The 144,179-nt window shown below is 38.8% G+C and overlaps 2 protein-coding genes across 2 annotated transcripts; one reads left to right on the top strand and one right to left on the bottom strand.

Moving 5' to 3' along the window:
* Positions 1 to 23,356: 23,356 nt before the first annotated feature.
* Positions 23,357 to 56,747, bottom strand: sotv (exostosin glycosyltransferase sotv). Its single transcript, XM_067157354.2, has 10 exons — positions 56,464 to 56,747; positions 54,320 to 54,529; positions 51,276 to 51,456; positions 48,327 to 48,466; positions 40,671 to 40,896; positions 35,005 to 35,188; positions 31,819 to 31,985; positions 29,392 to 29,535; positions 27,481 to 27,609; positions 23,357 to 24,936 (listed from the first exon to the last, which is right to left on the bottom strand). Exons 1-10 carry the CDS (start codon positions 56,622 to 56,624, stop codon positions 24,715 to 24,717), a joined length of 1,764 nt encoding a protein of 587 aa, XP_067013455.2. The 5' UTR covers positions 56,625 to 56,747; the 3' UTR covers positions 23,357 to 24,714.
* A 15,502-nt stretch (positions 56,748 to 72,249) lies between these two features.
* Positions 72,250 to 143,260, top strand: Gabat (4-aminobutyrate aminotransferase). Its single transcript, XM_068230115.1, has 10 exons — positions 72,250 to 72,484; positions 79,229 to 79,350; positions 97,112 to 97,279; positions 97,402 to 97,482; positions 101,167 to 101,365; positions 109,846 to 110,018; positions 110,681 to 110,818; positions 124,545 to 124,702; positions 130,887 to 131,155; positions 133,920 to 143,260. The coding sequence occupies exons 1-10, from the start codon at positions 72,406 to 72,408 to the stop codon at positions 134,039 to 134,041; spliced, it is 1,509 nt and encodes a 502-aa protein (XP_068086216.1). The 5' UTR covers positions 72,250 to 72,405; the 3' UTR covers positions 134,042 to 143,260.
* Positions 143,261 to 144,179: the final 919 nt, after the last annotated feature.

Here is a 144,179-nt window from a genome sequence, read left to right as displayed (position 1 = left end):
GCTTGGGCGTAAACTGTAATCTAATTACAAATATATGAATAAATAACTGAATAAATTACTAACGTAATTAAAATAAATTAATAAAAATAATTAATCGAAATGTCCGTAGTATGAGCGCCAGAGTTCACTATAATGGATCCCTCGAATTTTGATAGAGCATGATCATTCTTTCTCTCCCATGGCGTGTACATAAAACTGCGTACTGGTACATCTGCTTCAGGTCTTACCTAACCTTCTGAAAACGACTACATAAATAGGAACTGCACCTAGGTTCATCAATAACTCCTGATTCTAAAATAATCAACTATATTCTGAACAATATCCGTGCATGTGCACCTCATCAACACACCACAAGATACATAAAATACACCCACAAAACACCGCTGGAAGATTCCATATTTACAATAACAACAACAAAACAGTGGGAAGTCAAAAGTGAGGATCAAGCTACCATTTACAGTTCGTCCGTTGAAAGTTCATTTCAAAGCATATATATGTGGATGAATACCCTTCACTGTCTCTGTGTCTCAACACAACCTGCACATTCTCGTAATTTGCACTTATTATACCCCACAGATACTGTACCTTTATAGTGCTGTGTTCACTGACTCTAACACTTGGTTTAAAGATACATTCGCTCGAGCAACACACGCTGGCTGTTCCAGAACGTAAAAGTCTGACATACAGCACTCCATGTGCCGCACCCAAATTCAAGATTTAATTTAGCATTTTTAAATAAAAAAAATTAGAACATCTGTCCAACAAAATTCAACACTTTGCAGACTATGCAGTATCTATAACAGCGCATCTCGGAAGAATAATGCTCTTGATTTCAGTACTAATAATAATAATTTCGTGTGGCTATTTCTAGCCGAGTGCAGACCTTGTAAGGGCAGACCCTCCGATGAGGGTGGGCGGCACCTGCCATGTGTAAGTAACTGCGTGTTATTGTGGTGGAGGATAGTGTTGTGTGTGGTGTGTGAGTTGCAAGGATCTCGGGGACAGCACAAACACCCAGCCCCCGAGCCACTGTAATTAACCAATGAAGGTTAAAATCCCTGACCCGGCCGGGAATCGACCTCGGGATCCTCTGAACCGAAGGCCAGTACGCTGACAATTCAGCCAACGAGTCGGACATAATAATAATAATAATAATAATAATAATAATAATAATAATAATAATAATACGCAGCAGAAACACTAAACATGAATTTTAAAGCCCAGATGGAGAAACTCGAGCTAAAAGAAAGGAAAATATTAAAGATCATAGGACCAAAATTTCCTGATAAGATAATACACATCAAGATTGAAAAAACACTAAAAGAAAACTGAATAACTTTCAGATACTATGAGAAAAAGGATAAATTTGTCATCTTATCAGAATGAACTCTAATAGATTAAGCAAACAAAACTTTGACTTATTCCGTAACCACAAAACAAAACCCAACTGGTTTAAAGAACTGAAAAAGACCTAGTAGAATTAAAAATTACAGAAAAATCACTATTCGATCGAACAGTTAAAGTAATAACTAAGGACGAAAATATAAAGTTCCAAGACACATCTACTTTAAAAACTAAACATATAATCTAGGAAGTTGAGAGGAAACGAAGTTCAGAAAGATTGAAGAAATACTGGGCGCTAAGAAAAGAACACCACAGAGAAAATGATTTATTCAATAATAATTGTACCGGGCGGTACACCTCCACGCCGCTAATTTAAATTTGCGCCAGTTGAAACTCCTCTGCTGGAGGAAGTCTGAACTTTATTGACGGTATTAATTTTTAAGTTTCTCAGAAGATGTCACTACGTGGAAATTTTGGAGTTTTTGAACTGTGTCATTTTCGACGTATTTTTGTTTTGCTTGTAGTAAGAAGTGTGAACTTTCTCTTCTAGAGGACACTACTGAAGATCAACAATAGTGCACCCTAGTGCGGAGTGAAAGAACTGTTTTTTTTGGAGAAAATTTAATTTCAAAAGTTTGTTCTTTGCTAAATTTCTTTCAGTCATTGTTTAAGTTGGCAATATTAACCCTTTCTTTCCCCTTGTTTTGAATTTAGCCAATCCCGAATTTCTTAAATTAATTTTCCACCAATGATGTGTTTCTTCTTCATCTTGTGTAGGGGTTTTCTTTAACCACCAATAAAAAGATTGTGGGCGGGTGTTTTCCTTCCTAAAACGCCTCGAACTTTCCGCGAGAGTATATAAACTGCTGATTTTAGGGTCTCTGCGCCACTTCTATTCCATCTCTCAGTGTGTAAAGTACATAGCAGGGGGCGGGTAGCGCCTCTTTCTTCGGCAGCGGTCAACAACAAGGTAATGGCCGATTAATAACTTCTTTCTTTGCTAGCTCAGCAGTTTAACTCTCGGGGCGGGTCCGAAGTTTTTCCATAATGTAACCTTCCTTAAAATGTAAAGACCTTTGGTATCTATTCTATCTTTAAACTACATATCGGGATAGAGAGTGCTTAACCCTCTCGAGCTCCCACTCATATTGTTTTGAGGTGAACTTATTTTTCTCAACCTATTCTTCTTTAACGTAATGTAAATTGTTTCTTTCTTAAGTCACCTCTTTAGTATGGGATTAGCCCTTGTATTAACGGCCTAGTGCCAAGTAGGTTTTAAACAAAGAGTATTAGGAGCGCAAGTTCGCCTCCTCTCAAATTGTTATTTTAGAGGTCATGTAATTAATCTTTTCTCACTTAATAGACCTCAGTAGGTTGGGTATTTTACCCCTGTGTCTATGTCCTGAGAGGACAACTTGAAGGTGGAGTTTGGTGTGGCCTTTCAGAGGCTTAAAGTTTGAGAGCGAGTAGCTCTTTCTTGAAAATTGAGTGTTGTATGCCTCGAGGAGGCTTTTCTGTGTAATTTGGAGCAAGTGCTCCTGAGCATGAATGGGGTTTTCTGCCCCTCTGTTAAAACTTATTTTGAAGTAAGGTTGAGCTGATTGCCCAAGCATTGTGAAGTCGGGGCGCGAAGCCCAAATCCAGTAAATTGTGTAACTACATTTTGTTGACTTGCTACTCTGTACCTGCCATGCTTGTTATTTCCTTAGTTTGAAAAGAAAATATAACCTTGTTAAATTTTAAATTAATTTTACTTTCGTAGCTTGAGACCTGTTCACCACCCCGCACCTTCTTTCACCTCTAACTACCACAAAAACCCGGTAATAATAATAATAATAATAATAATAATAATAATAATAATAATAATAATAATAATAATAATAATGTTTCCGTGTGAAAGCCATCTTTGAAGGGTAAAATGCCATCGACCTTCAAGCCGTATTCTCCTCTCATCACCGCTAAATTATGCACAACTTTCTCACCTAACCTGACAATCTTCTTAAGGCAATGTGTTAAAAAAACAAGAAAGAGTTTCTAGTTCGACATTCTAGCTGAGTTATATTCGCTCGTTAGACAAGTGAGTATAGTGGATAAAAGACGATTTATTCGGCACCGAAATACATATTTATCAATATTACGTATCAGATGTGTGCTATTCTTGCGCGTCTTTCATTTTTTTTCTCTCTACAAAGCCTTCTAATTCGCCGACTTGTATCATGAATCACGGCCGGCTAGCCGTCAATATTAAACGTTATAATATATATTGTTATGACTCATAATTTGGTAGTACCTAATCTTGACGGACAGGGCGACGCTCTGCATTGAATACGAAAACTTATTATTAAAAACATTTTATTTTAATTCTTCTGTTCTAAACAAACTATGTTTTCTAATCATATCATAGTTTTCCAATCAAGCCATTTCTATTAGATGGAGATCTTGCAAGTAGTCTATAAAGGAGTCTGTATAATTGTCAGCAGACAAAACATCTGTTTGAGAGATGTTTATGGACAGTTGTTGCTGGCTTCAGACCTGTAGTTTATATGTCCAGTTTTTGCTTACGTCTGCGTGTCTGCTTATATTAATCCAAAGCCATATAAAGCATTGAACACTGCCGCTGAAGGGAATCTCTTCATGAAATCTTTTAAGAGCGACTTTAATCAAGACATGAGTGATAACGTTCGTTCTATGATCGACTGCAAAAAGGGAAATAATAATGAAAATGTGTTTATTTATTTGCGATGAACAGAATTGTTACCATAAAAGGTCAAAGAGTAATAAGTTCTCTCTGGCCGCTGCCGGAAGGAAATAAAACGAGCGTTTTTAAACAGGAATAACTGCATAATAACCTATCTCAGATAATAATAATAATAATAATAATAATAATAATAATAATAATAATAATAATAATAATAATAATAATAATCCGGGAGATAGTGCGTTCGAATCCCACTGTCGGCAGCCCTGAAGATTGTTTTCCGTGATTTCCCATTTTCTCACCAGGCAAATGCTGGGGCTGTACCTTAATTAAGGCCACGGCCGCTTCCTTCCAACTCCTAGGTCTTTCCAATCCCATCGTCGCCGTAAGACCTATCTGTGTCGGTGCGACGTAAAGCCACTAGCAAAATAATAATAATAATAATAATAATAATAATAATAATAATAATAATAATAATAACCCGCCTCTGTGGTGTAGTGGTTAGTGTACTTAATTAGCTGCCACCCCCGGAGATTCGGGTTCAATTGCCGGCTCTGCTGCAAAATTTGAAAAGGGTCCATTCAGCCTCGGGAGGTCACATGAGTAAAGGGGATTCGATTCCTGCCTTAGCCATCCTCGAAGTAGTTTTCCGCGGTTTCCCATTTCTACTCCAGGCAAATGCCGAGATGGTACCTAACTTTAGGCCACGGCTGTTTCCTTCCCTCTTCCTTGTCTATCCTTTCCAATTTTCCCACCGGGCGAGTTGGCCGTGCGGTCAGGGGGCACGCGGCTCTGAGCTTGCATCCGGGAGATAGTGGGTTCGAATCCCACTGTCGGCAGCCCTGAAGATGGTTTTCCGTGGTTTCCCATTTGTTTGCTAGTTGCTTTACGTCGCACCGACACAGATAGGTCTTATGGCGACGATGGGACAGGGAAGGGCTAGGAGTGGGAAGGAGGGGCCGTGGCCTTAATTAAGGTACAGCCCCAGCATTTGCCTGGTATGAAAATGGGAAACCACGGAAAACCATTTTCAGGGCTGCCGACAGTGGGGTTCGAACCTACTATCTCCCGAATACTGGATACTGGCCGCACTTAAGCGACTGCAGCTATCGAGCTTGGTGTTTCCCATTTTCATACCAGGCAAATGCTGGGGCTGTTCCTTAATTAAGGCCACGGCCGCTTCCTCCCAACTCTTAGGCCTTTCCTATCCCACCGTCTCCATAAGACCTATCTGTGCCGGTGCGACGTAAAGCAACTAGCAACAACAACAAAAAAATACCATTCCCCACAAGGCCTCTGTTCGGCATAGCAGGTGAGACCATCTGGGTAAGGTTCTGGTCCTTTTCCACAGTTATATCCTGGACCAAAAGTCTCACACTCCAGGACACTGCCCTTGAGCCGGTAGAGGTGGGATCCCTCGCTGAGTTCGAGGGAAAAACCAACCCTCGATGATAAACTATTTTAATAATACTAATCGTATGGCCTCAGCTACCGTAGGCAGACATTTTCATTTGACGCCATCTGGTTGTCTGCTCGTTAATTTCGACGTTCGGTTTTAACTAGTCCTACTAGACGACAGAGCGTCTATGGCTGAGTTTTGTGAATTTTGTCGGGTAAACACCAAATGTGTCACCAGAGATATTTTCACATGCCGACATCGTACGACATGGAGTGTGGAATGCACTTTAACCTGCCCTTCAGGAATCCGACTACATCTGTCGGGGTTGAACCCGCTATCTTGGGATTCGGAGGCCGACACTCTACCACTGATCCACAGAGGCAGCTATAATAATAATAATAATAATAATAATAATAATAATAATAATAATAATAATAATAATGAGTTACGTCACTCCTGCTATTGCCGGAAGGAAACAAGACGGTTTAAACGGGAATAACTGCACGCTAATCGGTCTTAGATTCTGTATTATAATAGTAACAAAATCGTGTACAAAGAGCTAGAACCCATCACAGATACTATGCGTAAGAGGAGACTGGGATTCTTTGGACATATCATGAGGACGCAGGATTCGAGACTTCTGAAACAACTAGTACAACACAATCTCGTCTCAAAAAAATACCACAACAGATTGTAAATGGATCAGAGAAGTAAGATCATTTTCAACAGAACAAGGATGGCCTAGGCCACCATAGCTCAATTGGTAGAGCAACCGACGTGAAATCGGGAGGTTGTGGGTTCGGATCCCACTGGTGTCTGGTTGGCCATTTTTGTTCTGTACTTAACATCTCTTCAACACGTACTAAATGTACGCAACACGACCTAATAGGTTGAAAGTCGCTTTCTATTACAATGTGGTCGTGAAAATTCAATATTCAAAGATAAAATTGAATACAAAACTCAAGAATACAAACCTTCGCTTTACCCCTACACGAAGCAAATCAACAACACATATTTTCAACCGAGGAAAGAACACGAAGATCGGAGCGTCTGAGGGAGTACTGGGAGGACCGCAAAGACCGAACAATCCCTTCAAAGAGACCTGGACGATGGACTGACTAAAGTGATCCTATCATACAATAATAATAATAATAATAATAATAATAATAATAATAATAATAATAATATAATTCTTTATTCGTATCAGAAACACCAGTTAACTACAACACGGATGATGAACAGTAAGAATTAAAATACATAAGTTAAGATACAGTACGGTAAGATATTAATAAAACTACAGCATTCAACTATTCTAAACCTAACGTTATAAATTCATGACACAGAGACACAAGTCAATTGAACGATTCAAAAAACCGTCTGATCGCCACGCGGCCCTTATCCTATTAATTCTTCTGCGCCCAGTAGCGGGCGACGTCAATAGCATTAGGGGTGGCAAGTATTAAATTCTCCACACAAGGCATATTGGTAAAGGTGTTTAGCTGTGCGTAGTTCCCCCAGCTGAGTCCTGGCATTGCTTCCACTTACTTGTGCCAGGCTCCTCACTTTCATCTATCCTATCCGACCTCCCTTGGTCAACTCTTGTTCTTTTCCGACCCCGACGCTATTAGGTTTGCGAGGGCTAGGGAGTCTTTCATTTTCACGCCCTTCGTGGCCCTTGTCTTCCTTTGGCCGATACCTTCATTTTTCGAAGTGTCGGATCCCTTCCATTTTTTCATCTGATTAGTGTTATATAGAGGATGGTTGCCTAGTTGTACTTCCTCTTAAAACAATAATCACCACCACCACCACCACCACGTAGTTCCCCACAATCACAGAGGGGAGTATCACTCGAAAGCCCCCACTTCAGCAGGTTCTGCCGACTCCAAATCGTAATCTGCTGAGCACCTTCCGTGTAGCCCAGTCCTGCTTGTGGCCTGGAGGGAGACTTTCTTTTGGGGTTATTCATTTGGAGAGATGACCAGTTCTTTCCTTCCATATTTTCGTTCTAGCGGTATCAGCATTCATGTCGAGACCGACTGTTGGAAGCGTTTCCTGGATTTAAAGCAAGGTGGGGCGGGGTAATATCCAAATAGTGGGTGTGTTTGTAACGTGGATAACTTACAGTACCTACATCTTTCCTTGTTCGCTGCTATCTCCTCAGGAACAATACCTGCCAAGCAGTGGATTTTCTCAGCAGGAGTAGGTTTCATGCATCCAGTTAATGATTCTGCAGCTTTTGTTGAATACAGTGTCAACCTGTTGTGTATGGGTTGATATATACCACACTGGACGGCATATTCGCCCGCATAGTAACACAGGGTTAAATCTGATGTTCTACGGGTTTGTGGTTAAGTTCTCCAAGACAATGTTGTCAGATGGACAGCGGATAATGGTATGATGGTGAATGGGATGAAAAATCAAGTTGTACGTTTCAGGAAGAGGGAAAATCCTCTCCGTTTTAATTACTGTGTCCATGGGGTGATAGTACCACTGCAAGAACCTAGGTATTGACATAAGGAATGATCTTCATTGGGGTAATCATGTCAACGAGTTGGCCATGCAGTTGTGAGCATGCATTCGCGAGATAGTGAGTCCGAATCCCACTGTCGGTAGCCCTGAAGATTGTTTTTGCGTGGTTTCCCATTTTCGCGCCAGTCAAATGCTGGAGCATCTTCAGGGCTGCCGACAATGGGATTCGAACCCACAATCTCCCGGATGCAAGCTCACAGCTCACATAGTCAAATGCCTTCTCCAGATCAACAAATGCTATAAACGTTGGTTTCTCCTTTTTATTTCGTTTTTTCTGTCACTTGCCTCAATACTAATATTGCTTCACGTGTTCCCATTCCTTTTCTAAAACCAAATTGATCTTCAGATAATTGTTCTGTACTTGAAAAGATCTACCTCTTCCAGTTTCGTATTCCCTATTTGGTATTTCAATCCTCTTACACATTATCTTCCCAGACGACTTCACTTTAGCTTTGGAAATCCTAATTTTAATTTACTTGCATTATTATTGTTATTAAAACAATCACTACCACTCAACTATGGATTACGAAAGTTAATCAAAATTGTTTACAGCTTAAGTTGTCGAGGCTGTCTGTGTATCATTGGCAGTTTTCTCCTTATTCACGGCCGCTACCTTCCCAATCCTAGCCCTTTCCCATTCTTTCGTAGCCCAAAACCTCCCATGTGTTACTGCGACATTAAACAAGTAGCCAAAAATAAAAATAAAGGATGAAAGAATCAAGACTAACCAGCAGAATCCACACAGCCCACTCACATAGGAAAACATCGCGTTGGTATTTAAAAAATAATTTAAAAAAACATGATCCGGAAAGTTTCAACTTGCCGGAAAGAGAAGCATGAAAACCTACAAATCAAGTTTAAAGAGGAACTGAGATGAGAGATCAGAAGATAAACGACAAAGAATGAAAGAAATATGAATAAGGAAGAAAACTGTCAATCTAACAACCTAAGCTGTAAACAATTTTGATTAACTTTCGTAATCCATTGTTGAGTGGTAGTGATTGTTTTAAGAGGAAGTACAACTGGACAACCATCCTCTATATATCACTAATCAGATAGGAAAATGGAAGGGATCGGACACTTCGAAAAATGAAGGTATCGGCTAAAGAAAGACCAGGGCCGCGAAGGGTGTGAAAGACTCCCTAGGCCTTGAATGCTTTAATACTATTGGGGTCGAAAAGAACAAGAGTTGACCAAGGGAGGTCGAATAGGATAGATGAAAGTGAAGAGCCTGGCACAAGTGTAAGCAATGCCAGAACTTGGCTAAGGGCCCCGTGGTGGCCAACACATGCTCCCAAGTTAAGAGCTCCTAGGGCCCCTTTCAGTCACTGCTTACCACAGACAGGGATACCGTGGGTGTTATCTACCGCCTCCACCCACAAGGAGTGTCCATAGATGACCCATCCGAAGAAATAATAATAATGCAAGTAAATGAAAATGAGGATTTCCAAAGCTAAAGTGAAGTCAGCTTGGAAGATATGCAAGAGGATTGAGATACCAAATAGGGAATACGAAACTTGAAGAGGTAGATCATTTCAAGTACAGAACAATTATCTGAAGATCAATTTAGTTTTAGAAAAGGAATGGGAGCACGTGAAGCAATATTAGTATTGAGGCAAGTGATAGAAAAACCAAAATAAAAAGGATAAATCAATGTTTATAGCATTTGTTGATCTGGAGAAGGCGTTTGACTATGTAAATTGGAATGTTTTACTCAGTATTCAGCATTAGGGATAAGAGAATCATATTTATAACATCTATAAACAAGAAATTGGAGTAATTCGCTGTGGTGATAAGGAAGAAGCCGGTCCCGTGGTGTAGGGGTAGCGTGCCTGCCTCCTACCCAGAGGCCCCGGGTTCTATTCCCGGCCAGGTCAGGGATTTTTACCTAGACCTGAGAGCTGGTTCGAGGTTCACTCAGCCTATGTGATTAGAATTGAGGAGCTATCTGATGGTGAGATAGCGGCCCCAGTCTAGAAAGCCAAGAATAATGTCCGAGAGGATCCTTTGTGCTGACCACATGACACCTCGTAATCTGCAGACCTTCAGGCTGAGCAGTGGTCGCTTGGCAGGCCAAGGCCCTTCAAGGGCTGTAGTGCCATGGGGTTTGGTTTGGATAAGGAAGAAACAGCTTACATTGGAAAAGGGGTCAGAAAAGGATGTTCCTTATCTCTAGAGCCCTGCGCGGATATACAAACTGTTATCCGGATCCGCACTTCCTTCATCTGCACCCGCGTCTGCAAATGGTTATCCACATTGCATAAGACCAATATCATGTTTTTACCTGTATTGAACTTACTACCAGTATTTACAACTCTTATTTTTATTATCCACTCAATTCAATTCAGCTACACAAAAAATGAGTACCAGCATGGGCGCCCGCAGGATCTTTTCCAGGGGGAGGCACATTAACAATTTTCTTGAATATAAAAACCAATATAACGTCAGCAACATTAAATTGTTTACAGAAACTTCCAGTTATAACATATGCTAGATGACTGTCAGTAATTTCAGTTTATGAAATAATCTGGTATGATATTAAACAATTGAACATCAACATCTTTAGAATTCCAAGGGGGGCAAGTGCCCCCCTTCCCCCCCCCCCTTGCGGGCGCCCATGAGTACCAGGTCAATTCCTGGGGGCAAAGGCGGCCGGGCATAGAGCTAACCACTCAACCCCATCAAGTGCCAAGGTTACGGATAGTGGAAGCCTTTACTTTCCACCCCTCCAAGGGCCTTCATGGCCTGTACGGAGATGACTTTGCTTTGCTTTTTACTCAATTCAATACATAAAATGTTTATTACCTCTAAAGGGACATTACAATACAAACATTAATTGGGACATGTTTCGCTCGCTGTATCAAGCATCTTCAGCCATTTTTTATACGATTTTTTTCAATGTTGAGTCATACATTAAACCTTATTTATAATAATTTTGTTCATTGAAAATGTTTTACACAATACATTTTTATTATCACTGCTTAAAAAGTAAACAAGTAAAATTGACAATTAAATTGTATTATTAATGGACTACATGTTAATTACATAATATTGATAAAATGTTGTCACTACTCAAAAAGTAAACCAAATTTTTTAAAATCATTTTATTATTAGTGGACTAGATGTTAATGACATATTATTGATGCCCAAGTCATATTAAATATGCCAATTAAATTGAAAGATTTGGCTAATTCTCGTCTGTTTCTTGATTTTTCAAATACTGTTAGTGTATTTATTGGAGTTTCAAATGAAATTAGTAAAAGTTAAAGGATTAAACTTGCAGATTTTGTGTGTGTGTGTGTTTTCGTTAATTGAGAACTACATCATTATTAAGGGATGGATCATTGGAAGTTTATACTCTGTTGTGTGCATCATACTTGTAATCTTCACAATCTTCAACTGATTTAAGTCGGTCTATATTCACTGGTCAGTTGTTGTTAAGCATAGTTTAAAGGAACACCAATAATTGTTACATAGATGTGATGTATACTGCAACGTTATGGATGATTGTGTCCCTTTGTTTCACACTTTTTTGTTTAGTTGTGCTTGTTCCAGTACTGAGACCATTGGGTTTGGTACTGAAGAAACAGGTAACAATGGAGAAGATTAATTAGGAACCAGTGGCAGCAAGGGAGGCAGTTGCTCACTCAATTTGTGGAGAAAACATTACATTTTTATTCCTTTTTTTGCCACCTTAAACTAGGAATTATAGCATTTTTCTTCTTAAATTGCACAAACCCTGTTGTCTTATCAACTAATTCTTTCCTTTAATTATAAAGAAATATACTTAATGGAAATATGCACAAAATGTCGTTCGCTGTGACTGCCCGATTTGTACAGCGCGACAGCAAGTAGTGCAGACTCATGCAGCAACATGTAGCACATGCTGAGGAAGGGTAGCAGGGTTATATTGTAGAAAATGTCATGGACAATGAGGTATTATTCATCAACTTGTTGTGTGCATTCATCAGTCTTGGAGTCTCACTCAATCAATGTGTCTGTTACTTTGTTAAGTATGTAGCTAAATGATTTTTAATCGTATAATCACTCCATACTTCTATTTGATTGTGATCACCATCGTCATCAATGTCCCACTCCAATCGCCTGGGTGCGGTTAACAAGCCTCCTCCACTCCTTTCTGTCCTTCCACTTTTCCTGCTCCATTACTTCTGCCACATCCAATCCAGCTTCTCTAATGTCCTTCCAAATCTGATCCATCCACCTTCTTCTTGGTCTTCTAACTGGTCTCTTTCCCATAACTTCTCTTTCCAATTCCCTTCTTGCTACCCGTTCCTTTCCCATTCTTTTTACATGTCCGAACCATCCCATTCTTGCTTTCTGTATGTTCTGTACTAACGATTCTATATTTAGCTCTTCTCTGATTTTGATGTTTTAGATTCTATCCCTTCTTGTCTTTTTAACTGACGTTCTTAAAAATTTCATTTCTACTGCTTGGATCTTACTGTCTCTTATTAGTTACCAGTATTTCTAGTCCGTATGTACCAACGGGTATGAAATACTGTTTGTATAATGTTAATTTCGCTCTCTTGGGTACTTTTGTCATCCCATAAAAGCTCTCTGTCTTGATGATAAAATGTTGTACCTTCACTTAGTTTGTTATTCATTTCAGGGTTGAATTCATTACTTCCATTAATAATGCTACCCAGATACGTAAACTGTTCTACAACTGTTCTCCGTCTATGTTCACTTGGCTTCTCTTTTCCACAGTCCATAACTACAGTTTTCTTTTTACTAATTACCATTCCAAACTCCTTCAGATTTTCATTCCAAATGTCCAGTCTCCTTGTATGTACTTCCTTTTCTCCCTTTCCCCAAATCACCACATCATCTGCAAATACCAAAGCATTCACTTCATCACAACTGATACTCTGTTTTACACGTTTTATGATTTCATCCATCAATATAATAAACAATAATGGCGAGTGCACTTCCTTGCTCGAGACCTTTTTTTTTTGTAAAAAATGTTTCAGAGTCACCACTCCCCACTTGTACACTGCTTTCACTCTCATGATAAAACATTTGTAATACATGTGTAATTATTTTTCCTTTGGTGAAAGTTTTATTTTAAATAGTCATCATCATTTTCATTTCCCTTTGTCCAGCTCCTGCCAGGTCGGGGTGTTATGGCATTTCTCCACCGTTGCTTCTCCTTCCACCACTCCATTGTATTCCAGTCCAGTCTTTTTTTTCTTACACTGTTCTTGACAGAGTCCATCCATCTTGCTCTAAGCCTCCCTTTTGCCCTCTATCTTAGCCTCCATTTGTTTTGGTATCCTTCCCTCCTGCATCCTCATAAATTGTGCAAACCATCTCAATTTATTCTACTCCATCCTATCACTCAGTTTTTCTACCGCAATTTCTTTTCTGACCTCAACATTTCTTACTCTGTCCCTCATCTTCTCTACCATACTCCTCAGGAACTTCATCTCACTGGCTTGAGTTTTACTCTCATTTCTCGCTGTCGAAGTCCACGTCTCTGATGCATATGTTAGAACTGTATAGTACATCTTGTACATTATTTTCATAGGAACTTCTGTGTTCCACACCAGGTTCCTTATATTCTGGTATAATGTATTTCCCGCTTGTACCTATTTGCTGGTCTCCTTATCGCACGTAGCATCTTGCATTATTTCACTTCCCAAATGTCTGACTCGTTGGCTGAATGGTCAGCGTACTGGCCTTCGGTAGAGGGTCCCGGGTTCGATTCCTGGCTGGGTCGGGGATTTTAACCTTCATTGGTTAATTCCAATGGCTCGGGGGCTGGGTGTTTGTATTGTCCCCAACATCCTTGCAACTCACACACCACACACAACACTATCCTCTACCACAATAACACGCAGTTACCTACACATGACAGATGCCGCCCACCCTCATTGGAGAGTCTGCCTTACAAGGGCTGCACCCGGCTAGAAATAGCCACACGAAACTATTATTATTATTACTTCCCAAATATTTGAATTATTTAACAATCTCAAGTGTAACTAAAGAAAATGGAGGAAACAGGATGGAAATCAATGAAAGAGGAAGGTGTGCAAATGGATTCTTTAAAAGTGTGGGAGGATTGATATGGAATAGTGATGTACCACAGAGATGTAAAGGAATTATCTTCTTCTCTTCTTTTCCTACCGCTTTTCCCACACCTGTAGAGTTACGGGTGCGAACTGTTGCGCACATGTGGATTTGGCCCTGTTTTATGACCGAATGCCCATCCTGACACCAACCCTATCTGCAGAGATGTAATCACTATTGGGTGTTTCCATGGTGGTTGGTAGTGTGGTATGTTGTCTGAATATGAGGAGGAGAGTGTTGGGACAGACAACACCCAGTCCCCGAGCCAGAAGAATTAATCAGAAGCGATTCAAATCCCCGACCCGGAAGGGAATCGAACCCGGGCCGTCTGAATCGAAGGCCAGTACGCTGATCATTCAGCCAACGAGTTGGACCAGTAAAGGAATTATCTACAAGACTTACTTTGTCCCAATTTTGATGTATGGATCAGAAACATGGGTGATGGAGGGGGATAAAAGTGGAATACAAGCAGTGGAAAAAATGGGTTTAACAAGAATGGACAGAGTAAGAAATTGGAAAGTTCGTTAAATGGTAAATGAGGTATCCCTTCAGGAAAAGATAGAAAAATCAAGGCTGCAGTAGTATGCACATGTTAAGAGAATGGGAGAAGAGAGGATATAAAAAAAGATGTTAAAAATGGAGTTGAAGGGAAGGAGACCTGGAGGAAGACCGACGGACGGATGGCTGAAAGGTGTAAAGAGGAGCACCGAGGCAAGAGGAGGGAACTGGATGACAGAGACAGAAGAGAAGTGATGGATGGATAGAAAACGATGGTGAGGGTTCTGCACTTTTGTACTGCTAACTCCCCAGATCACTCTGTCATCTGCAAACAAAAATTATATGGTACTGAATCAAAATTTCAAAAAACTGTCAATACAGTACTTAAGTTGGTAGACTGTGAACCTTTAACTCTCTATCAACATTCTCTCAGAGACCACCACAAAACTTACCATTTTATAGCTATTTTTACTTTCAATTTTGGTGTCCTGCCATTCTGACTGCTATGTCCCTCAAACCTGGGTACTTTCTGTTGTCCATAAATTTTTATGCACCCCCACTTCTAATTCCCACTGTTAGGAACAGTGGCCCTACATGGAGTAGGAAAAGCTACGTAATAATAATAATAATAATAATAATAATAATAATAATAATAATAAATGTAATTTCAAATAGCAGAACATTTTCGGCACATGATCTATGAAACATTCCACAATTACTTCAAAGGAGAAGTATACACAAAAATAATGTAAGGAAAGGATGGATGAAATGTATCATGAATAAAATAAAAGTAACTCTCAAATATATCATAGAAAAACATATTTATAAATATATTTGTCTTGAAATAATCAATAACACATGTAAATTTTATATATAATATTAAAATCACAACAAAGATTCACATAAAATTGATAAGTACAAATTTCTTATGTCATCACTAGATTGAGGATTTGCACATAAGTGCATCTTCTTAAAGAAGTGTAATATTTAAGGAATGTTTATACATCCTTGTGTTTTAATTGAAATATGATCAAAAAAATATTTTGAATATCTTGAGAGTTTTGGAGAAAAATGCTTACATTGATTTACGTATAAATGCCTATACTACATTTTTTTTTTTTTCATTTTTCATATAGATCTACAATTAAGCAAATTTATTTTTCCATTATTGTGGCTTATCATTTCTGATTGGGGCCCTTAACTAAATAATAATTTGTTTTTAATACAAACAGAACAATAATTATAGATGAATAAGCCTGAATGGAGTTTTTAGACGTAGGAAACATCATAATACGAAGATTCAGATGGAATCAAGAGAACACATTGGGTAAATATTCATTTATGGAGGAAGCATTACAGATTGGAATAATTTACCAAGGGAGATGTTTGATAAATTTCACACATCTTTAGAATTCTTTACGAAAAGACTAGCGAATCTGCCCCTGGTTGACAGCCCTAAATGCAGATCGGTGGTGATTGATTTGAATTGTTGATGAAGTACCAACAATTTTTATCTTGATGCAATAAATGCCAAATTTTAAGGTTTCTAGTGCATGTTTATGTGCAAATCGTGGATAGTTTTACTACATATAAATCCTCGGTCTAATCATCACTGGGTTAAACACAACATACAATAGACGTATATAACTTCATATTAATTACAAGTACAATAAATATTTATCACAAAATATGGCAACTAATGCAGGCAAGAAACAAATATAGAGAGAATATAAATACAGTGGAACCTTGGTAAACTGTTTCTAAATCATATAGAGACATGGCTGAAAATAGATTTAACTGGTCGTACTGACACAGGCAGGTCTTATGGCAATGATGGGATAGGAAAGGGCTAGGAATGAGAAGGAAGTGGTGTGGCCTTAATTAAGGTACAGCCTGAGCATTTGCCTGGTATAAAAATGGAAAACCATCTTCACAGTTGCTGACAGTGGGGTTCGAACCCAATGTCTCCCGAATGCTGGCTCACAGCACAACCCTGACCACACGGCCACTTGCTCAGTGGGCATTCATTTCATCTCATTAACTTCTCGGATGAGGCCTGGTGTCAGAAAGGGCATCCGGTCCTGAAAACTTGCTATGAAAATTCATCTCGCTTCAAGGGACAAGGGTTGGATATACATACATAAAAAAAGCTAGGGACCATAACAATATACAGTAAAACCTTGTTAATTTGAAGTCGCTGGGGCTTAAAAATCGGACTTCGAATGACGTAATTTTGAATTAACCGCCAATTCGTAATTCACTGATTCTAACCCTTGCCGCGTTACAAAATATTCTAAGGCCCGTTACTGCATGCAGTTAACGTTGATTCACAGTTTAAACCTTTCAAATGCCATAAAAAAAAAATTAAAAAAAAAAAAAATCCAAAATGTATCCAAGAAGGTGCATTTACAGTATTCAAATAATGCACTTGGATAACTCGCTGACAAACATAACCTCACGCAACGAAAGGAAAAAAAAAAAAGCACGATTCAAAGATGAGGAGAAATTTTTGCTGGCTCCCATGTGCAAGTGCTTTAATCATTGGATTACTGTACTTTATGCATTTTTGATGCCTTGTACTTACACAGAAAGTACCCGATCCCCTTAAAACATCGTGGCTGATCAAACTTTCCAAACTTTCCTAGACTCTGGCCTTGTACGATTTCCCTCCATGGCACTTCTCTCATACTTCAGAAATGTAAACACTTGCCGCGTCACAAAGTATTCTACGACACATTAATGTATGCAATCACCTCATTCACAGTTGAAACCTTTCAAATGCCATGGAAAAAACTATTTTTGAAATGTATCCAACAAGGTACATACACAACATTCAAATAATGCACTTGGATAAATCACTGACAAACATAACTTCACGCAACGAAAGAAAAAACAAGGATAAAATATGCTGGTTCCCCTGTGCAAATGCATTATTTTTTGGATAACTGTACTGTTTGCATTTTTAGATGCATTGTACTTGCACGGAAAGTGCCTGACGCCCTTAAAACATTGTGGCTTATCAAGCTTTCCTATGACGAGGGGATAAAGTTTCTCGCTCCCATGTTCACTGCAACACAGTACAGTGACACCCTTGTACGATTCTCCGGCTGGCACTTTCTCCTTTAAAACCATAAGACCACTTGAGCTTGGCATTAAAAGAAAGCAATGCAGTTTCATCGGCAATGACAATATTGTTCAGTGCCTACGAATTTATTATATGAGCCATGCATTTTCGTCAACTGTCGGCACTGCCAGTGTTTGTGGATTCTGACTTTCCGCACACTGTCTGCTGCGTGATATTACGACGTTCCTTAAGGCTGAATACAAAAGAATTCCGATTTCATTCAACTTAGCAATTATGAAGCACATAGACACACCGAAGTGAGTGTAAGTGCGGAAAGCTACCCCTCCACGTTCCGGAATACGCGTTCTATCATGACGCGGATAAATTTAGAATTTAAAATACTCTGTAACATACTATTGTTTTAAAATGTAAAATTACGAATTATCCGTATTTTGAATGAAACAATTTAAATAACGTGCAAAACCGTATCTCATGTTTCAGGGAACGAGAGCTTCTTCGGATTAGGCGGGATTTTGAATTAACCGATTTTGAATTATTGAGGTTCTACTGTAATTAGATACTACATAAAATGTTCTAAATATCAATTTTTGTCTTTTCCTGTGCTCCTGCTGAAAACAATGAACTAATATTCCACTGCACAGAGAAAATAGCACATCAACTTGTATATAGAGATAAAAGAATAGTGACATATTCTTTAAAAAACGAGATCTAATTTTTGCTTTTTGGAACGATGCTATCTATGCTCACCACATAAAGCTCCAGAGTAACAATGACGTAGATAGATTTCTCACTACCAGACTAGTCTGAGTCTTTACACAAAAATTAGAATTAAGATTTTTTTAAATGTTAGTTTTCTTGTGCTGAAATTTCATTTCTACAGTTTTTAACTTGTAACTTACCTGCATGAAAAAAGCTAGGAAATTTCAAATCTCAACTTATAGTAAAAAGTCTTGATTCTATTTTTTCCACTGTAGTACTATGCTAAGATAAAAACAGCCTTAGTATATCTGACATATCTTTCAATGTCAAAATGCTTTTCAATACACTACACTCCTCTGACCTTTATTACATCAGTTAATCTACATCTTATAATTTAAAAAAATTCAAACAAATGAATTCCGAATGGATTGTATAAAAACAGTCTACAGAAATCATAATCTCTGTTACATATAGACAACACAACACAATACAAAGTTGTTGGTACCTAAAGCCATGATGGAGCCACCTTGGATTAAACCTCCCTTCCTTTTCTTATAAAAGAGTATTAAGTGAAATTATAATCAACTTAGTTGTAAAAATAACAATGTTATTTACTTTACGTCCCATTAGCTACTGTATGGTTCATGGAGACGCGGAGGTGCCAGAATTTAGTCCAGCAGGAATTCTTTAACCTGCCAGTAAATCTACCGACACGAGGCTGACGTATTTGAGCCCCTTCAAATACCACTGGACTGAACCAGGATAGAACCTGCCAAGTTGGGGTCAGAAGGCCAGCACCTCAACCGTCTGAGCCACCCAGCCCGACTACTTGCAAAAAGGTAGCTCAGCCCATATGCATAGTTTAACCATAAATACTGCCATGAACTATTCTTTTTTGAAAAACTGGAACATGGTTTGAGATTTTTCTTTTTCGTTTTACTATGTTATGGACATACATACAGAGTGGTCAGAAACGATGTAAACCGAGTATATGAGCGTTAGAGAGTTGGTCATGCTGATAAATAATTTGAAAGGAATAATTCGATATCTCGCACTGTTGTAATTTTATCAGCTGCTGAGGTTAGCCAATCAGATCATTTTGCGAGCGAATTTAAAAGGGTTTTGAGTGGCACTGCTACTAAATCTGCACGTGACTTATGCATTGGTGCGACGCTGTCAGTTCGGAGGCCAATATTCAAACCCCTCCCCTGGCAAAGTTTTATTCTTCGACTGGTACTCTCGTGTCTGTTTTAAGCATGTAAAGATTTAGCAACACCGCCTGGCAAAGCCATTTGAATTCGCCCACGAAGCGATCCGATTGGCTAACTTCAGCAGCTGATAAAATGACGACAGTGCGAGATATCAAATTCACTATATGTTAAAATAGTTTACTAAAAACAGCTTTGGCAAATCCATCTGTCCGGCCGATTTACTGGACCGATTTGGTTCATTTTTGTTTTATTCTTTCTGGAATTACCTGCCGGTGAATCACGAGATATTGAGATATTGATAGGTCTCTAAGTTCAGCCAGCTTTGAGTAATCGCAAAATCAAATCATTAAATTTGTCGGCATAAAACCTATCTGTGTTGGAGCGATGTAAAACAAATAGCAAAAAAAGAAAATCGTCAAATGATCACTCCAATAATTGCAGGCGAAGGCTTACTCTAACTCGCAATACGTTCTGTACTTAGCAGGTTGCTAAGCGACTAACACTTTCATTAATATTCTGATATGTGATTTTCATGCTTACTAATGTGATTGCATGCAGTCATGTTTGATTACGATCTGTCACGCCAGAGAGAATACATTTCCTCTGATGATGGAAGAATACTACTTTCTGCTAGATACTCTTTGATTCTCTGACCTTCCCAAGCTTCTGAATATACTCAACAGAAGGGAGAACCTTCCTAATAACTTAAATGCTGTTAAGAGAGAACAGTCTACGCACATACAGACGGGAAGATATCAAGTCGCCTAGCCTTCTGTATGACCACTAATAAAACGCAGGGACAAACGCTGAAAAAGTGGGCGTCTACTTAGCCGAACCAGTATTCAGACACGGCCAATTGTATGGTGCACTATCTCGGGCAAGATCGTTTGGAAATGTTAAGATCCAGATACGGCCGAATGGCCAAAGAACAGAGAATATTGTACGGAAAGAAGTGTTATAAACTAATGAATCAGTTATTATACACTGGTATTAAACGCTCATAAAACTATTGAAAAGGATGGGGAAAATAGTACGACTAAGGGCCGGTTGTATAAAAATCGCTAACTGTAGTTCAGTTTTGATCGAAGATCGGAAATGAACTTCCTTCTTTTCTCTGTGTAAGTTGTATAACACTAATCTGAGATCACTGAACCAAGTTTAATTTTGATCTAAGGTCGACGAAACAGAGTTGACAACGTCGCTAAACAAGAGAGATAATTACGATTGTATCGAATCGAGTTGTATCGAACATGCGATTTAGATAGAAACGATCGACAATACTCGACGCCATTCGGCATTAATTTGTCTGCGGTACGTAAACAAAGCCGCAAAATGGAGAAGAAAGATGAGTAACAAGAAGACGCGTACTGCAAATTTTAAGAAAGAGGAAAGAGATATGTCCTTCTTACTTCACCCTCCTCAGCAGGCATCTTGATGAATTGAGGTTTTAGAGCTGCAATATCTCTAGTGACTTTGTGTATAGTCCTACTTGCAGTTCCTTTATTTACATTGAATACATCTCCAATTACTATTTGGAAGCTTCCAGTTGCGTAAAATCTTAGTGTGAGAAGGATCATGAACATTGGATTCAGTGCATGATTTCGTTTAGTTTGTGTCCTTAATTGTAGATGTAATCTTTGTTCTAGTTCTTCAACTACACGAAACCGTATTTTAAATTGTCGATCATTTAGTTCTAACAAGGGATTCCTTCTATGTTGAAACACGCGAGGAGCTCTTTGGAGTTCAAACTCTCCATTCTCGGATGAAACGTCAGAGTAATCTGAAATCTGAAAAATAGCATAACCTATAGGCCCTAAGCATAAAACAGTGGAGAGCAAACAACTTGTTAATAGTAGGATTATTGTTCAAATAATTACAATTACCATTACTTACCATTTTACTTTAATCAACAGTAGGCCTATTTATTATTTTTCTTTGTTATTATGTTATAGACACCTAAACAGATTTATTTCTCACAAAAATAATAATTATATTCCTTCTGCTGAACTTAGTTCAACCAGGTTAATCTGAGAAAATTCACCAGTCAGATTTGATCTTCCATCAAGAAGACATGATCTTGGATTAATGTTTATACAACCAAAATTCTAAGTTCAGCTTGACTGGAGATCAGTTTCAGGTGGTTGAACTCAGATTAAATTTTATGCAACCGGCCCTAAGACAGGCCTATCCAGATGAGTTTATCTAACCTATTTATGATGAATGCTGCAGAGCAGTGGGGGTTCGCCAGTTTCTTTTAAACTATTTATCAGCATGACCAACCCTCTAACACCGATATACCCATTTCATGTTGTTTCCGACCACCCTGTATAACACACCATTTGCACCAATCAGTATTCAAAATGTCCAATGTAAGCATGCACACAAGCTTGGAGTCTCTTTAGCCAGTCGTCTATGGCAGAACGGACAGTATCACCGATGAAAAAGTCTTCACTGAAGAGCGTTTTAACCGACAGAACAACGGAATTTATGTTGCGAATTCTTGAAAAGCTTGTGAAGTTTCAAAAGTCCAGAAGCTGGGTTGATGACCTAGCTGTTTGGCTCCTTTAAACAACAATCGTCATCATCAGCAACAAAGTCCAGAAGAGTCACCACCCCTCTTCAGTCATAGTTTGGTGGCGCGTAGGCCATGAAGATTCCAACAGGCTTAATTTTTGTGAAAAAGGAGTAAGATCAAATTGGAAACTGTTCTGGACCTTCTCATGAAGGAGTTGAGCCACCTCGTGTTGAAAAAAATGAGCACTGGATCTTCTAGCAGGGGCATAAGTTAACATCTTGTTCACGTGGCGCACGCAAAGTGACTGTCCTTTGTTTAAAATTCTTAGCTTCTCACTAGTAGCATTGAGGTAAGTAGAATAGCACCGCTGCCAACTGCTGGTTGTTGGTTTGATATGACTTTTTTTTTTCTTGCCGTAAGCCCCGAGATTAAAGGAGGAATTGAGAGAGTGCAAGGTTATCGTCCGACACCATGACATTATTAAATTTTGTGGTCCTCTTTAGCCTTTCTTTTCTTCTGCAGTGGCTGGTAACTAAATCTCTGTGTCTTCATTGGTGGGAATGTTGTCTTAAACTTCAATATCTCGTTCAATGCCCGTGATCCTTGGCAGAAGCAATGGATAATGGTGCCTGGACTATTACTTTAGTTTATAAAAATAAATATATTTCTAGGGGCAGGTGGGTTGGTCCTTGGCAGATATAATGAAAACACATATCTCCTCCAGAATAATTTCTAGGTAAGAAGAGCAGCACTGAAACTACCGTATTATGTTACAATCCTTGCGGGGCGGATTCTATATTTCTACCCCAGCAAGATCCCTCACTAGCTCACATGGCATGGATGAATCCACAGTGGTTGCAAGTCAATGTACAAGACTTCACCTCCACTGCTTAGCGACCCACTGGTAGTCCTCATCTCAACCCCCTGGACTTCAAACTCTGTTTAGTGCTAGCGAGAACATCTGCAGGAAAAGATACTCTATGCCTAAAAATTTGGAGCGTTGCTTGGTGGCAGCAGTGGATGATTTCCCAATTGTTACACTCCATTCTGCAAAAGATGACAGACTCAAAAGACTCAAGTCTGTCTGCATACTAATGGTGGACATTTTGACACTACAAGGACTAATGCATGGTTGTTACAATGGAGGACCACATGGGGTCTTCAGAGACTCATTCTAAAAAAACATGTAATAAACATGATTTCTACTGACATAAATTATTATAATAGCACATACCTGTAAATTGTGCATTAATTAAAGACAATCAGACATACAGAACTCAATGAGCGACTTAGTTAGCTTTTGCAATTAACAACGTGATAATTATCACAATGATTAACGCAGAGTTCACACAAGAACACGTTATTTGGGTCATGGAAAGACTTCAACTTGCAAACCCTGTGATGGAATCCATGTACAGCCATTGAGGTCACAAAGTGCCGCAGCGCCTGGTTTGTATCCGCCCAAGCCTTGTTCACCATAGCCTCAGTGGAGTAAAACTCTAACCAGATTTCTTTCTTCTTCTCTTGCCTCTCCTCCATTAGCCTCTTCCAGCTGGCAGTTGATGGTAGGGAAAACTTTAGTCTCAGCATCTCGATCAGAAAAGGTTCCAAGTGATAAATATCATTGTTATTCCGTATTGAACATCCTACATAGAAAAGGTTCTCCGGTGAATTCGCAGACGAGCCTTGATTTTGTGTATTTAGATACGCCAAATGTCTTTAGATATCAAGCCTTGACCCTTTCCAATGTCTTAGGATCGTTCTTTGTCAAATTGTCCCAAATAATCTCCATACCACAAGTTAGAATAGGAATTATTTTTGCCTCAAATAGCGTCATAACGGTCTTCAAAGATAATCTAGTAAGAAACTTAATGTCGTATATTGCAGGCCCATAGCATTTTTTATTACAATTTAAAAAATATTTGATTTATTATGGTAGTTAACTTACGACTCCAATAACAAATTTAATTTCTTTACAACCACAAGACTATATCTCATCACGAGAAGCGGCCGGCTCCATGGCTAAATGGTTAGCGTGCTGGCCTTTGGTTACAGGGGCCCCAGGTTCGATTCCCGACAGAGTTGAGAATTTTAACCATAATTGGTTAATTTTTCTGGCATAGGAGCTGGGTGTATGCGTCATCGTCATCATCATCATCACCACCTGAACACGCAGGTCGCCTATGCGCGTCAAATCAAAAGACCTGCATCTGGCGAGCTGAACTTGTCCTCGGACACTCCCGGCACTAAAAGCCATAACGCTATTTCAGTTTTTCATTACAAGAAGCAATTTATTCTGACTGTGGACCTCGGAAGTCCACCTTCGGTTCTTGTAGGGTTAAAGACTGATGGATGCAAATGGTGTATAATGTGTGTGTCTATACAACATTAAAAAATAAATTGATAAATTTCAAACCATATCAGTATTCCAGTTATTCAAAAGTATTTATGGCTAGACCAGGTAGCATAATAAAATTCATAAAGTGACAACGGCTTCACAAGTACATTACACCATGTTGGGCAACACATCAGCACACTTTCCAAGACATTCCTTAAATTATTGCCAGAAATATAGACAACTTATTATCTAGCAGTGGAAAAAAGAACCCTATTTTGATGCAAATATAATGACTTCTTCTTGCAACCTTACAGACTTCCAATATCGTTGAATCTCTTCAGCTTCTCTGGAAAGTTGTCTTTGTAAAGTACAGGGTCGGCACGGAACTCAACTGTCTGTAGAGGCATTGACCCGTAGATGGCTGCAAAGCGATCGATACACTGTGACCGCTCCATCATGTGGTTCAGATCAGCGGATAACATCTCTGTGTTGATACACTTGGGGCACTTGAATTTCTTCCTTGGAGTTACCTGAAAGAGAGAAGATTATAAAAAAATGTTCTTCAAACAAATCATAACAGTGAATCTGTCACATGTTGGAATTAGAGCTGGAAACTGAGCTCTCTTACACATTAACCCTTTCGCACTCACTGCACCGATCTATCGACGATGAATTTACGTTTCACTCTACAGATATATCCACCAGCCCTACAAAATACTTTTATTTTCGACAAATGAAATCTGTCGACCGTGAATGTTTATGTTGCGGTTATTCAAAGTTGTTACTGCGTGGATCTGTTTTGGTTGGCTTATGAATACAACAATTTGATTTTGTTATCAGTTTAGTTTAGAGTTTACTTCTTTTCTTTGGTATATCGTGTGTGTACTTCGCGAACTATAATTTTACTCCTCATTAGTCCGTTGTTGCACATGCTTGCGTCATCTTTTTATCGCAATGGCTAGGCCATATTAAAAGCCGAATGAGGCTGATACCCTTTAATTTTCAGATGATTTAGACAGTAATAATGGCCTTCTTTTGCTGAAAGTGATTCCAGTTATGTGGGAAGTGAGACAGTCACAGCTGTTCACCGTGCATCAGACCACGAGGACCTGACATCGATGACAGTTACGTTTACAGTGAACAACTTTGTGCGTGAACTGCAGCACACAGATCATATTGATATCAAATTATTCAGAATTAAATATCCTTTCTTTCAGGTCTAAGTGTAAAGAAGAAAGGTGCAATAATATCTGATCTTTCTGTCTTTTAAAAACCATAATTTATTTTTTTAAATTTATTTTCATAGTTTAATAATTTTTTGGCTTTACCAATAATATGTCCAAGGTATATTCATTTCTGAAATGCTCATAGTTTCCTGTATTAGTATGATTTATTTTAATATGATTATGTTAAACTGTTTACGTCTTGATTTTTTGTAGTTGGAAAATCACAGAAATTAGTCTGAGCTTCTTCGAGCAACGCCCTGGATATAGGCCGAGTGCGAAAGGGTTAAAAATCTGGCAAAAGTGCTGACAACTGCCATCTTTAGGGGTCAAAATAAAAAGTAGTTAGCCCTAACATAAAATATGCTGGCCTTGCACGGTAAGGGTAGTGTATCTGCCCCTTACCAAGACTCGATACCTGGCCAGGTCAGGGATTTTTATCTGGATCTGAGGGCTGGTTGGAGGTTCACTCAGCCTAAGTGATTACAACTGAGGAGGTATCTGACAGCGAGATAGCAGCCCTAGTCTAGAAAGCCAAGAATACACTCAGTCGAGGATGTTAACTGGTACAGAATAGGGTGAAAAGGATTGATTTGTATAGCTACCCATGTAGTTCTGTGTTCTTATTAAAAGTGTGTTCAAATAATTAACGCTGTTTTCATTCACAAAATAGGAAGAGAGGATTTGTCGAGCTGACCACATGGCACCTCAATCTGCAGGCCTTGGGGCTGAGCAGCACTCGCTTCGTATGAAATGGGCATTTGGGGCTGTTATACCATAGGGTTTGGTTTTGGAATATAAAATCTGACAAACTTAATTTATACAAAACTAAGCTGGTGTGTACTGTTTGTTGACGGATTGGTTTTTGTAATTGCAGCAATAATGCAATCAAATGGCAGCACTCCTCAACTAACAATAACCATCAGTCAATGTAAAGTAACTGCTGAATAGTTTTTGGAGCTTTGAACACTGCAGGTCATATATTTTTTCCTTCCAGCTCTATGTGCAACGACTGGGCACTTGAGACCTAGATTTACTCAAGTCTTCCTTTTAGTTTTTTTCTTCTCCTGATTTTTTGAGGGATCACATTTCTTCATATATTTCTTCCCATATTTTCATTATCCCTCTTATTAATAAGGGCTAATTGTAATTCTGGGACAGATCATTTGCCATACCTTGGGAGTATCTTGTCTAAATGATGCACCTCTGAAGAGGATTTGGAAAACAAGCTCCGTGCAGCTCATTTGGAATTTGGTCGACTATCCAAGCAGGTCTTTGAGAATAAAGACTTACGTTCATGCCAAACTCATGGTGTATAAAGCAGTCACTCTATGGATGTGAAACCTGAACCCTGTAAAACCACAACATCAAGAAACTTGAACTTTTTCATCAGCAGAAACCTCTCTCTCTTTTTTTTAATTTGCTACTTGTTTACTGTTGCACTAACACACTGAAGGTTTTTTGGCGAAGGAAGGATGGGAAAGGGCTAAGATTAGGAAGGTAGTAGCCGTGACCTTAATTAAGGTACAGCCCCAGCATTTGCCTGGTGTAAAAATGGGAAACCACGGAAAACCACATTCAGTGTTGCTAATGGTGGGATTTGAACTCCCCGTATCCCGAATAAAGCTCACAGCTATGCGTCGCTAACCACACAGCCAACTCACTCAGTCGAGGATGTTAACTGGTACAGAATAGGGTAAAAAGGATTGATTTGTATAGCTATCCATGTAGTTCTGTGTTCTTCTTAAAAGTGTGTTCAAATAATTAACACTGTTTTCATTCACAAAATAGGAAGAGAAAGTGTTAACAAGTCTATTTCCAGTATCAAGAGAACTAAATACACCAACTTACCTTTATTGGGGCTTTCTTGGTGACATTAGCAACAAGAAAATTCATAGCAATATCCTCACAGTTCATGTGTTCATCTACCCAATCCTTGATATTCCCTGGCATGGAAGTAGTATATAAATAACTCCAGTACTGTGGAAAAAAATGAAATAGAAGGTATTAACTGAAAAATTCTACCTTTTGTACAATGTACTTGTGAATATCTGTGAATATGCAGTAATAGTATAAAAGTAAACAAAATTTTGCATGGCATTCCTATCATAAAGTTGCATGAAGATATTGAGGTTGAGATGGACTTGTAATTTTATGTGACTGCTGATATCGAGATCATAGGCATGGGTCCTCCAGTTCTACATGGAATCCAAATCACAGGGATGAGACTCTTCATTTAAAAAATCTCATGTACACTGGCTGGGATTCAAATGGTTTAGAAGAGAATAAGGGTTACACGTGCTTCATTGACTAACAAAAAGCTATACGACACGTTTAGCCCGTTTTGTCAAGTTTAAACAGTTTAAAATATTAACATTAAACGTTTCACCTTTCTTCTTCTCCTTTTATGACCGCATAGGATCACTTTATGGAGAATTCTTAAGTTCGCATGGAGGGAATTATATATTTTTCACCAACAGAGCTTGTCAAAAGCAGATCAGATGTAAGGCTTTTCAGGCGTTTGCTCTATTAACCAGCATTTCCGTCTTAGGTCTGACACTAGACTCATCAGAGTGGGATGTGTCAGACCCTACCCACTGACGCTGGGGTGTATGCAGGTGAACTTATCAGAAGCCCATTATAAGAGGCACAGTCTGATAACTGTATACAGGAGATAAATCTCCACATTGAAATTATTGCCCGCCTATGAATTCCGAATGGAAAATTCTAAGTTCCCATGGAGGGAATTGGATATTTTTCACCAATAGAGCTTGTCAAAAACAGATCAGATGTAAGGAGATGTGAGCTTGATTCATGAAGCAGGTGCAAGAGGACATGGCTACGAACAGCCTGGAATGGGCACAGATATTGGAAAATTTATGGAAAAGGCTTGTTAATTCTCACACCCAAAACCTCATCCTTGAACTACCCGAATACTTACTGGTCGTTGTTTAACACTGTAACTCGCTTAGCTTCCTTGAACTAAATTTCTGCACAAAGCACTGATCTAACTGTGTTTTTTTAAATGTGCCAAAAATTGTCTCCCACTGTGAAGTCTTATGTGGAATTGATACAATGCCATGCATTGCCTTTGAGGATCTGTTATATGTCAGAATACTCTATTATTGCCCAACAAACATAGAATTGTTAAAGGAATACAAGAATAGTAAATTTGCTCTCAAAATTGGAAGTTTGGTCTCAGCAATCAGGAAAGTGGGAGGTACAATGAAAAATTAGGAGTTAGCGCATCTGGCAAAAGTTGAGAGAGCATTGCAAGACTCAGTTAAGGGTCCCAGGATTGTTACGAAGTGTTCACAACTTATTAACCGGGAGGAAGTTTAGTGTTATGAAATTAAGCAGACATCTGTTACTGTATAGTCCTATGTCAATACCTTATGATGAGCTGCCTCTGTGGATCAGCGGTAGAGTGTCGGCCTCCGGATCCCAAGATAGCAGGTTCAAACCCGGCAGAGGTAGTCGGATTTTTGAAGGGCGGAAAAAAGTCCATTCGACACTCAATGTCGTACGATGTTGGCATGTAAGAGATCTCTGGCGACACATTTGGTGTTTACCCAACAAAATTCATTAAATCTCAGCCATAGACGCCCAAAGAGAGTTTCTGTTTACTCGGTCTGCCACCTAGTGGGGGCCTAGAGTAAAACGGAACGTCGAAATTGACGAGCAGACGGCCAGGTGGCGTCAAATGGAAATGTCTGCACGTGGTAGCTGAGGCCATACGATTATTATTATTATTATTATTACCTTATGATGGAAGGCAGCTCCAGTAAGAACCATAGAAATCTGATTGGTCCATTCAGACTCGTACTTCCATCGCATTGTGACATTGTCCCACACGTGCGTTCTGGATGGGAAACCCACAATACGATCTGGAAACTCTCGCCACACCTAAACAAGAAGACAATAGAGGAGTTTGAGCCATGCAGTAAAATTTAAAATTTCAGTAATATGAAAAACAATAATAGATCATCTACAGCTAAGTAAAACTATCCAAAATTCATGAGATTTGATCTTTCCAGACAGAATTCATTGATGTAAGGAACAGAATGAACATGTGACAAATCAAGTCATATCTACTGTAGAGAGAAAGGAAAATGAAGAGGAACATGTAAAAGATAACAATTGACACGTCAGCATGGGCATACATGTGAGAATTGTCCTTGTCCATTTGTGTTCTCGTTTATCCTCATGTTTCAAATCTGATGCAGGATCAAGACTGAAGTTCTGCCAGGACAGCACCTTAATAAGTATTGAAGCCTGTCCTGATAAAGCTGGGATGAAGAAATAAGCTTGTCAGGGGCTGCAAAGAAAAGGATGTAAAAGAATGAAGATGAACTTGTTTGTTTGAAGATGGCAGTGTATGAAGATGTGGAGATTGTTCTCGTTTTCCTGTGTTTTTTTGCCTGCTGTTGTCTCCTCTTTCCACTGCTTTTTCTTCTCACACTGACCTCTCTCATTATGATTATCTCATTATGTATTCTTTCCTACATGACTTTGTCACGCTATGTTCTTTTCCATAACTAACATCAGCAGTTACTAAATCTTGGTTAAATATTAATGTGCACTGGCAAGTGAAATACAAAGAAATGATAGGCAGATAGGTAGTATTAGTTATGTACGCAACCAGAGGCCTTTACAAGTTAACAGGCACGCTTGTAGTTTTATGTGACTCGGTGATATTGTGATCTGAGCAGAGGTACCTTCACTTTTGTACGGAAACTGCCCCAAAAGGATATGATTTTTCATTTCAAAAATCCTGCAGGTATTGGCCAGGTCAAGAAATGAATCACAGCTGTCTTGATGAGAAGCCTGTGAAAATGTTGTTCAACTAACACTATATTACATATGCAAGAAACACTACAACCACCACTTTGTAATGATGGATAATTTTCAAATTTATGTATTATAGGTACCTATTCTTAATGCATACCTGCCAACTTCACAAAACCAAAAATCAGGAGATTTTGTTATGAAACTCAGGAAAATTCAGGACATACAATTGGTCAAAACTGCTTACTCTACACGTCTTGTGCAATACAGGAGTACTATGGTATACTATAACACATACTGTCTCAAAACCTGACTGTTGCTATACGAAACTACAAGGCTAAAAATTACACATCTCTATTCCCTCACAGGAAGTATGTGAGTGAGATGATCAGTCTCTGATAAGCCATCCAAAGTTAGTATGAACTCATGCTCCACATGTGTGAATCAGTCATGCACTTAGATGCTATTACTTAGCAAATGCTAATATATTGCATCACGCGCCCTTGCTATTATTGCAAGCTGTCCACTTCATGACCGTATGGCTATTATGCGAAGCGCAATGCTATTTTTATCATGTAATAAATAAGAATTCGCCAGAATTGTCCCCAATTGGCTTCTGAAATCTCTAGAAAAGTCACTAATCGCTATCTTTGAAATTCTGTCACTAAATTACTAGCAACTAGTCTCTAGAACCGACTAGACTCTTGTGAATGAACACGAACATAGCACGCGAGAACGAGAGATTTACAATCTATACATGTGTCGCGATATACAGGTTTCAATAAACATCGCACATTAGCGCATATTTCTCATATTAATAAATGTCGATAGTTCATTTGAAAGAGGCCAATGAGCGAAGGACTTCCGGCCAACGGCGTACAAAGTTGAAATGGCAGGATCTGAAAACAAATGTTTGAAGTTCACCCAAAAATAAGCTAAAATCATGAGAAATAATAGAACAATCGGGAGGCGGGGAAAACTGTTGAAAATCGAGTCTCCCGCCTAAATTGGGAAAGTTGGCAGGTGTGTTAATGGATTAACGCTTTGTACTCTGACGCTCAGATGACAAGCGATACATTGTCACAACTCCAATGTTGATAATGAGAAGATGCCATATGTTTCTGTGAACCCTTTATTTTTAGTGCTCTTTCCAGTAATTATGTCTATGGAGAGAGAGTGTGTTCCCTCATCCCAAATTTCAAGCATATTTCATAATATTATCCCTAAAGAAATATACTTCTCAGGTGGCAACATGAACATATAGGAAATTGATTAGATTAGGCTAACAATGAAGTTGCAAAGGTGATTGGAGTGCAAAGGACTAACAAAGTCAATAGGAATCCCTGAACAACAATTAACTAGAAAACACTAAAATAATGTACAGGAGGCTTTACAGTTTACCTCGTAACCAAATTCTAATTCATCTGATGTGAGCATCACAATATCGTCATCAATTGTGAGGATAGCTTCTGTTTCAATTTCTTCGTAAGGATAGAAACGATTGGACAGTTTATTCTCCTTGGTCTGGATCACCTTCAGAGGTTTGTTTATCTTTGGCCACATAGAAGCTGGAAAAAAAAAAAAAAAAGTTAAATACCTACACACAAAATCAACAAACTTACTTCACGAATAAGACAAAATATTGTGGTTTCAAGCTAAATGTTTTCAAAAGCAAATTGATAAAAAAAAATAGAAAACTACCAAAAACCAAGTTTAGGGCTGATAGTGGTAAGGCTTGAACCTAACATGCCTCGAATGCAAGCTTATAGCTTCATGACCGCACATGGCGCAGGAATTTGCTCGGTAATTCAATTTTAAAGATTGATTTACAAAGGAGTATGAGGAACAGACATACTAGAAGTTCCCACGAATTTAAATCTAAGAACTATATGCTGCAAGACCTGTAGGTCTGACTTGAATTGAACTTGCAGGTATACAGTCGAACCTCGATTCTCCGTTTTTGGAGGGACCATGAATAAAAAATGTACTACAGGGGAAAACGGGAAATCCAGGAACGAAGGAACCATCAACAATTTGGCTAAACATAAAAAAAGTTAAACATGTATACTTATAATCTTACATACACCCCTAAACCAAACCAAACTACAGCCCCAATGGGCCTTCCACCTACCAAGCGACCGCTGCTCGGACCGAAGGCCTGCATATTACGAAGTGACGCATGGTCAGTGTTACGAATCCTCTCAGCCGTTATTCCTGGCTCTCTAGACCGGGATCGCCATCTCACCATTTAATAGCTCCTCAATTAAAGGTAATCACAGAATGAGTGAACCTGGAGCCAGTCCTCATATCCAGGTAAAAATGCCTGACCTGGCTGGGAATTGAACCCGGGTCCTCCGGGTGAGAGGCAGGCAAGTAAGACCGGCTTCAAACATTAATTACCGGTACGTGACTTAAAAACCTCGAAACTGTACATTCAGTTTTACTGGGAAAACTTTGTCAGTTTCTTTCTGAAAACTTCTATCAAGTCCAGCAACTTTGATCAGCCAAACTCTTCAAAAAACCTAATACCCGTAACGCCAAGCCAAACAACAATCGACCACAGGTAGTTTTTAATTCTCTAATCTTAAAAAAAACAAAGCACATTATATACAAAAGTGCCCAACATGATAGTGAAATCCCTTTTTTTAATCTTACATCGTAATTTGGTCACAGATATACTGTTCGTAGTCAGTTTATGGAAATCTTGCATTTTTTCTTACCACCAAAATTAGGCAGAGATCGACTTTTAAAGGTCATGTAGAACTCGAGAATATGGTTTTGAATGCAAGTATCGATCCTCAAGTTCTCGAATGCATTATATTCAATTCTGCCCGTCACTAATCACAATCATATTGGAAAGAGAAAAATATCATTAACACTTCCAAAATTACGGCTGTTCTCAATCTTGAGCTCAGCTGGAAAGCGTGCTTGCTGTACAAGTCGGTATGAGTGTGAAATGATGGAAAGTTTTTAAATGTAACGCGTGCAAATAAAACAACTGTGGTTTTATAAAATTTTAACACAATAAAACATGAAATTCCCAGTCTTATATTAGGATGATAATATTAAAATTCTAAATTTGTGTTACTTAAGAAGGAGCAGTTTCGATTCGTGCCTGAAAGCCCAGTGACTACACAGTGCCCTGAGGGAAGTGTCGAAAACCTGTTCGGCGATACATTCGAAAAAAGTAACAAAGTAAACATGTAACCCTGGACAATAATGTAGATGTTTTGCAAGTATGAACATTTGACGAAACTCGTTCCGTCTTCAAGTAGAGTACTGAACAGGTGGAATTTATAATTTAGTATTATTATTTGACTTTAAGTACATTTCAATACGGACCATAACATGAGATTTGTAACATGTAATATAAGCTGAACCCCGGGCAATCAGAAAAGAAAAAAAAAAAAAAAAAAGGAGGAAATTTGAGGCACACAAAGCATAAGGAATAAATTTTTTGCCATTTAATTGTTTTGTTAGTCATCAACATCAGATGATTCAGGTTCATTCCTGCATATTTCTTTGTCATTGTCTTCGCACAGAGCATTGTCTTCTGTGCACCCAAGTACATTCGAGATTGAACACTGTTTAACCCTCCGTCGGTCACAATATATAAAGTTTTAAGACAGGATTCAATGAGCCTGAAAGATCGATGCTTGATTTTTAAAGGGGCCTAACATCTAGGTCATCGGCTCCCTGAGAGATCCCCCACCATTTATAAGTATCTCGAAGTCTAAGTGGGCAACTGTGAATGTGTATTCGAGTCAGTTAAAAATGGTTTAGCTAGAGTAAACGATTAATTTAATTACTTACAGAGCAGTAACTGTCTGCACCTTTTTGAAATACAAATTGCAACGGGAACAGTCCCAATGATCTACCAGATCAGATGAACCACTTTCAGCTCATAGAGTGAACGAACACAGACTGTCATGTGACCAACGAACCTGGCAAGGAGCGAGTCTTTTTTTTAGGTCCGCGCACTGGAGCAGCAGCGACTGATGACTAAAGGGCGTACCTGTCAGATCAGTTGCGACCGACGGAGGGTTAAACGTATGGCTGATAATTTTTCATGTAATGTGTGGAGAGAATGCGAGAATTTTAAAAGCTTCAGTTAGTAGAATTGTTAACATTTTCTGTAGCGATAGCATCCATGAGAAGATTTCGTTTTTTTTTTTTTTTCAATTTGTTTTACACTGCACCGACGCAGATAGGTCTTATGGCAATGACTGGATAGAAAGGCCTAGGAGTGGGAAGGAAGCAGTCGTGACCTTAATTAAGGTACAGCCCCAGCTTTTGCCTGGTGTGAAAATGGGAAACCATGGAAAACCGTCTTCATGGCTGCTGACAGTGGGGTTCAAACCCATTATCCCTTGGATGACAGCTCACAGCTGTGCGTCCCTAACCGCAAGGTCAACTTGCCCGGTATTTAGTATCTCCTTCCGTGTAAGGACCACTAGCAAAACGGCATATTTCATAGGAGTTGTGGATAATCTATTAAGAAATAGTAACAATATCTGGGGAGCCACTACGGACTCAAAATGCATATCAAAATAAACAGTAAATACAACAGAATTGTTCAGTACTCACGGTGTGGAGGAGATTTCCGCTGATTGTTCCATACAACCAGAACCTTACTCAAACTGGGAGCCTTCACCAATTTCTGTATGAGACTGAACAAGCTCTCCACTCGATCGTAAGTTAATATAACAGCTGTGAAACCTTGTGAGCGAGGGGCAGTGAGCTGAAGGAATAGGGGAGACTTGGTGGCCAACTGGAACAGTAAAAATTATAGTGTTATAACATTGTAAACAGGTTTAGGCTTCTAACATCTTTACATTATGGTACACATACAGGGTGTACCCGCAATGATCTTACAAACCTTCAAGGATGATGGAGGACAGCAAATGGATCAATTTGAGATAAAGAACCATATTCCGGAAAAGACTTAGATTCAAAAGTTAAGACCGATTTTTCTTTAACTTTTACCTGCCGGCCACAGTCGTTGGCTTCTGGAATATTAAAGAACTACTGCGGGATGAAATTCAGACACCCTCGTGCCTGTTGAGAGCGGATTGACGTTAAACAACTTGGATTATTAATAACTTTTGACACGAAAATTTCCGGACTACAGTTCTTTATCTCAAATTGATCCATTTGCCGTCCTCCATTATCCCTGAAAGTTTGTAAACATCATCACACACCCTGTATAAATTGGAATGGGCAAGTATCAACTAAAGACTAAGATCATGGTAGTTAAACTCCTATATGTTGTCTTTCTACAGAACATCTTAAAAACATGTAAATCAAAGGAAGATTTATCTTAATCCTTTAAGGACTAGGTTTCAAACAACTGGAACTGGTCCCAAGATATTTTTCATATTTTGTGAATCTCATTTCTCTATGCCTAAATATCTTCCAATATATTTGGTCATAATATCTGTATTCTGCAAAAGACACAAAATTAGATTTGCAGTGTCACTGTCCAAAGTTTCAATACTGTTTGTTGATGAAGATTCAGTCTCAATGTCTAATATACGGTTATCATTTTCATCGATATCTGGCTCGGCACTAATAATAAGTCGTAATGTATGACTTGAGCTCACGTGTCGCTCCTGGAAGCAGCTGCATGTCGTTTTCTTTGTTCTGTCTGGTCAAATTGCACATATATGGCAAGGCTACATTGGCGGCCTTTCCGATGCTAATTTCTCATCATCAGGGATTGTACAACAGTGTAAAATGAAAGGTCTCAACACCAGTAAGTCGTCTGTAGGCAATGTGATAAAATGACATCAGAATGCTTTCCTGCCAGAAACAACAACTTTGAAAAAACTGTCGCAGTAGAGAGTTCGACCCTCCAGGACTCTGGACATCATTAAGAAGGTAAAGGCTGCTGTCCTGAAAGAAAATCCAACTCGAGACACCTTGCTGGCCACACGAGCGCATACAGTCTACCGTATAATTAAAGAAGATCTGAACATGTTTTGAAAACAAGACACGTTGAAGAGCGGTTCACTAATGCCAGAAAATTATACGAAAACTATGTATCGGGGCATAAATGGCAGTTAGTTGTTACCCTGGATGAAGCTTTGGTTTATTTGGATGACACCAACAAGCCCCGGGCAATGCCAAAAGGGGCACTTAAACTTCGTCAAAGGAAACAAAGAAAAGTTTGCGAGGATGTTCATGGTAGTGGCTGGATGCTGTGTTCGGGGCAAACTCATAATCCTCAGAGTGCCGAAAAATGTGAAGATCAATGCTACCTACTTCCATAAGAATGTCATGGACCCTTATTTCGATGAAGATATCCCTCGGCTGTATGGTGAGGATGCTTTAAATGTCTGGATCTACACGGATAAAGCATCCAGTCATACTTCAAGATCATCAGTCAGCTACTAGGAGAGAAAAGAAGCAGAGACGGGTGTCCGTGTCATACCATTTAGCGACATCCCTGTCAAATCCTTGGATGCCTTGCCAATGGATTTCTGAGCCTTTGGTCTCCTGACAAAAGGGCTTTCTTCTAGACATCCTGCCACTACTGACGGTCTTTGGAAAGTGTGCAAGGAGGTATGGGACAATATTCCTCTTCCTGTACTCCATCGATGTCTTCTGTAGTGGAAATTGAGATGTAGGCCAATAGTCCGTGCCCATGGGTATCACACAGAGCACAATTGGGTCTGGAGAAAAGGAATTGCCTAGGACAAAAGGTACGTCAAAATCATCCACACTTATAGTAATTGCCACGTAAGGAAATACCCCAGAAAGTAAATATCGCCGCCCGATGCTCTTCTTTTCTCTTTTTTGTAATGGCTGATCACTGCTCCCAGCCTGCCTGGTTACATATTAAAATCACCAGACATAACCATAACAAACTAACCTCAATGTAAACACCGATAATGAATGTTTCCCTACCCTAGTAAATGATAAAAGATAAGATGCAATAAATCAAGATAATTATTAATATCTCCTCAATGAGGAATTAAGGAAATAAACACACTTTCTCACTTAAATTATCTGTCTTTATTTTGATATACAGTAGGCGTACTATAACCATATTCTTGAAAAGAGGGGCGTGTTAAACGATGCAATTTATTTAATAAGTCTTTGCAGTGTGATTTTCGAAAATTCCAGACATCCAATGACTTCCCTTTCTTTTGCGCGAATATTTCCTTCTCTCTTCAATACCGGTAACCAGTAAGGAGAGAGATTATTGGGCATATTTTCAGCCTGCAGGCGGGTTATATCTTCAAGCTTATCAGGAAACATATAGGAATACTAATGTGCCAAGCTCCGTGAACGGAATTTAGGTCAGCTTTCAAGTTCACTGCGGATTTGAAAATAATAATGTTATAAGTTCTACTGCCAAAATTTCGTCCCGCAAGAGTTATTTCATGTACCGGTAGATCTAGACATGAGACTGACATATTTGAGCACTTTCATCATTTCACACAAACTATGTTATTAAATGCATTATCCGAACATGCCACAATCCTACTTACCTGGTATTAGCCAAATAGATTTACAATCCCACAGAAAAAGAAAATATGCTTTAAATATTCTAGCAAATGTATTACTAGTGACTTTAACGGCAATGCGGTGGCAACACGCACTGCACGCTAGAACAGTGACTGAACGTTGCCAACGTGCCAGATTAACGGTAAATGTAAGACGTCGTATCGGCAAGTAGGGTCCCTAAACTGTATGGTTACCGACACTGAAAAAGACCCAACAGCAAGAAAAGTAACCATAAATCAATATCTTAATATTACAGGGGAGAAAGGGTAAGGTTGCACCCTTAGGGTACGTCCTTACACGGAGAGGACTATAACTGTGGCAACCCTCCGAATCTTCTTCATTCAACAAACAATTTGAACTTAACCATTATTTGTTTACAAGACAAAATACTTGATTAGTCACAAATACAGCCATAGAGATACAAAAATACTGTTCAATCTGTATTGATGAATAACATCAACTGGGAGCATAATACAGAAGCAGAAAGACAGATGTCTCCATATGCTGTATTGTAGAAGGGATCATACATATACATGCATAGTAAATGAGGCAGACTGTCAGACTGGTTTGAGACAAAAAGGGGAGTACAACAAGGTAGTGCTTTGTCCCCCCTATTATTTATCATTGTAATGGATACCATATTAAAGGTGCTAAAAGAAAAGGGGCAACAAGAATTAAAAGCATTTGTATTTGCAGATGATGTAGTAATTTGGGGTAACTCAGAGAAAGATGTAGAAGAGAGACTTCAGGGGTGGAGATAGTGTTTGAGAGATATGGATTAAACATCAACAAGGCTAAAACGGTGGTGTTGAAGGTACAGAAGTGTGACAATCAGCCAGAAATCATGCTAAATGGCACTAAGCTGGACAGTGTCACAGAAATTAAGTACTTGGGTAGTATAATGTCCAAGGATAACTTATCTAAATATGAAGTAAACAGTCGAATCAGCAAAGCAATACATTTTTACCTCCAAGTAAGACAGCTACTATGGGATAAACAAGTACCACTCAAAACCAAGATGAAACTGAATAAATCTTTTTTTTTTTTTTTTTTTTGCTAGGGGCTTTACGTCGCACCGACACAGATAGGTCTTATGGCGACGATGGTATAGGAAAGGCCTAGGAGTTGGAAGGAAGCGGCCGTGGCCTTAATTAAGGTACAGCCCCAGCATTTGCCTAGTGTGAAAATGGGAAACCACGGAAAACCATCTTGAGGGCTGCTGATAGTGGGATTCGAACCTACTATCTCCCGGATGCAAGCTCACAGCCGCGCGCCTCTACGCGCACGGCCAACTCGCCTGGTACTGTATAAATCATACTACACCCCTATCCTCACATACAGCCTGGAAACCGCTACATTAACAAGAAAGGACAACTCGAAACTCCAAGCAGCAGAAACGAAGTTCATACGTACAATGATCCAGAAGACCAGGAGGGATAAAATCAGGAATGAAAAAGTCAGAGAAGACGTAGGACTAGAAGACTCCTTACTCCAGAAGATCCAAAAGGCAAGACTGAAGTGGTTTGGTCATGTGAAAAGAATGAGTGCCAACAGGTCTGCAAGAAAGGAGTATGAAAGAGAAATCAGGGGAAAGAGACCAGTGGGCAGACCTAGAGAAAAATGGACAGACTTAGTGAAGAAGGATGTAGAGGAGAGAGGTCAGGATTGGGAGCAGATTGTGAACGAAGAATGGTTCATGGACAGAACAAAATGGAAGGGGCTCGTATCCCACACCTGGGAAACTGGAGTTGGTCAACGATGATGATGATGACTAACTGAGGCAAATATCTCTGAAACATACCAGTAGATTCATAGGTTACACAACACTTGCAGCAGTAAAAGAAACCGGTGCATGCCACTCCAACTCCCAGTACACCACGATGGTTTGACACAGCTGAGAATAAATATCCCTAGCAGATACGTTCATAGGTCTAAGGGTTAAAATTACCGCTTCTTTTGCAGCTTATTCTGCAAGTTCATTTGCTGCAATCCCAAACTGGCTTGGAAGCATAATAAAATATTACAGTACTGCATTCTATACTGTGAACATTATAACTTCTAAACTGATGTTTTGGCCGATTTTGGCTCTATCTGGTGGCTGTGCGTAGAAACACAGACATCCAGCCAATCCCAAAGTTGCCATTCATATTGATTTATATCAGTTGAGTGCAATCTCGAAAACTAGTTGCCAACTGTATTGTGTACATTCACCACGTGGTTAAGCTACCTCCCACGGCATGTATGCTATTGGTATGGTTCACGATCTTCTAAATTTTCTTTAGGAATATGTGTTTTTCAGATTCTTATATCTAGTCTTTATCTCTCTAGTATAGTACAGGATAGTGTGGTTTACAGTTTAGCATAGCTTAAATTAGTAAAATAGTCTATAGTTTTTTACAGTTTTAATAGTTCAGTGTAGCTGTGGTTTTATTCACATTCATGTGTTAGTTAGTATATAATTCGTCTGTGTATACCAAACTCAGTATAGTTCAGGAAAGGAAAGCGACAAGAATGCGACTCTGAGATCAGCAGCGTGTTCTCTTTGGAGGCCATAACCTCCTTACTGCGTCAACCATTGTTATTTTTTGAATTCTTAGTAATGTATTCTGGTTTTAGTGTCGAATGTTGTTAGTAAGAGATTTATGTTCCCACACAGATGTTATAAGTGATCCGATAGTTAACAAGTGTAATACTTACCTTACTCTCTATTCTAGTTCTAGATAGTCATCAACAACACTTACTGGATCTGGCGACATGTTCCATTCCTCGTACGTGCGAGCATGCTGGGGAAACACTCGGTCATTGAGGATGTCCAGAGTAGTGAGAGTGATCTTTTTTATAGAGGAAAGGTAGCGGTCGTAGAACCAATGCACTTGTCTTTGCAATTCTGCAACGCGGTCATCTGATAAGCTGGTCAGCACATCCATTAGACTTCCCAGATCATCTTCAGCTATGAAGATAGCAGCCCTGTTAGGAGAATAAAAGGGATAAATAGGACTAACACAGGATAGGAAAAATGCATGAGAGAGCAATCTCTTTATATAATGACACATCGGACACAATGTACAATAGAATAAAAATGAACACACTATCCTATTGTCAGAAAATCAATTGACATCCATCTTACACATTCTAAACTCACTGAAGATTTCATCACAATACCTGGGATTCAGAAGGCATATAGATAACTGATTGTGTTTCTCAGCCTATCAGAGTTGCCCAACAGTGGACAGCAAACCACTGTCAGAGGTTCTGTGCAGAGGATCATCTTCTTTGCCCATGTCACAAATTAATAGCAAAATTTTAAAAATGAAAACGGTAACTCACAAACATTCAACTAACACCGCACAAATAACCAAACATTATACACAGTTACAAACTACCTCAGACCTTGTGAATATCATTCAGGATTTTGTTTTAAAAGTGCTGCAAAAGGGACAAATGGATTTGTCTCTGGTCTACAAGAAACACACAACCGCACGAAAATTGGCCATCGCAGAAGATTACTTTCTTTCAAAATCGTCTTGTTTGAAATAGGATGAACATACCATTGTGGAAGTGGTAGGATTCCAAGCATCATCTCTTCGGCCACCAGCTATACACAGTCTAAAAATATCCTTGCATTTCAAGAAAGTATAAAATAGGTCTTTGTTGACCATTTTTTGTGTGGTTGAGTGTACATCTCTTCCTCTAACTGTCCTAGAAATATACTGTTGAACGTAATTGAAGGGACCAACAAAAGAAGTTACTGACTTAGACAAGTTTAAATTTTTTTACAAGTTTTAATTAAAATGCAGTGGTATTTCGGGAAAGTACTGTAAGTCAATACAGTGGAACCTCGATTATCCGTTCCCGGAAAATACGTTTTCCCAGAATATGCGTTCAAATTACGTGGTCCCGCGAGCATCGTAATTAAATCACGCTGTAAAAGTCCCGCATTATCCGTTCCTCGAAGAAACGATTTCCCGGATCAACCGTCCAGAAATTCCAGTCCCATCAACGCTAAATCCTCGATAAATCGTTTTTTAATAAACTGTATCTCACGAAAGGACGGCTATGGCATATTTATGGATTTGGCGTTAACGCCCCGTCATTGCGATAATTAAAGCAAGTACTGTAACCGGTACTGGAAAAGCGATCGGCGGTGAACTTGCATAAGGAACCATCTTAGCATCGCATTCGGGTGGTATTGTTTACAGAATCTCGGAAAATCATACAGCAGAGAGTGGCCACAACAACTGCAAGGAGACACGGCGCATTTCGATAGCTCTGCTTGAAGACGGAACGAGTTTAGTCAAATGTTCGCACTTATAAAACGTCCATATTATGTCCAGGGTTAGATGTTTATATTTTTACATTTTTTCGATCGTACTGCCGAACAGGTTTTCGGCACTTTGCTCAGGGCACTGTACAGTAACTGGGCTTTCAAGCAAGAATCGAAACTGTTCCTTCCTAACACAAATTCAGTACTTTTGACATTATCGTACATGATTATGTTAGCGAGACCAGAACAGATGTTGCATCTTACATTAAAAAAGAAAGTCATGGGAGGTCTTGGGATTGCCTATTAACTGTTTAGGTCCTAATGTAAGACTGGGAATTTTACGTTTTCGTGTCAAAATACCAAAAACCACAGTCGTTTTATTTGCGCACGTTAAATTTAAATGGTTGGTACCATTTCCAACTTGTACCGACATGTGCAGCGAGCGCGCTTTCCAGATGACCTCAAGGTCACGAATAACCGTAATTTCTCATTCAGAGGGCCCGGGTTCGATTGCGACCAGGTCAGGCAATTTTACCTGGATATAAGTCTGGTTCCAGGTCCACTCACCCTACGTGATTACCTTTAATTGTGGAGCTATCTAATGGTGAGATGGCGACCCCGATCTAGAGAGCCAGGAATATCGGCCGAGAGGATTCGTCGCACTGACCATGCGCACCTCGTAATCTGCAGACCTTCGGGCTGAGCAGTGGTCGCTTGGCAGGCAAAGTCCCACTGGGGCTGTAGTTTGGTTTGGTTTCATATTTCATTTTTGTGATGTTTAGCCAAATTGTTGATGGTTTTCATTCATTCCCGGATTTTCCGTTTTCCCGTGTTGTACGTTTTATTTTCATGGTCCCTCGAAAAACGGAGAATCGAGGTTTCACTGTAATAGACACAATGAGAAAAAGGAGAATTGCCATTTTCTGTCATATATCAAGATTAGATGAAACCAGGTAAACAACTATTAAACTACTTTTGGAAAAGTAAAACAAAAAAATAATTGGTGCAAAGAAGTCCAAGATGATTTAGAAGAGTTGAATATTACAATGCAACAAATTGCAAATAAGGAAGAGAAAAAGATTCTGAAGAACGAACATATAAGACTTAAACTTAAAAACTCTGCAAGGAAAACAATATGTCACACCTGATGAAGAAAGGGCACAGTACACAATGTGCTCCCAACCTCAGGACTACAGTAGCAATAATTACACTCTCACACAACTCCAAAAAGGGAAGGAGCTACCACTCTGGTTTAATCCCATACAACTTAATATGGCACAGGACATCATGACTCATCTTTTAATGTAAACAACAGGATTTTATATATGGCAAGCTATAATCTCTGCACTTCCGCCCAAGCTTCAACTGAATCTACACTCCACTTCAATGTTTTGCCTTTTAGAGATGTGTTTCTTATCCTTCATGTACATATGGTGACAAAAATCTTTTAAACGAGAAATTGGTATTTTTAAAGTGTAACTCATATCATAATTCAAGCCAATGAGTTTTTAATATAATGTACAAGCATGGACAATAAGACTTAATTATAGCAGTCAAACTGAAGAATCAAGAAACAGTACAAGCCATAAACTCAAACATTTACAAGCATGAAAGTGTTTTACGTATATGTTGTTTTTATTTTATGTATACTTATAAGTTAGTTTTAAGTTCAAGAATATTCACTTCTCATAGATGTGCATTCACGCATGTCACATAGATAAATGATAACATAATATACTTAATTTCCAATTTGGCGAATGCCCTACTCATGAGTACAACCTGACCTGTTATTGTCACATATTCCAGCCGAAAACAAATATAGTTGAAGTTCACAAGCAGGTCAAGTATGCACTTATGTAGAGTCTTCGGCCTGAAAAAAAAAAAGACCTGCCTAGCAACGACTCTACATAAGTGCATACTTGACCTGCTTGTGAACTTCAACTATATTTGTTTTCGGAGCAAGACAATGATGTTCTGTTTACTCTCTTGACTGCGATCATTGTGTTTTGGACTTTAACTGAATTACTACGATATGAATCAATGTTAATTTTTTGCCTGTGTTCAATGTATTAGTTGTTTTAAGATCTTTATTTCTTGCCCTATTTTACTATTTGGCTGATGATGACACTTGTAATGTGTCGAAACCGGTCCCAATAAACAAGTTGTGACTTCTTTTTAGTTCAACTTACAACGGAGTATTGAAAGGTGGATCCTTCTAATATTGTACATCTTCTTATTTCTCTATTCAATACGGAACGATCATGAAGTTTTTAACTTTAAATATATGTAACAAGGTAGGTGATTGAGTGACATACGTACAACCTATTATCAAAATACGTGAAGGCATGCCCGAATTTAGGTTATTAATAACACGTTCCGTGTATTTGCAGATGCCCAGAAAACGTTGTGTTCCTATGTGCCGTAGCAACTATGACATCAAAAAGGATGGTTATGTTACCTCATTTAGGTTTCCTTCAGATGAGGAATTAAAACAAAAATGGATTTGTCAAGTTAAGCGGGATAATTGGGAACCTGGGAAGGATTCAGTCGTGTGTATAAAACATTTCACAGATGATAGTTTTTCAAAAGGGGAAAAATTTTGTGATAGTAAAGGCAATATAACTATACAACCACCTAAACCTAATGAACTTCTTCCTAATGCATGTCCAACTATTTTCCCAAATTTGCCCAAATATTTGTCATCAAAGAGTGTGAAAAGAAAAGATCTTGAAGATAGGAGACTGGAAATTAAGAGTAGGGAAAACAAGAGGAAAACAGATTTGGAGGAATCAAATCTTCAAGATGACTTAATAGCTGACTTTAATCATTTAAAATCCCTTCTTCATACCAAAATTGACATGTCAGTATGGCAGATCAGTATCTGTAATGAATTTCTTTGCATATACAGATTAAATTGCCTGCTGCCATTTCTTGATGGATACAGTACTTTTGTATCCATCTCTTGGCACAGGCCAGAGTAAAATGTAGCTTCTACCGAAGTCCCAGTCTCATCCATGGCTGTGACAGTATGGAAGCTGCTGGGGTATGGGTAGTGCTGACTAATGACATTCAGAGCACGACTAGTGCATCTGAGTGTTATGAAAGGTGTTGCTCATAGGGTCAGTCGTGCTGCAATAGCACTTTCTGACCCAGTGAGGAAAGCAATGGCAAACTACCTCACTCCTCGCCTTGCCTAGTATGCCTCATTTTGGTGCTGCTATTGGTTTTTGTGGTTTCCTTATAACCGCATAACCTTTGGTGGTGCTATTTGAGGATCCAACCAGCCTCTGGGCTGATGATCTAACAGACAGATACAGATTAAATCTGGATGATTTGCCAAATGTAAGTAATTTACTAAAAATTCACCAGGATATGAATATGAGTGTATATGTTAATAGTTATCAGGTGTCAGTCAAAGAAATTAAATGTTTAGCTGATGGTAAAATCTACAAGTGGTCTCAGCTAAATGAATATTTATTCAATTATACAGGAGCCACTGCTAGTAGTGTTAGTGTTGAATGTGTACAAAGTAATGTACTTAAAATGCTTGACAAGCTCATAGTTTTGTGAGGTTAGCAGTGAAAGCACAGACTTCTCGTCTAACCTTGTTTTCTTAAGGGAACAATTCAAACTTTGTACTAAAAGGAAAAAGAGTTACTCAAAAAGTACATTGATTCTTGCCTTTATGTTGAACTGTCAGTCTCATGCTGCTTGTTGTTCTTTGCGTGAGAGTGGTACACTGATACTATCACACCCTAATTACCTTGAAAAATTAGCAGCAAATTTACAAGTGTCGCCTAATTCGGAAAAGGATAACAGAAACTTTCTTTACCGAGTGACAAGGAATTTATCAGACATTGAAAAATATGTAGTTTTAAGTCTTGATGAAATTTATGTGAATCCCTCTCTTGAGTACAAGAACGGAGTACTCATTGGTCAAGCCAGGAATAGCCCTTTACAAGAAGCAAGAACAATACAAGCTTTCATGGTGCATTCTGCATTTGGATCCTTTAAGGAAGTCATCTCTCTCACCTCAGTGAAAGCACAGTCCGGAGATATTTTATTTAACCTGACAATGAATGCTCTGACACTTGTTCAGAATACAGGACTAATTGTTACGTGCATAATATGTGACAACAATACGATAAATAAGAATATGTTTAGCAGTATGTGTTCACTGTTAGAAAGTGAAAGTCCATATTGTGTACCAAATCCCCAACACAAGAATTTACAGATATTTCTCATGTTTGATCCTGTACATATATTTAAGAACATCAGGAATAACTGGCTGAATCAGAAAGACAGAGACAAAACTTTTATTTTCCCTGATTTTGAAGTAGATCAGATTATCTGTAAGGCGTGCTTTAATGATTTAACGAACCTTTATGTGTACCACAGTCATGCATCCAACCTGATTGCTACAGCTTTTAAACTTAATTATAAAACGGTGTATCCCAACAATCTTGATAGGCAGAAAGTGTTACTTGTTGATAATCTGTTCCATAACACCATCATAGCTGCTTTAAAAACCAGTCAACTAGATTCTAATGCCACAGCAAATTTTTTAGAAATTATTAGTAAGTGATGGCGTATTGTAAACGTCAAAAGTGTAACTAAAGGAATTTGCAAGAGGGACCACAATCAAATGCCTTTTACTGGACTAGATGGTGACCGCATTCAATTTCTTCAAAATTTCTGTGAGTGGGTAAGCAGCTGAGGTGATTTAAGTTTGGTTCATGGTCACTTAACAACTGACACTCCAAGAGCTTTGGTACATACCACAACTGTCCTGTTAAAAATTATCCAATTTTCATTTGAAACTGTGAAAGCAAATTATTTACTGTTAGGGAAGTTTCAGAGTGACAATCTGGAAAGAAGGTTTGGTCAGTACAGACAGCTTAGTGGTTGTAACTACAATGTTACTGCACTTCAAGTTATAGAAAGTGAGAAGAAAATTAGGATTAAGTGTGTTCTGGGCTTGCACTCATCTAGGTATGGAAAAGTGCAGTTTGACTGTAGCCAGTTAGAAATGTCTGATTCCACCAAGACAGATGATATTAGGCTCAATATGGCAGTGATAAAAAAAGTTCGACTCACTTTTATGTGACATTGATGGGCATTTTGAGATGTCAGGTGTAATATACATTTCTGGGTATGCAGTAAGGGCAATATCCAAAAGGATAAGCTGTGATACATGTTTAGGTCTCCTGCAGTGCAATGAAACAATGACCCCTACTTTGAAGAATTTCAGAGAGGTGGGTTAGTGGTGCTATCAGATTGTGTTGTGTGTGTCTGTGGAATGTTTACCTTGTTGGTGTCTGAAGACTACAAGGAAGACTACCTGGATTGTGGAAATCACAAAGAAGTTCTCTCTATCTAGAGCTGCTTTAGGGAGAGATGAAAATCGACAGTTCTGGTTTGAACAGGGTAACTCTGGGCATGACAATAATAGACTGTTTATTGTCCACATTTTGCAATGTCATGTTGAATAATTATAGAAAGCAGATTAAGAACAAGAATTATGCCAGCAGTGATGATAAAATCAGTAAACAGAGGAAGCTGTCAACACTCCATAAATATTGAGCTTGTGAGTACTGTTTTTTAAAGGGTTTTGTTTTTATGCATCTAAAATGTGTATTTCTAACTTTACTGAATGCATTTCTTGATGTGTGTGTTTCTTAGTATCATTTTTCACAGTGTGTATATTTTTCATAACCATCATGTTGGTCTAAGTGCGCTGAATATCAATTCAAAGTTGGACACGCCCCCTTTTCTCTTGGCCTCCACTTGACAGATAGATACAGCGTTGCCAAGCGTACCTTCCGGCTTTAACTGTAGATAGCTCTGGTTATATGTATGTGTGTATTCAGCTCAGGATGACCCGCTAGGGTCTAAACCGGTCCTGTACTTTTAATAACAACAATAAACAAGTATTGATTAGGTGGAATTTTTCTCCTCTTTGCATTTGTGTGAATCATCAATACGGATATGAAGCTCATAGATTATGCATGCAGAATGATGTAAACAGAATGTGAAAGGACAGACAGAGAAGTAAGGGAATGGCGCAGTAAAGCCATCGCTTCACTGTTCAATAAAATTTTCATTACACCGTGAACCATTCACATTAGCATACCTTTTCCAATCCAACACGTCCTGAAATGGCATGACTAGTGAGTCTGCACAGATAACTGGGATGCAACCAGCTGCCATAGCTTCAAGCAGGGTAGGCTGCCCCAAACGTGCACCTCGTACCACTAGGCAGAACCTTGCTTGCTGAAAGAGAGGATTATTTATTGCAGATTATACATACATTGGTTTCTGCCAAGGAATAGAGCATTGTCATCCTTTCTTCAACACGTGCTCTGGTTCCCAAATACATACAAGTTTATTACTTAGGTAACCAGGGAGGAATATAGGGAATTAAGGTAAACATACATTATCAACTTATGGCTTTCAGCTTTCAGACTAAAATCTTACAATTGGCTTTGCCTCGCACAGAAACAGACAGGTCTCATGGCGAGGATGGGATAGGAAAGGGCTAGGAGTGAGAAGAAAAAAGACGTGGCCTTAATTAAGATACAGTCCAAACATTTGCCTGATGTGAACATGGGAAACCATGAAAAACCATCTTCAGGGCTGCCGACAGTGGGGTTCGCACCCACTATCTTCTGAATGCGAGTTCACAGCTGCGCACCCCCAACCATGTGGCCAACTCACTCGGCAGGATAAAAGATAAGGAATGCAACGTTAACATACGAGAGAGAAAAAATAAAACCCAGGCTTATCAGTTAATTTTATACAATGGAAATGATAAAGAAAAGTGTACAAATAAACATTTAAAGACAGGTGATAAAGAAGATAAGACACTAGAAACAAGATGGGAACAATCTATAAAGATGATAGTATTTGAAGATGTGTAGCGAGTATTTAGGATGTTGCTGATTCATTCATCCATTTCTGTGCGCAAATCAAATAACACTTTGCCAGTGAGTAGGAACTGCTATGGTTTTAGTATTTACAGCCATTAAGGTGGTCTTCTGAACATTTTCCCTTCATCAAAGAGCAGCTCAACAAGTAACCTGGCTCTTGAAAGTTCTGCAACTATGGAACTCATGTCCAATAACGGACCAACTATAATGGTATTACTCCTCATTGCTGTGAACATTTCAAGTTCTTCAGGTTGGTCTTGCAAAATAATACACGTCATCAACACGTTCAATAATTTCCAAATTCCATTCAGCAAGCTGTGACTTTGTGACATTATACTGATAAAAATGATGATGATGATGATAATAGTAATAACAACTAGAGGACCCGTGCTGCTCCGCAACATTCATTATAAATAGGTCAGATAACTCGTCTTGATATGACTGTCATAGACGGTTTTATGAACCAAAAGCGCGTTATGGTATGCCACAGTTCAGAGTCAGAATTCATTCATTCTAACACCATCGTGCAGTCTATTCGGTAAAAATCTATCCATATATTTGCTTTTTTATCCTGCAGTTCTTGATGTAAAGCTTGGTATTATATATTACCGGGCGAGTTGGCCGTGCGCGTAGAGGCGCGTGGCTGTGACTTTCATCCGGGAGATAGTAGGTTCGAATCCCACTATCGGCAGCCCTGAAGATGGTTTTCCGTGGTTTCCCATTTTCACACCAGGCAAATGCTGGGGCTGTACCTTAATTAAGGCCACGGCCGCTTCCTTCCAACTCCTAGGCCTTTCCTATCCCATCGTCGCCATAAGACCTATCTGTGTTGGTGCGACGTAAAGCCCCTAGCAAAAAAAAAAAAAAAAAAAAAAAAAAAGCTTGGTATTGTGTTGTAGAAGGCAATGGGATTTCTAATCTCAGTTCTCCTATATAGAATGGTTGTCTTGTGATCTCATGGGTTAGTCTCGAAGGAACATTTTTGTCAAGCAGAGAACTCTTTTTAAGCTAGGATATCCTTCGATAGGTGTTCCCAGATGATGTCTAAGTCACATGTCATGATGGGGTCTGTCTGTACATAGGCTTTTTTCTCTTAGCAAATTTAAGTTATTGAGAATGCTCTGAAATCTGTTGAATATATTTGGAAGCTGGGAAAAGTTAGAGAATCAAAGAGTACCTAGCAGAGAATAGTATTCTTCCGTTATCAGAGGCAGTGTATACTCTCTGCCTTGACAGGTAGTAATCAAACATGGCTGCATGCAATGACACTACTAAGGATGAAAATCACATATCAGAACATTAATAAAGTGTTAGTCGCTTAGCAAGCTGCTAAGTACATAATGTATTGCAGGTAAGGTTACGCCTTCACCTGCAATTATTGGAGTGATCATTTAATGATTTGATTTTCATCATTAATCAAAGATGGCTGAACTTAGAGACCTATCAATGTCCCATGACTCACCAACAGGTGATTCCGGAGAGAACAAAACAAAAATGAAGCAAATCGGTCCAGTAGAATGGACGGACGGATTTGCCAAAGCTGTTTTTAGTAATATCTTTTACTATATAGAATAATAATAGCCAAAAAAGTGTTGATAATGATGACGATGTTTGTTGTTTAAAGGGGCCTAACATCTCGGTCATTGGCCCCTAATGATACGAGATGGGACAAAATGTAATGACAGTTAAAATTCCAAAAGTCATCCACTGACCAGAAGTCAAAACATGATGATAAAGAATTAATGAATGAATTTAAAATAATCAGCAGATTCAACGCAGAATACTGAAAGTTAAAATAATTGCAAAATCCATCCACTGACTAGAATTCAAAAAGACAATGATGAAAAATGATTATGAACTATTACAATCAGTGGATCTGACCCACGATGCCCCAACTTCTTATAAAATAACTTAAAAACAATGGTATAAACTGAACAAGGAGTTGCTTCCAAAGCAAAATCTTAAATCAATAATGACTGTTGTCTAAAGGAGTCCAAAATCCAAGTCACTGGCCCCTCATAATGGTACTAATTGCTGGTGAAGTAGAACCATGGTGTTCGTCATGTAACTGTACTAATCATAAGTAATGTAGACTCATTGTAATCTTTTGATGTTTTAGAGGACCACTACATTATAAAAGAAAAGCAAACTACCTGTAAGATATGTGGATACTGATACACCTCATCACCACGACACCGAACACTGTAGTTTCCTTGGAGATCACTGGTACAGGCTTCTAGTAACAGCATGTCAGAGTGATCCTGTGCCAGGTGCCACAGTTCACGCATGTACTCAGGATGTAGGTTGGTCTGAGAAGACACTATCAGCCATGATCTAGCAACAAAACAAGGTCAGATATAACAAACTATCAAGTATGGATGCTAACAAGAACAAAATTATAAATCTCAGAACAAGAACTGAGCTTATAATGGCATGACATTAGGAGGGGAGCAGTTGGAAAGAGCTATACTTGGGAAAAGTAATTAAAGAAAATGGATGAAACAGGTTGGAAATCAATGAAAGAGGAAGTTGTGCAAATGGATTCTTTAAGAGTGTGGGAGGACTGATATGGAATAGGGATGTACCACAGAAATGCAAAGGAATAATCTACAAGACTTATTTTGTGCCAATTTTGATGTTTGGATCAAAAATGTGGGTGATGAAGAAGAGGAATAAAAGTAGAATACAAGCAGTGGAAATGAAGTTTCAGAGGTAAAAAATGGACATAGGAAGAAATGAGAGAGTTCAGGAGATGGTAAATGAAATACACCGACAGGAAAAGATGGAAAATTCAAGGCTGCAGTGGTATGGACATGTTAAGAGAATGGGAGAAGACAGGATACCACGAAAGATGTTAGAAATGGAGTTGAAGGGAAGGAGACCTACAGGAAGACCGAGGGACAGATGGCTGAAAGGTGTAAAGAAGAGCATCGAGGCAAGAGGAAAAAACTGGACGACAGTGACAGAAGAGAAGTGATGGATAGACAGGTTTATGTTCCAAGCAGACCCACACTGTGGTTGGGAACTATTCCAGGTGGTGATGATAACAGGCAGAGACAGCAATAACTTGATAGGTAAGAATAGTAATAATGTTATTAGTGTTACATTCCACTAACTACTTTTATGGTTTTCAAACACGCTGAGGAGATGGAATTCGATCCATAGGAATTCTTTTCTTTCAGTAAGCTGAAATGGTATGGACACATAGAAATGGAAGAAAATAAGAGTTCCAAAGTGAATATTTACAGAAAAAATAATAGGAAGAAGACAACGGGGCAAGGCCCAAAAAGAGGTGGATGGATATGGTGAAGGAAAGAAGAGAGGAGTAAAAGTAGAAGAAATATTGGAGGAAGGAAGTGGTGGAGAGATAGACAACTGTGGAGGTCCTTGATTCACAACCAGTCTGTCTGGAAACGGGAACTGAAGGAGTTCTTTTACATGCCAGTAAATCTAATGACACAAGAGTGGCGTATCTGAGCACCTTGAAAAACCACCAAATTGAGCTAGGTTCAAACCTGCCAACTTAGAGGAGTCAAAAGGCCAGTGCTCTACAGACAAAGCTACTCAGCCCTGCTGACAGGCAAAAACAAGATGACAGCACACATACAAGGAGGATGATTATGATGATACATATGCTCTACAGTTGATTGTTTATGAGCAAATCATGTTTTAGTTATTAGCTATAATAGGATAAGAGTTTGTTTTTAAGATTAAGTTTGGAGACAGAAATGCCAATACTTTGCCAACGTGTGGAATAACGTTGCTGTCGAATATGTGCAATGCCTGGAGTGTTTGAATGTGTTTGACAATCAAAGAGATGGTGTATTCACGTGAGCATTATGGCTCATGGTGGACATTCTGAGCACTTCTTTTATTAGAATGCAGTATCCCTGATGGTCCACCAACACGGTTTCAGATAAGACTAATTCCAATACTTCCAGTACAAAGTCTGTAACTCACAAACGATTGACCATAGGATATATGAATTTATTATTTTAACCATGATGGTTCAATTTGTCCGTATTGACTTACATTCAATCTATGAAAACACTTTCTGCCTTGTCAATACTTCACACATTTTATTATAATACAAAACATCAACTAACATCCTTGGACTTGCTATTGTAATCTATGTCTTAATTCTTTGTATTCATAGGATTCAGAGGGACTTCTGTTGGTTTTGGGTGTAATGTGCACCCATCCAGGCTTGTACTATCCGATGACATCCTGGGCTAGCGCTCGAAACAGCTCCTTCTCATACACCCAGAACTGTCAGTCAGTTTGTCACCTTGACATGCCTGACCTAGGCTAAGACCAGGTTTTCTCCTTCTACTTCTCGGCCTTGTAAATAGCGAAAGCAACACTTTGGTGTTATTCCCCATCATCATCGTGATAAGGTTATGGAAAAGTGGATCCAGTAACCATAAGAGTAGCTCAGCAGATTAACACTGAGTATGAGTTTTTAAATATTTTTTTGCTATTCATAATGATTATGCTGATAAGAGTATGCAAATGTGGATCCTGACACAATAAGTATCTCAGCAAATTAATGCTAGCAATTAGTTTAAAATGTTTAAACAGAATCTCTCCTTGACCTAGCCTACATTCATGCACATGCCAACTTCAAATACCAGGCCTGTATTCTAGAACCCTTGAGCTGACGTTGCCATGATTATGGTCGGTCATTTGTATATCTGATTCCTACATCAGGGGTAATGTGGTACTAATATCTAAAAAACGGTTGGTTTTATGACTTTAGAACGTCGGTTCTGGTATCCCATACGGATGTAGAGAGTTTTGTTTTTTGCGCTTCGCATCTTGAGGCTTAATATGAACTCTGTCTCGTCCTTGTATGACAAATTCAATATTTTGCCTATATCAGCCTATGATAATGGGCCAAAAGGGCCATAATCTAGACAATGGAGAAAGCGGCTGAAAGACAGCATTCCCCCAAAGTGTCCTAAAATGTAAAGTACACAATTTAGTTCAAATTGGTGAAATGGTATAGATTTGTGTAAGAAACAGACATTCTGCTTTATATAAATATTACCTTCTTTATCAACAAAAGATAGAAATTAAAAGACATTTATGGTCATGGCCAGGGCGTCATGGCCACATGTTAGAAGGATGTGGGTTTACATTTGAGACACACAGTACACGAACCAAGACAGAGTTAAAATGGTAATACGGTACTTACTTGGCTCCTTTATGCTGTGCATCTGACAGCTGTCCCGTGGTTGGACTATACACTGGAAGAGAGACATCAAAACCCGGACGATATGTCCATGATGAGAAGCCAGCTCCTGCTACAATAGCACGTCCTAGGGAAAGTTCTACAACAGTGCTATAATCTGGAACTGATCCTGGTATCATGTTGAACACTAAGTGATTTTCTCCTTCTGACCAACTGCAAACAATGAAGGAGAAAAAGCTGTAAAAACTTAACAAGAAGTGTGACGAGAAACTTGTGAGGAGGAACTTGGAAACTAGAAGGAAAACAGCTTGTTGATGTGTTTATGTGCCATACACAATGCCTATACAAATTAGCCAGCTTGGGGAGAGTTCAACAGTCCATATCAAAAGGCGGTGGTGGTGGTGATGATTATTGTTTTAAGAGGAAGTGTAACCGGCAACCATCCTCCATTAACACTAATCAGACCGAGCAAGTTGGCCATGCAGCTGTGAGCTTGCATTCAGGTGATAGTGGATTTGAACCCCACTGTCGGGAACAATGAAGATGGTTTCTCGTGTTTTCCCATTTTCACACCAAGCAAATGCTGGGTCTCTACCTTAATTAAGCCCACGGCTGCTTCCTTCCCACACCTACCCCTTTCCTATCCTATAATCACCCTAAGACATATGTGTCCGTACGATGTAAAGCAGCCCTTGCTGACTCACGGTGTTCTTCAGTCCACAGAAATACTCAAACACACGGTACTCTCAGATGGTACAGTCTTCCGTTAGGCATGTTGTCTGCAGTTCGAGCTACTCACTTGACACTCAGACACACCAACAGCAGCACCTTTTTCAGACCTCAGTGGGGCACTAGCGACAGCCAACATTTCTGTTGCCCTCAGCCCAGCCACCAACCTCAATACACTGAGTCTCAAACTGACTTCATTTCTTACATGGTATTCCACACCTGGCTACTCATTCCTACCACCCAGCTGACAAAATTTTCTGGGAAGAACACTTGGTCCAGGTTGGTTTACTGCTATTTGTTTTATGGGTAACGATTTGATTGTGGGTAGGCCTACCCATATTTTGGAAACAGTACAGAACATATACAAATGACGTACAATAGGCTACCTGAAGTAGCGGAAAAGAGAGATCCTATCATTAGTCCAGCCTGGGGGCCAAGACTTTCACACACGTGTAACGACTGTCGTTTGTTTGCTCACTCGCGGCCTTCACAGAAAGGATGTTCTCCAACAGTGCTCAGTGCTGCCAACCTCTGTACTTAGGAACTATGCTTCAATAGCTGGTGGTGGTGATTATTGTTAGTGAACAAGATTCTTGCTGTGCAGACGGTTAGGATAGGATCTGGACAAGATTCTTGCCAGCTTATAAATCTCATTCTGTCCTGTATTGGCTCAACACAACTAAGGTTAAGTTATAAGGATATTCCCACCTTCCAATACTTGACAAGATTCTTGCCATGCGGCCAATAGGAATACAAGTAGCTACTTCAGAAATGAAAACAGCGTGTAATAATCTTAATTAGGTTATAAAAGTAAATGTATTTCTTGGGGCGGGATGGTGGGTTCCTGGACATCGCAATGAACACATCTCTCCTCTGAGACGCTCTCCAAGTAAGATTGCATTAATTTCCACTTACTAATAACATTAGAAATATGCTGGCCCCCAAGGCTGGACTAATACCGAGATCCTTCCTCTATGCTTGCCAGAGACCCCACAAACCACCCCCTAAAAGTATTCTTACTCATATACAAATGCCGTACCGACATAGGTAAGACTTATGGCGATGATAAGATAGAACAGGGGTAGGACTTATAAGGAACTGGCTGCAGCCTTAAGGTACAGTCCGAGCATTTCCCTGGTAAGAAAATGGGAAACCACAGAAAATCAACTTCAAGTCTGCAGACAGAGGGATTTGAACCCACTATCTCAAAAATGCAAGCTCACAGCTACGCAACCAAAACCACGTAGCAAACTCACGCAGTGGGTTAGTCTTTGACCATGTTCATGTGTATATGAACTTATCACCCTTCAATCTGCAAGCGATTCTTTCTTTCAGTGTGTGTGTGACTTAGTATAAGTTAAATAGACCATTCGGTTAACTGTTGATGAACATTTTTGATTTACAGTAGGCCTACTTACTAGGTTAAGGATGCCAACGCTTGTGATGTCTCCAATGTTCTGAAACGGTTCTGGTTAAGAGTATCTATTGAAGGTACAAAGATACATGCTTCATCTGGATTAGGTGTATAATACTTGCTCTCTATAATACTCTGGAGAATAAAGTAAAATTCTCGGGACATCTGGCTGCCAATTGGAATGTCTTTCTCATCCACATATTTCTTCAGTGGGTAAACATACACCAATATTCTATCACTGCCCGTATGTCCACAACGATATACATTGAAACAGTCATAATAACTACATCGCGGATTCCTTGCTTCCGATATCGGTGCCGATAGTGGGATCACGACTTCTGGTATAATATCTACATTTTCTAAAGATATGTGTCTATGCACTTTATTTCTACCTTCATATATACCACTCGGCAAAAAGTGAAACACCACAGCAACAACAATGGAAATTAACAACACAACAAACAAGCCAATAAAAAAATGTCTGTATGGATTACGACTCGCATTCCCTTTAACGGACATCTTCATTTTAGGTTAAAGTTTACCAACACTGACAAAGAGAACGCAAGTTAAAATATAACACTTCTCAAATCAAACTCATCCTCATATAAAACGATACAATTACAATAAAAACACATCTTGACTTTTGTTTACTGTACTCGATGCTAGCCACACACAACCCAAACATAACCTACACCAAAGAAATAACCCACACAACACATTCAGTCGATGTAGCGCAAGTTGTTCTTCTTCGCATTTGACGGACTTCGCTCGCGCGCTACTTAAATTCGCCAATTCATGAGCATGTTTTTCAGTACATATCAATACACACTACATATAACAATTGGCTGAATTTAATCACAGTCCTTTTCCTGGGCATTAATTTTTGCCCAGTAATTCCACATCAGCGATGTCCACTCTAGTGGTAACGATGAATTATAGAACAACAGTTACTTTAACCATGTTCAACCAAGAGTAAGAGTGAGTAGGAGGATATAGGAAAGTTATAAGTGAAACCTGCTCCTGTTAACATTCGTCTGTTTCCGTAGTTTCACTGTCATTGCTTATCCATCACTGTACATGGAAAATTGTGTTTACGGTGGGTTTGTATAAAGTACCTACAAAGAATCCTCGCAGGTTTGAATTTTAAGATTAGAAGATGGTGAAGGATAGGTTAAAAGAGATGAAAGCTCTACAGGAGGATGGAGGCGGTGGTCCGAAGGAAATAACTGTGGATTTTGATACAGAACCACAAAATATGTTTCTGGAAAAGTTTTATGAACACGTGCAAAAAATACTGATTTTGATAGACAAACTGAAGTGTGATGTTGAAGATGTTAAAACGAAACATGTTGAGATCCTTTATTCCCTTCGACCAAATCCAACAACTCACCAGAACTTACAAGACACGATGACAGACATTACTAAAACAGCCCTTCAGATTCGTGCCAAATTAAAAGTTATACAAGTCGAGATAGATCTGATCGACAATCAAAGGAAGAACTCAGCTTATGCGAGAATACGACAAACACAATATGCAATGCTTACAAGAAAGTTTTTGGATGTGATGCAAGAGTATAATGAAGAGGAATTAGACTATAGGGAGAGATGTAAGAATCGGATACGAAGGCACTTGGAGTCAACTAGTAATAGGATATTCACCGATGAAGAATTAGAAGACATGATAGACAAAGAAGATCCCACAGAGTACAGCCAATCATTTTTAGAACAGACTGACCGTACCAAAGAGTCGTTAGCAGACATTCAGGCAAGACATTCAGACATCGTTAACTTAGAGAAATCTATTCAACAACTTAACACTTTGTTTAAGGACATGTTAATGATAACTTTAAGACAAGGAGCTATGGTGGATAGTATCGAGAATCATGTGCAGCAAGCAGGGGAATATGTCGAGGTGGGCTATCAGGAGATTGTTACGGCTAGGAAATATCGGAAGAACGTTAGACGGAAAAGGTGCATTTTAATAATATGCCTCGTAATAATAATAATTATTTTAGTTGTTGCAATACCTTTAGCTGTAGGATCACCCGTGCCAGATTAACTTGCCCTTGCTCACAGTTTATTTACATTAAGTATATTTTAGTCTAGCAAGAAGGGATAGGTCCTAACGACATTCTTACAATAGAGAAAACTCTTAATATCTTATCGGTATGTAAATACTGATTTGGCCTTAACTTAGGGTCTATAAAGTAAAATATTTTCCAGCGAGAAGTGTTTTGAGAGCATTGCTCCAGGTAAGGCTGAAAAGTGTCGGAATCTTCAGTAGGTAGACTTTTACACTGGTAAAAACTGTCCTATTTAATTTAAAACTCAGTTTTTATCATTATGTATTTTCACCATCTGTTGTAGTATTTCCCTTTTTAAGTCAATCTGTACCGACAGTCTTCTTATGTGGAGGTGATTTTAAAATAATTACGAGTAGGCCGAATCCTAATTGTCTTGAATGAGTTAATTTGAATATTCCTATGTTACCGGTGTTTATTTTGATATGTATTTATGATGTTTTAATTAAAAAGATAGCTTTTAACACAAGGAAACATCTTCATTGGGGTAATCACATAAATGGGATTGTAAAGGAAGGTTACATAACTCTTTACGAGATTATAAGGGTTTTAAGGGGTTATAGTAAGGATGTAAAAGAATGGGCATACAAGTCTCTGATATGACCCCAGTTAGAGTATGGTTCCAGTGTTTGGGACGCTCACCAGGATTACTTGATTCGAGAACTGAAAAACATCCAAAGGAAAGGAGCTCGGTTTGTTCCGGGTGATTTCCGACAAAATAGTGGTGTTATGAAAACGCTTTGGTTGGGAAGACTTGGAAGAAAGGAGATGAGCTACTCGACTAAGCGGTATATTCCGAGCTGTCAATGGAGAGATTGCGGGGAATAGCATTAGTGGACCAATAAGTTTGAGTGGTGTTGTATAAAGCAGGAAAGATCGCAGTATGAAGATAAATTTGGAATTTAAGAGGTCGTACCGGGGCAAATATTCTTGTATAGGAAGAGAAGTTAGGGATTCGAATAATTTACCAAGGGATCTGTTCAATGAAATTCCAAATGTTTTGACATTACTTGAGGAAATACTAGGTAAGCTACAGATAGAAAATCTGCAACCTGGGTGAATCCCATAAATGCAGGTCAGTGGTGACTGATTGTGAGTACTGTAACTTTGACTCTCACAATTCACCACTAGCGAGCTTACTATTGTTTTTCGTTTGTGTAAGTTCGACGTTGGTGAATTGTGACAGTCGAGGTAACTGTAAAAACTAAAGTTTTTGATTAAAACAACATAGATATATAATATCAAGAATAGCTCACGGTGAACTGTTTTATTTTGTAAAGCTTGCTTAAGAAAGTTCCTTAAAATAATTCCTGCTAGGACTGTGAGCTCATTTTCTACCTTATATAAGGCGTTGCTCAGATAATCTGTTATCTCAAGTGACAACGATTCTGGAGGGAAATATACGTAGAGAATTGCGCCAACTTTAGTTCTAGTACCCAATACATTTTGGGTTTTATGTATAACATTTGTGGGTCTAAGCCATGGCTCAATTAGGTAGATATGCCTTCACTCGGTCTACCTATTTGTCCCTGAAGTGCCGTGACATGATGACTATAGCATCCTTTCGCACTAAAATTGACCAGTAAGAATGTTTCTGTTAGTACGACTATGTCCCCCTGTAGTGTATTTTCTGGGGTCACTCTCATAACATTTCGTAAACCTGTGTTCCAAGGTAATAGTGCCTAAGGTTTCTGTGTTTGATTCAGTCATTTCTTTCGCTTCGGAGGGGTACTTCACCCTGTCTTTACCTGAAGAAACGAAAACGCCTTATCACAACACGTTTAGGCCAAAGTCCCGGTGAGTTGGTGTTCTCAACATTTTCAAAAGCCACCCCAATTTTGAGCGCTTTATTGTTTCCCCTGTTGTTCAGTTACTCACACTTAATTTATCCAGATATTCCGTTTTCATTCACGTAAGGTTTTAGTCCATCTGTTGTGGCGTTATGCCCACGTACAACCACGCAGTACTGTCACTAGCTCTGATTCTATTATCTCCATCAGTCGTAGTGCCAATGACGACCTTTTTACTTCGACGATAAGTCTGAGTTTTCCATTGGTTTTTTGATCTTCTCTGTATAGATTTTCTTCTCTTCTTTCTCTATGTGTCTAGACATGTGTGAGTCGTGTAACTGTTGTTCATCGAGCGCTGGTTCAGGAGTCGTTGAGTTCGTTGGTCTCGTCTTTGAGTGTTTAGGTTGATGTACATCCGAAGTCGTGCGTATGCCACAATGGAACAAGTGCAAATGACCTAATCTTTTCAAACAATCAGGTCAAAATCCTTAGTCATCATATTTTTAAATCTATGTTAACGGTAATCAGGAAGCACATATCGGTTTTAACTTCTCTGAAAACTAGCTGGAAAACTCTTCAACCCCAGAAGAGTCATCAAGTCAGAATGAAAAAACCCTCAACGTAGAAACACTCAAGTAAGGGGCGCGCACCGCAAATGAACAGGTCCTCCAGGAACTAAGTAACGGACAACTTGAAAATGAAGCCCGGATTATTGAAGACACAATAAAAACAGCAGCTGTTCCAGCATGAAACTCCGTCAAAACCATGGTTCGATGCTCAATGCTATGCCGAAAGGAAATATGTAATAGACTTCCTACATAAAACCAGATCTAGTAATTAAAACGCAGAAGAACTGGAAAGATATAACAACGCTAATCGAAAATACAAAGAAACTCTAAAAGAAAAAGAAAGAGACCATCTAGACATGAAACACACACACATGGTAGAAGAAGCAGAGACAAATCGTTTTGTAGTGCTAAGACCAAGAGACCCACATTTCAGCAACAACATCGAGATAGAAACAATGGAGTAACATTTTACGTAGATTCTTAATTACAGAAACCTCGGTACAAATATCAGAGCAGTTGAAACCTATGAATAAAACTGCCAATCTATCACTGAGAAAGAAGATGCAGATATAATAATATAATCCAAAAAGAAGAACGCTCCTGACCTGTATATTAAATGAGCACTTGAAATATTCACTTGAACAGATGAACATGTTATGGACAAAAATTTTCAACAAATGTTTAGAGAAAGGAGATGCACCACAGTGCTGTAGATATTCCAAAGTCAAAATACTATGCAAAGGGAAAGGAAACATAGACGACCCAAATTCTTTTAGAGGTATAGCCGTAGAGAACAATGGCTTAAAGTGTTCGCTAAAATCTTTTGTAACAGACAGACCAAGCTGGTTGACAACTCTATCCCGGACTCTCAGTTTGACTTTCGAAAGGGTAGTCAACACTCCACGCAATAATCTGTTGAATGATGTCGATGATACCTTAAAGATGGAAAGAAGGAAAATTCTACGCAGTATTCGTAGACTTTAATAAAACTTACGACTTGCTGGATAGAGATGTACTTATCACGAAATTAGAGCACTTAACAGGAAAGGAAAACTACCTGGCCATAATAATCTGAAACATTTTATCTGACACAAGAGAGATCATAGACGACGGCATCACTACATCCAGTGACATAACCCAAATGAACGGAGTACTACAGGGGGACATAATGAATACTATATTATTCAATATTGCAATATCCGACGTGACAAGAATCATCCATAAGAATGACAAGAAAGTCGTGATGTGCATGTATGCTGATGACATCGTCATAGGAGGACCAATCCTACAAGAGGTGCAAGATGCAATTAATAAACTTTCGGAAATGGCTATAGAAAATAAATTCACAATTAACACTTAGAATACAGTTTAAATCACATTCCAGAAAAGAGGAAAGGGCGCGTCCAAAGACTAATAAATGCCGGTTTTAACATACGGAATATAACTTATTTGGGACCATTTAAAAATAAGTGACCTAGAAATCTTAGAGAAAGTGAAGGCATCATTCCTCAAGAGAACAATCGGTGTATCAGTTTCACACGATCGAGACTTTTGGATACCCGTACGTACTAACAAAAGAAGACTATCTAGTACAAGAGATCAGGAATAAAATCCTAACAACGACCGCCTTTTAACAAATCTTAAGAAGACGAGAACAAAAACGAATTTATATTTGATGGGTATTTTACAGGACTGACGCGATGACGATAAGGGAGTAGGCTCAGACTAATTTCATGTTGAGACATGTAGTCATGAAGTTTGCATGTCACGGTTTCCATCATGCAGTCTGCATCAATAAGAGATTCCATGAACCGTGTGATTCGTGTGTTTGTGAACTGTGTGGTGAGAGCTGTGGAAGATACCACTTGCAGTTTTGCAAAAGAAGATCCATTGTGTAACTATGCTAAACAAACATAATGCACATTGTGTGTTTTTATTTATTATTATTCAAATGCTTCCAAAATAGGTAATAATTTTCTATTTATGCTCGGAGAATTCTGAGAACTGTGTATTTATAATGCATATATTTATGTATATGTAATACATATCCAAATAAAAGAAACACAACCTTTAATTAGTTAATATATTTTTCGATGTAATTTTACCGTGTACAGGAGTGTGCTTTCAGCTTTCCCTGTGAGATTGTGAAATTATAAAATCGCGCACCCTGTCTCTGTTCACGTGCTTCTTTTTTTTCCTAGTGACGCTTGGAAATTCTTGGGATAACCTTTTTTTAGAATGAATTGAATTCGCGATCGATAAGATAAATATATTATAATTGGTTAGTGAAGATTTCTGCTTCTGACTGGTCATCGCCAAATCCTTTCTCTTTTTCTTGCCACGCGCTGACAAGCTTCCTTGTGGACGCTTGCCTAACACAATGGGACTGTTTTTGTTCTGCTGAGAGGCAGACGTGTCCGCGTGGGTTTTTTCCACTGGGAGCTCTTGCCGATCCTGGGGTGAGTTACAATAAAATATGCTTTGTTCTGTACTTAAATTTTCTACTTAATATTTTCTTTCTCGAAGCAGGAATTTACAGGCTCATCTCACAATTTTCAAATACATTTTTCACTGCAGCTACGCACTACAGTACCACGTTGTAAGACAAGCATTCCTTTAAACTTACATTTTTTAATTGTAAAAATGTCTTGTTTATTGCTTGTAAAGTGCAGCATGGGGCTTGACCAAGGTTTTAAAGCTGCGAAATATTAATTTCACCGTTAGGATTTTTGAGGCCTTGAGCAAATACATTTTTCATGTCGTTAGCACAGCCATGAATTCATGACAGCTTCACGACATACGGTACGCTACCCGCTTCAGTATCTGCATCAGAGGTGATATGTTCATTCTTTCCAAGTCTGGACAAAAGAGTGACTGAATGGATGGCTATATTACTACAAAATAGATCACAGAGAATTAGAGTAGGCGAAGCTTTATCTGACCCTGTGATAATTAAGAGGAGAATTCCTCAAGGCAGTATTATTTTCCTTTATGTTTTTTATAGTCCTACAGTACATATAAATGATATGAGTAATTTTTTTTGCTATTTGCTTTACGTCGCACCGACACAGATAGGTTTTATGGCCACGATGGGACAAGAAAGGCTTATGAATGAGTAGGAAGCGGCCGTGGCCTTAATTAAGGTACAGCCGCAGCATTTGTCTGGTGTGAAAATGGGAAACCACGGAAAACCATCTTCAGGACTGCCGACAGTGGGGTTCGAACCCACTATCTCCCGAAGGCGAGCTCATAGCTGCACGCCCCTAACCGCATGGCCAACTCGCCCGTTGGATATGAGTAAAGAAGTGGAATCAGAGATAAGGCTTTTTACAGATAATGTTATTCTGTATAGAGTAATAAAAAACTTCCAAGATTGTGAGCAACTGCAAAATGACCTCGATATTCTTGTGAGATGGACAGTTGGCAATGGTATGATGATAAACGGGGTTAAAAGCCAGGTTGTGAGTTTCAAATACAGGAAAAGTCCTCTCAGTTTGAATTACTGCGTTGATGGGGTGAAAGTTCACTGTAAGTACCTAGTTAATATATGGAAGATCGTCAGTGAGGTAATCACATAAATGTGACTGCAAATAAAAGGTAGGCTACAGATCTCTGCACATAGTTATAAGAGTGTTAAGGGGTTGTAGTAAGGATGTAAATGAGAGGGCATATACGGTACGTCTCTGGTAGGACCCAAAATAGAGTATGGTTCCAGTGTATGGGACCTTCACCAGGATTACTTGATTCGAGAACTGAAAAAAAAGGAAAGTAGCTCGATTTGTTCTGGGTGATTTCCCACTGAAGAAGCATTACAAAAATATTGCTAAGTTTGGGCTGGGAAGACTTGGGAGAAAGGAGACCACCGGCTCGACTGTGGTATGTTCCCAGATGTCAGTGGAGAGATAGTGTGGAATGACATTAGTAGACGAATAAGTTTGAGTGGTGTCTTTAAACGTAGAATATATCACAATATGAAGATAAAGTTGGAATTCAAGGGGACAAATTGGGGCAAATATTCATTTATATGAATGGGAGTTAGAGATTGGAATAACTTACCAAGGGAGATGTTCAATAAATTTCCAGTTTCTTTGACTTCATTTAAGAAAAGGTTAGGAAAACAACAGACAGGGAATCTGCCACCTGGGAGACTGCCCTAAATGTAGATAAGTGATTTTTGATTGATTTATAATGGTTTTATATCTCAAATTAAATTGCTTCTTTTGTGCATTTCCCGTTTCTTTTCTTCCTTTTAGAATATAAGTCTTTTGACTTTCGTTCCGTGTCATCCATTTTGGAGTCGTGTGGAGTTTGAAAATATCACGTCTCGTTAAGTGTCGACATGCACTTATCACATTATCACACCATAAGTATTTATATTTATTGTGTTTATTGCTATTTCTGTCAATCCCCTCACCCTTGTGTGTCTAATTTATTTAATTTATGTATATTACTTTTAACATTTACTTTTTGTGCAACAGTAATGGAGAGGAATGTGCTGAAGAAGAATTCTGGTGGGACATCCAACAAAGAGGCTGGAAGGTAGTAAGGATAAATGGTAGGCTGTGCTTGGTACGATCGCTAGAGTTACTTAAGCTAGGAGAAATGTCTCTCGTGTATTATAATTAGAATAAAAAAGACTTGGAATTTTCACACAGCCTTTATCTATTCATCTAAAATTTCATTTGTACAGTTTAATTTTAGAATTGGTAAAATTCCATAATTCAGGTTAGTTTTGATCAGATTTCTAAGACGACTCACACACGTGTACAGTGGCGTATGCTGGGATCAAGACGCGGGCTACTACTAGACTTAGGTTACCCCTTTTCGATAGCTGGTTTAGTGAACGTCAAGCCTTCGGCGTTTTGAGCTGCAGCCAATACCAACGGAGACGTCTGCTGTGTGGTGAAGGCTGTTTCACAAGCTACTACCCTGGCCTCTGCTATTGCCAATACTCAACGCCTGACATTGGATATGGTAGCCTAAGGTTTAACAAATTAAAGTCCGGCTTTGTGGCTAAATGGATAGAATGCTTGCCTTTGGTCTGATGGCCCCGGTTCAATTTTTCAGAATCAACATCCTCATACAGTTAATTACTCTGGCCTGGGGACTGGGTATTTATGTCGTCTTCGCCATTCATTTTATCCTCATTACGTCGCCACCAAGCCTGTACAGATGCCAAGCACCATTATTATTATTATTATTAATATTATTATTATTATTATTATTATTATTATTATTATTATTATTATTATTATTATTATTATTATTATTTTTTACAAGCGAATGGACCACTAAGGATCACGCTACAAATTCATTTCTTTCTCTTCGTGTGGAGTTTTCTCTGTGTCCAATATTCCTTCATGCGTTCGCTGGCCTGCTTCCGTTGTTCATCTGTCCAGGCTCTTCCGGTCTTCCTAGTTCTTCCTGCGGCTTGAACACCTTCCAAATTCTTCAGTGTGTTCCTAAACGCATTCCTTTCTAACAGCTGGTCTTCCAAGATGCTTAGCCTTTCCATTATTATTATTATTATTATTATTATTATTATTATTAGCGTATTCTCCCAATAATGGAAGACGTTAAGCAAACAACTCAATCAAGCTTTCTTTGGGTTCTTCTTGTTCTTCCAATAGGCTTTCATTCTCTCTGAGAAGGCTTGTTTACGTTCTTCCGACCATTTCGGTCTGCACTGTTTTTGCTTTGGTTGCTCTGATGTAACTTCCCACTTGTTGACTTTGTGTCTGAAGGTGTCTCTTTCTTTATTATTATTATTATTATTATTATTATTATTATTATTATTATTATTATTATTATTATTATTATTATTATTATTAAATAATAATTTTTAATTTTACAGCGGTCGTACCCATTGTTCACTGGTTAATTAGCTTCCTCGGGAGATCAGTGGTGGTGTCCGACCTATGATCACGTGTTCGATTCCAACCAACAAAAGTCAACACTAAACCTGAAAGTGTAGGTAGCAGATCTACCTACTTATAAAAATAAAACTACAGTATATTACTCCTATAATAGCAGCCCTGCAGTGTCTTCCTACAAGGATGCAGAAGTAAACGAGAGTGAAATACCAGCACTCTGTTTTCTATATAATTAAGTCAGAAGTATGACGTGAATAAGTGTATACGATGAGTAACACACGTTTGTTCGTTAGCAGTGGCGATCTGACGGAATGAAGACTAGCACAGCTATCCTCCCGGTCCCCGCACCTATCCGATATACAGCAGCAAGCTGCGTGAGCAAGGTCGAGCGGAGAGGGACACAGCGTCTGGGCTGGAAGATCTTTCTCCGATGGCTTGCTCTCAGAAATACGTGCGACGCTTTTTGCACAGCTATCCTCCCGGTCCCCGCACCTATTCGATATACAGCAGCAAGCTGCGTGAGGAAGGTCGAGCGGAGAGGGACACAGCGTCTGGGCTGGAAGATCTTTCTCCGATGCCTTGCTCTCAGAAATACGTGCCTACCTCTAAACACACGGCATTATACTTCCGATTCTCCACGGCTGCGAATCAGCTACTCACACGACATGCCGCGGGTACTACTGTTTTAACTCTCATTTTCTTGTCCCGTTAAACTTGTTCGAGGTCTCTGATCTTCCCCTCGTCCCTTATCTGTTTTGGCTTGGATTTCTCTCTATCTCGTTCTTTTGTGCCATGTTCCTTTCCTTTATTGAGGATCTTGATCTCTCATTCCACCAGGGTGTCTCAATTTCCCTTACTCTCACACTTGTCTTCTCGCAAACCTCTATTGCTTCTTTTATCAAGGTGTTTTTAAATCTTGTCCACTCTACCTCACCACTCTCCACTTCTTCCGTAGGCAGTTGTCCTCTTATACGGTCCTGATAGTCGGTCCTTTTTCCAATCTGTTGTAGTTCCCACACCTTAATCGTAGGTAATTTCCTGGTTGTTATCTTTGGTACATCAATGTCTTTCAGATTTGCTATCAAAAACCAGTGGTCACTATTGAGGTTCTCACTTGGAATCACCTTGACATGTCACAAGTCTACTTCTTTCTTTATCTGTAATGGCATAGTCAATGACCGTCTTGCTTTTTCCATTCCAGCTGTAACGGGTAATCTCGTGACTCACTCTTTTGTTGAACCAAGTGCAGCGCTTAAACTACCTGTCTTTGGTCGTTACTCGTTAGTTTTTACTGCACAAGAAGATAGCGTTGCAGACTCAAGTTTGCGACACTTTCGTAGACGTTCCATTCATTATGCAGATGCACTTTTGGTCTTATTCGATTCCTTATCGAGTCTAGTTCCCCCCCCACCTACATACTTAGAACAGGCGGTAAAGGAAATTAAAGAGGAATTTGAAAAGCGAATCACAATCCGAGGAGAGGAAGTCAAAACTCTGAGATTTTCCTATTATATTGTTATTTTATCTGAGTCTGGAGAAGTTCTGGAGAAATTGCTAATTGTTTGGATACAGACTTGGAGAAGGCGTACAAAACAAAAGTAATGGAGTACAATCAATCAATCGATCAATCGATCAATCGATCAATCGATCAATCAATCTGCATTTAGGGCTGTCGCCCAGGTTACAGATTTTCTATCAATTGTTTATACAGCCTTTTCTTGAAAGTTTTCAAAGTTCTTGGATATTTATTGAACATTTTCCACCCAGCAAGTGACTGCGGGGTTTGAGTGACGTAGCTGCCAATTTGCATTCGGAAATTTGTGGGGTTGAACCCCACTATCGACAGCCTTGAAGATGGTTTTCGGTGGTTTCCCGTTTTCAAACCAGAAAAATGCTGGAAATGACCTCAATTAAGGCCACGGTAACTTCCTTCCCACTCCTAGCCCTAAGACCTATCTGTGTCGATGGGATGTAAATCAAAATCCTTTACTCCTCGTCCTATAAATGAATATTTTCCCAAATGTGTCCTCTTGAATTCCAAATTTATCTTCATATTGTGATCTTCTCTACTGTTAAAATCTCTGCTGAAGTTTGTTCGTCTACTATCATTCCACGTTCTCTCTACACTGACATCTTGGAATGTATCACTTGGTCGAGCATATCATCTCCTTAATCCTGAGTCTTCACATCACAAAGTTTGTAATTTTTTTGTTCATTTCTCTGTCTATTCCACTCGTAACATTTTTCAATCACCTGGCGCATACTGAAAATCTGATCCTGACAGCCCCTCTCTGATCTGAAACCACACTGGTTTTCGTTCAACTTCCTCTCAACCACTGATCGCACCCTCCCTTTCAAAGCAAAGGATAAGGCTTAGGGCATGTACTACGACATGGTTAATTTCCTTTTTCCCTCTCTACTTAAATTCTTTATTATTGTACAGAAAGGTTCCCCTGCTGCTTGACCTAGCTTTCAAGGTTATTACCATAATCTTTTTATTTTCTGCAACAATTTTTGAGTTTTGTTACATAGTTAGTTAATTTCAACATTTCTTCGTATGTGTAGATTTCAGTCCTAATTCAGTTTTTGACTTGAACTTCTACATTATTGCTGAATAAGAGCCTGATATTGGACTCCAATACCATTTTAAAATGAATAGCGCTAACAAACGAAAACAGCAGGGAACACGCAAACCAACGCGCTAAATTTTACTATATTTTTCAGTAACCTTATTACCAACGCAATAAAAATATTACATCTTTCGCATAACAATACCGTCGTTGAAATCCGTTGGTAGTACGCAAGAATATATTTAACTTCTAGTTTGCAATACTGCAGCCTACGTATATAGCTGTTTGTCTGACGGTCATAGACCTGAAGAAGGCGTATGACTCTGTGGACAGACAGACCTTGTTTGACCAGACCAGACCAGACCAGACCAGACCAGATAACTGATACGTCGGATCTTCACAAACACAACATCTAAGGTGAATATTTTTGGGGAAGTTTCTGACCCTATTGAGAATTAATAGCTTCTTACGGCACTGAAGGAGGATCTATAGTCTATTTTAGACTATAAATAAATATAATTTACGGGAAGCATGCCACGAATAATCCAAGTTTGCCTCAACGCATGGAGCAGAGAAGCACTAAGCTAAAGAGCAGACATGATTTCCAGTTTTGATAGACGGATGTACTCTGACAAATAATGGGATAATGGGCGTGTTATCCAAAGCAATGATGTTATTTGTTATCGATGCAGAAAGTGTGTATGTTCTTTCCATACTGTACATTCTATTGGCTCGTAAATAATCCAGAGCCTCATCAATCCACGTGATTTTCTGAGGTGTGTATTTGTTCGAAAAGGAGAAATCCATTGCTTTTTGGGTGAAGATATGTAGGTGCCGGTACTTACCGTACTAAAAGATTCCAAATACTGTGGAGTTTTTCTCTCATGTGTCGTGTTTTTCATAGGCACCGTATGCGTGTATTCTTCAAAGCAATAATGTTATTGATTACGGTACCGGTACACATCGGGGTGACTTACCTGTGTGAAAAAGCTTTCTCACTATTAAATACCGGTACGATAACTCAAGAACAAAGTACGATCACGATTAACTGATCCACCTCTGTTGGACTGTTTACGGTAAGCTAAAAGAGACTTCTCTCTGGAAATTACTGAAATTCTGAGTACTGTAAGTTAACATTTAACACCAACATTTTAAATTTAACATGTTACAATTGACATGTATATTGTGATTGTGTCTTCCAATTGACTTTGCATGTTAACTCAGAATGTTGAGGTTAACACTTTTAACATGTTGGGGTGTTTTCCGCTCCAACTGGAAAACATGTCAATTCGTTGTTCGTGAGATGTCAACACAGCTTCGGCAACTTTCATGCCATTTCCAGTCCAACAGATAGCCTAAACAACGCAAACGACGTATGTCTCGTGAAGTCGGATTATAGTTACAACACACCGCAATACTCATTCTCTTTCTTATACGCTACAAATACAGTACGCGCACGTATGTCGTTCTTTCTGCACTATACCGGCATTAAAATTTATAGTCAGAAATGGAGTGGAGCAAAGAGATTACTCTGGACTTACTTAATGATAGATGGACCTTGTTTGTGGGATGTCTCTTCAAAGGTATACGGAGATAAAGCGAAGAAAGCTGACAGTTTCCAGGAACTCGAAATTATCTATAATTGTTCCTCCGAGTGCATCGAAAAAGAACTAGCGTCCCTCCACTCTCGGTACAATCGAGAATTGTAAAAAGTTCAGAATAGTCGGGGGCAGGAGCGGACAAAGTGTATACTTCAAAGTGGCTTGCTTTTGAAGCAATGAGCAGAATGAAGGGAGGAAATGTGCCTAATAAAACTGCATTTCTAAATCATAACAAGAAGCAACAGTGGCAATAATGAAGGCCAAATACTCTTCATCATTTTTTTTCTTTTTGCTAGTGGCTTTACGTCGCACCGACACAGATAGGTCTTATGGCGACGATGGGATAGGAAAGGCCTAGGATTTGGAAGGAAGCGACCGTTACCTTAATTATGGTACAGCCCCAGTATTTGCCTGGTGTGAAAATGGGAAACCACGGAAAACCATCTTCAGGACTGCCGACAGTGGGATTCGAATCCATTATCTCCCGGATGCAGCCACGTGCCCCTAACCGCACGGCCAATTCGCCCGGTAATCCTCGTCATCTGAGTCCATTGTCCTTGTTTGAAAATACTAGACACCACCTAAATGTATTACCACAAATTGATATAATGAACTACCTGTATATAGAAAAAGGAAGTAAAGTTTAACATGTTTATTAAGTGTGGAAACAATGTTAAATGAAAGAGTATTTAATATTTAACATGTTGATGGTGTCACCAGTTAACGTTTAACACTCTTAACATTGAACATGTTGTTGTTAAATGTTAATCAGTGCCTAGTGGAGACTGGTACATCCATCTTCATTAACATGATGCAGGTGAGCGTGATGCAATGTATTTATGTATTATATATAGGCCCGAGCTGTCCGATTTCATGGTAGTCATGTAACGTTAATTATTGTATGTAGGCGGTTTCAGAATCTTAAAAAAGGTTGTAAGAAAACTTATTTTGAAAATGATTTGAATTCCTTCAGGGACTTGGGTCTACACTGAAAATATCTCTTCTGTTGCTATCTCACAGAGAACTCATTGCATATTCATATACCGGTACCCATCATAGGCTCTGTAGAATGAAGTTCAAGGATTCAGGATCACAATATCATCATTCATGAGCCTTCTTTAGCCGGTTTTCAAACTCAGCGCAAGCCAAACGAAACATTATGTGACGCAAATGCAATATGATATGAAATACTATCCGCGACTTCCATATGTATCCTAGCGACATCTGTGTCTCGCATTAAATAATTCAAGGTCAAACTTATCTAATCTGTTAGAGTGTTTTGTTCAATTGAGTTAATGAGGGGTAACGTAGGGAACCACGGGGATCCAGTTTATTAGGGAGGGCGACACTGTGAGGATCTCAACTTGTCTTTTCGACCAGTCCGAGCGTCAGGACTGATTTATATTTTTGGTCTGCGGACAAATCGATCGACTTCCTGCGGCATCGATAGCCTTCTGTCAAGATGGCGAAAATTGGAACAGGACGTATGTTGCCGCTCATGAAATTGAACCGATTTTACGCCCGACAGTTATGGAATGCAGGTATTTACAATTACTCTTCACTAAGGAATATGTTCTGAATGTAATTCTATCCTTCAGTAAGATTGTGGACCAAATTAATTACATATGTGGATACTAACCTATCTTTCATTCGACCTGTCAAGGGGAAACCGGCATTCGAAATTTAAATGATTTTATTTGGAGTGAAGGAGTGATAACTCTTCTAACTTGTTTTAATTGTTTATATCATCCTTCGAAACAAAATTAGTTTTCATTGCACCATGCATGTTATGGTCGAGTGGGCTCACTGGCTATCAAATGTGTGATATAGGATTTCTCTTGACCAACCAACAGTAATTAACCGGGGGGAACGAGGCATCGTTGTAGTAACGGTATTAGCGTATGTGTGGTATTTAATCCAGATTCATCTTTCAGACATTCACTCATATGTTATACTAGAATTGGAGTATTATACTGAAGTACGAAAAATAAATGTTTACTGGCATTTGTAGGCACGTTTTTGAGTCAAATTGAAACGTATTTATATTACAGTATGACTACTTTCGGATAGATCTTGATATAGGGCCATTTGTTGAATTGCTTTTTTAAATTAATTTTTTATTATTTTACAAATTGCATTTGATTATTTTATTTGCTACTGTAGGGTACCAATCGCCGATGTTTCTTCTACATTGACAAGAACTTAAGATTCAACTTATTCCGAGTTATTTCTCGGGTCACTAGGTCATTTAAAGTTTTTGCCGGGAGCCTTTATTGGCGGCCGTGATATTTTTAAATATGGAAATTCCCACAAGAATCCGCCTGGATTCGAACCTTGGCCGTATGGGTGAAAATCTGGCAGCTAAGCTACTGAACTATCATGTCCCTCTTTTCTTAGTTAATTGGTCCTCATGATTTAGTTTCAAAATGATCATCATCTTCCTGTGGTAAGCAATTTTTGGACCTCCGGCCATGATCATCATAATGTTATCTTGTTAATTTGAAGATTCATTGGCTCATTTTTAAATTTCTGTGTCAAGTGTTTCAATGGTCCAGGTACTTGGCTGAATGGTTAGTGAAGTTGCCTTTAGTTCAGAGGGTCCCAAGTTTGATTTTCATCTGGACTGGGGAGTTTAGCCATTTCAGTTTAATTCCTCTTGCATAGGCATGTGGTCTTTGTGATTGTCTTAATATACAGAGCGATCCAATGAGTATGAACCGAGTGGCACTCGTTGCAGTCCGTGGGTATTGTAGAGTGGTGCTGATACAACCGCACAATGTTTTCCAGAAAGTTATTTCGAAAGGCCACTGTCGTCCATATACCTATAACACCTGTTTATAAAAACTATCCATCACTCACTATAGTTCACATTGAGTGTATGTATCAAACACTAGTCCCGTTTCTCTACGGGGTCCATGAACCTACTATGCTGGCGTACCAGGGGGAGAGGTGATACTCCTACGTGGCGCGTCCCAGCTTGCAGATAGGAGGGTCCTAACCGGCTTGCTGGCGGACTTGAGGGAAATAAAATACATCTTGCGGACCAAATGCACAACCCCCTGTGGGTGGGGGATGCAGACGACTAATATACCCATGGTATCCCCTGCCTGTCGCAAGAGGTGACTAAAAGGGGCAACCAAGGGATGATTGTATTAGAACCATGAAACTACTTGTGATTAGTACCACCACCACTGATAAGCAGAGTCTTGGAGGGGCGTGCCAATCCAACTGATGAGCCGGAATGGCACGTCTGGGCGAAATTCTGCAAACACACACGGCCTAACCACCCAAAAGCTGGTTCTATTCCTGTGACCGTAAGATCTACCTATTTCTTCATTTTGCATTTACAGGTGTACTGCTTCAGGATTTTTAGTTTGGCTGATGACCAGCCCCATTCTTTCAAATTCTTCTTGCCAAAGATCTAGTTTGTAATATCTGAAACCATCTCCCTTCAGTTTCGACGCAGTTAATTTAATTGAAAACCGAAAAAAGGAAGTAAAACTGATTTAAACAATTATCGAGGGGTCTCCCTTCTACAGATCACATATCAAATTCTCCAAAATTCTACTAAACCGTGCAGAGCATCATCTGGACCACCAAATCGGTGAATACTGCAGGGGAATCAGAAAGGGATGTCACGTGCATAGCAAATTTTGACTAAAAAAATTATAGCATATTTTCAAAACACATCTAACAAAAATTATGTCATCACATTTGTCAATTTCAAAAAAGCTTATGATAGTATAAATCGTGTCTCACTATTTAATGTTTTAACAGAATTTGGACTTGACCAGAAAACAAATATTATAAAGGATACTGACTGAAACAAAAGCTAGTGTAAAGTTTATGGGTGGATGTAGTGATGAGTTAAAAATAAATACAGGTGTACATCAAGGTGATGGGCTCTCCACTTTACTGTTTTACTGTGCTCTTAAAAAAGTTGTCAGAGAGTGGAGAAAAGCAGGTGCACCATGTCACCGACGAGGACCAAACATTACGGGTATTGACATAGACTGTCTAGTGTTTGCTGATGATATGGCACTATATCGCGAAAGACATCTCTGATGCACAGAAGTAGATTGCTATACTGGAAGAGCAAGCAGCAAAAATAGGACTTAAAATCTCATCTGAAAAAACTAAAATTTGACACATATCAACTGCTCCACCTAAACTTACTATTGATATGAGTAAAATACCAAGATTAAAGGAATTTAAGTATCTAGGTGAATGGATCACTGAAAATGGCGAAGAAAATAAATCAATAGCTTCAAGAAATCAGGAAATGGAAATTCTTTTGAACACACAAAGAATGTTTATAACAAAAGATGCTTGTCCTGGGACAGTAAAATTCGTCATTACTTAACAGTGATCAAACCTGAAGCTCTTTATGCTTCAGAAACACTCAATTTAAGTCATAAAAATTTAAAGGAACAATTAGAGATTAAGGAAAGGAAAATCGGGAGAAAAATCCTAAGGCCAGGAATTAAAGATGGAATACATTACCCCAAATCCAACTCGGAAATATGCTTTAAAATATCTAAAACTGATACAATGAGACTGCAACAGATTGAATTTATAACCCATTTGGAAAGAATAACAACAGACTTACTTATCAAAAACACAAATTTTTGCAAATCAAACTTACAAGGTCAAAATGGTACAAGCAAGTAGAGAAAGACCTCATTGAATTAGGATCACCAAATCTGCAGGATAGAAAGGTAATCAAGAACATTGTTCTCACAAGGCAGTTTGAAGAAACAAACACAACGTACTTGGTCGGAGGGACAGAAATTACAACAATCGATGAAAATGAATGTTGGGCAAGGAGGAAAGCTGAACAAATATTGATTGGTCCTAAGTGACCCATTTGTGAAAAAAAATAATTATCTAAAAGAGAAAACACATGGTAACAGTATTACACTTGATAATAAATTAAATTGATTAAATACGAAGGTCGATCTAATATAAACATGATTTTTGTTCCTGAATATCAACAGTTGGTAAGACTGGCCCCGCGCTTCTGCTATGCTTAGGAGGGACCGTTAGGAGTGGGGAGAGCGTGCTGTTAGATATTTCCCACTGTTTCGTCAGTAATGCTGACGATGTCGGGGCAACAGGTGCGCCCCTCTACTGCGCAACACATAATTATAAAATTTCGTGCTCGTGAAGGAGTTACAGTGGTGGAAATTTGCCAGAGATTGACTGCACAGTTCGGTGATCAAACACTGTCAAGGACACGTGTGTTTGCCTGGCATAAAAAGTTCAAGGAAGGATGAGAATGTGTGGAAAATCAGCAACACAATCACCATTCTCGGACCAGCATTACAGACTAAAACATTTGTGCGGTTAAAGACATTATTGATGACGATCGACAGGCATGAGCGACGCACAGTCAGTGCTGCTTACTGGTGTGAGCTGATGGACAAAGCGAGGGTTGCATATCGCTGCAAAAGACGAGACGAACCGATTCAACAGGTCATCCTCCTCCCCGGCCCCATACTGCAACTCTATCTCCAAGCTACAGGAAATGCACAGGACTACACTTGATCATCCTCCTTACAACCCGGACTTATCGCCCTCCTATTTCCATTTGTTCGGGCCGCTTAAAGAAGCTCTAGCAGGGCAGCGATTTGAAGATGATGAGAGTGTGGAAGACTTCGTGCGCAACTGGCTGGTGACATGACCCTGTTCTTTTTACGATAAGGGCATCAAAAAGCTGCCCATACGCTGGGACAAATGCATTTCCAAAGCAGGAAACTATGTGGAAAAATAAATTGTAATTGCCTTGTGTTTTTCAATAAATGAATTTAAATAAAAAATAAAATCCTGTTTATATTTGATCCCCCCTCGTAAGTTAAATTAATAATAAATTAAGTTGATAGTTTTTGCAGATGTAATTCTGTTACCAGATGTTTCCTCTTTCAGATAGTTTATGCATTTTACTCAGTTTCAGCAGACTGAAAAACCTAACAGTTATAAAAAAAATTGTTGTTTTGCTTCTGCTTCTGTCTCCCCATAGCACCATAGCTTAACATAATCAGCAATTACAAGCGTATTTGTTGTCACATTTTTCCTCTTCACTGGCAAGAGAGCTATCTGCCTTAAATCAGGGACAATATGGTAATGGAATTTAAGGCTGAGCCATAGTACCTGAATTACACACAATAACAAAGAAAAGTTTGCATTACTTTTAAAGCATTTACCATACTTTGACACTTAACATAAAGAATGGATCTTATGTGTGTATTATAATATGTATTTATTGAACGAATCAATGACTTCCCTCCATTACGGACTGCCAGAATGGACAAAGTAAAGCGTATTTGGACACTGAATGTTTTATCTCATGCAAATATAGTGGTTATACGGATTTTTAAATTGTGGAGGTCTGAACGAATGAGATCTTGCGATGTGTACAGATCCTGTGTGGTGGTGGTGGTAACTATTCTTTCAGTGCTGTTCATTGGCAATTCGAACTTCTTCCAGAACTCGATGAACAAGGCAGGTATTGTGCCATGAGCACAAAGACTGAAAATCTCTACTTCATTCCGCTGATATTTATTTTTGTAGAACGGTATGGTGGGCGTGTAAACGTTCCTGGTTTTTAAGGTGGACTTCGGTAGGCTGGCCGACATGGTGCTTGAATGGCAAAAATAAAGTATCGATTAGGTGGTTTTTAAAATTAATTTGTTGTTAGTTCTTGGCGGATTTTTCTTAATTTTAGATAACACGTCTTGTTTGCTGAAATCCCACCTTGGCATATGATCCACAAGGTCATGCAGCCAGTCTTCAGTTTAGTACATATAGTATCTAGTACAAACTGAAGAGATGTTAAGTACAGAATAGATATGGCCAACTGTCCACTGGCAGGAACTGAACCTACAACTGGTAGAACTAGAGCACTATTTTGATACTAGGATGTGGAGTCTTATAAATCTTACCTTGTATGATGTGTAGGATGTGTAGGAGAGAGAAGTGTTCATTGCTACTTTTCGGGGCCCACCATCCAGCTCTAGATTGTTACTCTAATGTTATGCTTAAATATGATAAAATACAATATTTTGGACAGTTGACAGATGAAGGAACACGGCTTTTGGCTGCATCTTTCAATATGACATTTTCCCATAATTCAGGTTGTGGGTTCGGATCCCACTGGTGTTCGGCTGGCCATTTTTGTTCTGTACTTCACATCTCGTCAACACGTACTACATGTACGTAACACGACCTAATACGTTGAAAGTCTGTTTCGATTACAATTACTGTACTTGCATAGATGCATACTATTGCCAACTATACCACAATAAAAACTCCTAAATGAATGGTGATTGGGATTGTGGTTTCTGGGGATACAAGAGGCCTGTACACTGCTTTGTGAGCTAACATGGGATCATGTGCCCCCAGACCCTCTTTGTTTGCCGTGAATTTAATTCTTGTCCATTCTCAAACATAGAATGTAATGCTGTGCTGTGTTGCTTAATGTGCCAACCAGCTGCATCCAGGATTTACCTGAACAGGTGTCCAAGCACGTGATGTAGCTGTCAAGAACTAAAGAACTTTTTCTCTGTGCCTAAGGGAATGCGGTCTGGCATGATACTAGATGGGACAATGCTGTAATTCTTGTGATGCGCGTACAGACTGGCAGACATGATGGAAATTTAAAAAATTGCATTTCCTTCTTGTTCTGGACATATCCGACTCTGAAATACCAATACATTTGTAAAATTCTGACCAAATTACCAACAGAATTCGTTATTTTATTTACTGAGCGAGTTGGCCATGCAACTAGGGTCTCTTTGCTGTAAGCTTGCATTCGGGAGATAGTGGGCTCAAACCCCACTGTTAGCAGCCCTGAAGATGGTTTCTTGTGGTTTCCCATTTTCACACCAGACAAATGCTGGGGCTGTACCTTAATATAGGCCACGGTTGCTTCCTTCCATCCTAGCCCTTTCCTACCCATTGTCACCATACAGTAAATACAATGGTTGATTATGTCGTTCTGTCTACTGCTCTGTCCAAGAATCTTGATATGATGTTGCTATTTATTTATTTAGCGTATGACTTATGTAAAGAACAAAACAATGGGGAATAAACAAAGAAAAAATATTCCTGATGTGCCCTTTCCACACACACACACACACACACACACACACACACACACACACACACACACACACACACACACACACACACACCTACCTTTGTTTCAGTCAACACCCAAAGTGAACCCTTTCTACTATGTGACTATAACTTCTCTTTTACTACTGGACAAAATATTTCCTTTTCAGTGAACCAGACATCAAGATCGGCCACGACGCTGGCTGTCGGGGAGCCGACTGGCCCAAGTGTGAAGACGGATATTCCTGGACCAAAATCCAAACAGCTTATGGATGAGTTGAGTGAATTGCAGGTATATTTCTCTTGTCTGATAAATATTGGAGAAACCAGTGTTTTCCAACCTTTTCAAACTTGTATATCCCTTAAAACAATACTTGCTTTTAAAAAGTACAGATTCTTTTGTTTATAATGTGAAATAGTGGAAATGAGGTAATTAGTTGGCTAAGGAAAATTACAACACTACTGTATTAAAAAACTCTGAACATTATAGCTTCTACATTGATGTTTTGGCTGATTTTGGCTCTATGTGGTGGTTATGCATGGGAACACATGACATGCAGCCATTACCAAGCTGCCATTCATATATATTTATATTGGTTGCTCGCTATCTTGAAAAAGATTTGCCAACTGTATTATGTACATTCACTACGTGGTTAAGCTACCTCGCTCAGCGTGTATGGTATTCGGTACGGTTCGTGATCTTTTGCATTTTCTTCAGTAATTTGCGTTCTTCATATTGTTATATCTAGTCTCTATCTCATCAGTAGCTGCCTCTGTGGATCAGTGGTAGTGTCTACTTCCGGATCCCAAGGTAGCTGGTTCAAACCCGGCAGAGGTAGTCAAATTTTTGAAGGGCGGAATAAAGTCCATTCGACACTCCATGTTGAACGATGTCGGCATGTAAAAGATCTCTGGTGACACGTCTAATGTTTACGTGCCATAATTAATTAAAATTCAGGGGCAGACGCCCGAGAGAATTTCGGTTTACTCTGCCGTCTAATGGGCCTAGAGTAAAATGGAATGTCAGGATTGACAGACAGCCAGGTGGCATCAAATTAAAATGCCTGCACGTTATAGCAGAGGCCACACGAGTATTATTGTTCCGGAAATGTCGTGGAACGCAGAGGCGTAAGAAGGTGCCGGGGTGATTGGGCAGACAAGGAAATGACCAGAGCATAAGTTAAGGCACTATATTTTGAAATTTTATTTCTTTCTCCCCCCCCCCCCCCCCCCGTTTAAAATTTGATAGATAGGAAATCTGAATAAACAGCAACCAATGAGCTCGTCAGCTCCCACAACAATGAGCTCGTCAGCTCCCACAACAATGACTTAAAGTATAAAATCAGTTACAAATTAGAGAGAGGTATGAGCATGATAATATACAAGGGGATGAGCAGTGTAGCTCTGAACAGGTACACTATTTATAAGTGCACATTTGCTCCACTAATTTACATAGCACCGAGCTCGATAGCTGCAGTCGCTTAAGTGCGGCCAGTATCCAGTATTCGGGAGATAATGGGTTCGAAACCCCACTGTCGGCAGCCCTGAAGATGGTTTTCCGTGGTTTCCCATTTTCACACCAGGCAAATGCTGGGGCTGTACCTTAATTAAGGCCACAACCGCTTCCATCCCATTCCTATCCCCTTCCTGTCCCACCGTCGCCATAAGATCTGTCTGTGTCGGTGCGACGTAAAGCAACTTGTCAACTTGTAAAATAAAAAAATAAAAAAATAAATAAATTACATAGCTTAGGAGTCTAAGCTCCAAACATTACTATAGTCCAGCTCCTCAGAGGCCCACTCAGAAGGTCCTAGGGAGAACACTTATTAGAAGTTGTGAAAAGCTTCAAATATGTGGGGAGTATATTTGCAGAAGATGGGAAAATAAATGAAGAAATTGCAGAGAGAATCCAATAAGCCAATGGGTTTTACCAATGTGCAAGAAAATTCCATACAAGCAGCCGAGACAATATTCCTATAGAAATAATTGGGGAGATATGAAGGGATAATATCAGAAATGTAGAAATCAGAGAGAGAATTGGATTCCCTAATCTGCAAGACAGGATAGAGACCAGTAAGCTGAAATGGTATGGACACATGATGAGAATGGAAGAGGACAGAGTTCCAAAGGGAGTATTTATGGAGAAAATAAGGCCTAGAAACAGGTAGAAGTATACGTTGAAGAAGAGTACAGAGAACAGAGGAGGAAAAGTAGAAGAAATATTGGAAGAAGGGAGTGATGGAGATATAGAAAACTTTGGAGGTCCTTGATTCACAATCTGACCCAGAAGACTGGAAATGGGAAATACAGAATTATTATTATTATTATTATTATTATTATTATTATTATTATTATTATTATTATTATTATTATTATTATTATTATTATTATTTATTTAACAACTCTTAATTTAATCATCTCTTTACAGTTCCGATTTCCTGGGTACTCTTCCACTTTTCTCTATTTGTAAATATCTTGTTCTTCATGCCATTGCCCAGTATCCTTCCCCGAACTGTCGGTAGATGCAGAGTGGGTTTCGACCCACAAGTGGCCACGGCTGGTCCGTGGTCGAAAAGTTCTGCACTCCAACTGGCAAATCATGCAGAGGAAGGGTGGCCATGGCTCTACCGTGGCTCTACGCCTCTGCATTCGGGAGATGGGACACGGTTGGACGTCACGGGTGGCCTGAGAATGGTTTTCCGTGGTTTTCCATTCTCCTGTACTAAGGCGAATGCTGGGACAGTTCCTAGTATAGGCCACGGACGCCCACCCCTTCACCTTCTCCGTGCATTTCGTTCACCGTAACAAATCTCCCGGTCTGAGAGACGCCATCACTGTCTAAGAGGCCCACCTCCTCATTCAGGGAAGGAATGAAAATAGTAGTAGTAGTTCCCCAAGCTGCAATGTCAGCATTGAGAGTATCTATCCAGTATATTCTAGGTTTTCCAGCCAGCCGTTTTTCCTTCTACCTTTCTTTCAGAGTGCACTCGAGCTGATCACGTAGGCTCCAGCCTCTTTATTATTATTTATAAGTTTCATATTCCGTATTGATTGGATTCAATGTAATAGATAAGAAAAATGTTCCACCGATCAATACATTTATTGTGGATGAATTATTACACTAGTACCGGTTTCGACCTATCTTGGCCATCATCAGCTAGCACACAAATTTACAGTCATGGGATAAATTACAAAGAAGTTACTTAAGAGCATCCGGATGTCTGATAAAAAATGGAAGTAAAATATATTGCAGTATGTTGCGTTAAAATAGCTCTGATTAAAAGTAGTGATGGTTAGAATAAACTAAAACCTATTGATTGAGCATGGACATGAGTACATAAACACATTAAAATATATGTGCCACATCATAAGACACTAAAAATATATAGCACATTAAACACATTAAAACAGGGTATATTTTAAAAACGTCTATTAAAATTTGAGTTCATGTTGCGTTGCATTCATTCTTCAATCCTCTTGTAGTTCTTGTGTTGATTAAGTTGAATATCGGTACACAACCTCCACAGCAACAACAGTAAGTACTTTTTTCATTTAACACATACATCCAGGCATTCCTTCATACATACGCTATACTCATATTAGCTTTTCTTTACAGATAACGACCATATAACGTGCATAGACGAGAGAAGTGTCACCACCAACTACTCTGATATTAAAACCTATCTTGCTACATCAACTTAATTTTCAAATTTTACTGACAAGAGTTCTTATAACATACCAATACAAAGTTTATCAACCATAGAACATTCTCGATAATCAACTTAATCAACACAAGAACTACAAGAGGATTGAAGAATGAATGCAACGCAACATGAACTCAAATTTTAATAGACGTTTTTAAAATATACCATGTTTTAATGTGTTTAATGTGCTATATATTTTTAGTGTCTTATGATGTGGCATATATATTTTAATGTGTTTATGTACTCATGTCCATGCTCAATCAATAGGTTTTAGTTTATTCTAACCATCACTACTTTTAATCAGAGCTATTTTAATGCAACATACTGCAATATATTTTACTTCCATATTTTATCAGACATCCGGATGCTCTTAAGTAACTTCTTTGTAATTTATCCCATGACTGTAAATTTGTGTGCTAGCTGATGATAGCCAAGATAGGTCGAAACCGGTACTAGTGTAATAATTCATCCACAATAAATGTATTGATCGGTGGAACATTTTTCTTATCTATTACATTGGCTCCAGCCTCATCGCATGTCAAAGTCGTCGTCGTCGTCGTCGTCGTCGTCGTCGTCGTCTGGATGTCCTGACTCTTCTAGTATGTATGTATGTATGTATGTATGTATGTATGTATGTATGTATGTATGTTGGGTGCTCAGCCTGAAGGATGGTCAGATGCTCAACTGTTCTACATCAGCTGTCTTATATGCCCTAGGCATCACTGAAGAGGTGTACTAGGGAGATGAGGAGTGAAGAAGTTCTTGGTTGTTTTCCTCACCAAGCCAGAAGTTGCTGTTACATATCAGTCTGCTAAATCCACTGAAATGCATGCACCAACTGACCTTATGAGCGACAGTTTCACACCATTCATAACAGGACTGACTACATAAGGAATGGCATTACTAACATTGCTCATACTCCAGTCACTTTCACGTTGTCAAAGGCAAGGATAAGACTGAGACAGATCAAAGAAAGTAACAGAATTGATCTAGCCCATACCAGTGCATTATAAACACTAGGTCCCGTCAGCAGAGGCATTCTGTCTTGAATAATGATTGTTTGCTTCTGTTGATATTGTGTTCATACTTCCAGTCGTCATCGTCATCATTTCCCCTTATCCAGCTCCTGCTGGGTCGGGGTATTTATGGTACTTCTCCATCTTCCTCTTTCCTTCCACCATTCCTCTTCCACGATCTTGTCCCAGTCTAAATTTCGTCCTCTTATGCTGCTCTTCACTGATTCAATCCACCTTGTTCTAGGTCTTCCTCTTGCTCTCTTGCCCTCGCACTTCACCTCCAGCATCTATCTTGGAATTAATTTCTCCTCCATTCTCTTTGTATGTCCAAACAACCTTAGTTTATTCTTTTCAATTCTCTCATTTAGCTTTCCTATCCCAACTTCCTTCCTCACATCCTTATTTCTCACTCTTGTCTTTCCTTGTCTTTTATATCATACTTCTTAGGTATTTCATCTCGCTGGCTTGAATTCTGCTTTCTTGGCTGCTAGTCAAAGTCCAAGTCTCAGCTGCATAAGTCAGTATGGGTTCATAGTACATTTTGTACATTATCTCTTTACTTTTCCTTGGTACTTCTTTGCTCCAAACAAGTTTTCTACCGAGCTCGATAGCTGCAGTCGCTTAAGTGCGGCCAGTATCCAGTATTCAGGAGATAGTAGGTTCGAACCCCACTGTAGGCAGCCCTGAAAATGGTTTTCCGTGGTTTCCCATTTTCTCACCAGGCAAATGCTGGGGCTGTATCTTAAGGCCATGGCCGCTTCCTTCCCACTCCTGGCCCTTTCCTGTCCCATCGTCGCCGTAAGACCTATTTGTGTCGGTGCGACGTAAAAAAAAATTTTTTTTTCTTACACTTGGCCTGCTGTACCCTCCTGCTAAACTCCATGTCCACCCTAGTATTTTGCATTAATTCACTTCCTAGGTATTTAAAGCTGTCCACATCGCAGTGCCATTTCCTTGGGTTTCCCCTTTTGACATCACCATAGTCTTGCTTTTTTCTCTGTACTGATTTTCCAGTATCATGTGGAATTAAAACCACTGAACTATAGCTTTTCATTTTGAAAAATCTTGCATGAATATAGTGGAATTCCAACTTCAGTTACCTCAGTGGGGAGTATTATTAAGTTGCTGTGCTCTCCTGGGATTCAAACTGCCATCACGTTGGTAGGGAGTTGACAAGAATGTTGCTAAACTGCTGTGCCCCCATATCAAACTCTACTGGCCAATTTATCTAGTTTTGATTTGATGATTTTGTTTAATCTGTGTTATCAGTATATACTCGTACATTATTGCTACTACTCCTTATCACTGCTGTTACTGTTTACACGGGGCGGCTTTTACTTGATTGAAGCAGATTTTAATCTAACGTTTACATTGAGATTAGTTGCATAATACTTAGAATGTTAGGTAAATCATGTAATATGTTGCTATGGGATTAGTTGTGGAAAGCATTACTGAGATACCATGTCATATGTAGAGAAGTAGAAACACGAATTGGAGCATATAATTCAATAAATGCAATGACAGGTTACAGATCTCTTAACATGGTTATGAAGTGGTGGTGGTGGTGGTGATTATTGTTTTAAGAGGAAGTACAACTAGGCAACCATCCTCGATATAACACTAATCAGAGGGAACAATAGAAGGGATCCGACACTTGAAAAAATGAAGGTATCGGCCAGAAAGACAAGGGCCACAAAGAGTGTGAAAATGAAAGACTCTCTAGCCCTCGCAAACCTAATACCGTCGGGGTTGGAAAAGAACAAGAGTTGACCAAGGAAGGTTGAATAAGATAGATGAAAGTGATGAGCCTGGCACAAATAAGTGAAAGCAGTGCCAGGACTCAGCTGAGGGCCTCGTGGTCGCCAACCCCCGCTCCAAAGTTCAGAGCCCCTGGGGCCCCTTTCAGTTGCCACTTACGACCAGTAGGGAATACTGCCCCCACCCATAGGGGGACGTGGTTATGAGGGTATTTAGGGATTGTAGTAAGGATGTAAAGGAGAGGGTGTATAAGTCTCTTATAAGACCCCAATTAGAGTATGGTTCCAGTGTGTGGGACCCACACCAGGACAGCTTGATACGAGAAGTGTAAAAGATCCAGAGGAAAGCAGCACGATTCGTTTCATTCTATTGTTAAATATGCTACGAACCTCAATCATTAACATAGACTGTGATTTAGATATTTTTGTCGAATTTTTATTCCGAGCACCTGAAAATATTAATATTTTTGTAAGTAAATATGTTGTATAAAATCTAATATAAATCCTATTGATCTGAATGAGGTACAGATTGTAGTACAACACTATGGGGGAAACACCTGAAAAAATCATAATTATCCATGAAACAGTAAGAGAGTTATGAAGGGAACCGTGATATATTGTTAAAACGGCGGGAAATTTTGAACCTTTTATTTAAAAATGTTATAATTAGGATTTTGACATTGAAGTTGCTTCTGATTGCTCTGAAACATGCCAATACTGGGATATGTGCAGCATTTATCAACAACGTTTGTAGCATATATAACAATCGAATGAATATTGGCCTATTTTCCCCATGTTAAGCTGGGTTTCCCCCCTTAGAAAAGATAGGTACAAGAACAACTTGATGCACTGAATGAGAAAACCGAAAAGAATGATACGAAAATAAGTGCAGAGAAAAGCAAGACTATGGTGATATAAAGAAGAGAAAAACAAAGGAAAGGCGTTGTGAAAATTGGTGGTCAAAGCGTTGAAATTGTTGATGGTTTCAAATATCTTGGGAGTGAATTAATGGAGAATACAAGGCTGGACATGGAGATTTGCAAGAGGTGCAACAGGGCAATGCATTATATCAGAGTATAAGAAACCAGGAAGTGTAAAGAGATAATGTATAAAATGTATTTATGCACCCATGTTGACTGAGACGTGGACAGCAACAAGTAGGGAGGCGAGCAGAATTCAAGCCAGCGAAATGAAATACCTAAGAATTATGATAGGAAAGACAGAGTGAGAAACAAAGATGTTGAAAAGGAGGTCGGAATGGAAAACCTAAATGAGAGAATTGATAGGAGTAAACTAAGATGGTTTGAACATGTAAAGAGGATGGAGGAGGAAATAATACCAAAATAGATGGAGATGAAGTTCGAGGGAAAGAGAGCGAGAGGGAGAACTCGAACAGGGTGGATCGATTCAATAAAGAGGAGTGCAAGAAGAAGAAGAAGCCTGAATTGGGACAAAAGATGGAAGAGGAATGGTGGAAGGAGAGAAAGGTAAAGTGCTGTAAATGCCCCGACCCAGGAGGAGCTGGATAAGGGGAAAGGAGGCAGAGGATGGTGATTACTATATAATAAATTAAACACGAAGATTATTCAGTGAAACATGGGCACAATTTTCAGCCTTAGAAAAGAGCAGAACTAAAGCAGAAGCACCCCAAGTTCTACCACATAGCTTATCCAATATATTGTTATAGTTTCTAATTTTGTCAGCTGTGTTTTCAAGTTGTTTATGTTGATGTTAATAATCTTATGGCCTCAGCCACCATGTGCAGGAATCCTGGCTGCTTGCGTGTCAGTTTAATTAATTTTGTTGGTTAAACACCAAATGTGTTGCTAACGGGGTAGATCATCATCCATGGTATCCCCTGACTGTCTTAAGAGGCGACTAAAGAGGCTCTCCATGGGATTATAACTTAGGAGTGTGGGTTGGCGACCTTGGAGCACCTAGCTTTGTTCTGGCATTGCTTTCACTTCTTCTATGCTCCTTACTTTCATCTGTCCTATCTGACCTCCCTTGGTCAACTCTACTCCTCTGACCCCGATGGTTTCCGAGGCCTAGAAAGTCTTTCATTTTCACGTCTTCATGAACCTTGTCTGTCTTTGGCCAATGCAGTAGAACCTCTGTTAACTGAAACAAAGTGGGTAAAGTTGGTTTCGGATAATCAGAATTTCAGATAATAATTTAATGTCATTTTTTAGAGGTTTAGAATAGATTTTTTTGAAGGTTTAGTTGAAAGTAAATGAAGCCGTAGGCTACATAGTACATTGTTGACAAGAAATTTTAATACTGGAAACCCGAACTACTCAACTGTATGTACAAAACAAAACTATGTTCGATAGTGCATGTCCTGTAAAAAGTAATCTATTTTCTTTTGTTTTTATTTTCCCATCATTTGCTAGCTGCTGGCTGCTATGTTATGCCACTGTTTTATTAGCAGAATGTAAGAATAACATAAAATTTTTTCTTTAATTCCTTTTTGCAATTTAACAAGTTTTTCTCTCTGATCATTTCGGTTAAGTGTTTCAGATAATGGAGGTTCTACTCTACCTTCATTTTTTGAAGTTTCAGATCCCTTCAGTTTCTTCTCTCTGATTAATATTAATAGAAGAACTGATGACCTCCTCAAAACTGAAAGAAGAATCATCAGAACATGCATAAATGAAAAATACCAGTAAAGGTATCTGGAGTATCATTCTTAATGAAACTGTCTTTGGAGAGATTGACCTAATCACCAGCACAGTGAAGAAGAAAAGAATCTCATATTTCTTTCACATCTTGTGACTGCCAGGAAATGTGCTTTTACTAGGTATGAGAAATCTTGGAAAAAAGACATGAGGGTAGTAGATCCGCAAAATTCAGCAAGATCTCAAAGCAGTTGGATTTGAGATAGTAGGTAAGGTAAGGAAAGGGTGTATTCTGCCTGTAGACAGGTCCAAACCTCCGCAGAGGTGTGCCTGAACCAGAGTTTACGTACGGTAGGGTGGCCAGGATTTTCCGCTCCTCCATTCCCTTACCAACAGCGCGTGGCAACCCATCCAAATCTTGACCACACCCAATGTTGCTTAACTTCGGAGATCTCACGGGATCCGGTGCTTCAACACGGCTATGGCTGTTGGCAGATAGTAGGTGCAGAGAACAGAAATAAAATTAGCACCCTTTTTAAAAATCACAAATTTTCAGCAGAAATGGCACAGTCTATAGTGATTTCAGATGAACTGAGAAGATTACTATCGGAACAAATTAAAAAAAAAAACACTGGGCAGATCACAAGAACCAAACAGTACCACCTTCAAACAAAAAGTGAGCATGGAACGACTCAAGTGGTCCAGTGTGGCCTATAAAGTTAATAATAATAATAATAATAATAATAATAATAATAATAATAATAATAATAATAATAATAATAATAATATAATAGATGATGGTTTCCTATTTGTACTTCCTCTTAAAAGAGTAATCACCACCTTTTACATGCTGTCACTGTACAACATTAAGTATTGAATAGACTTTTTCTGGCCTTCAAAAATCCTTCCACCTCTTCCAGGTTTGAACCTTTGATCCAGAGAGGTTTTATGGAGTTTTGATAAAAATACAAGCAGTGCTGTAATGAGTTAGGGAGATAAGAAGTGTTTAAACTGTGTCATTGGCCGGTAATGGTTGAACTTCAGAGATTTGGGCTGGTTCCTTTGCTTTGATCTGAAGAGGCAACAGCTTATTGATAAGATACTCGGCTCACTTGTATTATTTGCCATCTCATATCTTGTTGAAAACAAGTCTTGTTTGTTGACCTTGACAAGGAGGTGAATGGTATCATTTTGTGCTCAACTCAAGAATGGTGTTACTATCTCGACATTTGTTTGTAGTAGATAAGAATTTGAATACACACATTACTTCCTTATCTTTACACTGGTAGATGTTTTGACAATATGTACTTCCATAGGCCTTGGCCAGTGTCTGGCAGTTATATATAGATTTCAATTTATTTTACTAATTTTTGCCAGGCTGAATAGGTCAGATACTAGAAGCATTGGCCTTCTGAACCTAACTTAGCTCATTCAATCTTGGCTCAGTCCATTGCTATTTTAACCCTGCAAATGTCAGTGCTATATTCTGTAGTGCCAGGCATCAGTGCTTGAAACTGTAGTGGTTTATAAAATATTTTATAAAATTGGTAAATATCAGAAACTAACAATGTATGCACCAGTTTGATCAGGAAGAGTTGTTCAACAATAAAGACAAAAATATTAGAACTAAAGATCCTTAATCAACAGCGAACTTTTTGTATGTTTGTTTGAATTCTTGATATCTTGAAAACGCAAAATAAAATTGCACAAAAAATATAACAAAACAAGAAGTAAAATACAAAATGTTCCTCATACAATGCTGAAATAACCCTGAAAATTTCAAAAGAATCTGTACATAATTAGCACTCCTAGATCACTTTGTCACAAAAGAGAACATTTTTTTTTCTTGCAGATTATTCTCATTCAGTCAATCATTCAGTCACTACTGATCTGCATTTAGGGCAGTCGCCCAGGTGGCAGATTCCCCACCTGTTGTTTTCCTAGCCTATTCTTAGCTGATTTCAAACAAATTGGGAATTTATTTAACATCTCCTTTGGTAAGTTATTCCAATCCCTAACTCCTCTTCCTATTAACGAATATTTGCCCCAGTTTGTCCTCTTGAAATTCCAACTTCATCTTCATATTGTGATCTTTCCTTCTTTTAAAGACACCACTCAAACTTTTGTAACATTTTAAAACTAATGTACATTTCAATACAGACCAATCATGAAATTTATAACATGTAACATACCACTTAGTCGAGCAGCTCGTCTCCTTTCTCCCAAATTTTCCCAGCCCAAACTTTGCAACATTTTTTTAAATGCTATTCTTTTGTCGGAAATCACCCAGAGCAAATCAAGCTGCTTTTTTTTTTTGTGTGGATTTTTTCCAGTTCTTGAATCAAGTAATCCTCGTGAGGGTCCCGTACACTGGAACCATACTCTGGTTGGGGTATTACCACAGACTTATATGCCCTCTCCTTTACATCCCTACTACAACCCCTAAATATCCTCATAACCATGAGATCGATCTGTACTCTTTATTTACAATCCCATTTATGTGTTTACCTCATTGAAGATAATTTCGTTATATTAACACCTGCGTACTTACGATGATCCCCAAAAGGAACTTTCACGCCATCAACGCAGTAATTAAAACTGAGAGGAATTTTCCTATTTGTGAAACTCACAACCTGACTTTTAACCCCGTTTATCATCATACCATTGCCTGCTATCCATTGCCTATTGGCATCTCCTACTCTCTTCCCCTTATCCAGATGCTGCTGGATCAGTGTATTTATAGCAGTTCTCCTCTGTCCTCTTTACATATCCAAACTATCTTAGTTTACTCCTGTCAATTCTCTCATTTAGGTTTTCTATTTCAGCTTCCTTTCTAACGTCTCAATTTCTCACTCTCCTTGTATTTCCTATTATACTTTTTAGGTACTGTATTTCATTTCGCTGGTTCTCTGTTCTCCACCCTACCTGTCGTTCACCTCTCAGCTGCATAAGTCAATATGGGTGCATAATATGTAGCCCATCCAGAAATTAAGTTCCCGTATTTCTTTTCTCGTACAAAAAATGTACGAGAAATATGAGCATGCATGACAGATTTTTGATGTAGCAATCACATATTGGCCGGACAAGTCCTGCCTAGTGTCAGTAGTGCAGCTGCAGTGGCTCGAAAAGGTGGGTGGCTTTTATTGTTTCTCCCACTGTCTGCGAGGTTCGGTGTGTGATCATTTTTTTTTTTTTTTTACGGAAATTGCGATGGGCCATTCAAAACAAGAGGCATGCTCAGCACTCAGCAACAGTTCTGCAGGAGTTTGACTGGGAGTGTTTGATCATCCACCGTACAGTCCTGATCTGGCTCTGTGATTTTCATCTTTTCTTGCATCTCAAGAAATTCCTGCCCTCTTGCCAACATTTTCACACTGACAAAGAGTTGAAGATGAACTGTCACATGCTGGTCCCAATTCCCAGGCAGCAGACTTCTATGACACCGGCATACAAAAGTTGAACCCACGATATGACAAGTGCCTCAATATTAGTGGTGATAATGTTGAAAAATAGCTCTAACATTGCTGTATCAGTTGCCAATAAAGATTTTCATGTAACTATTAAAAAAAAAATCTTCATCCATTCCCATTTCCAGATTCTCTCTGGGTAGGGTAGTGTACCAAACCCCTGCACCTTACTCGATCTTTCCACCATTCCTCTTCTAGTACTTTATTGCTATCAACTTCTCTATTTGCAATACAGTCCACAACTGAGCTGCTCCATCTCATTCTAGGACGTTCCCGAGGCCTCTTTGCAGTCTCTGTATCCATGAATGTTCTCTTTGGTATTCTCTCTCCTGGCATTCTCATTATGTGTCCAAACCATTTTAGCTTTGCTATATCAATCTCTTCTCTAAGTTTACCCACTCCCATGCTTCTTATTTCCTCATTTTATATTCTATCTCGTCTTAGTCTTTCCCTGTATGCTCCCCAAGAACCTCATATCAGCTGCTTGTATCTTACTTTGGTTCCGCTTAGTTAACATCCAGTCTGCTGAAGCATAGGTCAGTGTAGATTTATAATAAGACGAGTATAAAACCTTATTGCACTTCATTGGCACATCTTTGTTCCATACAATGTCTCTAACACCCTGGTAGAAACTTGCAGACTGCTGTATTCTTTATCAATTTCTCCATCCAAATTTCCATCTTGTGATATGCTGTCCAAATATTTAAAAATTTTCACTACTTCAAGAGGTTCATTGCCAATTTTTATGACTCCCCTGGATTTCCTGTGTTCTCTTGTCATGATCAAAGTCTTGCTTTTTGCAGTACTAATCTTCATTCCAAAATTTCTTTTCTCCTCATTCCATAAATCAACTTGTCTCTGTACTCCTCTTCAGTATCTCCCCAAACTAGAATGTCATCAGCAAACAGCATAAAGTTTATTTGCTTGCCCATCATCTTCTCCTTGATATTATGTAGAATTCTATCCATGATAATGAAGAGTAAGGGAGACAATACACTTCCCTGTCTTAAACCTGTCTCAACTCTGAACCATTCAGTTTGACCCACTTTGGTTCTAACACAGCTTTTGCAATTTTGATACAATGCTATTACCATCTGCATAGTTTCATTCCCAATCTGTGCCTCTGTCAATGTTTTCCATACCAAATTCCTTGGGACACTATCATGTGCCTTTTCAATATCTAGAAATGTTGCTACCATTCCTTTCCACATTCCCAATACCTATCCATCATTTGACGCAATGTAAATATTGGGTCAAATGTGGACCTGCCTCTTCCGAATCCACGTAAACTTAAATTAATTTCTGGATGGCCCTCGTACATTTTGTACATTATCTCTTTACACTTCCTTATTCTAGACAAGGTTTCTTACACTCTGGTATAATTCATTCCCTGTTGCAACCTCTTGCTAATCTCCATGTCCAGCCTTGTATTCTGCGTTAAGTCGCTCCCTGTCCCCCTATTTCCATATGCTTCCTTTGTCTCCTTTACAATTTCGTCCATAACCATTAGAAGCAAAAGATGTGACAACGCACTCCTGTGTCTTAGTCCACTTTTAAAATACGAAGGCGGATCAAATATAAATGGGAATTTGAATGTACCGCTCCTGTTAGTAATAATTCTGAGGTGGGGCAGGGTGTTTGGAGAACGTGTGAACTATGGTGGAGAGCTGGGCTGCTTCAGTACGCCATGAGTGAGCAAGAGATGCACATGTCTGTTGCACAATGCATCGTTATCAAATTTCTCGCAAAAGAGGGCTCTGAAAATTTGAGACAGCTCTGTGCACAGTTTGGGGAAGAATCACTTGTGCAGACTCTTATGTATGAGCGGGCTAAAGAATTGGTGGCAGGAAGAGATGATGTGGAAAATGAACCTCATGAAAGGAGACTGCGGACAAGCATCACTGCAGACAACATTGTTGTCATTCGTGACGAATAAAAGTTTTTTTTTTATTTTTATTTTTTTTTTATTATTTTTTTTTTTTTTTGCTAGGGGCTTTACGTCGCACCGACACAGATAGGTCTTATGGCGACGATGGGAGAGAACAGGACAAGGAGTTGGAAGGAAGCGGCCGTGGCCTTAATTAAGGTACAGCCCCAGCATTTGCCTGGTGTGAAAATGGGAAACCACGGAAAACCATTTTCAGGGCTGCCGATAGTGGGATTCAAACCTACTATCTCCCGGATGCAAGCTCACAGCCGCGTGCCTCTACACGCACGGCCAACTCGCCCGGTAATAAAAGTTTTGCAGATTGTTTTAGTTACAGGAATAAGTTACGGAAGTGTTCAAACCATCATCAGAGAAAATTATCTGCCATGTGGGTTCCTAGTCTCCTCAACCACGAAGAAAACACTTTACGCCAGGAAGTTTGTCAGACTCCTGTTGAGTTAATGAATTTCATTATTCGTCCATATTGAACCAAGATTACAATTTATTAAAATTTGTATCCACCTTATTCAATACATTAAAATGTTGTTAAGATGAAATTACAACATATATTTTATCAGAACTAGTTTCGACGCGTTATTTTGCGTCATCAGCTGATATACATTTTAGGAAATATTGGCAAACACATAAGTTCTAGTTCTGATAAAATATATGTTGTAATTTCAACTTAACAACATTTTAATGTATTGAATAAGGTGGATACAAATTTTAATAAATTGTAAAAAAGAGACTCCTGTGTCGCTATGGGGAGGAAGGAGAGGATTTCTTGCATCGTATTGTTACTTGTGATGAAACTTGGGTGCATCATTACACCCCAGAATCAAAGCAACCAAGCTTGAAGTGGCGGCAAAGCAGGTCCGGTCAAGACTAAAACACCGATCTGCTGGAAAGTGTTTGCAACCATTTTCTGGGACTCTGCGGGGATTTTGCTGGTGGATTTTCTTCGTGAACAAACAATTAATGCAGCCTATTGCTGTCGCCTTTTGGATGAAGCAAAAGCTGCGTATTGCAACAAGCGACTCCAGCAACTGATCCAAAACTTCACATTGGCGTTTCGAAAGACATTTTTAATGTACCGTGGTATACAGAATCACCATGGCTGTGCCGTAGTGAAAAAATGATCAAGAATCTTTGGCTGGCCGCTTTTACTTTTTCGAATGAAAAATCCCACGTGGAGCAAAGATGTTATCGAGAATGTGGATATATTCCATGTACTGCACGTGCATCATGAAAATTCTGAAAAATGATGTTGAATCTGTTGTTTCTCTAGTGTGTTTTGGCAAAAGGGTGAATAGACTTCTCATTAAGAGGAGCATTCAATAAACAATCAACAGAAAAATACAATGAATCTCAGAAGAAAAAAAGGATTGATGAATTGAACTGAACTGAAGTACAAGTAGGCGCAAAACAAATTCCGACAGATCCTTAAATATAGTGTTTACAGGTAGCATAATTTTTTCTACATTTATTATTACTATTCTTATACTGTATTTCAATCAGTCTCCCCCCCCTTTCAACGTTTATATAGAACAGGCAGTAAAGGCAATCAGAGCAGTTTGGAAAGGGAATGACAATCCAAGGAGAGTAAATCAAAACTCTCAGATTTGCCAATGATATTATTTTATCTGAGACTGCAGAAGATCTCGAAGTTGCTGAGTGGTACGGACGGAGTCTCGGGTAACGAGTAAAAGATAACAATAAATAAATCCAAAGTAAAAGTAATGGTGTGCAGTCAAACGAAATCAGGTGTTGCAGGTAATACTAGATTAGGAAATGAAGTCTTGAGGGAAGTAGATGAATGTTGTTACTTGGGTAGTAAAATAACTAACGATGGCAGAAGGAGGACATAAAATGCAGACTAGCACAAGGAAGGAAGAGCTTTCTTAAGAAAAGAAATTTGCTCACTTCAAACATTGATATAGGAATTAGAAAGATGTTTCTGAAGACTTTCTTCTGGAGTGTGGCATTATATGGAAGTGAAACGTGGATGATAACTCGCTCAGAAAGAAAGAGAATAGAAGCTTTTGAAATGTGGTGTTACAGAAGAATGCTGAAGGTGAGATGGGGAGATTGAATTCTGAATGAGGAGATACTGAATGAAATTAGTGACAGGAGATTGATTTGGCTAATGTATGAATATGGCAAGCAGATTAGAGCAGATATAGGATGCAGTAGTAGCGTAGAAATGAAAAGGTTAGCACAGGATAGGCTGACCTGGAGAGCTGCATCGAACCCGTCTGTGCACTCAAACGGCAACATTGTAATTGGAGTTGAATCATGGCTAAGGTGATACTATGGATGTGCAGAAATTTTCTCATGGAACTGGAATGTTTATCGCAGAGACAGGATAGGAACAGTAGGAGAGGAGGGCAGTATTTATTCTGGTGAAGGAAGAATTTGTAAGTTGAAAAATAGTTAGATGAGGAACATGATATTCTAGGTGTAAGACTCATCTCTAAAGATAATAGGCAACTTGATATTTTTGGTGTGCACAGATCTGGAAAAGGTGACACTGATGCAAAATTATTTGATAAGATAATCAGCTATGTGAGAAACAAAAGAAATGGAAAAGAATCTGATTGTAGCGGGTGATCTCAATTTATCAAATGTCAATAGGGATATTAATGTGAATGACAGCAAGCATGACCAACAAATGGCAAATAAATTAATCTTTCAAGGATAGTTGAATGAGAAAGTGATTGAACCAACTAGAGGGAAGAATATTTTGGATGTGGTGCTGGTAAAACCAGATGAGCTCTATAGAGAACCTGAATTAATAGATGGCCTAAGTGATCACGAAGCTGTATTTGTTGTACTTAAAAATAAATGTAATAGAAAGAAAGGTGGAAAAGTAGAACTATAAGGCTGATGAGAAAGGCAGGAGAGAGTTTCTAGTTATGATCAGTGAAAACTGGTAAATAAAGATGTAATTCACCATCTTCTAACAATGTTATTAATTGGGGGGCTCGGGAGTAAATAATGTTAAGGGAAATGGCATGTTTAATAGTAACCACAGACTTGTCAACGTTGTGATTCACTTGTGGGTTGCTATATGTCCCTTAACATTATTTACTCATTATTTAAACATTAATTCTTTAAAAAATTGAAACAATGTTAATTGTGAAAATTTAAAAAGAAATACACTATTCAGAGACATGGAATCTGATGATGTCCCCAAATTGCGAGCCTTAACTGAATGATGACTCCAACTCTTTGCTGCAGATATTCAGTTGCTCTGCTGTCATCAGTTAGGACCTGCAACTTCTGCCCAATCTGTGAAATGGGATCTTTGGCTTCTTTGCTCCAGGAGCCCAAGCTGTCAACGGCAAAGGTGACAAAGAAGAAGTTGTCGATCATATTTTTGTATTTAAGCTGCTTATTATGGGCTGCAGTTTCTGCCGCAGATCCTGTAAGGCGCGACTTAGATGCTAGATTTTTAGAATCCTATTCTTTGCTTGGTGACCCACACTCGTATCATTAGGTTTTATCCAAGTATATTTCAGATAATTTGGCTGTGATGTTATACTGATGAAAACTATTTGTTAGCTCACTGCTTCAGTCCAGCTGTTTGCGGACTATGACCGCTCCCAAGGCAACTATCTGGTGGATGTGGATGGCAACACGTTACTGGACGTCTACATGCAAATCTCCTCTATGCCTCTTGGGTACAATCATCCTGACATGCTCAAGTCGATGGACAATCCTCACAACATTGTGAGTAAAGTATCATATTTGATATATTCTTTCTCGCCTCCTCTCGTTTTATCATATTTGTAATGTTTTGAGTATTGAACACCGATTATAACGTACTGTAAAACGTGTCTCATTTGTTTTAGAAAAGTGTCGTTAATCGTCCTGCTTTGGGAGTCTTCCCCGGAGCTGATTGGCCCAAGAAGCTGAAGTCTGTTCTGATGAGTGTAAGTATTTTTATAAGGAATCATAATTATCATTTCCCCTCTCTGACATCTTGGAACATACCGTATTTATTCAATTAGCATTCAGTTTTCAATTTAAAAAATTAGGGAGGGTGTAATAGGTCAAAATTTCACAGTTCAGGTTGGCATCATTTGAAAGCAGAATAAGGAACATCTTGCATCTTTAAATGAACACTTGAAATTGTTATTTAAATCTATTCTTAAATTTATGCAAAAAGTGATATTAGAAAATTTAATCAGTTTTGTATCGGCCACCCCCTGCATTACCACAACTGAGTCACATACTAAACACAGTGCTTGCTCCGCAGCTGCACAGCACCCTGTGGAGTGCAAGGCCGTGCAGCATTGCAATGTCCAAAATTATCGTTCTTGATGTAATTTTATTTTGGTGTAAATAAATATCACATGAGATACGTTCACATCCTTACATAAAACCACTTCATTATCGCTACGTCTATTCCTTAACAACACACAGTTATACTCACCACTACACTATTAAGAGAAACGCACTGAAGCAATTTACTATTGATTCTGTGAAGTACAGATATCAACAAGTCCGTATACTGGTTATTCACTTTGCCATCACAAGGCAAGGCCGACTACCTTCTCACTCAAGTTGATTTTGACAAATGTAGATATCATTTCACTCTAACCCACACTCTACATTCTCTTAATGCACTGTCTCTGTCTGGCTGACTGACTTCGTGGAGTCCAAATGACTAACTCTCCACGAACCTACTACGCTGGTGTAGCAACGGGAGAGGTGATACTCCCACGTGGTGTCGTCTCAGGTGGCGGATAGGGGGGTCCTAACTGGCTTGCCAGTGGACTTGAGCGAAATAAAATAGCTCTTGTGGACCAAATACACAACCCCCTGTGGGTGGGGGACGTAGACGAAGAATACACCCACGGTATCTCCTGCCTGTCGTAAGAGGTGACTAATAGGGCGACCAAGGGATGATCGAATTAGAACCACAAGACTACTTGTAATTAGTACCATCACACCGGGAACACCACGGGTTACAAGTAACTACAATGCTAAAGAGAGGTAGTTGTTCCGCCTATTCAATACAATAATATTGTTGATGCAGTATAATTCAATATTATTGTATTGAATAGGTGGAACATCTTTCTTTTTTTAGCATTGCAATTATTAGTTCAATACGAATCAGTGATGAAGTTTTTAACTTTAAATTACAAGCAACTCTTCTCATTTTGGTTCCATATTGAAGATGACATATATCACAAATATTATAATATTTATAGATTCACCTGTTCAATACAATACAAATCTGTTCTGTTTGATTACTGTTTACGAACACAAATGGACATGTCTACAAAATTCCTAATGTTTCCACATGTATCTGGATAAAAAATCATTACTGTAAGTTTCCATAAACCTCCATATGTAACACCACAGGCTTACATTGCCTGTAATTAGTACTGTTATGTGAGAAACACCATGGGATATTAAGAGTCCCTGTGATTAGTACACCTATGTGAGGAACAACGTAGGTTTACGTTGCCTGTAAACGGTGCCGCATTGTGAGGAATACCATAGGTCTGTGTTACATGTGCGCATTACATTATCTGTGAGTAGTACCATAATGTGTGGAATACTGCGAGTCTACGCTACTTTTGATTAGTACCGCAACATGACAAATACCATGGTTCTACTTTACTAGCGATAAGTACCATTATGTGGGGCCGATGACCTGGATTTTGGACCCCTTTAGACTACATGCATGCTTGATTCAGGATTGTGCTTTGTCAGTAATACTATTGTTTAATGCTAGTTTCTGGGAATGTGTGGCATTACGGGTAGGATCCTCTGATTGTTTTAAATTCATATTCATCCATTCATTCTTCGTCATCATGTTTTGAATTTGGGTCAGTGGATGATTTTGGAGTTTTTATTGTAGTTACATTTCGTCTCATTTTGTACCATTAGGGGCCGATGACCTAGATGTTAGGCCCCTTTAAACAACAAGCATTATGATCTGATTGACTCGGCCTGTCAGCCGACTGTTTGACAAACAGTCTAGAAATATAGACTTCTGGAAATGTTCTTGCAACTCTCAAAATGGAACACATCTGAACATACAAAGGACAATCGATTGACTGGCCTCTCGATTGGAGTAGATCAAATTTGAATGTTTGATTACTGTTCATGAACACAAATGGACATGTCTACAAAATTCCTAATGTTTCCACATGTATCTGGTTAATAAATCATTACTGTTGGTTTCCATAAACCTCCATATGTAACAGAATGGTAGTGGATTATACCCAACAAATATTATAGAGTTTTCTACAGTTTTTGACTACACAGATTTTGAGGTTATACAAAGATGCAATACATATTTACTGGGTATAGTTGTACTTAGCATTTAATAAAAGATAATTAAAATATATTAACAATAATAATTGATGGTTAGGTTATGTGTAGAATGGCATACATACAACAAAATTTCGTGACAAAGCGGTGAAATGCAGTCACTTTATCATTATAATCTGATGGAAAGCACTGGCATAGTGATAATCTTCTCTGCAAACTTAGTCCATTTTGGTGCATTAAGTTTTCTGACCAACCTCTGCTTACATATAAACTTAAAAGCTTTCCAGTCTGCTTACTTAAAAATCCTTCCCCACAGTACCAGGACCTAGTTCAATTTCACGCACATTAAACTGCATAATTTCACGATTTGCAGCATTGTTGTCTTGCTTTCCTAACCAGCTTGAGAATTTTAAATGTCCTCATTTTTATGTTTTCCTTTCTTCACACTGTAGGAGTTAGATGGGATTTTTTTGCTCCCAGTCGGTTCTCTATCTGGTTAGGAATGTGAATAACGACTCTTATATGGTTGCACTTCGTATTTACGACTCGCCACTCTCACTCCATTTCCTACAGCATATTGTAACACATTCAACTTGAAGGATTGCATAAAACTTGTTCTGTTGTTCATTTTCACTCTTACTTGTGTACCGGACGCTTGGTAATTACAAACTACACTCTGTCGTGTGGGATGCGGAGCTCAGAAGCTGGAGGGGCGTTGAGAAATCTAGGACAAGGGGAGAGAGTAGCGAGGCCCAAGGCCCAGTTTGTATAGATATGTGGATTTTATCGACAACTAAAATGTAGCACTTGCTGGCTGGTCCCGTGAAGGATTTTCCGTGATAATAGTTCGAAATTAAGGCATGGGTATGGTGTGTGATAGGTGAGGAAATACGGTGTATGGGTTATCTTCAGTCTGTCACCTCTGTTCCTCATTTACTATAGCTGCGCATAGAGATTGCCGAGCGGGGAAAAGGACATGCGGGACCAGCAGGGTTGAGCATGCGCACAACATCCGATATTGCTCCTAATGAGTAAACATTCGACCCAGGTGTTCTGTAGTTCTTGCGGGCTGACGTATGAGTGGGAATGTATGTAAGAGTATAATAAGATTGTAGTCAATACAAACCAATTATAAATATTTAACCAATATGGTTGAGGTAATAAAAAAAACACATTTCCTTGTCGTAGACCTGTTCTCCCCGCATCTGTCTGGACACTGCTTGTGGTGATTGAGAGTTTCTTTGTAATGGATTTTGTTTCAAGTATTCAGTTTCTTACATTTAGAAAGTGAAGAATTATTGAGTTTACATGGCTTGGTTATCATGCAGGTGGCTCCTCCTGGCATGCCATGTCTCAACACCATGATGTGCGGCTCTTGTTCCAACGAGAACGCCTTCAAGAACATCTTCATCTGGTACCAGCGCACCAAGCGAGGCAAGGAGATGACTTTCACCCCAGACGAGATGGAGTCTTGTATGTTGAACATGCCACCAGGGTCTCCTTCCCTTTCTTTGCTCTCTTTCAAAGGTAAGATTCCAGTGGGGTACTCTATTTTGTACTTTTCTTCATGTCACATCAAACACTGATGTCGCCATTAACGAATTGTTTTTAATCTGGGTAGCGAACAACATTGAAACCACAGCAGAATTTCTGTCTAGCAGTAACAGGACCGGGCTAGTGCTGGATAAGTGGAATTTTCTATGGACTAGCTCAAAAATGTATTCTTCTTCTTCTTCGGTCATCTAGGGCCAAGCTTACACAACATTTTCTTTTTGGCATTCTTTCTTGCCCATTAGTTCTTCATCCTTAAAGATTGTGCAAGTTTCTGTTCTTCAGACTGTTTATCTTGTGTAGTTTCCTGTCCTTCCTCAAATCGCCCTCTTTGGACTATAATTCTGACTAGCTGCAGTACCGGTCGTTGACGGTGTGCAACGATATGGAATATGCAGAGTTATCTAACTCCCCAACTTCTTTCCGCCAATAATCAGGCAGACTGTTCTACTCGGGATGCAGCAGTAATCCCATCTATCGGAGATGAGTGGCAGCAGAAGAGACAAATCACATCACGACAATGATCAACGTAATGTTATTGTTGATCAGTTCTTTCGATACTGTAGGCCTTCACATTTAGTTTTCTTCCAACTCTGGGATATTAGAGCATTTAATGTAAAGGGAGTCATTAAAGAAGGAAGGACTCCCTCTTGTCTTATTCTTCAGCGATCGTTCCGTTATGATTTTTATAATTTTTTATAATCAAATTCACATTTTTCCTTGTCGATACAGATGGTGGTTTTACACCTAAAGCTCCGTTTACACTAAGCGCAATTCCCTCGCGAAATTATTTCGCCTAGTGTAGACGCTCCCTCACCCCTGAGTAATTGCGGAGTGAGGGCCCTCGCTGCGAGCCAGAGATCAGTCGGTTTTTGTCCGCGCATCAAAGGGTTTCGCTCATCGAATTTCTCTCGGTGTAAACGTGGTCCCCGTAGTCGTGCGAGGGATGAATCAAGAACAGTGCTTGCAGCTCATCGAGCTCTACAAAAATAGAGATTTTATGTGGATTCCGGAAAACAAAAACTATTTCAATCTCAATAAGAGAGAAGATGCGTGGAAGGAAATTGGTTCTCAACTAAACTTTCCTATCTCTACAGTGAAAGCGAAGATGAAAGTGCTACTGGGATCATATCGAAGTGAAAGATTGAAAGAAAATAAGAGCAGAGTCACTGGATCAGGTATTGATCCACAAGAATTAACAAATATATCAAATGCTATTTTTTAAATGGGTGCAGTTTGGATATGAAATGTATTTCTAAATTGAATTAATATTGGTTTATAATGCAAAATTGTGTCATTTCATTACCTTTTTTGAGCCTACCGGTACTTATTTTGAAGCATTCTTGGGTCATTGTGAAGAACTTCCACTAGTGGGCAGACAACACCACATTCAGAAGGAAAAGGCCCTGAACATTTGGATTCGTCATATTTAGATGGGCTATTGCGCTTGTGACTAATTTTACTTGGTTTGTGATTTATTTTTTCTTCCATTATTTTATCTTTATTTTACATTTTCACCCCTTTTTTTTGTATTCATCCATGAAGCCTCCGTGGCTCAGGCAGCAGCGCGTCGGCCTCTCACCGCTGGATACTGTGGTTCAAATCTTGCTCACTCCACGTGAGATTTGTGCTCGACAAAGCGGAGGTGGGACAGGTATTTCTCCGGGTACTCCGGTTTTCCCTGTCATCTTTCATTCCAGCAACACTCTCCATTAACATTTCGTTTCATCTGTCAGTCATTTATCATTGCCCCAGCGGAGTGCGACCGGCTTCGGCAGCCGGCACATTTCCTATCCTCGCCGCTAGATGGGGGCTCCTTCTTTCCATTCCTGACCCGGTTCAATGACTGGAAACAGGCTGCGGATTTTTTTTCTTTGTATTGATCCACAACAATTAACAAATATATCAAACGCTATTTTTTAAAAGGGTGCGGTTTGGATATGAAATGTATTTCTAAATTGAATTAATATTGTGATTTTTAATTATTAGCATTCCTATTTTTTCATTTGACTTTTTAAAAATACATATATAATACCAAGTCGATTTACTGTTTTAAATGTGATTAATTATTATCCTTACCTTCACATAATCCTGAAGTGTTTCAATCAACGCATCACAAACTTCTGGGACGATTTTTGATATTGTGCACTTCGATATTTTAAATAAATACTGAATACTTGTGTACAAATCACCAGTTTCTAAGAAATGCAGTGTGACAGCCAACCTTTCTCACTGTTACTGCTTCTCTGAATGTTGTCTTGTTTTTCAACTTTTTGACTGATCAGTGAAACAAGTTGTTCAAAATCTTGGGTACTCGTGCAGACGAAGTTCTTAATTGTATCATCAATGGGTTCCTGTACTTTTCCTCTCATAAGGCTGTTTCCATATTGGCTTCTTCCAAGGAAGAATTGTTTGCTCCACCATCGTCGAGGGCGCCGATTTTTCTTCTTCCCATTTTTAAAATAAAAAATGACATTGATATGATGGAAAACGCGGCTGCAGCAGCTGGAGGGACAAAGCAAGTTTCCATGTTGGCTGCAAAACAAGAACAGAAGCGTTCAGGCTTGTTGAAGGTGGCTCGCCCAACTCACGCTATTTTTCGCTCTGAATTGCGCTCTGTTTTGGGTAGTACAAAATTTTACCCGAGCGACTTTCGCGAGGGAGTTTCGCTAGTGTAAACGCAGCTTTAAAGACGATCATGATGAAAACAATCACCAGTTAACACTATTAAACCATGTTTCCATGTTAACAATGCTTGGCATTGATATAGACTAAGTAACAGAAGTCTAAATTCATTATTCTATTATCATAACACAGTAAAACTCTGTAAGACGTAAATGATTGGAATTTGTGTTCTCTGTAACTTCTGTTACGGAGGTACTGGTATTTAAAAAATAAAAATTTAGGCACTTTACTCTAAACTACCATTTCATCCAGCATGACTAAAAATTTATATCCTACACTGTAGCACCGTGTTCCCAGAATTTACATACCAATTTTCATTAAATTATGTTCCCATTTTATACAATATTAAATAGAAGGAAGGATCCACCTTTTCAATACTCTGTTAGTTGAACCAAATATAAGTTTCAACCTGTTCATTTGCGACCGGTTTCAACACATTTGAAGTGTCATCATCGGCCAGTAAGCAAAGCAGAGCAAAAATTAAATCATAAAGTTCTAAAAACACACAATGCAATGATCACAGTCAAAAGATAAAAAGATCAACACTATTTCATGCCGAAACAATTCCAGTTGAAGTTCATAAGCAGGTCTTGTACAATCTTGTGCTGCATTCACATAAGACATTGCATTAACCCATTCGCATCCAGCTCCATGGCTAAATGGTTAGCTTTCTGGCCTTTGGCCACAGGGGTCCCGGGTTCAATTCTCGGCAGGGTTGGGAATTTTAACCATCATTGGTTAATTTCTCTGGTACAGGGGCTGGATGTATGTGTTGACTTCATCATCGTTTCATCCTCATCACGACGCGTAGGTCGCCTACGGGCGTCAAATCGAAAGATCTGCACCTGGCGAGCTGAACATGTCCTCGGACACTCCTGACGCTAAAAGCCATACGCCATTTCATTTCAACCCATTTGCATCCTGTTTAAATACCATAGCAGTTCACTGAGATAACACACTTAAATCCCGCAACTACGGCAGTCGTCTGCACAGTATTATTTAAAAAATCATACAAAACCAACCAGTAAAGATTCCTTTCTGAAAATTTGCATGCATAATAAAGATGGAATAAGCTTACCAATGCCACTTTTCTAGTACGTCTGCTGAGTGTGGTACACTTCAAAACACCAGATATTTTGTCAAAAAAAGGGTTCATGCATTCACAAAAATCTGCGAGTTCAGATAGTGGGTGCGTATCAAACTTTTTCAGTAAGTTATCACTAACCCTGCTGTATTCACTAACAGTTCCAGTCATTCAAGTTAGTCTGCACCGAGGAACAAACTCGTTTTGAAGGACTCGGCCCACCGTCGTCATTTGTATAACTTTCCATATCATCAGCACTATTACACTCATCACTCAAACTCGAACTAAAGGCCTTCAGGGTCTATTTAGTCGTCACAGACATCACTGTCTTCATAATCGCTCTCTAAAACACTATCTGTTAGCTTTCGTATTCCATCTTCATGAACACCAACACATCTGCTTGACGCCATGATTGCAACTGACGTGAGCGAAATAATATGAACAAAGATTCTTTTGTCTCTTGTTCCAGAAGTGTGTGATAATCTGGAGCGTGGGAAATAACCAAAGCCACATGTCTAAACTTCAGCTCAGAATGCATACAAGTGGCATCTGTGAGTTAGTAACTGAACTACATGTATTGATATACAGCAGTACATCGCCGCGAGCTGAGCTAGTCATTGGATTCATATGCCACGAATAACTTTTGCGAGCTAGGGCGTCAAATGATGTGATTGTTGCTTGTAGGCATTTTTTTTTTGTCCGAAGAGTGGAAAGCGATGTAATTGAAGTCTTAGGAATACAGTTCAAAGCGGATATATAAATCTTAAAAAGAATTTGAATCATTAAAAAAGAATAAAACCAAATAAAAAATATTTTAAAAATATAAAGAAAATTTAAAATAATTACAATATGAGGCTCAACTCAGACAGCTTGCCGCGGTGATTGATGAATGTATGGGAGACGATAAATAGAGAAAAGGGTGGGGAACAATGAGTGCTTATTAGAGGGTGGGAGGGAGAGGAAAAAGGGGGTGGGGGATGTCTAAGTAGGATCATGGGGGCATTGTGGAAGGGGCAAGTAGTATGAGAGGGTATTGTGTAAATTTTGAAAGATTGATCGCTTACTTGTAGACTTGAGGTTAGTTAAAATGGAGGTGAGAAAATTGAAAAGGGCTTCTCAGAAATATCATTCAGGTTAAGGTTTGGATTGAAAAACTGGTCAAGGTGTATAAAAAAATTTTCAGTGATGTCTAGGAGAGGCCTTTATGAAGAGTGCTGAGAATTTCGATATCCTGGTCTATTGATAAAAATCATTGTTATCCGTATTGAAGATACTGAATGTAGGATGCTAAAAGGTTTGTTTTGTCACCTATTCAATACATATAAATTTTACAATTTAGGAATTTATTATTGATTCCACTTGAGACATGTTTCGCCCTTCATTGAGGGCATCATCAGTCAAATTATCTCAAGGCAAAAATCAGGTACCTGGTTAGTAGTCGACATGCACAAATTAATACATATTATTAATACACATTACAAAAATTAAGTATGAGAAACAGTTGTACAATAGTGATGGTTGAACATATAGGTTTATAGAATAAGAAGTCAGCACCAATGCGTAAAATTAAAATGGTAGAGTTCGGCAGTGGTGCTCTGGAGAACAGTTGACGCAATCATAGGAAAATATAAAGTTTTAAAAATATTTACATTATAACAATCAAGGGAGAAAGGGTGTAGTGCCCGGCGTCAATGCTTGTAACCAAAAATTGTCAATGGTTGGTAACTATACAGTAATTACATTGTCCAATTGAACATGTCTCAAGTGGAATCAATAATAAATTCCTAAATTGTAAAATTTATATGTATTGAATAGGTGACAAAACAATAGCATCCTACATCCTGGTCTATTGTAGTAAAAATGTTTTCTGTCGTGTATATGTTGTCCGACTGCCGAAAATCTGTTGTATTTTATTGCATTAACGTATTCAGTGTACCTAATTTTGAAGTTACAACCAGTTTGAGCTATGTAAGAAGAGTTGCAGTTGTTGCATTTGAAACTGTATACGCCTGACTTAGAAAAGACACTGGTTTTATTTAAAGAGTTGGAGTATGTAATATGAAGGTGAGTCAATAAATAAGTCACAAACGTGCGTGCCTAATACCATTTGAAATTACACGTGCAAGTTTTGCCAGCAGATGGCAGCATATGTGTGCTTGTCGTACGACATCTCACAGGCACAAACACATATCAGATGTAAGGCTTTTCAGGCGTTTGCTCTATTAACCAGTGTTTCGTCTTAGGTCTGACACTAGACTCGTCAGAGTGGGATGTGTCAGACCCTACCCACCGATGCTGGGTGTATGCAGGTGAGCTTATCAGAAGCCTATATATGAGGCACAGTCTGATAACTGCATACTGGAGATAAATCTCCACAATGGAATTATTGCCCGCCTAGCAATTCCGATTGGAAAATTCTAAATTCCCGTGGAGGGAATTAGATATTTTTCACCAATAGAGCATGTCAAAAACATATCAGGTGATAAGCTCACCTGCATACACCCAGCGTCAGTGGGTAGGGTCTGACACATCCCACTCTGACCTGACGAGTCTAGTGTCAGACCTAAGACGAAACGCTGGTTAAGAGCAAACGCCTGAAAAGCCTTACATCTGATATGTTTTTGACATGCTCTATTGGTGAAAAAATATCTAATTCCCTCCATGGGAATTTAGAATTTTTCATCTCACAGGTACTCGGTCAGTCAGAGGTTGTTAGTGCACGATGGCACATGTGTTGCATGACTGTACACGAGAAGACCAGCGTGCAGTTGTGCGTTTTTTGTGGGCCAAAGAACTGTCCACAGAAGAAGTGCATCACAAAATGCTCCCATCTATGGTGACAACTGTTTCTCACGGAAAGCTGCGTTCAGTTGGATCCAGAAGTTCAACGATGGAAGGAAAAGCATCAGAGATTGGGAGCGTCCTTGTCGTCCTGCGGAGGTGTCGACTGAAACCACATTGCGGCGTGTGGATCAACTAACCCGTAGCCCCCAGTGATTTTCATCTTTTTGGGCCCCTAAAAAATCATTTGGGTGGCTGTTATTTTGATACAGATGATGCTGTAATCTATGAGGTTACACGTTGGCTGTGACAGCAACCAAAGGACTTCTTTGCTGCTGGCTTTCAAGGAATTGTGAAGAGATGGGATAAGTGCCTGAATGTACAGGGTGAATATGTGGAAAAGTGAAATAAATGTCAGAATGTTACTTCGCGGCTGTGAGCTTGCATCTGGGAGATAGTAGGTTCGAATCCCACTATCGGCAGTCCTGAAGATGGTTTTCCGTGGTTTCCCATTTTCACACCAGGCAAATGCTGGGGCTGTACCTTAATTAAGGCCACGGCCGCTTCCTTCCAACTCCTAGGCCTTTCCTATCCCATCGTCGCCATAAGACCTATCTGTGTTGGTGCGACGTAAAGCCGCTAGCAAAAAAAAAAAGTTACTTGGATTATTTTTGCCTCATTTTTAGTTTTGCGACTTATTTGACTCGCCCTTGTATTTCAAGGTTTCTGTTATTGGTACAAAAAGAAATGATTGTGTTGTTTTTTTTGAAGACATTAGCGCTACTGTAGGCATTTATATTGCATGTGAATGTGGAGTAAGCAGCTGGTTTAGGATTATATTTTAAGAGTGTTGTATTAGGATGGTGTTTAAAATTTGTTAATAATTCGTTCAGTAAAATATCTATTATAACCATTAAACTTGGTAATGGAGTGGATGGTGTTTAGTTATTTAAGTTATCCTTTGATAGCGGAATTTTGAAAGCACGGTTAACCATACTGTTGTACGAGGCGTGTTTATGCGTCTGTGGATGAAGGGAGGCTTGTTTTATGGTATTAGCTGTATGTGTGGGTTTTCTATAAATCATATATGATAATGAGGAAGGTAATCAGCTTATTGTTGTGCTTATCTCTCCACCACATGCGATGCTCGCTACGTGACGAGCACTGTTCGGCACTTCACACTGATAAGATTAAGGACTACGCAAGTTTCTGTTCCTCCCAACTATTTACCTCGTGTAGGTTCCTTTCTTCTTCATCAAATTCTAATTTTTGGAGCATAATTCTGATTTCATTCTGCTCTTTCTCCATTAGTTTATACCACTTGTACATTTTATGAGAGTCTGCTAGAGTCCATTCTTTCTAAATGCCCTGTAAATTGGATTTGTCGCAGTTGCATCATATCTGTGATTTTGGAAAGATGATGCATTTCACAATTAGGTTTAGGACAATGAATTCCATTTTTAACTCTTGGCTCTAAGATTTTTCTCATTTTTCATTCCTTAATCTTTAATAGCTTAAATGTTTCTATAGCTTATAGTGCCTCTGATTTAATTGCTGTTATGTAATGTTGAATCTTACTATTCTAGGAGAGGAATTGTTTGTTGTAAATGAAACAGAACAAAATAAAAAATCATCATTATTTGAACACGGGGCACAAAAGTGCGAAGCCACTGCGTCGGTTGATCTTGCTACACGCTAATAGGCATGTAAAGCAAGTCGGAAACTTCGACAGTCATTTTCTCAGGAACAATCGAGTGTCTACGGATAAGCCGAAACATGTGTTCGCTTATTTCGACCCCTCTGTTTCACTGAGGGAAGTTTCTGGCAGATTGGGTCATTACACTTGGCAGGTTCCCCTTGTCAGTATGACGTTGTGTTGCTGTACATCTTTGTGTTTGGTTTGCAGGAGCATTTCACGGTCGCACCCTGGGAGCGCTATCTACAACACGTTCCAAACACATCCATAAAATAGATGTTCCAGCATTCGACTGGCCCGTGGCTTCATTCCCAGTGTACAAGTACCCCCTGGAGGAAAACGTCCGAGAGAATGAAGCGGAGGATCGCAGGTGTCTTGCAGAGGTGAGTTTTTTGAAATGTGTACCCATCCCTCAAATTTTGAAGTTTTGTTCTGAGTCGATGAAAAAAGAAGAGAATGGCATTTCATGAACTTAAGTTTGAAACGTTTGCTGTAACCTTTAGAATGCTGTTGACAAAATTATTTTCATGACTGTCAATGTATTGAAATGAATATAAGAAATGTAAGATTGTACATGTTTGGAGAAAACATTCTCTTCTTCAGCAAAAAAGTATTTACCAAAATCACAATGACTTGATTATGACAAATCATATCATCTCCTGTTTTTGAGTGTAGTGAGGTTGTTACTGTAAAAAGCCAATACAGACCATTATAGACCATTAATACAGTCAAGTTTATAGAGCTGTCTGTCGCACGAGTCCACTTTGCACATACCATTTTCTCCAAATGATGTTGATGCAGTGTGTAACATCAGTGTCTGTGGTGGCATCAGTACTGACAATAGGTCCTAATACTTGAATTTATCTGTTGTCATTAGCAGTTTGTGTCACCTTTTTTCTGTTAAAAAAAAAATATAAAAATTAAGCAGAAGATTTAGCTATGGAGATCTTTTATAATTCAGAGAACACATTAAAGAGAATTATATTTAATACTAAATATAAAGTAATTTCATGGATATTTCAAATTTTACAACTTCCTGTTTCAGGTTGAAGATCTCATTGAAAAGTACAAGAAGCGCGGTTCTCCTGTGGCAGGGATCGTGGTGGAACCAATTCAGTCTGAAGGTGGCGACAACGAAGCTTCTCCAAAGTTTTTCCAAGAACTGCAGCGCATTGCGAAGAAGGTGACAAATTTTAAGAAATTAATTTGAAAGTTTTACACTATAGGGCTTCATTCATTCCATTTCTGACCCGGTCGAATGACCGGAAACAGGCTGTGGATTTTCATTTACAATAAAGTACTTCATTTATTAATAAGTTTCAGGGTGTTTTACGCTGTGTTAAAGAAAATAATAAGTTTATTATCGAAGTTGATAATTAATCATAATGCAAGTCTAGGAGATGCATTGAACTTTGATGTCGTACACACGTTTCTACAGTTTGTATTCCACATAAAACTGGAGTCCTGTGACTGTGATCACAATATCTTTGAACATATATCTTCTTTATACAGTAAGTGTAACCTCAATTCTCTGTATTTGGAGGGATCACGGAAAAAAGTGCATTACGGGAAAACTAAAAATCCGGGAACAAATTAGAACCATAAAAAATTTGACTAAACACCACAGTAGTGAAATATACTGTATTTACGCAAATAATACCCGCCACCGAATAATCCCCGCACCCTAACTTTAGGAAGGCTGATTTTAAAAAAAAATGCCAACATTGACTCAAATGAAATCCGCACCCCAATTTCGTGCCTCAATTTAAAAAAAAATATGCGGGTATTATTCGCGTAAATACCGTAGTACACGGACCTTTTAGTGATAGATGCACACCCTAGTGCTGAATCGGTCGACCTTGGTTATCTTCGTGATTCGTACTGGCAACTTTTGAAACGCAAACTAAGAATTGCTTATGCATCGCTGTGCGACATCTGGTGTACACTTTACGTACTCGTACTGTTGTTTACACAGCAGAGCCAAACTATAGAATTCATGCTAGGAACAAGATTCTCATCGAGAAATGTTATATGTGTGTGTGTGTGACACAGTTGTTGGCTTAAGATAATAAAGGTTTAGAAAATTCATATCGATTGATCATATTATCGATTAAATTCAGATTTCATTTCCATTCAGTTGGCAGTATTAGCGGAACCAGGAGAGTTCCCTCCTTAATCCTAAACCCAGTACAAAACTCTATCACTAAAAAGTGTGCGCATAATACGTTCACTGTAATTACAAACAAACCCCATGGCACTACAGTCCTTGAAGGGCCTTTTCCTCCAAGTGAGCGCCGCTCAGCCCGAAGGCCTGCAGATTATGGAGTGTCGTGTGGTGAGCACGACGAATCCTCTCGGCCATTATTCTTGGCTTTCTAGACCGGGGCCGCCATCTCACTGGCAGATAGCTCCTCAATTCTAATCACGTAGGCTGAGTGGACCTCGAACCAGCCGTCATGTCCAGGTAAAAATCCCTGACCTGGCCAGGGATCGAACCCGGGGCCTCCAGGTAAGAGTTAGGCACGCTACCCGTACTCTGCATGGTTGGCTGTAAATAAAACTGTGTACACAATTGACTGCATCTCCTGTGCGTGTCGTCGTGATTACGATAGTCTTCACATTTTTTAGTTTTTAGTTTTAGTTTTCAGTTTTTAGTTTGATAAATTAATCAAATAAAATAAAATAAAATGAAATCAAATAAATCAGACTAAAATTTTTTAGTCTAAGAAGTCCGCAACCTCTCTATTAGCACATATTATTTCGTTTCCGCCTGTTATCTTTTATTTTATTTTATTTTATTTTATTTTCTTCTTAGGTTTAGCACATTTTTTGGATTCAATTATGTTTTATGTTAACCCTTTTTTCACTCAATTTGTCTCAGCAAGTTATTTATTGCTCCATCTAGTGATGTAAATATTGCACCCGCTCATGTAGCGGTCAGTGCCAAGTTATCCCGGTGGCTCTCTATTTCTTCTCAGGGTATCCAATTCCGCTCATAAAATCTGTGATTTTATATATGATATTTTACGTGGTTTCGAAAGAGAAATTGGTCGCTGGGATACGCTTCACGGGAGTATCTATACGCACAAGAACGAACCTGTGACCGATAACTTCAAAGGGATATCACTTTTCGTTTGTAGAACATATCTATTGCTTACATCTAGAAGACTTATCGACTAACTTACAACTAGACGTTACCCGAACAGAAATTAAAACACAGTCGCTTACTAAAGAAAAAAAAAAAAATATAAGATTATTTATTGACTGAAATAATATTCGATGATAGATATAGTGAAATCTGGGTAGTATTCATTCTGTATTATTTAATCATTTGAAAAACTAGAGTCAGCGCTGGCTCAAATAAAAATAAATAATGAAAGCTTAAAAAAAAATGCTAACATTCTCTCATAACTAATGTTCAAATTCCAATTAAAACATATCTGAATATTCGTAGCCATGTTCCGAAAGTATTACATTTTCTCCAATTATATTCAAGATCACTGAGCATTCATGGAATCAAATAAAATTTACATATTGTAAATACTGCTCTGTTAATTATTAAAATTATCCTCACAACATATAAGATGTCACACTGTGGTAAAATGAATAATTTGTTAACTTGAAAACGTAATGAAATTACATATGAAAAAGTTAAATTGTAAACGCAAATCTGCTCATATTTTCACGTAATTATTTCCCAAATATACTCTCTTGTGAGTATTAAATTGTAAAAGTGTCCTCCAACTTTCCATTCATAAGTTATAGTCTTTCATAGATTATATTCATTCATAGATCTGAACTCTGACTATTTGGTCACATATTTCGAGTACGCACAAGTAACAGGCTTACGAGCTAAGGCAATACCACCCTAAAGCCTACGACATATGGCTCCTAACTAACCATAGTAATATACTTCATATTTAAAATTCCCGAATTGAAATAATTATTGTATGAAAAGAAATAAATATCTAACTATTTATTCAAGTAGTTTCTGATCTACACACTCCTCTATTATTGGCTCAATGTACTCTTGCGATCTGCACTGTCTCAATACTTCATATATATACGTGCTACTGAACTTGTATGGATAGTATAGAATGAAATTATTTCGTATTATCCTGTAACGTCACCGCACCACGAAATATTTTATGTATACTCAGTCATGAGTCTATTGAATCGTATATTAAAACACTCTCTCATACGCAGTACCTGTTATTCACCAAAGTCAGACATAAATATAACTGTCACGATACACAATTCTACATAATACATGTTTATCTTACCTTATAATGGTCATCTGCGCGTTATTCTCTCCTTGTCATATACTTTCAAATACGGCACAGAAACTCACCTCGTATTACAAATATAACATTATCACGTCGAATAGCAATTCTTACACTTCCCGTAGAAAATAAACAAACCTCTATACTTAAACCATTCTTCAATATACTCCAATAAATAATCACATATGAACACTATTTCAAAGACACTTTAACATAATACCGGCTTCCATATGGCCGTATGTATATAGCCATTACTCCCAAAACTATATGCTAAATATTCTAGAATTGCCTTGTAAAAGTACGCAGTTAATAACCTTTATCTTAACGTCAGTAGTACGAGTTCAATGCCCTCTTTCTATGATGAAAGGAATACTTAATTTGACAATAATCATCGCATCGCGCAGGTATTTCGTGACGTAATCTATATTCAGGTAAGCGAGATTAATCGAAATTTCACTAGTAAGTTAGACTCATTGCTACAAGGTATTCACAAGTGACACTTCTTTCTCTTATCCAAACTAGTTCCACTGTAGATATGCTAGTGCGGTAACCCGTATATGTCATATTGGCATTCTAATTCTACACTTCCATCTTATCTTAAAGCCTTAAGTATTTCACACTTCACTTATATTACACACGCGTTCTTAATTACTTCAAAATTTATCAAATATTCAGCACATGCCAAAATAGATTGAGGGTGCAGATTACAAGAAACTACTCTACTAAAGAAATGTATGGACTTAGCTCGTCAGTTGCTACGTTTGGTCTGGTGGTTGCTCCATCCTTCGGTTGCCGCTAGACCCTCAGATCGGATCTGGATCTCTGGTTGGATTGCACGTTCATAGTCATCAGCTGGTCACATAGTTCGTCGGACCACTCCTTCTCGTCCGGTCTCATTAGCTGGCCGGTGCTCATCCACGTCATCATGTCCACTGGTTGGCCGGTCCAGTCATTCACAGCAGGTCATCTGGCTCGACGGTACATATCCCCAGTTCGGTCCATCTTGTTAAATTAGCAGACAGTCATCATCTTATATCTGTAGACAACGAAAAGAATTCCATGTGCGCAGTAATTAGTCATGATATTTTCCATTTTTCTAATATTTAAGGTAATCGTTGAAGTTTTTCTTTGCTCTGAAAAGATTCCTCCGTAAATAGTTATTAGGTTTACTGCTACGGTATTTACTATCTTCTCGTATGAAGTTATTCAAAATTATAAAATGGTGAATTCCGATTCTTTCGATCGCTGAGTTGGTGCTCACTAAACCAAGTCCATCGTATATCACCAAAAATTATATATATTTATATACTTTTCTCGCCTCTTCTACTAGCATACACCAGTGAATAATTTACTCGTATGCTATCGCCGATATATATAGTTAATATTCTTCTTCAATAGCTAAGAATATTCTTCGAATATGTAGTTCCGCTCGTTTCTGCGTCTTGTCTCCGCGAAAGTAATTTTTTTGAGAGTGACTTAAACAATCCTCCCGCTGCTATATTTTTTTAAAAACAATTCAAAATGAGCCTCTACTGTTCTGCAGTGTCTTCGAAATTTATCCTTTCCATGACGTACATAGCCTCCTATTCGCTGCATTGATATGAAGTTCATTGCCTTAGTAGATCGCATGGGCCATACCTTCCTACGCCGCCATTTTGTTGTTGGTCTTCGAGATGCGAACGGGCACAATATTGTATATTGTTTTTATTTCTGTCTGTCTCTTTTGTTTTTCATTTGTTCCTTCATTATATGTTTAGCACATTTTTGGCTTGTGTTATGTAGATTACTTTAACCCCCGCTTATTTCACTGAAGATGGCTCAAACGAGTCGAAACATGTTTGAATTTTATTGCTCCATCTAACGAGGGAATTATGTTTTGTATTGAATTAGGAGGATGCATATAATTTTTTCGTTTGTAAAGTGAAAACTGTCAATACGGAATGATTCTGATATCTTGTAACCGTAATTTTGGAAGTGTTAATGGTATTTGTTTTCTTTCCAATTTGATTCTGATTAATGACGGGCAGAATTGAATATAATGCGTTCGAGAACTTGAGAATCTATACTTACATTCAAAATCATATTCTAGAGTTCAACATTACCTGTAAAAGGTTTAAAAGTTGATGTAAGCGTAATTTACGCGGTGCAAGATTTCCATAAACTGACTACGAACAGTATACCGGTGACCAAATTACAATGGAAGATGAAAAGAGGGACTTTGCCATAATGTTCGGTGCTTTTGTATCTAATGTGCTTTATTTTATTAGGTTAGAGAATTAAAAACTACTTGTGGTCGATTGTTGTTTGGCATGGCATTGCGGGTATTAGATTTTTTGAAGAGTTTGTCTGATCAAAGTCGCTGAACTGAAAGAAGTTTTCAGAGGAAAGTGATGAATTTTCTCCGGTAAAACTGAATGTAAAGTTTTGAGATTTTTATGTTGCGTACCGGTAATTAACGTTTGCAGCCAGCCCCCGAGTCTAACTTGCTCGCCTCTCACCTGGAGGGCCCGGGTTCGATTCCCGGCCAGGTTTGGCATTTTAACCTGGATATGAGGGCTGGTTCCAGGTTCAGTCATTCTACGATTACCTTTAATTGAGGAGCTATTTAATAGTGAGATGGCAACCCCGGTTAAGGGAGCCAGGAATAACGGCCGAGAGAATTTGTCACACTGACCATGCGTCACCTCGTAATCTGCAGGCCTTCGGACCGAGCAGTGGTCGCTTGGTAGGCGGAAGTTCCAATAGGGCTGTAGTTTGGTTTGGTTTAGGGGTGTTTGGAAGATTATAATGTGCCCTATAGTGACTTAGTCATCGTCAAGCCAATGCTGAGATCGGACCAAGTGCATTATAGTGAACAGTACATTCACCGCCAAGTGAATCATTATGGCACATAGCTTACCTTGCATGAATATCCTCGTCATCAGCTCCGGCATAACAGCATTCTTCAGGGGTAACTGGTAAGGAAAGGGTTACCGTAATAAAATAAATAAATGAAGAGGAATAAACAAATATGCAAGGTGTTAACTAACACTAGCTAAAAAATGACGACGGTTGAGCTGCATTTCCAATTTTAACAAACTGGTTTATTACAATAATCTAAAAATTCTGATAATTAACACATATAAAGAAATTTATATAAATGACATGATAGTCATAGACAAATTTAATCTGGTTTCTTGGCAAAAATGAGTATCTCAATTTCCATGTGAACGGTGTGGAGGAGATGTCTGCATCAAGTAAACGTCAAGTGCTGCAACAAGCACCATAACGTCAAATAAAATGAATTTAAACATAAATCTGCTCGTAGGCGACTCATATCTACAAAGAACCTAATTTATTTCTACCGTGAATCTATGCCTCCGTGCACCTAATTACCCTACAAGTTCTAAACAAGCATTCAATATACACTCTATTGTCGGGAATCGATCGCGAGACTCTCCCAAGTACAACAACCATATGACAACTCGTCAATGAGAAGAACAAATATTTTACTTCATGCAGATACATCTAACAAAAGTTATGTGCCTCTATGAATGACATCGACAGTCGTGAATAAAATTTCGTCTTCCGGACCCTAATATAAAAAGGTCACTGCTCTCCTGTATTCTTGACACTCACACACACACACTCTCTCTCTCTCTCTCTCTCTCTCTCTCCATTCAGACTTTCGTGTCCTGACGTTAGAAACGACCCATATTAGCCTCTCGACACCTCGGTTTTTGGGCCATTCCTCTCTGCCATAAATATCTCCCCCAGCTGACAGCACGTAAACAGAGACAAGGGGGTGCGACTCTCCCTTCTTCTCGGCCCATGAATCTGACATAGCTATTGCCCTCATTATAATATAATTACTACAGGCCATTATATTCCTTGTATTATAAATTCAACACTTTATCGCAGATAAACTTAAATGCAACATGCCAGTACATCATTTTGCATTAGTGCTCTCAATGGCACATTCCTATACATACCCTGGCCTACATATTGGCACTCACATTCACAAAATTACTTAACTATTATTTCTTATTCTCTTTAGGGCCTCAACTCAATACTCTGGGCACAATAACATTATTCCTCAATTCTTATAGGCTTCTTACGATATGGCTTGCTCAGCTAGATACGCCAACCCGAGTGTATTTAAGAGATGTAGAAGATCTTACGCTTCTTTCACACGACAACTAACATTGCAGTCTACACTGCACATGCACCTAGTTAGCACCTAAACTGCTTGGCTTGGTTACACTCATATAAGACCGTATAGGTCCCGGTGAAATGAAATACACGAGCTCAAATTCCCTACCTTGAATATAATATCTGCAATAATGACACTCACGAACCAAATAAGACTAACAACATACAAATAATAATAATCTAACCAAGCTTGAGCCCTGGGGCATAAATTCTATTTACACGGGCATTCATATCCTAACCTATTTACATATTGGCAGAAAGCCAAATCTATCTACATTTTTCCTAACCATTATCTAGTTGCTGCATGCTTAAACGATGGAGTTATCTGACCTGTGTCTGATGATATAACTGAACAGTTCCCCTTGTGGACATTGCGAATTTACGCCATCATGTTGACGTTAGAAGCTGGTGACAGTACTCATGGTTCGATGACAGGTGACATCCTGGTCGGCTATGATGTTCTCTACAGCTCGTTCAGGTGACTTGATGATCGCCTCCTCGATGTCGTGATGATTGGACGTCGTCAATGGTCCTGGTTCGCACTCAATGCTGTGATGACTGCTCTGCAGCTTCGGTCCCAATTACTGCTTCACCGTGATGGATGAGCAGTGTCCAGTCCACTCGTTATGTAGGAGAAACTGTAAGGAAAGTCAGATTACAATGTGTCCTCCGTTCGATGCCTATATTTCCCCTCCAACCTTTTCCTTCAATCTCGTAATACCAGGTCACATTCTGAGTGTTAGCCTAGTAGTACAAGTACACAACTCAACTTCACTGCACTTTACTCTTGACTGCACTCTCTACTGACCGAATTACATTAATGTCAATCTTCTGAGCCTACACTAGTATGTGTCATTCGTTTAGGACAATATGAACCTCGGATTATGGATGTGACTATGCACAAACAGTATTACTAGCAGCAGAATATTCTCGTAGGAAAACAGGTCAACACTTGCTGTTCTGATCTCTATTATAAATGGTTGTTACTTACATTTCCCAAGTATAAGGTGAACTCTGACTGCGTTGCTTGTAGATAAAGGCAGTCTTCTCTGCGCTGAGCAGCAGCGTGACAGACACCTACGTGACAGCGATACACACGGTGAAATGATTCTAGCATGCTCGGCTTTCGTATATATTAGCAGTCTCGTATCCACGCTACCAAGCTCTGCATGGGTGGGCTTCCAGCGGCGCCCATGTGTGGAAAATTTTTCCCACGATATGCATATTAAGAACTCAAACTTTCATTGTGATTACAACTATAGGCATGCTACATATCAAAATTTTCAGAAAAATGTTCTGATTGCGGTTCTGATATCCAATCCTCTGTAGTCCTCTTGTAATCGAAGATATTAAATAAATTCCTTTCCCTCCAATGTAAACATTCTTGCGATATCTCTGAGCTGTGTGCTTCCCAAGCTGCAAGTGAAGAGGTTCGCTGGGCTAATAAATTTTAGTGAGCATCTAGAAACTTCAGCTCGCTTCTTGATGCTACGTTCTCACTAAAAGTGCACACTCTCAGATGCTCTTACACAATAAAATGCCACCCAAGGTGCATTCTTTCTGGTCTCATACAATTCCCATAATTATTATAAAATCAGCATTCTTTGACCATGAACAGAATGGTTCAATAAGAATATGTATTTCATTTCTGTGATGTTTAGCCAAATTGTTGATGGTTCATTCATTCACGGATTTTCAGTTTTTGCGTGTTGTACGTTTTTTTCCGTGGTCCCTCCAAAAATGAAGAATCAAGGTTCCACTTTTATCTTATTCATGAACCTGAATAAGGTAAAAACTAGGTTGTTTTGCGTTAGTAGCAGGGATACACATTCATTCTGCTCAAACAATTTTCTCTGACATTACTATGTTGGTGGGAGCACCAACACAAATGAAATTTATTGCTTGAAAGCTTAAAGGCTGATTTATATAATTCTTGAATTCTTTCTTCTTGGAGATTTGCTGTCAGATCTGATAGCCATGGCTGCCCACTTGGTCTGTCTTCCTCTCATTAACCCTCTACCAAAGCACAGCTTCATCCATTGAGTTGATTATTAATTTAGCATATAACTCTTCATTCTAAGTAACCCCATTCTTTTTAAATTTGATCTAAAACCACAGAAATGCACAGTTTTATTAGCAAACTGTACCGGGCGAGTTGGCTGTGCGCGTAGAGGCGCGCAGCTGTGAGCTTGCATCCGGGAGATAGTAGGTTCGAATCCCACTATCAGCAGCCCTGAAGATGGTTTTCCGTGGTTTCCCATTTTCACACCAGGAAAATGCTGGGACTGTACCTTAATTAAGGCCACGGCCGCTTCCTTCCAACTCCTAGGCCTTTCCTATCCCATCGTCGCCATAAGACCTATCTGTGTCGGTGCGACGTAAAGCCCCTAGCAAAAAAAAAAAAAAGCAAACTGCAAATAAATTACCTAAGAAATCTATGATAGTGTACTCGGAGAACTATAGAAATTTTTTGTTGATCACTTTTTTATATCATCAAATATATGCCATAAAACCTCCCTAAGAAGTTTCTGCAGACAAGGAAAAAGAACGTGTTAAGTGAGAAAACTTACTACTGAATAGACGAATAAGAACTATCCGACAGGGATATGGAAACGCCAGATACGATTTTTTCGGATATGAGGGTATTTTACCGTCGTGTATCCGCGGGTATGCCTACAGTAAAAACTATGGTATATCTTGCCATTTCTAAAGAAGACAGAAAATAAAAAGAAAAAAAAAAGAAAAAGAAAAAGTAGAACAAATATGAGCACCTTTTCCACTGGGGCCTATAAAACAAGTGCACTGAAAGGTGCGAAGAACACCAGCCAACAAATACGAAGACATTTGCACAAGGGCCAATAAAAATATCAACGTATTATTGTAGCTCACACTTTTTCTAAACAAATGTTAGAAGCCTTTTATTTTGGAACACTGGGTTATTAAACATTATTTCTTGATCACACTCGTAGACAGTGAATTGGAGGTTACATTTGACTTTGTGAGACTGCGAGATAATTACTCTGGCCGCCATTTTGAATCCTACAAAAGTTCAGCCAACTTGAGCGATCAAGTTGCATCTTGAAAGTGTGAGTTTCAACTTTCGTGCCACTTCTTTGTGCTTAAAGATGTCCACTTTCTGACCGTTTAATTTTGTCTTCATTAGCAAGGAATTTCACTAACTTTTCCTTATCTGTAACTAGATTATCACAAGACAAATATGCACACCATGCAGTGGCGGCGCGTGGATAAAACGTCTGGGGGTTCACTGCTGTGGAAAAGAACATGTTCAGATTATTATTGTTACTTGATGTTTACATAGCTGTAAAATAGTGACATTGATTGATTAGAAACGCGACTTTGCTTTGCAGAGACACGGCTACAGCTCGAAGAAGTTTCCAAAACAATGAAGAATGAGAGACAGAGAATATGAGCTGCAATTACTTTAAGCTGATCCTATTTCCCCTCAATTTTGAAGACGTTGCTTACGTAGGAATAACTTCTTCAAGAACGTGTTAGGCAGACTAGTTATTTATGTGTTGACATATTTTGTTGTTTACTTCTCATAAAACACGTATTACTAATGAAAAGTTTCATTTAATTACATAATCTTAGGCTACGTATGGCTATTGATGCTATACAATCCGTAGTTAGCAAAATATTCTGACTCATTGCAGTTAATTACATCAGAATGGCAAAATCGCCAATTTAAAATCCCTTCAAAACCTACCACATGCGGCAAATTTTAATCGCGCGCTCCAACAATGCTTCGGCTAATTTCGGAACTGCTAGATGTAACTCGTGTCTATCGCTGGTCCAGTTGCCAGCGATTTCTGGGCTATGTTTTCCCTGCTTCTCATAACCCGCGTCTTGCGCACCCTCCTACGTCTCACGGCTCCGCGCCTTCAGTCCTGAAATAGAACCTATTCACTGGTTCCTGAGACCAACCGAGTGTTGTCAAAAATACCGCTATGCGCGCTGATGTACAGAGCAAATTTAAGGAATAGGCTCTGATAAACCATTTTACCTAGACTTATCTATTTCTAGGGGGTTCATTGAACCACTGAACATATAGAACCCGCCGCCACTGACACCATGCTAATCATCTTCACATGATTATGTTCCTAATCCATGTGTAAGCTATCACGTGACAAATATTCACTACCTTTCACTGTACCACTCAACACAAAATAAATTTCTAACTTCCTAATGGAATGCATACAAGCACGAACAGGCTCACTGTTATTCAGCAATCTCTATCAAAGGGTAGAGAAATGTCCACCTATTGAATACCATTAGATTAATATTGTGTCTTGTATTATTGGTACTAATTTCGACCTTACTACATTAGATCATCTTCAGCCATGATCAAAGTTGGAAATACACAGTTAAAAAAAATTAAGGGGAACATGTTTTGTAACGTCTGGGATGTGAACATTAATTTGGTAGATGGGGTTCCAATGGTCGTACAGCATACCTTGAGACCTTAGCTACTCAGGGTATGTCAAATCGATGTTGTACTCCATCTGTAGGCGTAGCCGCACATTAAACTCTCAGGTAACCCCGCAAAACAAAGTGAATAGCGGTGCGTCTGTGTCATTGTGAGGTACACAGACTACTGTCGCCATTTGAGCATGTTGTACGTAAACCAGCACATTCTAGGAGACATCGTAATGAGGTTCAAGTCGCTAGGGCCGGCACTTTGATCCAGGAAGGATGGACTTTTCATCATGTTGCTGTGGATCTCAATGTCTCTCCATCAGTTATTCAATGCTTGTGGAATCGCTACAGTGAGACAGGCCAGTTCGGAAGGAGTGTTGGACAAGGACATGGACGCATGCAAACTCTAGGATGACCGATATCTGACCATCTGTGTGTTCAGCAACTGCCAGAGAACTGCAACAAGACCTCAGGGGGGTCACAGGAGTCATGGTGTCTGACCAGACAGTAAGGAACAGGTTACAAGAAGTGTCCTTGCGACCCAGACGTCTTGTTCGAATGCCCCGCTTAACACAGCAACATTTCGCAGCTTACCTTCCGTTTGCCCGTACCCACGTCAACTGGCAACTTCGCCCATGGAGACCTGTGTTGTTCAGAGACAAGTCCAGATTTCCCCTGACGCAGCGTGATGGACGTCAACGTGTATGGAGATGCTGTGGTGAGCAGTACATGCCAAATGTTCTTGTCCAGGAAGGCGACCGATTCGGACAAGGTTCTATGATAGTGTGGGGTGGAATCAGTATTACTGTCCATACGGATCTTGTCGTACGTGGTAATCTTACTGCTGCAGGGTACATCGAGCAGATACTGTACAGCTACAACATGTGTTGATTGCTGCACACGGTGTTGGCCTTAAATTCGCACTCATGCACGACAATGCCAGAGCTCATGTAGTGCGCATCACCAGAGCTGTTTTGCAAGAATTGGACATTCAAGAGATCGAATGGCCAGCAGTGAGTCCCGACCTTAATCCCATCGAGCATGTGTGGGATAGGCTTGACAGAAATGTTTGTGGGAGTCCTGTTCCAAGACCTGGAATAGACTCTCATTGAAGAATGGGACCTGATACTGCATCGTGACCTCCATCGACTTATATGGAGCATGCCACGTAGGTGCCAAGATGTGATACGTGCTTGTGGAGGACATACACCATACAAAGCTCTCCAACTGTGATAAAAATCCACCCTGGAGGACTGTTATCACTTTGTTTGTCCCTATTTGGAAATTTCCATTTGTGTTTTGAAAACTTAAGAAGTAAGTATAAATAACCACCTAATCGATACTTTATTAATGCCTCAGGCAAAATTGAATAAAATTAAAACTTACAGGACATGTTTTTGCCTGAGGCATTAATAAAGTATCGATTAGGTGGTTATTTATACTTACTTCTTGATTAAACATCGATACGGTCATGAAATGGACAACTTGTAATTCTGAAAACTTATGCGAATCCATCAATGTTCTTTTGTATACTGCAATGGTAAAGAATAAAGGTTTAGTTGGTAATATACCTGGGTGTGAGGTATTGTTTTGTGGATCATGGCATATGTTCAAAAACATGTTCCCCTAATTTTTTTGAACTGTGCACATGCATAATCATGCAACTATGGCGACGGATCTTACCCGTGTTGGAAATCACGTTTCTTTCACAAGGGATGATGAATAACATTTTCAGGGCTAGAAAAAAATATGATCATACTAAACGCTAATAGCAAAAATTCATGACATGTTAAGTGAGGTATTTTTATATAGATTTAATACGATGAGAACATGGATTTCGAATTTATGACGTGCTAAGCGGGAAAATGTGTTCATGAGGTTTATTTCTAATTTGAGTCAACATCCTTTTTATTTTGGCAGCTAAATGTTTAGTTTAGTTAAAATAATCTGCATGGAATTTTGTAATCAACACCACTGTTTTTTTGTTTTCTTGTCTAGCATGGCTCTGCTTTACTGGTGGATGAAGTCCAGACTGGTGGCGGACCTACCGGCAAGATGTGGTGCCACGAACACTTCAACCTGGATTCCCCTCCTGACATCATTACTTTCAGCAAGAAAATGCAGCTTGGAGGATATTACATGAAGCCGGAGTTTAAGTGAGTCTCAATTTTGCATTACATCATTTGTAACTGACTGGCTAAGCAGAACACACTTCATGAATGAATAGTCACAAGGATAAGGTTTAAATGAAACTAGACGCCAACTGCAAACAATTTACAGGAATAATTGACTCACAGAGCATGACATAACTCCTTCTCCCAAGGCGACAGTCATCAGGCTGACGATGCTCTGAACTTGCTATATGACCTTACCTGTCTACCCCTGAAATTGAATTTAGAAAACATGCCAGTTTTTCCCTCCATGAATAAGTTATCATACACATAACTTAAATTTACTGAAAATTCAAGTTTATCAGAAGTCTAATATTACTCACAATAAAAATTTACATCTCCGTCTTGTCCACTCCAAACAACTTAATATTTACACTGTACATACATACCTTATAATAGATTCAGCACATATAATTTACACTCAAAATATTATTTAGGAAGGGCAAGATGCCTCAACTCGTGTTATGATATAAAACCAGTTACCGGTACTTGCTAAGTGCATCCCTAACCTAACACAACGCTCACTTTTTAAATCTTGATTTCTGAGCCTTTCAATTTGCCACCATCTATAGGTTGGTTGGTTAATCCAAAACATCACCACACAGGAAATACTGCACCAATTCCCCTCATCTTTATACAGATTGCAGACTGCTTGGCCTATTGCTGACAATTTAGAAGTAAGCTACGAGATCTTCGTCCCATTTTGACCTCGTATATACACTGAACAAGAAGCACCATCACCACTTCAGAATACCAAGTAATGTCACTGTATGAGGTATTAACATAATGCACCTCAAAATGCTAGGTGATATTAAGTCAAATCTTAGCTCCGTACAATGTCAAATTAAGTGTCTGCGAATAAAGTATCAAATTACGTGAGCTGAAGAGGACTGGAGCCAAACAAGTATGAAGGAAAACTGTTCACACACTGAGTCCACACTGGTTACTGAGACGATAAATAGTTTACAAACTCGTGGTATTCTACCACGAATACGCAGGTGATGAACAATTGGGCTACAACTTATTTCATCACGTTGTAATTAGTTCTGTGAACCACATACAGTACATATCACCTCCACACTGCACATTTAATGGCTGCTTACAATAAGCATTTCCTCGGCGAGGGAAAATCGATAGTCTTATCAAACATTACCATCAAATACAGTCTCTACTGTATTTGTTACCATACACTATCTCTCACCAACCTCTCACTAGCAATGTCCATAAAACGAGCAATGCCCTCTTGACTCTGTAATTGTCTAGTAATAGAGCTCCAGTAAAAATGCTCGTGCTGCACCCACTTCGCGGTATCAATTGTCGTCAACAGTAATATCAATAATCAGCAACTGTAACAGTCCTGCACAATAATACCCGATAATAGCAATAAACTCGTAGTATGCACACATATATATACCGACTCGCGCCATGCAGCACAACGTCTGCCAAAATCCACATGTTGCAACACTTTAAACCAACTTCAACTGTCTTTATCGATATAGTAGCTCTTTTCCTAGTTGCATAAACTTTACTGCTATGCCATGTGGAGATTCATACACAAATTTAGGTTACACAAATATAAAGAAACATAAATACATAATTCCCTACAACCAGATTCTTCTTAGAATATAATGTTCTTATATCTCAATTCAAAACTCACAAGATATCTACTACTTTATATCAAAATTATTTATATGACAACTTCCTAACCTAAAAATTGCGAGTCATATACTCGTACAGTTACACATTAAAAACATTTGTGTTTGTGGTGAAATGCTTAGCGAACCTACATCCTTTCTTCAAGACCCAGTTTTCAGTACTGATGGATGACTGAAAGCTTATAGAGTAGGAGTCTGTTGTAACAAGAATTCATAAAGATGATAAATTTACTTTCTATAATGGATTGTTGTTACATCCGATTTTTCTGTGAAAGTCTGAAAAGATACAAAAGAATTACAAGCACAATCTGCAAATGGGCGCAAAACTTGTATCGTGCACAGTTCGTGGAAAGTAATTATCCACGAACTCCTCTCAGCCTGAGTACAAAAATGGAGTGATGCAATAGTGAAAGGACTATGACGATTATTAGGAATACTGGTGAGGGTTATGTACGCATATAGAAATATAAGAATAGTGGTCTACTGATCCATTCATCCACTCCTATATTTTCTTGGCTCATGCTCTGTAATCATTATAAAGCAAATCTACATTCATTTCATTGATAAGTTTCTTACCTCAAAAGGACATCCAAAGGACTATTATATTAGTGTATAAATTGTAATTAAATCTGTGTCTGCCACAACATTTTGTGAAATACCACACAAAAAATATTATTGATCATGTAGATTGTGTGATTGTGATTTTTCACTTTATGTATGACTTGGCCATTTAACACATTGACGACCGGCTCCTGAGATCTCTGTTGTACTGCAGCCAGCGGTTGTTGACTGGCCCCGGAGATCTGCTTTTTTATGTACGGGCATCGTTTGTAGCTTGTTGTGCTATCTGTTGGCTATAATTTTAACTACTTTCGATCGTGTCATGGAGTAGAGGGATCGTAGATTTTAGATTCTATATATTTTTAAAATTGTATGGGAATTTGTAGCCATGGAAACTTCGTATATACATTGGTATTCTTACGGGCCAAGGATCAGTGTACAATATGGCGCATCCATGGCAACGTGCTCTGTGTGACGACAAAAGTATTCAGTATTTATATGCAGATTCATTGTTTGATGTGCCGCACGGGTGACGAACCCTGAGAATTCTTGTAGTTTCTCAGCTGATGGTAGGTGACGGGCTACGAGAATTTTCGCTTTTATGCACCTCGTATTTCTTTGATTATTGACAAAATTGTGGGGGAGATTAGGAGTTCCAAACTGTGTAATTGTGGAATATAAATTATCGCTGCATCTTTCTTTCTTTAAACAAAATAATGTTGGATATGTAGAGCTATTCCCTTGAGCTCCAGTGCGGATGTCGACATGGAGCGGCATATTCATATGCCGATGGCTACCGATAACTGTGATCAGTTATATACAGACCGGTTATGATAGGTACAGAGTGACAGTGAATTAGATATTTCTAATGATTAGCGGCTAACACTAAACGGGGAGTAGCCGTATAAAGAGAAATCCTTACTCCTACACCACGGGGCATCACAACCTACAGACTACTAAACAACCTAGTGAGTACACGTTCTAAGTTTGAGGTCGATATCGTGAATAATTTTCGAGTTAAGGTAGTTTGAGTGCAGCAGTGTAATTTATTTCTTGGGGGCTTGAACTATCCAGTCTACATGTGGTAGCAGCCTCCGTTTGGGGCCCGTTGTCAATGTGTTAGAAAAAATTATTATGTACCTCTATAGTAATTTATAATGGGGTTTATTTATGAGGTTGCAAAAACCTAAATTGTGGAGTATGTCATTGGTTTGAAAACCCGACACTCAAAGTTTGCACCCAGCTTGCTGGAGCGAAGAGATGATGATGATGATGATGATGATGATGATGATGATGATGATGATGAAGTATTTTGACCATCTGATGTGACTTTCATTATGACATCGTTGTCTTTGACATCTGGAAACACGAAGATCTCTTTGCTTCCAGTATATGATGGTGAGAACTTTAAAACTATGTCCCAAAATACTACAACAGCCACTTCATTATTCTGTGACAAATTTCCTACTTCTGCCTTGTAAACTGTAGCTCACGCCAAGAAAACTTTCCAGCTGTAGTATGAGATCCTCTGCAGCCTCATTGGGAATAAGTTGTGATGATTGTGTTGTTTTACGTCGCACCGACACAGATAAGTCTTACATAAAATCAGTTTCATGGTCCATATCGCACTTCAATAGATTCACAATTAAGTATTTATTTATTTTCCACCTAGTCGATACAATGATTGCTTAAGGCAATTTTAAAGGTCAAAAGTGGTACATGTTTCGTATATTAACAACATCTTCAGCCACATAACACTGTTTAGATGAAAAATAAATAAAATTGACAAAGTAATGCTTTGTTTTAATCTTGTCAATCTTATGTTAATTTTAAGGACACTTCCTCTAAAGCATTACTTTGTCAATTTTATATATTTTTCATCTAAACAGTGTTATGTGGCTGAAGATGTTGATAATATACGAAACATGTACCACTTTTGACCTTTAAAATTGCCTTAAGCAATCATTGTATCGACTAGGTGGAAAATAAATAAATACTTAATTGTGAATCAACAGATAAGTCTTACGGTGATAATGGTATAGGAAAGAGCTAGGAGCCACGAACCTATTACGCTGGCGTAGCAGCGGTGGGGGAGAGAGGTGATACTCCCATGTGCCGCGTCCCAGGTGGTGGATAGGCGGGTCCTAACCGGCTTGCCGGCGGACTTGAGCAAAATAAAATAGCTTTCGCAGACCAAACACACAACCCCCTGTGGGTGGGGGATGTAGACGAAGAATACACATATGGTATCCCCTACCTGTCGTAAGAGACTACATGGGGTGAACAAGGGACTATTAAGAACCATGAGAGTACCATCACGCGGGGAACACCATGGGTCGCCATTACTTGCAGGGGCTTGTAATGGTTTAATTATTATTGTAAGTATGGATTATGTAATAAGGTGGGCACTTATGGGATAAGGAGTTCACATAAAGGTGCGTAACAGGTAATATAGCTGGGTTAACTTTTGAAAAGGAAAAAACACTCCTACCAAACTTGTCACGCTTTAACGCATAGGTCGAAATAGTTATAATAGAACAAATATTACTATAGCCAAGTTGTTTAAAGTGACTCTCAAATTTTGAAAAAGCAAAGCCTAAACTCAAAGTACATGAGAAGGCTAAAAGCAACCACCTAAAATTAGATAATGAGAAATCGTCTATAAAGGTAGCTTTTTAGACAGACCATTTTTCATATGGCAAACGTGTATTGAACAGGTGGACGTTATACAATTAAATTCTTTTAGAATTTTATCTTGGCTACTGTACGTACGTATACAGCTGACATGTCGGTGCTAAATTTGTCCTATTTAATACACGCTAGAGAAACCTGGATAGCACATTTACATCACTCTTTAGTACATTCGTAATAATCCCACCATAAGAAATTTACATTAGCGTTCCCGGCCACGTTGCGCACATGATGCACCAGCGACGGCTGGCCTGGCTGAAAATTTGGCCGGAAACTTAATTTCATGGCCTTAGCGTGTCGGCCTACTGCTGCGGTCACGAACGAAGAGATGTGTTACGACACAAATAAAAAGATGGCGGGATCATCTAATAGGCCATATACTTAAGACATGATGGGGTATTGAAGAAAATAATAGAGGGAAAAAAATTAGAGAGGACGGCCAAGATTAGCGTACGCGACGCAAATATTAACGACATGAGATGTGACTCCTGCTACGAACTGAAAAAGTATAGCAGAGAAACTTGAAGAATGGAGAGCTGCTGCCAACCACCCTCATGGCTGATGGAGAGAGAGAGAGAGAGAGAGAGAGAGAGAGAGAGAGAAGTGAATTGTGTAATAACATACATACATTAAGCCTACTGTACTTACGCATAGTGGTTTGTAGGACATTCTGTTATGGAGAAGAAGAAAGCTAGACAGTTTACAAATGATGAAAAATTAAAGTTTATTGAGAAAGCGGATGCTAATCCACACACGAAACGTGTCCAAATTACCCAGATGTGGACATTGCTACGATAATACATCATTGTAAATGATGCATATAGTTCGCGTCTCTAAGAACGTTTTTCCTTGAAGTTTTGCTATGTTGGTGTTCTTTAAATGTATTATTTCATTAATTATAATTGTAAACACTTGTTTCTTTTTTTTCATCGTATTTATTTTTATGTTAAAACCTAACCTTAAATTTAACAGCGTAAGGTTTTTCATTATTTTAGTACGTTCTCTCTTTAGGACATTGTTTTCGGTCCCGACAAAAACATCCAACCAATTTTGGCTGTATATTGTTCTTTTTGACATTAAATTTCATTCCATATTGTTCCAACTTATCTTCCCATGCATTTAACTGTTCCTGGATATACAATTTTTAAATGATCCAGAATTTATTTGAACTAGGCCAAATAGAGAAACACCTGCAGCACACGTCACAAATATATTTCTCACGAGTTTTTTACTTTGACAGTCGCAGTGTTGTAATGTTACAGGCCACAGCTGGGCTATCGAGTGTTCAACACGTGGATGGGTGATCCTGGCAAATTGGTGCTGCTGCAGAGCGTGGTGGAGGTGATCAAGAGGGATAACCTCCTGGATGTGGTGCAGAAATCTGGCAAGAAGTTGCAGCAAGGACTTTACCAGCTGCAGAAAGAGTTCCCAGCCCTCATCAACTCGGCCAGAGGACGAGGAACCTTCCTCGCCATCAACTGTTCAGACACGAAATTGAGGGACGATGTTGTGGCTAGGCTGAGAAAGAAAGGTTGGTCCTTATTGATTTCTGCCTTGTTTGATCTTTTCCATTTCAGTAGAAGTTCGTTATAGCGAGAATTCATAATGGCAAAAAATTTACTTGCCATAGCGGATTGTCGTATCAGATTTTTCGTAAAAGTTGGGTAAAACCCTATACACATTAAAATCAGTATGAAACGGCAATTAGTTTGTTCAATTTTGGGGATAATATCCACACTACGGCTTACTTGTTTGTTATTTTTTGAAACCCGAAACTACAGAACATGAAGGTTTGTGTTTAATTTCATTCTGAAAAAAGTTGTGGTATCAATCCAGAGGCTTCTGTGGCAAACGTTTCAGTTTTCTTCTACAGATAGTCGCCTAACCTAACCGTATATGTATCACGAAAACATATTTCAAGCGCATGTAGAGAAATAACCTCCTCGCTAAAAATTTGCATGGCAATAGTCTTTCCGATTTTTAACTAGATGTGAGAAAATGTAAACTATCCTTTGAAATCAGTGATGTACTCTGCCATATTTTGAGGTGTATTACATTCTTACTTACTTTCAGTATATAACATTAAAAAATTAACCGATCGTTTGCTTCAGCCTTTATTTCTAATGAGTGCTATCGGCCACGTCATTTACACATTTATGACAATAATGTGTTATCCTCTTTCATTTTGATATTTTTTAGAGAACAGCAGTCGATAGGTATTACTAATCAACTCTGACATCGCCTTCGAATGTCGACAAGAGAGCTTGGAAGTGTACATAGCGAGAAAACGACTTGGTTCGATGATCGATTGCATTTTGTGGCAAATGTTTAAGTTTTCTTTTTCATACAGTGTCACCTGACCTAACTTAACCGTACTATGTGTATCATGCAAACATATTCGAAGCCCCAGTAGAGAAATAACATTCTTGCTATAAATTTTAATGGGAATAGTCTCCCCAAAATTTAACCAGATGCAAGAAAATTTAAACTGACCTCTGAAATTAGTGATGTGCTATGCTGTATCTTGAGGTATATCGCATTCTTACTTAATTTTAGTGTAGCGTATTAAAATTAAGAAATCTTTTACATAGCCTTTATTTCTAACTAGTTAATGTTTTTGACCGCGTTATTTACATATTATGAAAACATGTTCTCCTCTTTCATTTCTAATTTTCTTTATGGAACAGCAGTCGACGGGTATTAGCTTATTCGCTCGAAATAACGAATGTGTCAGTGATAGGGCTCTTGCTGTAACCGAAGGATAATACACAGTTTAATATAGGAATTTCGAAGGGGCAGGAGAAAAAAAAAAAAAAAAAACACTGAAGTTATAACGGGGTTCTCATTATATCCCGTACTCGCTATAGTGGATTTCTACTATATATTGACCTGTTGCATCTGTGTCTGTACTATGATCCTAGTCTTCTGCCACCAGTACTCATCTTCATATTTTTGTCTCTTTCCCTGTGTTCATTTTCTCTGTAACTACTCACTTTGGAACTGTATACTCTTCCATTCTCATCATGTGTCCATACCATTTCAGTTGACTGCTCCCTGTCTTGTCTTGCAGTTTAGGAAATACAACTCTCTGTCTCTGATTTCTATGTTTCTGATTTTATCCCTTCGTGTTTTCCCAATTATTCCTCTAAGGAATTTCATCTTGGATGCCTGGATTCTGCTTTCATAATGTTTTGTTGTTCATGTGCCCGCCCCATATGTAAAAATTGGTGTGTAATACACTGATACAGAATTTTCTTGGATTTTTCTGGGACATCCTTGTTCCACACTATGCCTCACACATATTGGTAAATGGTTTTTTAACCATATTCTGAGGTACTTTAATAGGTTTCGAATGATCTACTACCAATATAAATGGTCCGTTATTGGACATTATAAATTTTCCAGCTAACTCATTCTTGGTTGCCAGCGTTTCGCCCCAGTGTGCTAAGTCGGGTTCATCAGTTGGTAAATAGCACACCTACCAAGACGCATGGCTAGTGCATACCGTGGAGGCCATTGCGTAGGCTATCTGGAGCCATCAGCAGTGCCATTGCACTATGAGAGACTATGAGAATCAACATCTATATCATCTGATGGCCAGGCAGGCATCGATTTTTGGTAATGAGACAGTCTCAGTGCATTGGCACTGCCGGTGGCTCCAGATAGCCTACACAATGGCCTCCACGGTATGCACTGGCCATGCGTCTTGGTGGGTGTGCTATTTACAAACTGATGAGCCTGACTTAGCACACTGGAGCAAAACGTTGGCAAGCAGGAATGAGTTAGCTGGAAAATTTATAATGTCCAGTAAGTGACCATTTATATTGGTATTATAAATCTACTCTTTCAGGACAAATATTTCAGGTTCCCTATGGAAATCAACATCTATATGATCTACTACCATCGGGGTCAGAAAAGAACAAGAGTTGAGCAAGAGAGTTCGGACAGGATAGGTAAAAGTGAGGAGCCTGGCAGAAAAAGAAGTGATCCATCACTTCGAAAAATGGAGTTACGGATGAAGAAAGGCAAGGCCCACGAAGGGCGTGAAAATGAAAGGCAGACAGAAATGATGGAAAATTAAAAAGTGCATTTGCTTGTTATGTGGACATGGCTGATACAGAAATACTATTCTTTTTAAATTCTGAGTAATGTACAGACAAAACTCTTATTTTATATACTGTATATGTAGCTGGTCGTGTGGACTGTCAACCTCCGTTCGGAGATGACACTTTAAGAAGATATGTACGTAGTTCTACAGAAGTTCGATCTATATTATGTATGCTTTTTCTGTTCAGGTATCCAATCTGGCGGGTGTGGTGAGATTGCTGTCCGCCTGCGTCCTGCGCTCATCTTCCAGGAGCACCACGCAGACATCTTCCTTGACAGATTTCGCCAGGTGTTGGCTGAGACCAAGTGAAGCAATCATACCCAAAGATATTTTATTTTTTGTAGCTCAGGTGTTGTTATATATCTTGTATACCATAGAGAACCGTACAAGAATCTCTGCCAGGTGAGAAACAATGGTATTATAACTCGTTCAAGATACGAACGTTGTTACTGGGAGTGTCTGCGTGTCTAATATAGGTAAAATGGGGAGCATGTTGTGGTATTTACTGTCGAAAAGTAGCCATAAGTTCTGTCCCTTGTACAGGTATCCACCCCGTGCCGTGACACTTCTTGAAGCGATTCAGTCACTTGTGTGTTGCTACTCGCACCACTTCTAGTGGTATTGTAGCTTCTGCCTTCACTAAATCTACTTTTAAGGACTCTATACTCTGATGGGGTTTAAACAGGCCTTTTCCTCTTCAAAAAAAAGGCTATCGTGGCTGCAGATCTAAAAATCACAGGAATAGAACCGGCTTTTGGGTGGTTAGGCCATGTGCATTTGGAGAGTTCCTCCCAGACGTGCCATTTGGGCTTGCAAACTGCTGATACTATTTGCATCGATGGGCAAGATCTAGTTAAAGCTAACTAATTTAAATACCTTGGATCACTCATCATATCAGACAGAAATACATTACGAGACACCTGAACACGAGTAAATGCTACATGGCTGAAGTGGCGTCGGTCACTGTCGTGCTGTACGACAAGAAAATTCCCACCCTCCTGAAATCCATGGTCTGACCAGTTGCACTCTATGGGTCAGAATGCTGGCCTACAACTAAGAAGCACGAGCAGGTTCTATATGGTATGGGGATGAAAATGTTACGTTGGTCACTGGGTCTTACAAAACTGGACCATGTCAGAAACGAAGATGTCCGAAGGCGATTGGGAGTGGCACTATCCCAGAAAAGATGTGAGAAGCACGACTTAGATGGTATGGTCATGTCGTCCGAAGCCGTGCAGAATCAATAATACATACAGCCTTCCTCTTGATCCTGAGGTCACCCCAAGAAGCGATGGTTCGACTGCATGAAGGAAGACCTGCGTCTCAAAAGCATCACTGAAGATGATGCCCTTGACCGCAGGAAATGGAGTATGGCATGTTTGAAAGTGGACTACGCACCAATGCGGGACTAAACGCTAGGAAAGGAGGAATAGACTCGCCACTCGCGTATCAAGAACAGCCTGCCCTATCCTTAGGATACGACAGGAGGAGGAGTAATAGTACTAGTGGGGGGGGAAGAAGGAGGAGGATTGACACACCCCTCCAAGACTCGGCTTAGCAGTGGCAGACCAATTGCATGGTCCTGCTGTGTTAGCAGATAGGCTTTTTTGGACTTGTATCTCCGTGGGGAATACATATTTCTGAAAATGGAAAACTCTCTTCTTCTTTAGCTGGTTAGCAATCCCTATTTGCTAACACTGCAGGACCATGCAATTGGTCTGCCACTGCTAAGCCGAGTCTTGGAGGGGCATGCCAATCCAACTGATGAGTTCAAATGGCACATCTCCCCAAAACTCCGCAAACACACACTGCCTAACCACCCAAACGCTGGTTCTATTCCTGTGATTTCTTCTCCTCTTTAGCTTTTCACCTTTGTAAACCTGCTTGTCAGTCCAGATTGATCTTATGGCAAGTCAAATGTCACCATTACACCTCAGTAGTAAGTCCTGAAGCCTTACGTGCTGCTGAATGCTTGGCGCTTACCATGGTGAGATAGACAGGATCCGAATGAAGGAGAGGAAATTCCTAAGACCTCGGCCCACATGAACATTCTGAGACCGAATATTGCCAGAAGTCAAATGCAGAGCTGTATTTTAACAGTCTTACTAATAAATATTGTATAACTTTTATACAAGATTTATACACAGTTTATGTGAAATTTGTTACTAGTGAACCGTGTAAAAGCCTCCTGTGTATACATCTGTTATAGTTATTCACTGAATTGTTTATACAGACCAGGACCCTTGTATAAGTGTGGTATAGCAGCGAGTGACGAAAAAGTAACAATGAGCGATCAGTTTGTTTTAGTGGTATTTACTGTCTGTAGTAATATAACCATGTTAAAATATCAGACTATCCCATTAAGTACACATTGAAAGAATGGAAAATAACATTGATGATCTCCACAATATTTGTAACATAGAAGGCGTAGAACATTTAGAGGTTATGGAGACTGGACATGTTCCTAGAATAAAACACGTTGAGAGGGAGTAATCCATTTCTCCTAGATGACAAAAGTTTTAAAATGAAATATATATTTACGAAAGAGTATCCTCGAATTGTCATTACCACAGGCAGAAACGACTTATTGAAAGATCCAAGAAGTGCCTCTATATCGTGTGAACTTCGTGTTCTTACAGCACTACGGACAGGGATACTGCTGAAATATGTGTGTTACTGTTCTGTTCTTGTTTATTCAAGCATTCTATTTTATTCCGTTTGTGCTACAATGTGGCTTCTTGAAAGGTTTTGCTCTTAGATCAAGCAGCAGAAGCGATCATAAAGGTGGTGAGCATGAAGAAATATGGCAGTGAGCTGCAGGAAGAGATTCCTACGGCTTTGAACGAGTGTATACAAGCAGTATAGTAATACAATGCATATACCACGTTTATTAGTAAGAAAAATATGCAACACTTTTACGAGGTTTATTCAATGTATAACTATATAAGTGTTAAACAACTCTATAATTATTTTTTATTAGTAAGACTGTAAATTTGAAACGTCCTCGCTTGCTATGAGACAGCTCCATCTTATGTTTTATGGTAATCTGTATCGAATGCCTAACACAAGAATTTCTGGAAGAATTTTTGGTCTTTTCATGACTTGGGCAGGTGCGTGAAGGAGGAACTGGCTGGTGTCTCTGAGATGCTGGTTCAAGGAGAAAGTAAGTTGAGGACCTTGGTACAAGGGTTAAAGGACCTTCCGGAAAGAGTGAAGTAGTCCGAAGAGGGAAGAACCGCATTCTCCGTCAAGATGGATTTCTAGAAATTAGTATTAACCTTGATCGTATCAGGCCGAAACTGTATGTCAAACCCCCGTCCCGTTTCTTTAAGAGGTTGGGTAGGAAGCGAGGTGAAATCTTCGTAGAGAGTTTTTGTCTCCAGATACCCTTCCTGACGTCAAGCTAATTAGAGGAATTAATGAGATGAAATAAATGACTGAATATATTATGGTAGGAAGGGAGACAGTGATTCCCAGTGCCTGTACATAGCCTTTCTTGTCAAATAATGCCAAGCCTGTGTGGTCTAACACTGTGGTTAGCCAGTTGAAGTCCTGTTGGTCGAAAAAAATTTTGCCTTCAGAATCTGTGTCGTTGCGACGTGAATCAAATTGTGAGTTCGAGCAGGGTATTGGCCAGTTGTCTCTCTCTCTTGCAGTCCTTGGCCAGACGTGCTGCACCAGAGATGTTCAGCCCAGTTATTCTCTTGATAATGTTTGACCATCAAGTGGGAATTTTTAAATTTAAACACAATGGTTTGATTTATGTTTGCTTCTGTATTGATTTCAAACGAATGTATCACCTAATCAAATGAAATCATTAGGTGATAGATTACATCGAGTGGGAACACGTCCACCCATGATCTCTCTTGCCGGGAACATTTCCAAGAATGATAAGTTTTTCTATGCTGTAATTACGTCGCATAACATGTTAAAATTCTTTATGTAATGATAATCTGATTCTGAGGTTTTGCTGGTTTATAAATACTAGCACTGTGGTAAATTATGTATCTTGAACGAGTTATTTACCATGCCATTTAAATTTAGTTACCTCCTTTGCAATGGTGCACAAGTACACGTCAATTCGTCACAATGGGAATCAACCTATGAAATATTACAAAGAAACCAAATATATATTTGTTGTTTTTATTAGGCAGCTTGCTTTCCTTTAGTAAGACTGATGTAATTTCTCAACTTAGTACAAACACGCTAATAATGTGCCATACTGTTTTTATTTTAATGGTGTTTCGTTAATTCAGTGAAGTTTCTGGTCAGTTTTTCGTGCAACTTTTGATTTCTCACCAGTACAAACATATTATTTCTTCATTTTCTCCTCCTCTGCTGGGCCAATGTTCCGAGCTAGAGTTTTGTTTGAAGGTGCTGAAATATGCCAGCTTCGTGTCTATAGCTTTACTGGTGTGTAAACAAAGTACTGCGGGGGAAAATTTGTGGTATCTTGGCAACTATGTAAAACCATAAAACTAGTCATTAAAACCAAATAACATTATTTTCAACAACAATTGGAAGTAATTAGGGTTTTTCAGTTGTAGAATAAACAGCATTTCGTCCCACTGCTGCAGCGGGCTCGTCAGTTGGAATGACACGCCATTTCAATAATAATGATGATGATGAAGTTCTACTGTTTCAATGAGACTGCACAAACACTAGTGAGGAGGAGGTCCTATACAGAAGAGCAAAAGAAGGAAGTAGGAGAAAGCTAAAAATACTGCAGAGATTGTCAAACAAGGTCCATGGGTGGCCGAAACAAATTTTTTAAAAAAGGAAAAGAAAATCAGATGAGATTCTTCACCTTTGCAATTTTCTTTCTTTTTTCCTATTTCCTCTGTCTTAATCTTGCATTTTTTTCTATGTTTTTTCATAACTGCACAGTAAATCCTGTTTATTCTATCTGACAATAAAGAGTATTTGCACAGACGGATGATTTAGTATCCAAAGTAAAGGTAAACTAGTGTCCTCATTCCGAGGTCATGCAGCTCTTTTCAAGCTTTTACTTGGGTCCATTTAGGCAGCTATACTAACGTATAGTCCATATCAACCACATTCCTCCTGCCATTCTTCAATTTCTGACAATACCAGGAATCGAATCTGGGCCCCCGAGGACGGCAGGTAATAACACTAACCGTCGACAATATCCAAAGTAAAATATATTTACAAAAAGATTTTACTGCAGGGATTGCTCAGACTGATGAAATTCTGTATATTAAAGTTATATACAGTAGAACCTCGATAATTCGACATTGGTTAATTCAAAATCCCGCCTAATTCGAAGAAGCTCTCATTCCCGGAAACATGAGATACAGTTTTGCATGTTATTTAAATTGCTTAATTCAAAATACGGATAATTCGTAATTCGAAGTACAATGTTGGCCCCATTACCAAAATTCAGACTTTTAATTCGAAACTGCCTTTACATTTTAAAACAATAGGCCCTAGTATGTTAGAGTAATTTCAACTCGAAATTTATCCGCGTCATAATAGAACGCGTGTTCCAGAACGTGGAGGGGTAGTTTTCCGCACTTACACTCATTTCGGTGGGTCTACAGCGCGCTTTATGATAGCTAAGTTGAATGAAATCGGAATTCTTTTGTATTCAACCTTTTGACGAACGCCGTAATATCACGCAACAGGCAGTGTGCCGAAAAACAGAATCCGCGAACAATGGCGTGCCGACAGTTGACGAAAAAACGTGGCTCATATAATACATTCGTAGGCACCGAACAATATTGTCATTGCCGATGAAACTGCATTGCATTATTTTAATGCGAGCCCAAACGGTCTTATGGTTTTAAAGGAGAAAGTGCCAGCCGGAGAATCGTACAAGGGTGCGTTGAAATGCACATGGAAGCGAGAAACTTTATCCCCTCGTCATACGAAAGTTGGATAAGTCACAAGGTTTTAACGACGTCGGGCACTTTCCATGCCAGTACAAAGCATCTAAAAGTTCAGACAGTACAGAAATCCAGGGGAACCAACATAATGTATCCTCGTCTTTGAATTGTGTGATTTTTTTTTTTCTTTCGTTGTGTGAGGTTATGTTTGTCAGTGATTTATCCAAGTGCATTATTTGAACATTGTAAATGCACCTTGTTGGGTACATTTCGGAAATAGTTTTTTTCCATGGCATTTAAAAGGTTTAAACTGTGAATCGAGGTGATTGCATGTTAATGGGTCTTAGAATACTTTGCGATGCGGAAGTGTTTACATTTCTGAAGTACGAGAGAAGTGCCATGGCGGGAAATCGCACAAGGATAGAGTCACAGGAAAGTTCGAGTTTAAGGGCATCGAGTACTTTCTGTGTAATTAAAAGGCATCTAAAATGTATACAGTATAGTAATCCAATGAATAAAGCACTTGCACATGAGAGCCAGCATAGATTTCTCCTCATCTTTGACTCTTGTTTTTTTTTTTTTTTTTTTTTTTTCCTTTTGTTGCGTGAGGTTATGTTTGCCAGTGAGATATCCAGGTGCATTATTTGAATACTGTAAATGCACCTTCTTGGATACATTTTGGAAATAGTTCTTTTTTCATGGCATTTGAACGGTATAAACTGTGAATCAAGGTTAACTGCATGCAGTGACGGGCCTTAGAATATTTTGTAACGCGGCAAGGGTTGGTACTTCTGAATTGCGAATTGGCGGTTAATTCAAAATCATGTAATTCGAAGTCCGATTTTTGAGTCCCAACGACTTCGAATTAACGAGGTTTTACTGAATATGTTGGCTAATTTCCACTGATGACTTTCTTTTCAGTATTCTCAGAGCTCAGAGGGAAAGAGTGAAGAGTGTCGTGCCAAAAACATGTGAATGTTGCATCACTCTGTAGTAGATTATTTAATCTTTTCTATGGGATTCAGATGATGACTTCCAGTCTTGTGGAATTCTCTGACTACGTTATCCAAAACTGAGAATATGTGAAGAATTTTTTACTTGGGTCCATTTTGGCAGCTATACTAACGTCAAGTCCATTTCGTTTTTCCTCTTCAGGCTGCGTTTTAAACCTTCATAATCTCTCGTTGAAATCCCTCGAATTACAAACTCTCTTTGATAATGAGAACTAGGAAATGGGAACGCTAACTTCTCCTTTTCCCATTACTAACAAAATTCATTTTTAAATGTTAGACCATTATAAAGTTCTATTTTGGAAAAATGGAAAGTCTATTTTAAAAAATAAAATAAATCCTGTATAAGGTCAATGGATTTTAATCACTACTCCACCTGTTCTCTTGGAATTAGTTTCAGCTTTTTGTTGAGTTTCCAGCAAGATAATTGAGAACTAGGAAAGGAAACATTGAGCTTTGTATTTCTGTCAATTTATGCTGTTTTAGTTTCATAATACATTTACAGTTGAGAGATTGTTACATTCCTTTGGCCAAATATTCTACATCTCAATATTCCAAAGGGATTTTAGAACCAGTTTATATTGTCATTTTGAAGGATATGTCTTTGGCATAATGGTTTTTCACTTTCATCTCGAATTTTTGAAAGCCGTTTTTAATCAGAAGTCTTCCATCAATTGTAGAAACTTTGCATTTACTTAGTTGCGCACAATATAGCTCTGTGAGGCTTACCTATTTTATGTAATTGATGGTATTGTTTGAGACTGCTATAAATACAGTAATTTTAAAAAAATACATTACCGGTACTATTCTATTGTTAGCATTTTTGTTAGGTAGTCTTAAAAGGCAGCTTTATTGGAGCCAGTAACGTACTTGCCTGTATTATATTCTATTTTGAGGTATGTAATGTTTAATAACTTACTTTGTGAAGCATTTTTATTATTGCATTTAATTGTATTGTGAATATATATTGTACCAAGGGCAAGGTATATTCAGATTACCATTTAATTTTATGGAGTGTTTTATTGATAGAGAATTTATAGCATATTTTTAATTAGTCTTTTGGAAGTATATCAGTTTCTTATATTTTGTTTTGGGTGTAGTTGGACCTCAGATTTATACCGTATTTACGCGAATAATCCCTGCTACCCTAATTTTAGGAAGGCTGATTTTGAAAAAAATGCCAACATTGACTCAAATAAAACCCGGACCCCAATTTCGTGCCTCATTTAAAAACAAAATATGCGGGTATTATTCTTGTAAGTACGGTATATTTCTATACTTTTCTAGTATCAAAAATAATTGAGGCTCTGGCCTTCTGACATCAACTTGGCAGGCTTGATCTTGGCTCAGTTTGGTGGAAGGTGCTCATATATGTTAGCCTTGTGTTGGTAGATTTACTGGCATGTAAAAGAACTCCTGCGAGTAAATTCCGGCACCTTGCCGTCTCTGAAGACCGTTAAAGTAGTTAGTGGGACGTAAAGCCCATAATATAATAACAGAACAAGCTTTCATGTCAAATGTTACTCTAGGACTCTTTTATTCCACACAATTGTAAAATACATGACAAGTGTCAAGAAATTTCGCTATGTGGTTTGGTTCACGTACATACATACCTTACATATATACATATTTTTATATACCGTATTTACGCGAATAATACCTGCACATTTAAAAAAAAAATTGGGGTGCGGGTTTTATTTGCCTTAATGTTGGCATTTTTTTCTCAAAATCAGCCTTCCTAAATTTAGGGCGCGGGATTATTCGGTGGCGGGTATTATTCACGTAAATACGGTGGCGGGGATTATTCGCGTAAATACCCGTATTTACATGAATAATACCCGTGCATTTTTAAAAGAATTTGAGGCACGAAATTGGGATGCGTTTTTTTGCGTCAAAGTTGGCATTTCTTTTTTTCAAAATAAGCCTACCTAAAGTTAGGGTGCGGGGATTATTCGTGTAAATACGGTATATTCAAGTTTGCAGTGAAACAAAATAATTTTTTTAACCTAGAGAGGAACATGAGTTTTATTTAGTGACATTTTGAAGGGAAGATTCCTTGTTTTAATATTTACACAAATTTAAAAATATCAAAAGTAATTTGCAAGAGTATTTCCTTCAGTGGAGGTTTTAAAAGTTCAGAGGAAAAGATGGCTGAAGAAAGAAACCATCCCTGTTTCTTCTGTTTCAAACTGGAGAAAGAGTACAGCAATATAATTACATTTGAAAATTTTTGCAATGATTTCTTTTGCTTTGTCGTAAATTCACACGTTTTAAGCTACAGTGACACTTGCCGTATGTAACAATATTGCAAATTTTCATCCTTTTTTATAACAGGCTTTTCACAATAAATACTTCCTTACTGGAACACAATTTTATATCTTACTGTTGGCAGCTCGATGATTGCTATTGTTACAAAATGGAATGTCTGACAATACCTTGCTCCAGAGTATATATTTTAGTTGATTTTTTATTGGATGCATTGCAAGATTATACGTAAAGAGTGTGGCCATATTTACACGTGACCTTTTGAGAAACTAGTCTTCCAGAACGCAAACTCATTGTCATACTTTACAAACAAATGAAATGTTGATCCCGATTTTTGTATTCCATATACTTGTTAAAATTATGTACTTCAGTGTTCATATGCAAATAAAATATACATTAGAACAGAATGTGGTTTATTATTTGTTCATTTGCAAATAAAGTATACATCAGCACAGAATGTGGTTTATTTCTTTCCTTTTTTTTTTCTTTCTATTTAACACGTTCCTTTAAGATGCTTTTTCAGGTTTTGGCTGTTGCTCCATGGATTGTAAGTCTGTGGGCTATATAGACTAGATTAAAGATAAATGAGAATGAACTGGAAGAAGTTTAGTATAAAAATGGCTTACTTAAAATTTGATACCATAATAAAAGGAGAGGTACCATCTTGAATCCTTGAGGAACCATACTTTGTTTAAAAGTTTTTGTTGCTGTCTTTTCTTTAATTGAGCTTGTAGACAATTGAATATGCTTTTCATTGCAAGTTCAGTATTTTGTTTCATATAACTGAAAATAATGATTTTGTGGAATATAAAGATAGCCACAACCGAGCAAGTTGGCTACGCGGTTTGAGTGACATAGCTGTAGCTTCATTTCGGAGATGGTGGGTTTGGCAGCCCTAATGTTCCTTTCCTATGGTTTCCCATTTTTCATACCAGGCTGTATCTAAAATAAGGCCACAGTTGTTTCCTTCCACAGGCTTAGCTCTGTCAGTTTGTCACACAAGACCTGAGTTTGTGTGATGTAAAACAAATGGTGAGGATGACAATTTTATCCACTTTGGTTGAGATAGTCCATTTACATAAAAGCTTTACAATCCTAATTCTTTAGTTAATAATGATTTACAATGCTGTTTTAAAGGATCATATTTTTGGTTAAACATGATGTGCAATTTCTTTTTAGAATTTGTCTTTAGAGTTCCATATACTAGATTTTCTTTATTAATATCAACATAGGTAACTTAAAAAAAAAAGAAATGAAGTGGAATAAAAGCCCAGTTTATGAACTCATAAAACATGCAATTAAAAAAAATTGAGTGTTCTCTGAATT

Source organism: Anabrus simplex, chromosome 13 (assembly GCF_040414725.1).
Source record: "Anabrus simplex isolate iqAnaSimp1 chromosome 13, ASM4041472v1, whole genome shotgun sequence".
NCBI lineage: Eukaryota > Metazoa > Arthropoda > Insecta > Orthoptera > Tettigoniidae > Anabrus > Anabrus simplex.
Note: the sequence above shows the minus strand (reverse complement) of the source record. Positions and strands in the feature narration are given on the sequence as shown.

Excerpts from the sequence above, each read along its gene's own strand:
- Gabat (XM_068230115.1), top strand. The coding sequence starts at position 72,406 with ATGGCGAAAATTGGAACAGGACGTATGTTGCCGCTCATGAAATTGAAC. Across the intron at positions 97,483-101,166 it reads TGAAGTCTGTTCTGATGAGT|GTGGCTCCTCCTGGCATGCC; the intron begins GTAAGTATTTTT and ends GTTATCATGCAG. Across the intron at positions 124,703-130,886 it reads TACATGAAGCCGGAGTTTAA|GCCACAGCTGGGCTATCGAG; the intron begins GTGAGTCTCAAT and ends GTAATGTTACAG.
- sotv (XM_067157354.2), bottom strand. The coding sequence starts at position 56,624 with ATGTCCCGAGAATTTTACTTTATTCTCCAGAGTATTATAGAGAGCAAG. Across the intron at positions 51,457-54,319 it reads GCACAGCATAAAGGAGCCAA|ATCATGGCTGATAGTGTCTT; the intron begins GTAAGTACCGTA and ends TTTTGTTGCTAG. Across the intron at positions 24,937-27,480 it reads CCAAGAAAGCCCCAATAAAG|GTAACTCCAAGGAAGAAATT; the intron begins GTAAGTTGGTGT and ends TCTCTCTTTCAG.